Source organism: Sminthopsis crassicaudata, chromosome 2 (assembly GCF_048593235.1).
Source record: "Sminthopsis crassicaudata isolate SCR6 chromosome 2, ASM4859323v1, whole genome shotgun sequence".
In the NCBI taxonomy this organism is placed as follows: domain Eukaryota; kingdom Metazoa; phylum Chordata; class Mammalia; order Dasyuromorphia; family Dasyuridae; genus Sminthopsis; species Sminthopsis crassicaudata.
This window is the reverse complement of record NC_133618.1, coordinates 127,539,796-127,683,974: the sequence shown is the minus strand read 5'-3', so window position 1 is coordinate 127,683,974 and position 144,179 is coordinate 127,539,796.

Here is a 144,179-nt window from a genome sequence, read left to right as displayed (position 1 = left end):
GCCTATCCAAGAGCACTGAATGTCTTTCCAATTATTTAAATCTGACTTTATTTTTTTGGCAAGTGTTTTGTAATTTTTCTCAAATAATTCCTGACTATTCTTTGGTAGATTGATTCCCAAATACTTTATACTCTCAACATTTGTTTGGAATGGGAATTCCATCTATTTTTGATGAAAAAACCATACCTACATAAAAGGTTTGATCTTCAAATACAGAACTCAAGAGATTTCTAAAAAGGTAAAAAGAAATCTTGAGAACTATAATTCTCTCAAAAAAATATGTAAAGAACATATGTACAATTTGTCTTAGAAACTAGAGGTGGAAAGGAAATTATATCATAAAAAAGTGTAAAGTGGTGGTACTACATCTCATGAAGAGGCAAAGGTAACCTATTATATCTGAGAGAAAGAAAGGAGGGAGATGAACATAGCGTGTATCAATAGACATATTCGATTTATGTTGAAACTTCTTCCACTTCATTGAAAAGTGAAAGGGAAGGATTAAGCTAAGGGGAAGGGAATACAGAAATTTTGAGGAAAAGGGGTAAAATAAGGGGAGGATCTTTAAGGTGGGGGTGGGATCCTAAAAAGGGAGGGCTGTGAAAAGCAAGTGGGGTTCACCAGTTTAATACTGGGTAGGGGGGTAAAAGGGAAGGAAAGGGGAAAAGCATAAGCAGGGGTTGATAGGATGGCAAGCAATATAGAATTAGTCCTAACCATAAATGTGAATGGGGCAAACTGCCTCATAAAGAGGAAGCAGTTAGCAGACTGGATTAAAAGTCAGAATCATACTATATGTTGTTTACAGAAAAAACAACTGAAAAATGGTGAGACATTCAAACTAAAAATAAAAGGGTGGAGCAGAATCTATTATGCTTCAGGCAAAACCAAAAAAGCAGGAGTAGCCATCCTCATCTCAGATCAAGCAAAAACAAAAATTGATCTAATTAAAAGAGATAAGGAAGAGCATTATATCCTGCTAAAGGGTAGCATCAATAATGAAGCAGGATCAATATTAAACATATATGCACCAAGTGGTGCAGCATCTAAATTCTTAAAAGAGAAATTAAGAGAGCTGCAAGAGGAAATAGATAGCAAAACTATAATAGTGGGAGATCTCAACCTTGCACTCTCAGAATTAGATAAATCAAACCACAAAATAAATAAGAAAGAAGTCAAAGAGGTAAATAGAATACTAGAAAAGTTTGATATGATAGATCTTTGCCGAAAGCTAAATGGAGACAGAAAGGAGTATGCTTTCTTCTCAGCAGTTCATGGAACCTATACAAAAATTGATCATATACTAGGGCATAAAAACCTCAAAATCAAATTCAGTAAGGCATAAATAGTAAATGCATCCTTTTCAGACTATAATGCAATCAAAATTACATTTAATAAAAAAATTAAGAACTTCACCCAAGAAAATGACAATAATGAGACATCATACCAAAATGTGTGGGATACTGCCAAAGCAGTAAAAAGGGGAAGTTTTATATCTCTACAGGCCTACTTGCATAAAAGAGAGAAAGAGAGGGCCAATGAATTGGGCTTACAACTCAAATTGCTAGAAAAGGAACAAATTAAAAACCCCCAGACAAACACAAAACTTGAAATTCAAAACATAAAAGGTGAGATTAATAAAATTGAAAGTAAAAAAACTATTGAATTTATTAATAAAACTAAGAGTTGGTTTTATGAAAAAACCAACAAAATAGAAAAACCCTTAGTAAACCTGATTAAAAAAAAGAAAGAGAAAAAGCAAATTGTTAGTCTTGAAAATGAAAAGGGTGAACTCACCACTAATGAAGAGGAAATTAGAACAATAGTTAGGAGCTACTTTGCTCAACTTTATGCCGATAAATTTGATAACTTAAATGAAATGGAAGAATACCTTCAAAAATATAGTTTGCCCAGATTAACAGAGGAAGAAGTAAGTAGTCTAAATAGTCCCATCTCAGAAAAAGAAATAGACCAAGCTATTAACCAACTTCCTAAGAAAAAGTCCCCAGGATCAGATGGATTTACAGGTGAATTCTACCAAACATTTAAAGAACAACTAACTCCAATGCTATGTAAACTATTTGAAAAAATAGGGTTTGAAGGAGTCCTACCAAATTCCTTCTATGACACAGACATGGTACTGATACCTAAACCAGGTAGATCGAAAACTGAGAAAGAAGACTATAGACCAATTTCCTTAATGAATATTGATGCTAAAATCTTAAATAAGATATTAGCAAATAGACTTCAGAAAATCATCCCCAGGATAATACACGATGACCAAGTGGGATTTATACCAGGAATGCAGGGCTGGTTTAATATTAGGAAAACTATTAGTATAATTGACCATATTAATAATCAAATTAATAAAAACCATATGATCATCTCAATAGATGCAGAAAAGGCATTTGATAAAATCCAACATCCATTCCTACTAAAAACGCTTGAGAGTATAGGAATAAATGGACTATTCCTTAAAATAATAAGGAGCATATATTTAAAACCTTCAGTAAACATCATATGTAATGTTGATAAACTAGAACCTTTCCCTGTAAGATCAGGAGTGAAACAAGGTTGCCCACTATCACCATTACTTTTCAATATAGTACTAGAAACTCTAGCCTCAGCAATAAGAGATGAGAAAGAGATCCAAGGAATTAGAGTAGGAAATGAAGAAATCAAATTGTCACTTTTCGCAGATGACATGATGATATACTTAGAGACCCCAAAGACTCTGCTAAAAAGCTATTAGAAATAATTCAGAATTTTAGCAAATTTGCAGGATACAAAATAAATCCACATAAATCCTCAGCATTTTTATACATTACCAACACAATCCAACAGCAAGAGATACAAAGAGAAATTCCATTCAAAATAACAGTCGATAGTAAAAAATATTTGGGAATATATCTACCAAAGGAGAGTCAGGAATTATATGAGCAAAATTACAAAACATTTGCCACAAAAATAAAATCAGATTTAAATAATTGGAAAGACATTCAGTGTTCTTGGATAGGCCAAGCGAATATAATAAAGATGACAATACTCCCCAAACTAATCTATTTATTTAGTGCTATACCAATCAGACTCCCAAAAAATATTTTAATGACCTAGAAAAAATAACAACAGAATTCATATGGAACAACAAAATGTCGAGAATTTCAAGGGAAGTAATGAAAAAAAAATTAAGTGAAGGTGGTCCATCGGTACCTGATTTAAAGCTATATTATAAAGCAACAGTCACCAAAACCATTTGGTATTGGCTAAGAAATAGACTAGTTGATCATTGGCATAGGTTGGGTTCACAGGGCAAGATAGTGAATAAAAATAGCAATCTAATCTTTGACAAACCCAAAGATCCCAAATTTTGGGATAAGAATTCATTATTTGACAAAATCTGCTAGGAAAACTGGAAATTAGTATGGCAGAAACTAGACATGGACCCACATTTAACACCACATAGTAAGATTAGATCAAAATGGGTCCAAGATTTAGGCACAAAGAACAAAATCATAAATAAATTGGAGGAACAGGGGATGGTTTACCTGTCAGACTTGTGGAGGAGGAAGGAGTTTGTGTCCAAGGGAGAACTAGAGACCATTATTGATCACAAAATAGAACATTTTGATTACACCAAATTAAAAAGTTTCTGCACAAACAAAACTAATGCAAACAAGATTAGAAGGGAAGTAACAAATTGGGAAAACATTTTGACAGTTAAAGGTTCTGATAAAGGCCTCATCTCCAAAATATACAGAGAATTGACTTTAATTTATAAGAAATCAAGTCATTCTCCAATTGATAAATGGTCAAAGGATATGAACAGACAATTTTCAGATGATGAAATTAAAACTATTTCCACTCATATGAAAGAGTGTTCCAAATCACTATTGATCAGAGAAATGCAAATTAAGACAACTCTGAGGTATCATTACATACCTGTCAGATTGGCTAAGATGACAGGAACAAATAACGATGAATGTTGGAGGGGCTGTGGGAAAAGTGGGACACTGATGCATTGTTGGTGGAATTGTGAAAGAATCCAACCATTCTGGAGAGTAATCTGGAATTATTCCCAAAAAGTTATCAAAATGTGCATACCCTTTATCCCAGCTATACTACTACTGGGCTTATATCCCAAGGACATACTAAAGAAGGGAAAGGGACCTGAATGTGCCAAAATGTTTGTGGCAGCCCTTTTCATAGTGGCTAGAAATTAGAAGATGAATGGATGTCCATCAATTGGAGAATGGTTGGGTAAATTATGGTATATGAATGTTATGGGATATTATTGTTCTATAAGAAATGACCAACAGGAGAAATACAGAGAGGCTTGGAGAGACTTACATCAACTGATGCTAAGTGAAACGAGCAGAACCAGAAGATCATTATACACTTCATCAACAATTCTATATGAGGATGTATTCTGATGGAAGTGGATATCTTCAACATAGAGAAGAGCTAATCCAATTCCAATTGATTAATGATGGACAGAATCAGCTACATCCAGAAAAGGAACCCTGGGAAATGAGTGTAAACTGTTATTTTTACCTTCTGAATCCAATTTTTATTGTGCAAGAAAAAAATTCGGTTCTACACACATATATTGTATCTAGAATATACTGTAATATATTTAACATATATAAGACTGCCTGCCATCTGGGGGAGGGGGTTGGGGGAGGAAGGGAAAAAAATTGAATAGAAGTAAGTGCAAGGGATAATGTTGTAAAAAATTACCCATGCATATGTACTGTCAAAAAAAAGTTATAATTATAAAATAAAATTAAATTTAAATTAGAAAAAAGGATATCTTTCTTTATAAATAAGTTCAATCCATCTGAAAATAGATATCCTTGTTAAGCATATATGTCATCATAGATCTAGACCCAGAATGTATCTGAAAGTAACCTAGCTCATCTTCCAACATTAAAAATGGGGGGGAAAAAGTCTATAATGGTTAAATGATTTGCCTAAAATCACTCCACTAGTAAGGGGCAGAACTAGGATATTGAACTCTTATTTAATGATTGAGATTAGTTCTCTTCCTGCTCTACAATACTACCTCTTGTCAGTCAATTAGACTCAAAATAAAGTGGCTATTAATGTAAACTGAATTATGCATTTATAAATATGGATAATAAATGTGGATAATATGGAAATTTATTTTGTTTAACTATGAATTTTTGTTATGAGAGATTTTTCTCTTTCTTTGCAATTGTCCAATTTAGGGGAGGCAATGAAAGAGAAAAAATATTAAAAAATAATTGATAAAGACAAAGAAACATAATATGTTTGTTCCTTAAGGAATTGTTTTTGAGTCCAAGGATGGATCCAAGATGGAGGAAGCAAAAGAGGAAGCTGCTCAAGTTCTCCTACTTTCCCTCAAAAACCCTATGAAACCAAGCTTCTGAACAGTTGTATGGGCTGAAACCACTCTCCAACTCAAGAGACTGAAATAACTTCAAGTTCAGTCTTAGTAAGGTGAAAAAAGGATTCAGTCCAGGTAGATAGACTCTAGGAAAGCCAGTGAGAAGGTCTTCAGCAGCAAATCAGCAACTAAGATTCTCAGGCTTGCCTCAATAAAGAAACAAATCAGTGGGGCCGCTTTTAGTACCAGCTCAGAAGTCAAACTCTGGGAAAGTAGGCTTTTTCCTGAACAGAACAAGTAAAGCTACTCCCTGAAAACTCAAAAGTCCCCTGTGCTCAAAGTCAAAGCTCATAACTGCACAGGAAGGTTGAAACAAGCCCCCCCCCATCCTTTAACTCAGGAGCAAAGTTCAATCTTAAAAACAAAATAGAAGGAAATACCAAGGAAAAGGAATGAAAAGTAAAAAGAAACAGAAAAGAACCTTGACCATAGAAAGCTACTATGGTAACAGAGCAGATAAAAACACAAACTAAGAGAAAGACAAACTATCCACAGAAGAAATCTCAATGAATGATATGAATTGGTCTCAAGCCCAATTATCACCATTATCATTCAACATTGCACTAGAAATGTTGACTTTCTCAATAAGAAATAAAAAGAATTGGAATAAACAATGCAGAAATAAAACTATCACTCTTTGTAGATGATATAATGATTTACTGGGAAAACTGAAAAATGTCAGTAATGCAGCATAGATCTACAGCTCATACCACATAGTAAAATAAGGTCAAAACAGATACATGATTTGGACATTATGAATGATACCATACACAAATTAGGAGAGCAAGGGATAATTTATTTATTAGGTCTTTGGAGAAGGGAGGAATTCATGACCAAAGAAGAACTAGAGAACAATATGAAAGGCAAAATGGACAGCTTTGATTAGATTGAATTTAAAAAGTTTGTGCAACCTTAGCTATAAATAATTTTATTATCCTGCATGAGTCACTTCCCTTTTCTCAGTTTTTTCATTGGAAAAATGGCAGGATTGACCTGAATAGTCTCTCTGATATTATGAAATAATAATGTGAAAAGTGAGCAAGTCACAGGGAGTACTAGATCATGATATAAGTTTTGATCTGACAGATAAAGTTAAAGCAGCAGTTATCAAAAGCATTTGATACTAGCTAAGAAATAGAATGGTGGAACAGTAGAATAGTAGATGATAGAAGAATGATAAAAGTTGGAGGAGATGTGGGAAAACTGGGACACTAATGAGTAGAGTTGTGAAATGATTCAACTATTCTGGAAAGCAATTTGGAACTATGCCTATAGGACTATAAAATTGGGCATATGCTATGACCAAACAGTGCCATTACTATGTCTATATCCTAAGGAAATCCATAAAAGCAGGAAAATGACCCATATGTGCAAAAATGTTTATAGAATTGGAAAATGAATAGATACCCATCAGTTGGAGAATGGATGAAAAAGTTGTTGTATATGATGGCAATGGAATATTTTTGTTCTATAGCAACAATATATATTAACAAGTTGATTTTAGAAAGGCCTAGAAAGATTTACACAAACTGATGCTAAGCAAAACAAGCAGAAACAAAAATACATTGAACACAGTAACAGTAAGAATGTGTGATGATAGACTATGAAAAGCTTGGTTTTTCTCAATCCCAATAGACTTTGGATAGAAAAATAAATACCTTCTGCATCCAGAACAAAGAACTAAGGAGACTGAATGTCAATACATGCATGCTATGTGCACTTCTTTTTTTTTTTCCAACAGTTTTTCCCTTTTATTCTGATTTTTCTCTGCCAATATGATTTATAAAGCAATGTATAAATATAAATTAATTAAAAGGGAAAGAAACCTGTGTTAAAGTTCCTTACTCTATTTAATACTTGAACATGAAAAAAATGGATTTATTTGGTTTTCACAGTATAAAAATTAAACTGGAGAAATAAAACTTAAATTAGAAAATGTGAAACTCATAGGGTGCTTCAGACTGAAGGTCATATCACCAAAAAGAATATAAGGATATAAGCTCTTTAGGAGCAGGGACTGGGTTTTGTAACCCAGTAATATAGTGATCTGAGATTTTAAAACAATTTTTGTTCTTTGCCCCTAGATTTCTACTGCTATCTTTCCCTTCTAGAATGGAAGTTCCTTTGGAGCAGGAACTGGATTGAGTGGGAAACACCCTATGTTAAGCATTTGATAGCCTCAGCCTTTCTTATCTGATTTTTCAGAAACTCTGCTTTGCAAACCCCAGCCTATGAGGAAAGGAGCCTTTCCCTAAAACCATACTTTGTGTATCAGAGATTGTGCACCCTTTCTCATGAGAGAGAAATAAAATTTTTCCTACAGTCATACTTAGACTTCTGATTATTTTAGTGCTCTCTACTGTCCTACATATATATGCCTGATGCCAATGATCACTTTAGATAAGTTGTAAGGGCCCTTTAAATGGACAAGCACAGTGCAACAGCAGATTGATTGGCCCAGAAATAATCTCTGTGGATATAGGACTGCCCTGTGGGTGGGATCTTGGCCACATTGAGATAGTTTTGTAATGGGTGACAGCTCTCTCGCTGGTTGGCTGTGTGTGTAATCTCACAGGCCCTTTATAAGCCCACTGAAGAAACCAGTTGCTCTCTTTAACCTGGCTCCCTTGCCTGGGGTAGTCAAGTCAAGCCAAGCTGATAGATAGCCAAGAGGTAATAAGTTTGGTAGTGAACACAGTGGGTCTTCAGACCAGGTGTTCACTAGGGAACAACAAGTCAAGGCATCAAGTCATGGCATTATGTGAGTAGGTATAATAAAGGCTTTTAAGATTACATGTGGCTGTTCTTGAGTGCACTACCGGTTATTAAACTACTATTCAAGAAATTGTGGACAGAGACCTTTGGAGGCCTCAGAGAAGGCGAGCCAGGTAGAGTTGACACTGCAAAGGTCAGTGGTCAAAGTTACTCTGTTGGGCCTAGGACAGACTAGTAATTGTAACTGCCAGGAGAGCATGTTACAATAAGTTATGCTGATAAAGAACTATCATTCTTTCTGAAATAGTAGGGAGGTCAAGAATTGAAGCACAGAGTTAATTTGACTCCAGCTTCATACCCCAGTCCAAATCTGGATTTGCTTTAGCCAACATTCTGCTTCTTATTGGCTTGGGAAGAAAAGGCAGGAAAATTCACTTTAGATCCCTTCATTTGGTAGGGTTATTTTTCCTTTTTTGTTTGTTTTCTTTGCTTTTTCTCTGTAATAATCATGGAAAGAAACTGGAAAAGACTGAAACATCTACCATGCCCAGAGATTTTAATCAGTAGAATGCTTCTGATTCCTTTCCTGATTTTCAGTTATTCAAGAGAGAAAAAATGATCATGGTTTTATTTTTAAGTAGAAGTGAGAGAATTCCTAAATCCCACTAAGATGATCTTTTTTTAAATAAGTAACCTTTCATCCAAGTGTAAATTCAAGATGATTGGAAAGACTTTCCATTCCTTAAAGACAGGTTTTATGATCTTTAAAATTCAGATTTTAAGCACTTAAGTGCTCCAGCGTGAAGCTTTATAAAGTACTCAGTTATTTGTCCAGTATTCAGGTCAGGGACTGGGTACACTTCAAAAGTTGTGGGAAATTGCAGATAATGAAAATGCCCAGAACCAGATATATTTGTCTCCAAAATTTGTTCTTTTAGGGTTAATCATAATCTCCAGAGGCAAATGATCTGGCCACCTAATTTTTTAGATTCAGCACCAAACATCATTCATGAAGTTCCAACAAATGTATTCTTGGTCCTGGGTAAGCCAGTTACGTTCACTTGAGGACCATGTTGATGTGACTTCTGCTTACTCCCAATTTGACTTTCCCCAAAAAACAATGAATATTATTGAATTTTTCAGGCAACATTTGAGTGTTTGTTATTATATGTTGAAAGTTTTCACATATCAGCCAAAACCACAGAGAGAGCAGAAGGATGTATCAAAAAATGCTTACAAAGTGTTTGGAAGTAGGGGGAAGTGACAAATTGCATATATGTAAATTTCCTTTGTAATATCACTGAAAAACAGATTTGCCAAGCAAATTGAAGTGTAAACAAAATGGTAGGGGAGAATGTTTAATTGGATCAGGAGAGTTAAAGGTCTCAAACTATTTAAAATAGTGTTTTATAAACCAACATTTGCTATGGTAATTAACATTTCTTCCTCTGTTTGTTCATTGAGGCATTGAAATGACTTTCTTTGGGAGCACTTGGTAAGTAACAGTGTCTATTTTTTCAATACTTGATAGTGAAACTATGATTTCCTTACTTAGTCTATCAATAACTTAATAGATATATCTCAGCAAGTTGTCTGAGGTTCAGAATTATCAAGTCACTTGTCCAAGATCATAGTGCTAATATCATTTTGTACCCCAAGGTCTTCCTAATTCTAGATTCAGCCTTTGATCCACTAAATCAGAGATCTCTTAACTATGCATATTTAAACATATTAAAATTATATCTTCATCCCACCCACAATACCATTCTATTTTTCCAATAATCAAACACAATTCTACATCTAAAATTACATGATTGTGTGATCCCTCTCCTAATATGTTTAAATTAGGAGAATTTTGTTTCTTTTGAAATAATAAGAATCATTTTAGGAGTTGCACTTTATGTGGCTTTATCACTTCCAGTTCCTGGAAGCTGAGGCTACAAAAGTGAAAATAGTTTCATCTTAATGAATGAAGGTATATTTATGCAATGTTCCCAAAATCTGTCTTCAATAATAACAGAGCTCTTACAACTGGGGTTAGCATAAGCCTTCTTCAGAAGAAAGTATCTAAGGCATTTATCACAATTCAACCTTGGAGAGGAGGAGAGGGAATTAGTTATGTGGCAAACTTGGGTAGTTGTAAGAAGCATTTCTCTCTACTGTACAGAAGCTGGCAACTCTTTACAATGATCTAAACAAAATTAGAACTCCCTTCTCTTTCAACTCCCAATCAATAGAAATATCATCACTTCCATTATCATCATTATTATCATTAATATTTTTATTAGGAACAATATGTCTCCCGTGAATCACCTCAAGCCTACTAAGTGTCTTTATTACCATACCTGAAGACTTTTTTTTGTTCCTGATCATAAACCATTTTCTTATTTCACAGACCAGTTCTTTTGACTTCCACTTGCAGAGAGAGTAGACAGTGGGAAAGTCTAGGAATTCACTGACATTTGAAGTAAAGAGGTGTGCAGATCTTACTAAAAAAAAAAAAAAAAAAAAAAAGAAAAAAGAAAGAAAGAAAAGTGAAAAGTTCATAAGTGAAAACAATTCTTCTGGCTAGAAGGTTCAGCAAAGACTACATAGGGGTTGACACATAGTTTTTGAGTCAGGTCCTGAAGGAAGGGAAGGCTTCAAATTACATTATTCCTATGTAGTTCAAGAAGTTGGGAAATATACTTATAATCTTAGAAATTTCTGTACCTTTAATTGAATTAACATAAGGAGTTGTGTGTTTGTTAGTTGTTACACAAGTGCACAATATAGAAGTACACCAACATAAGAAACTTGAACCAGACTACGAACTTCTTCCTGGGGGGGTTCTTTTTTACACCACTAATCACTGCATGTTACCAGGATGGCAGAGACTTTCTGAGTGGCATGGCGGATATTAGCATTCTGTGACGGGGACACTTTTTGAAATTTAAAGGAAAAATTAAATCCTTACCTTGAAATGGAGCTAATATATGTGTGCTGCAAGCATATTCAGTTAATACATTATGGATTACATAAATATAATATGAAAGGTGCACTTGGAGTGTGAATTCATATCATGGTATGCATCTATCATACTGTATTAGCAAAGATTGGTAATTCACCAGCTTCCTATACAAGTCCTTTGTGTTCTTTCCTTGGCAATGATGTAGCCACCACATTAACCCTTAAGGGACCAGACTTCATGATGCCAAGAATCTTTTCGGGAAATGATGTGGAGTATGAACTGTCTATAATTCATATTTTATTGTAAATGTATTTATAGAGTCCCTTGAATGCCCAAAGAAGGGAGATAGAAATTTATATAATGTTTTTTTCCCAATTGCTCCTATAGTCCAGTGTCTAGGAGATAACAAGACCCTGTCCCCTCAACTCTCACCTGTGTAGCTTGCTATAGTTTCACTACTTCATAAAACTATGGTAATGCCCTGCTGTTTAAAAAAGATCTATCATTCTGTCACATGGTGTTTACAATCTCTTTGTGAGCTCTTTGGATGGAAGCAATGGCATGCTGCCAAAAAGGGGGAAAATGACAAGAGCTTGCTTTCTTCTATTAAGTTATTCTCTCACATAAAAAGAAAAAAATAAAACCAGACCCCAAACCAGTCTCTTTATTAGTCATGTAAACAACGATGTGATTTAATTTGCTGATTTCTAAGTGTGTTCTGGAAACAAGTGACTACCTGTGAGCTGTCAGCCAGAAGACAAAATCTCATTGTTAGTATGCAAGAGTGCTAGCATGCTTTTTAATATTAGATCAACCACTTACATGTGTACATAAAGTTTGCATATTTTATGAGTTCCAGCAAGCTTGTAGCTTTGACAAGATGTGATTCAACATTTGGGCAATGCCAGGTGCAGTAGCCAAAGGTTGAAACGATTTTCTAAAGCATGCCAGATTTTCTTCAGGTCTATATAATGGGGATCACACTTTCCAGACACCAAAATTCATGGTTAGATTGTAAGAAAACTTCTAACCCCACATTTGTGTCTGAAAGTCTCTCCTCCCTCACCTCTGAGGTTAAGAATATTTATTTTCCTTTAGTACTTAACTCAAATATCAATTTTTATATGAAGATTCTGCTAATCCCCTTCCCCCATATTACTTCTTTTAAATGAATTTGACTTGAATCTCCATACCTCATATGTGTGTTTATATATATATATATATATACATATATATATATATATATCATAAAGTTACACATATATTCATTTGCAATACATGTATGTGTTATCTCTCCTAATAAAATATATGGGAGTTTACATTTATATATGTATATGTGTATATGCATATATTTATATGAGTAAGATAATAATAGAATCCTTGAGTATAGGCTGGAAAATAATCTGACAGAAACAAAGCATAGACCTACATCTCACAACCCATAAAGTCAAAATGTGTACATGATTTAGGCATGAAAAGTGATGAGAATGATAAATGTTGGAGGGGATGTGGGAAAATTGGGACACTAAGACCTTGTTGGTGGAATTGCAAACTGATCCAATCTTCTGGAGAACAATTTGGAACTATGCCCAAAGGGCTATCAAACTGTAAATATCCTTTGACCCAGCAGTGCCACTACTGGGTCTGTATTTTAAGGAAAACATGAAGGAGGAAAAATGACCCACATGTGCAAAAGTGTTTGCAGCAGCTATTTTTGTGGTAGGAAAGAATTGTAAAATGAGTAGATACCCATCAGTAGGGGAATGGCTGAAAAAGTTGTGCTATATGAAGGCAATGGAATGGTATGGTTCTATTAAAAATAATGAATGTTGATTTTAGAAAGGCCTGGAAAAATTTACATGAACTGATGCTAAGTGAAACAAGCAGAACCAGAAATACATTGTACACTATTAAAGCAGAAATATGTGATGATCAAGTATGAAACTTTGTTTTTCTCACTTATTTAATGATCCAAGACAGTTCTAATAAATTTTGGATAGAATATGTCATCTGCATCCAGAAAGAGAACTATGGAGATTGAATGTAAATCAGCACATGTTATATCCATGTCTTTTATCTGTTTTTTTTCCTCTCCCATGTTTTTCCCTTTTGTTCTGATCTTTCTCTCTCAACATGATTCATAAAGAAATCTGCACTTAAAAAGTTAATATACATACATAACTGGAAAAATAAAGAAAATATGTTGAAATGTATTCAAAAACCATTTTATTAAACATTTCCAGTGTGCAAACCTACAAGGTATGTTTAATTAACAGATTTTTATGAGAATTTTTCTTTAAAAAGCATAGAAAATTGAGGATGAATTTACTAATTTTAAGTTTTTTGTAGTTTAACTTAAAACTTTAGTCATACATCAAGAAGCATGTGTTTTAAATGATTATCTTTTATAATTAAAGCGGTATGGGATTCAGAGCCAGTGCAGTGCATTAAAAAGATTGCTGGATTTGAAGTTATAGGTCCTAAGTTTAAATTCCATTTCTGACATTTATTGGCCAGTAAGTCACATCATCTCTCTGGGCCTTAGTGAATACACTGAATAGATAACCTCTTAGGATATAACTACTTCTAAATTTGTGATCTTATGACTGGAAAGTTCTCTAATCTACAGGATGTCCCTGCCTTCATGGATCCCCAATATGCTCACTTAATCTGAAGAGATAGATGCCTAGATGCAATTTAGTTTACTCAAGTTTAAACATGTTTGTTGTTATTTCTCCAACTAAAGGCATTTTCTACCTCCTGAGACTTCAGCTTTGAAAACTGGAATAAAAGATAGACTGAGAATTAGTTCACATTGCACCTTGTAGTCAAAGCAATTCCAAACCAAGAACTACTCTTCAGATTTTGAGGTCCAGTGGGCAGATGTTGTGACTGCTTAAGCTAAGTTGGAATTTGCATAGTACACAAGTGCACTTAAAATATCATCTAAAATGAGGACAAACCTGACAAATGATTTTTTTCATGCAATACTTTTCAAAAGAAAAGGTTTCTATCCTTTCCTCTCCTCTCCAAAAAAAAAAAAAAAAAAAAAAAACAAAAAAAAACAACAAAAAAAAAAACCTTCATGAAACGGTGATGATTTAATTTGAATAAATTTTCTAAGCATTAGTAAGAACTCTGAAAATTAAAAACACTGTGATAGACACTGAGAAAATAATGGCAAAAGTGAAAAGTCTTTATGTCCTCAAAGAGTTTAGATTTTATTAGGGGAAAAACAACAAGAAGTAGCCAGATAAGCAAATATATTCAAAGTAAGTTACAGGAATGAGCCAGATATGTGTAATTAAGAAGCTAATAGAAAGTGGAGGAGGGAGAATTCTGGAAAGAGCTTATGGAGAATGTAGCACTTATACTAAAACTTAAAGGGTGATGGTGATTTTAAGAAAAAGAGGTGAGAGAGAAAAGTAATTTAAATATGGGATAGAACATATGCAAAAACATGAATATTGAACTAGGAAATTCAAGGAGAGTAGCTTGGCTGGAAATATAGTGAGTCAGAAGGAATCATATGAAATCAAGTTTGAAATACAGGTTGGAGTCAAATTGTAAAGATATTATATTAGTAAAGAGAAGAATTTCCATTTTATCCTAAAAAAAGAAAAAAACACATTAATATTTCTTGAGGATGTAAGTGACATGGTGAGATGAGCTTTTGAGATATTGCTTTGGCAGTAAGGGTATATTAAGAGGCTTAGAGACTATAGACAGAAAGACAGGTTAGGAAGTTATTTCAGTAGTCTAGAGAGGAATCTATGACGACCTGCATGAGAATGGTGGCTATAAAATGGAGAGAAGGGGACATACACAAGACATATTATGGGAATGAAATCAAGAAGACTTAGCAATTAAACATTCAGACATGAAGTGAAATTGTGTGTGTCTGTATGCATGTAGAGAGAAAGAGGTAATTTTCAAACCTATATAATTAGCTTGATGATTTTTATGCCATACTTCTATTATCAGACAGACATTGGAAATCTTAAATATCATTCTTAAATTTCTAATGTTTGCTTCATCATTCTACCCCCTAAAATTTGAAGTACATCAATATAAACACGCTTATCATTATCACATTGTAAGATTTACTTATATATGTATCTAAACAGATATAGATATGTAAATATATTTTAAAAGTATCTTCTCTTTCATTTTCAAGGGAATCCAATAGGAAAGAGCAGCAGCTTTCAAAAAAAGACATCACTGCAGGAAGCTCAATTAAAGCCAAATAGCTGAACCAGAATTCAGAATATCTCTCCCACAGAGTATTATAACCCAATTGCTATATTAAATGGTCTTTCCCTATCTTTATTCTGTCCCATCTTTATATCAATATATTAGATGCTTTGATGTTTAAACCTGTAAATGAAAAAAAAATCATGAATTAAGGTTTGTGGTTTTTGACTCTCTTTACTTAGTTTGCTTATAGTTACCTGGGCAGAAACATCTGCTTTTTTCCCCCTTTCTGGAGAGTGAAGATTACTGGTTTTTATTTAAACTTGGCGTTTCAGTTATTTACTGGGGTTTTATTTAAAAAAAAAAAAAAAAAGAGTTGGAACCTAATTACACAGCAGATGCTGGGAGTGGTATTTATTCACCAAAACCGCACAGGTCATTCATTAAAATCTCAGTTTTAATTAGCAAACACCTGTTTTCTGTTTGATTTTACACTGATAGGTACTGTCTGCAATTTGCTTTGTCTGGTACAAGCAATTAGATAGCCCTGACAGTAACAGTTAATCTAATTAGACCAGGGAAGCCCTGGGAGGGAACCATTGACTTGAAGAAATTACTGATACACAAGATCACATCTTCATCCCCTGATTGGCTAAGATTTTGGTGTATTGACCTCATGTTGTTGCCCTTCCTCTCTCCTAGGTACTAGGACTAGTTATGTGTTTAAGAAAAACACTAATTTGGCCTTAAGAAAGGACACTTGGAAATATCCCCTTGAATTAAGGAGTTAGGACAAGTCAAATTATGGGATAAGAAAAAAATCAAATATAAATGGGCAATTGGGCTTAGAGTCTAGTTTTCACACCTAGAAAATCAATTAAATTCTGTGGTGAGACAAAATCAGTAAATGCTATGCTGAATTTGTTGACTATATGCCAGTCTGAAAAAAATACAAAATTTTATTTTTCACCCAAATGTTCAATGTGTTTTTTTCTTCCAAAACCACTAATTTACTAATGTAGAAAAAACACTTGGATTAGATTTAAAATCTGATGCTAATAACTGCTGTCAAGATAACAATTGGTAAACTACTTCACCTCTCTCCTCTCTTATTTCTCTCCAATCTTACTTTTTTCATATGATGATAATGATCATGAAGTGACATGCTGTTATTACTCCCATTTTAAAGTTAAAAACAAACAGGACAAATAGAGATTGTGAATTTCCAGGGTTCATCAACATGAAAGTGTCTGAGCACTAGAATGGAATTCAGATCTTCCTGACTATAGGATCAGCATTGTACCCACTGTGATACTTAACTTCTCATTTGTAAAATTAGTAAAATAACACTTGCACTACCTCTTTGACAGAGTTTATCAGAGAATCATACTAACATAGCTGTACAAAGAATGCTGAGAAGGTTTTCTTAAGAGTAGAGACTTCTAAACCAGACTCCTCACTTTAAATAAGGAAAAGAGAGGCCAAGAGAGGTCAAATAACTTAAGCTAACACAATTACAAAGTAGCAATCGGGTTACAAATTTAGGTTCTCTGAGTGTTCTTCCTACTGTAAGGAAAGAACTTTGAAAATAATAAATCATTATATATACGAATTATTATTATCATAATTATTACTTCTATTGGCTAATCATTTGCATCTCAGTGCCATGAAAATCTGTTTTGATCTCTATGATTTTGAAAAAAAAAAAACATTTAGGAAGCCCTCAGGGCTGCTTCTATATATCTAAAATGAAGTCCACACACTAGATAACCTTTAAACTTCCCTCCTTGTTTAAATGTGTGTGATATAAATCTTGTAATCTCCATGCTGAAGAAGCATGGAATAGTGAACAGATATCTATCCTCTAAAAAATGAAAGCTCAGGTGCTACAGTAGATAGCACCCTACTCTCAATTCAGGGTGATCTGAGTCAAATTAAGCCACAAACAAAAGTAGCTTGATAACACAATACATAAATCATTGGGTCTGGAATCAGGAAAATTTATCTTCATGATTTCAAATATGACCCCAAGCCACTTACTAGCCCTGTGACCGAGGTAAGTCAATTAGCCCTCTTTGCTTCAGTTTCCCCATCTGTAAAATGAATTGAAGCAGGAAATGGCAAAACATTTTATTGTCTTTGCCAAAAAAACCTGCAAGGGGTCATGAAGAATTAGATACAACTGAATAACTGAACATCAGTTAAAAAAAAAAAAAAAGCACTTGATAGAGATAGACATCAATGAAATCATTTAACTTCTGGCTGCCTTAGTTTCCCAACTTTAAAATTAGAAATGTACTTATCTCTGATTTTATAAATATCAGATAAATATCAGATTTATAAATAGCAGATAAGAAAAGAATTATAAATTGCATGAAACAGTGCCTGAAACATAATAAATGCTTAATAAATGATTGTTCTCTTCTCTTCTATACCTTTGTTCAAGTCAAGTCCCAGATATAATTGACTCAAAAAGTGGACAAATTATCTAACTTCTCAGAGGCTCAGAGAACTCTCTAATAATCTAAATTGCACAATAATGTTATGAATTGGTAGAGGGGATTTCCTCCACCAATGAATTCACAGATCTAGATTTTTTTTAAAACATGATCTGTCATTTGAACATTCAGTGTATGATTTCAAGGAGCTTTGTTTTCTAGGTTCCACTATTGCAGACAAGCTCAACACTCAATAATGAATACAGTGTTGCAAATATGATCTGACAAGGGCATAGAACAACAAGGCTATTATCACCTCCTTAGTCTTGGACACTCTTTCTTACAGGAATCTAGATAGTTTGATTTTTGGAATGTTGCTTAAAAACTATTGATTCATATAAAGTGTGCAGCCCACTAAGAAGTCTAGACCTTTTTTTTTTTTTTGTTCTCAAATAAAGTACTTGTCTATTCATGCCTCTTCCCTCCTTTAATTGTGAAACTCAGGCTCTGAATTTAATCCTATTCCATTTGATCTTATTCAACTCAATTCAATATTAAACTCATTGAGACTTTTTTGAATCTTGTCTGTCCTAGAATGTTTTGCCTATTTCTCCGAACTTGAAGTCACATGAAAATCTGAGAAGCATGAAGTTTATGTTTTTTTCATGTCACTGATAGAAATGTTTAACAGCATAAAACTGTGTACAGATCACTCCACCAAAGGCTTCCCTCTAAATTTTCATCATAACATTTATGACTTTTCTCTGGGTCCAGTGATTCATACAATTCTGAAACCCCAAAAATGTACTTTTATTTAGCTGCCAACTGTGCTTTTTATATCAGATCTTATTTTTAAATCCTACCAATTACAGTCTCTATAATGGTACACACATCATAGAATTGTTCTATACCTCTAATTCCTCAATGATACTAAAAAAATGTTAGAAAAGATTATCAGAATTTCATTTTGTATTTTTTCTCATAACAAACTACAAGTGCATCAATTAGATACTTTGAACAAGGTCTGTTCAATGTAACGTAGATTTAAAAAAAAAAATCATTTCCTCTCCCTACTATATTGTGAAAATATGCTTTGCAAAGAGGAAAGTCTCATGAGATATTTTACCTCCCTTCACATCTTAGACCTGAAAGGAAAATACACTGCAATTCTCAAAGACACATATTATATTTTAATGGCAGCTGAAAGAGGCATCATCATCTATGCTCAAACTTAATAGCTATGTTCTCTGATTCCATAGCCATTCCCTTATGATAAATGTTGTAAAGAGTAAAGAAAAGAAAGAATTTATAAATACAGTACTTCAAAAATGAAGTTATGTCCCACTTGAAACTTCTCTATAGCTTTTGTATTAACTAATACATATCCCTGGCAAAGAGCTGAGAATGTGTATTTAACAGAGTGAATTGTTCAATTATTCAATGATTTATTTATTCATTCATCCTTCTATTCATTTGTTTATCTGTTTATGTATTTATTTTACAATAACAATCTTTATAGAACAGATTTTAGTATAAGATAGACTTGCTTTGAATCAATGAATTATACAGTAGATTCACATATTTGTAAATCAAAGCCCCATCAAGAGCTTGAATCTTGCCTATGGCATTTCTAACAAGTCATCCAGTTTGTCCTTGAAAACATTTAGGGACAGGAACTAACTGCCTCTAATTGTTGCCCTGCCCCATTGTACCTATTTTGACACCTCTAATGTCATGTGAAATGAACCTAATCCTTCTTCCATATGGCATCTATTCAAGTAGTGTTAGGTCAAGTGACCTGTCAAAGTCAACATTTTACAAAGGATGAAGATGTGAGGACATTAGGAAACAGCATTAAAAATCATATCTGGAATATTACCCATTAACAATAAGTAGCACTTATATAGCTTTTTAAGATTTCATAAATGTTATTTAATTTTAGCCTTGCATCAATTCTGGCAAAGCCTATGTTTAGAAATGAGTAAACTGAGACAAACAGAAATTAAGTGCTTCCCCCAAGATCACATGGCTAAAAAATGACAGAAACCACATATGAACTGAGGCCTTCCTAATTCCTTGCTCAGCACTCTATACTCCGTGTCTTTTATCTGCCTTCTCAATGGCATAAAAAGACTGAGGGCAGTTAGATATCACAATGAATAAAAATCACTGGGTTTGATATCATGAAGATTCATGTTCATAAATTCAAAACTAACCTCAGACACAAGCTGTACAATCCTATAACTCAACCCTGTTCCCCTCAGTTTTCTTATACATAAAATGGGCTAGAGAAAGAAATTACAAACTACTGCTACATTTTTTCAAGGTAACCACAAATAGAATCTGACATAACCGAAGAAGCTATTTGGCTTTTCATATTATGGAATCATATGAAAGTTATCCTCAGAAATAGATATATTGAGAATCATAAATATAGATATTGTACTAAAAATGACAAAAAACACATTGGAACTGATGATGATGAAGATGATGATGGTGATAGTGGTGATTTCCTTGAGAGTGAACAAATTTAAAATGATCATCACCAACATCTAGGAATTGGCAGAGGTATTATCAAAGTAAAATACCTATAATTTGTTGGAAGGAGGCTAATTCCTGTGAGAACTAGAAAGGATAATATTCAAGATGGTTTAAAATTTAGTGAAAATTGTATATGATCAAGGGAAAAATAATGCCTGTTTCCAGCCAAGAGGAAATGTATAAAAGATTTAGAATTTTGATAATTATAGATGTAGAGGATACAGATATCTTTTTTTTTATCTTTTTTTTCCCTTATTATCTTAGAGAGTAACAACATCTTCCCTATCCCTTGGGCTAGCAACCTGTGAGCCGTCCTGGATTCCTTTACTATCTTTCATCCAATACAGAATACAGAGAATTCAGCAGTGTTATAGAAAAAAAAACTTAAAAATTAATGCTATATTTGATTGTAATAATATCAATCATCCTCCTCCTCATCAACAACTACAACTATAACAAGACCCTAATTTTCCTCTGCCCTTTGTAAACTCCTTAAAAAGATCATCAATGATAGGGGATACTACTTTCCCTTCTCTCTTTTTTATTCCCTTATAATTTAGGTTTTTACCTCATCATTTTATCAAAACTGATATCTCCAAAATCACTAATGATGTCTTAGGTAGGAAATCCAATGGCCTTTTCTCAATACTCATTCTCATTGACCTCTCTGTGCAGCCTTTGACACTGCCAATTACACTCTCCTTGACACTTTTTTCCTTCTAGATTTTTAGGATATCAACTCTACCCTAATATTCACCTAGTAAAGTCATATTTCTTTGTCTCTATCCTCCTCCAGATCATATATAATCTCTTACCTTAGGTATACCTTGGGAACTGTAGCAGATCCTCTTTATTTTTCCTTCTACACAATTTCATTTGGTCATCTGATCAACTCCAATGGATTTAAGCACAATATCTATATTTATGATTCTCAAATATGTCTTTTCTTCCCAAGACTCTATGTTGACCTCCAATCTCACACTTCCAATTGCCTTTGAAATATCTCAAATTGAATGTTTGGTAGACACTTTAAATTCAATTTATCTAAAATGGAACTCACTATCTGTCCCCTTATATCTTTCCCCTCCTACTTTCCTTATTATCTTTTTTTTCCTTATTATCTTAGAGAGTAACAACATCTTCCCTATCCCTTGGGCTAGCAACCTGTGAGCCATCCTGAATTCCTTTACTTTTTTTCATCCAATTAATTATAATAAGAATTATAAATTTCACTTTTACAATAATTCTTAAATGCATTCCCTTCTCTCCTGTCACACAGCTATCTTATCATCTCATACCTTAATCTACTGTGGAGTCTACATGCTTCTAGTTTCTCCCTACTCCAATTCTTCCTCTATTTAGCTGCTAAAGATATTTTCCTAAAGTACCAATACAACCATATTATTCCCCTACTCTTAAAATGAACTCCAATTCCTATTGCTTACAGTTGCAAATGCAAAATGGTTTTTGGTATTTTATTGTTTATTTTTGGAAGGGGAATTCAAACCTAGATTTCAACTACCTTTTCAGTTTTTTTCCTTTTTTAAAAATTAATTTTATAATTATATATATATTTTTTTTCCTTTTCCTTTTTCCTCTTCCCTCTTATGATGAGGTAAGAGAGAATTCTTACCTTTTCAGTCTTCACATACTTTACCCTTTCGTTCCCCTTGCATACTCCACAATCCAGTGACATCGGGCTCCTGTCTATTTCATGAATAAGACAATTCATCTCTAAGCATTTTCTCTGACTGTCTCCTATGCTTGAATTCTCTCCTTCCTCCAGTCCAACAACTAATCTCCCTGGGTTACTTTGTTTCAATTAAATCTTACCTACTTCAGAAAGCCTCTGCAACTTTTCTTAATTCCATTGCCTTCTGTCTTTTAATTATTTCCCATTTATCCTTTATATAACTTGCTTTGTCTATATTTGTTGACATGCTTTTATAAACAACTTGAGGGCAGAGACTGTCCTTTACCCCTTTTTATAATCTTAGCACATACCTTGATGTCTTGAACATAATAGGTACTTAATAAATGTTGATTTATTGATTAATCAATCCCTCAGACCTTGATTTTTTGCTTTTAAATTAATTAATCAATTAATTTTTAATATTCATTGCTTTATGGACCATGTTGGGAGAGGAAAATCAGAACAAAGGGAACAAATGAGAGGAAAAAAAAACAGAAAAAAGAAGTGAACATGGCATATGCTGCTTTACAATGTCTCCATAGTTCTTTTTCTGGATGCATTTTCCATCCAAAGTCAATTGGAATTCCCTTGAATCACTGAGAAGAACTAAGCTTTTCATAGTTGATCATCATGAATTTTTGCTTTTGTGTACAATGTATTCCTGATTCTATTTGTTTCATTTAATATCAGTTTATGTATTTTTTTCAGGACTTTCTAAAATCAGTTTGTTCATTGTTTTGTTATAGAACATAATATTCCATTGCTTTCATAAACCACAACTTGTTCAGCCATTCTCCCATTGATAGGCATCTACTCATGTTTCAATTTTTTGGTACCACAAAAAGAAATGCTATAAAAATTTTTGCACATGTGGATCCTTTCCCCTCTTTTATGATTTCCTTGGGATATAGACCCAGTGGCACATACAAAAAGGTATGCACAGTCTGGTAGACTTTTGGATATAGCTCCAAATTATTCTTCAGAATGATTGCATAGTTTCACAACTCCACAAGTGATGCTTTAGTGCCCCAGTTTTCCCATATCCCTTCCACCATTTTTTGTCTTTTGCTGTCTCTTTTGCTTTCATCTCAGCCAATCTGAGAGGTGTGAAGTGGTACCTCAGAGTTATTTTGATTTGCATTTCTCTAATCAGTAGTGATTTAGAGCAGATTTCAAATGACTATAGAGAGCTTTAATTTTGTCTTCTGAAAATTTTGTGTTCATGTCCCTTTACCATTTATTAATTATGAATGATTTGTATTCTTATGAATTTGATACAATTCTTTATATATTTCAGAAATCATACCTTTGACAGAAAATTATGCCATTGGCTTTGAAAATTATTTTCCTGCTTTGTACTTCCCTCTTAATCTTGTTTCTGTTGGTCTTGTTTGTGCAAACCCTTTTTAATATAATGTAATCAAAGTTGTCCATTTTGCTTTTCATAATGTTCTATAGTTCTTCTTTAGTCATAAATTCCTCTCTTCACCAAAGATCTGATAGGAAAATTAAACTTTGCTCTCCTAATTTGCTTGTTGTATTACTCTTTATGCCAAAATCATGTACCCATTTTAACCTTATTTTGGTATCGAGTGCGACATGTAGGTTTGACATTTTCTTTGACTATCCTCTGTGCTTGGAATTATTTATCTCTTGTGTTTTGATTCCTCATTTCCCTAGATTCCTTTCTCACCTTTTACTGGAAACCTGCCCCAAATCTTTTCCCTTTTAGTGTTTTATCTCAGTTAATTATTTCCTGTTTGTCCTGTATATAGTTTGCATTATTTATCTGTTTGCATATTGTCTCCTCAATTAGATTGTATGGTCTTTGACAGTATTTTGCCTCTTTTTATATCTTTATCATGTAGCATTTCTATGTTGGCACATAATATGTACTTAATAAATGTTTATTGATTTATTATATTAAAGAAATATTGTACCCAACAAATGGAGGATCAACTCCCATTGTATTTTTGCAGAACAATATTATCAACATTATTTGTTTTTCATGTATTTTATGTGTATTCATTATTAATATATTATCTCTCCTGATAGAATGTTAGGACCTTGATAACACCTTGATGTATGGACTGTTTCATTTGTATATACTCCTAAAGTCTATCATAGTACCTGGCATATAATTAACAATTAATGAATGATGACTGAATAATCATCTTTACCATCAAATGTAATGTTCTATTGTCTCCAGAAAATGCTGAGAGCGCTCTGGTAAGAGATCTACTGTCTCAACTCAATCTCCCGGCCAGACTCTTCTTCCTATTGAGAGCCACCCCAACTCTGACCTAAAGTAGACTCACTCCTTGCTCAGTGGAGTCTTCTTTTATCCTCCCAGAGAATGGGCGTGTGAGAACGCAAGGGCTTGTGGGAAAATTACTTCTACCAATGAACTTGCTCCATTTAAACATGTAAGCTCCTCCCCAGAAGTTCAAAGAGGTAAAACTCTTAAAGGCCGGAACCAAAAGGTGTAGACTAGAGAATTGTTAAGTACTGATTTAGCACTTAGTAAGAACCTAACAATCAAGGGTTATCACTCATTAACTGGTACCATAGTTTTCCATCACTTTTTCCCATTGTTTCTGACTCTTCATCATCCCATTTGAGGCTATCTTAGCTAAGATACTGGAGTGGTTTGCTAATCCCCTTTTCCAGTTCATTTTACAGATGATGAAACTGAGACAAATCAAAATGAATGATTTGCCCAGAGTCACACAGCTAGTGAGTATCTGAGGCCAGGAAAATGAAGACTAGCACTCTACATAGTAGGCACTCCTTAGCTGCCCATTTAATCTATGCTTTTATGCAATTTGTGGCTGTTAATGATGATGATCTTGTTGATGACGATAACATCAAAAACCTTATACACATAGGACTTACTATATGCCAGACACTGTGCTATGAATATTATGAATATAATCTCATTTTATCCTTACAATAATTCTTAGTGATAGATGCCATTATTATCTTTAGCTTGAGTCTCTATGCCACCCAATTTCCCTTATTATAGCTATCTCTCAGTATACAAATAATCTACATATCATATAGTATATAACTATCTCTTCTAAATTATATGAACTCAAGTCACCAGACTTGATTGCCCAACAAGAACAAGAATAATTGATAATATTTTAAGATATCAAAAATCTATGATTTCTTTTTGTTAGGGTTCATCCTCCCTCTATTAAGCCAATGTGCAATCACCCTGTTTTAGTCTTAATATAAAATCTAGATATATATCATGAAATATGAACTTGAAACTTTTATAGCTTTATGAATCGTTAGAGAGTTTGTATTTGACTTTAGCAGTCCTTTAGAACCTGGAACACTCTTGAGAGTTAACTGATATATAGAAAATTTTAAAACCAATGTTTGATATTTTCCATTGACTTAAATGGTTAAGGGTATAACAAATTAAAACTGAAAGAAAAAAACCACAATTTACCATCTGTCAAAACTATTATCTATCATACCAGCCCAGATCTATCACATTGACTAATATGACAAAAATTCACAAATGTTGAAAAGGATGTGAGAAAATTGAGATACTATTCATTGTTGGTGAAACTAAAAGAACCAGTAGTTCTAGTTGGTGGAGCTGATCTGAACATTCTGGAGAAGAATTTGGAACTTCTTCCAAGGAGTTATTAGAAATTGAGGGGATGTTCATTAATTAAGGGATGGCAAAACAAGTTATAGCATATGATTTTGATGAAATATTATTTTACTATAAGAAATGACAAACAAGATTTTTTAAGAAAAATCTGGAAAACCTTACATGAAATAATGTAAAGTGAAATGAACAGAACCAGGAGAACATAGTGCAATAGTGACAGTAATGTTGTACAATGATCAATGGGGAATGGCTTAGCTATGCTCAGCAAAACAGTGATACAAGACAATTCACAAGGATTTTTGATGAAGAATGCTATCCACCTTCAGAGAAATCATAGATGGAGTTTAAATGCAGATTAAGGCATAATTTTTGTTTTAAATACATTTTTCTTGGTTTGTTTTTTTAAATATATTTTGGTCTGTATTTCCTTTCACAACATGATTAATGTAAAAATAATATGCATAACCTATATCAAATTACCTGACATCCCAATGGAGTTAGGAGAGAGAGGGGACACAGGGAGAGAATTTGGAACTCAAAAGAATTTAATGAATCTGTAAACTTATTTTGTATGCAATGGGGAAAATAAAATATTTTAAAATTATTATGTATCAAAATGTAGATATTTTGAGAAGGGAATAAATTAAAGGAAATAGAGAGCTATTGGTAAACTATAATATAATGTGATAGAAACTAAATCTAAATAACAAAAATATGATTTTATATTTGAGCCTTAATATAGAGGTCTAATGGTACTGAAAGATCAAGACGTTGTGAGGCTCAGATTGCAGAGCACTTTGCAAATCTTAAAAATCCTATACACATACATGCACACACACGCACATATATTGTTTTGAATATTATTGTTGTTGTTAATAATATTTTAACCTCCAAACATCAAGACTTAAGTCTGTGATCAAAGAAATGCAAATTAAGACAACTCTGAGATGCCACTACACACCTGTCAGATTGACTAAGATGACAGGAACAAATAATGATGAATGTTGGAGGGGATGTGGGAAAACTGGGACACTGATACATTGTTGGTGGAGTTGTGAAAGAATCCAGCCATTCTGGAGAGCAATTTAGAGCTATGCCCAAAAAGTTATCAAGCTGTGCATACCCTTTGATCCAGCAGTGCTACTATTGGGCTTATATCCCAAAGAAATACTAAAGAGGGGAGAGGGACCTGTATGTGCCAAAATGTTTGTAGCAGCTCTTTTTGTAGTGGCTAGAAACTGGAAAATGAATGGATGTCCATCAATTGGAGAATGGTTGGGTAAATTATGATATATGAATGTTATGGAATATTATTGTTCTGTAAGAAATGACCAACAGGAGGAATACAGAGAGGTTTGGAGAGACTTGCATGAACTGAAGCTGAGTGAAATGAGCAGAACCAGGAGATCACTATACACTTCAACAACAATACTGTATGAAGATATATTCTGATTGAAGTGGATATCTTCAACATAAAGAAGATCCAATTCACTTCCAGTTGATCAATGATGGACAGAAACAGCTATACCCAGAGAAGGAACACTGGGAACTGAATGTAAACTGTCTGCATTACTATCTTTCTACCCAGGTTACTTATACCTTCAGAATCCAATTCTTAACGTGCAACAAGAAAATTGGATTTACACACATATATTGTATTTAGGTTATACTGTAATACATGTAAAATGTATGGGATTGCCTGTCATCTAGGGGAGGGAGTGGAAAATTTGGAAAAATGAATACAAGGGATAATGTTGTAAAAAAATTACTCATGCATATATACTGTCGAAAATTTTTATAATTATAAAATTAAAAAAAAGACTTCAGTTTGGTGATTTCTTTCCCTGAACCTTCCTTGAGCAATATCGTTCAGATAAGCCATTATTTATACAGCAGTACAGGGATGTGCTAGTACATGTATAACAGCCAGATTCTCTGGGGGGAGAAATTGTGTGCACAAAATTTTAAGTTTAATCTGCATTATTGACACTTTCTTAAAGTGCAGATAATTAACAACAACCATGTCTTAATTTATAGCAATTAGCAATTTCAAAGGTATGAGTGCATCCACTGAATATATATTAATTAGGTAAGCCACTGAGTATTCTGGAGCCATCATAATGAAAATGATACAAGTACCTTGGTCAGAACCAACAAAAATGCAAGTTGGTTAAAAAGTCAGATAGAAACCAAATGCACTGTGCACGTGATAAATGATGGTACATTAGGGAAGGAAATGAAATTCAGACTTCTCTGAAAAAGTAAAAATTGGTGGATCCAATTAAGATTTAAAATCATTGTCTCGAACATTTCACAACTCCAAATAAATTACTAGCTAATCACTTTACCTTCTGCATGTATGATGTAAGCCTGAGCCCACCTTTAAAATAGATTAAAAATCAGTGACATTAAATATTTGTTGCCAAAGTATAAGAACAGGAGTGACATTTCTAAATATAGGGCAATTATGTGTTTTTATAATTAATTCAAAATATTCATGGATTATATTGCTTAAAATTTCTATAAACTCTGATAAGAAAACAATATATTGGACAAGGAAGTTTTGTCAAAAAGTCCCAAGAGTGCAAAGAGCAACTCATCATTGATTTGATAATTATTAGAGAATACATCTGAAAGCATTGTAACATTTAAACAGTTGTTATTGATCATTACGAAGCCTCTAATTTAGTTCTATACTTGTGACAGACATATATAGCAACTATATAAAACTAATGAAGTCAAACATATAAGAATTTTAAGATATTTGAGGTTCATGTGAAACATTATTGTTTATTTAAAACATATCACCAATATATCATTTAAAATTTAGATTTATCCTGTCTTCTTTAGAAGATAAAAACCATCATGTTTCTATTTAGACTTAATTCAATTACCATTTGTAATAGAACTGAGTAGAAGACATGAAGAAAAGGGGAAATAAACCTTAATTTAAGACCTACTATGTGTCAGATATTGTGCTAGGTGCTTTTTACAAATATTATTTAAATTGGTCCCCACAACAATTCTGTGAGATATTATTATCTTAATTTTACAGTTGAGGAAACTGGGACAACTACAGGTTAAGTGACCTGTCCTGGTTCATATAGCTGATAAGCACCTGAGGCTTGTGTTCACATAACAAGTCTTCCTCATTCCAATCATATCACTATTTTAAATGGTCCACCTGCTGCCTGTATGGATGAAGATATGCATATATGTACAGTTGTCAGGTCAAACATAAAGTTATGCCAATATTTTATATTAATCATTTGGTGTGTATCAAATATATTGAGTTAAATTATTCCAATAAAAAGTACAATAAATACCAATTTCATATCTTTCCAACAACAAAATTCCACTTGGCTCAAGTATGAAATCTTTAATGTGTGTCTAGGAAAATAGAATCTGGAGGTTTTGAACTTGAATTAGCAGGTCTAAATAAATCCATGGAAAAAGGTGATAGATAGAAATACATTGGTATTCTCTAAATAATATATCTCAAATATAAGAGAAAACAGAGCCTGAGTATGTTAAGAGGCTGATTGGCATTCTGATGCCATTCTGAAGTTGAAGCTTTAATGGAAAAAAATAAATTTTGAGCAATTAATACCTACACTGTATCTGTATGTTATATACTTTGGATTCAAATGGATAACATATCTAGAAGGTGTTCAAACAAAAACTCATAAAATGTTCATGAAACACAAGACTACTCATTCCAAGGCAGCTAGAGATTTACAATTATGAGAGTCTAAGTAAAACACAGAGAATAAGTAAACAAAAGAGGGACAGAGGCAGAAACAGAGCAGAAAAAAAGAAATGAAGCCATTAATAAACAATCATATAACATATAAATAGATTGAAAACATTTATATTAAGGTGAAAATAAATGTTTAGAGAACATTGTTAGTAAAAATAGATTTAATTTCATAATGTAATAATGATTGATATTAATTATACAGCATTTATTGTCCAATATTACACAAAGCAATTTATCTCTGGAAAAAGCTTTAAAATGGCTAAGATATAAAAGAAGGATTAAAACATCTTCCATGGTTGACAACCACATAAACTCATCAAAGAAGCATCTCACAATAATCTGAATTATGTAGGCTTGTTTCTTGAAATGGCAGAAGGAATATGTAAAACTTGAGTCCAAATCTAACCTCAGACATTTATTACTTATGTACTTTGAGAAGCAGCATGACATAATAATACAATTTACCTCACAGCCATGTAGATGAAGGATTTTTATTTGGTATATTTGGCCCAGAAATTACATCTAAGAACATGTTGTGGATACTATAAAGAAAGAATGAATTGGAAAACATCCTAATTAGGACTACCCAAAGGTGGGCTACACTGTGTTAGGAAGATATACAAATCCTCACTAGAGTTCTCTAAATATCACATAGAAGACCATTTCTTGGAAAAATTGTATAGGGCAATCTTATTCAAAGCAAGATGGCCTTCTAGGTTCCTTGAAATTCAAAGATCCTGGGTATCCGTTATTTGGTTTTATAAATTCTTTGCAACTGATCTTTACATTCATGAAAAATATTTTTTATCTGTCATAGATTCTTTTTTTGTTAAAACTTTTTTATTTTAATTTCTCAAAACATATACATGAACACTTTTTTAAGATTAGCCCTTGAAACACCTTGTGTTCCAATTTTCCCTCCCTTCCCTATACCCTTCCCTAGATGACAAGTAGTCAGATAAATGTTAAAAATGGTAGAAATAAATGTTAAAATCTAAAGTATGCATACAAATTTATATAATTTGTGTGCTGCACAAGAAAAATCAAATCAAAAGAGGAAAAAAAGCAAAATAAAATGCAAGTAATCAACAACAAAAAGAGTGAGAATGCTATGTTGTGAACCACATTCAGGTCCCACAGTTCTCTCTGGAGTGTAGATGGCTCTTCTCATCACTGAACAATTGGAACTAATTTGAATCATCTCACTGTTGAAGAGAGCTTTGTCCATCAGACTTGATCATCATATAATCTTGTTGTTGCCATATATAATGATGTCCTGGTTCTGCTCATTTCACTTTGCATCAGTTCATGTGGGTCTCCCCAGGCCTCTCTGATATCATCCTGCTGGTCATTTCTTCATGAAAAATAATATTTCATAACATACATATACCGTATTTTATTCAGTCATTCTTCAGTTGATGGGTATCCATTTGATTTCCAGCTTCTTGACACTACAAAAAGTGCTGCCACAAACATTTTTGCAGATGTGAGTGCCTTTCCCTGCTTTAAGATATTTTTGGGATATAAGCCCAGAAGAAACACTGCTGGGTCAAAAGTACGCACAGTTTGATAACTTTGTGAGCATAGTTCCAAACTGTTCTCCAGAATGGTTGGATCCATTCATAGTTCCACCAACAATGTATTAGTGCCCTACTTTTCCCACACTCTCTCCAACATTCATCATTATCTTTTCCTGTCATCTTAGCCAATCTGACAGATGTGTAGTGGGATCTCAGAGCTGTCTTAATTTGCATTTCTCTGGTCAATAGTGATTTGGAGCACCTTTTCATATTACTATAAATAGTTTTAGTTTCTTCATCTGAAAATTATTCATATCCTTTGACCATTTATCCATTGGAGAATGGCTTGAACTATATACATTTGAGCCAATTCTGTAAATATTTTTTTAAAAAATGAGACCTTTATCAGAATCTTTGAATGTAAAAATGGTTTCCCAGGTAATTGCTTCCCTTCTAATCTTTTCTGCATTAGTTTTGTTTGTACGAAAATTTTTTAACTTAATATAATTAAAATATTATATTTTGTGATCAATAATGATATCTAGTTCTTCTTTGGACATAAATTTCTTCATCCTTCACAGCTCTGAAAGGTAAACTCTCCTATGTTGTTCTAATTTGTTTATATCTTTCTCTATGTCTAGATCATGATCCCATTTTGACCTAATCTGGGTATACAGTGTTATGTGTGGGTCAATGGCTAGTTTCTGCCATACTGGTTTCCAATTTTCACAGCAGTTTTTGTTCAATAGTGAATTCTTATCCCAAAAGCTGGGGTCTTTGGTTTTGTCAAACACTAGATTACTACAGTCATTGATGATTTTGTCCTGTGAACTTAACCTAACCCACTGATCAATTCTATTTCTTAGCCAGTGCCAAATGGTTTTGATGACCAAGCTTTATAATATAGTTTTAGATATGGTACAGCTAGACCATCTTCATTTGATTTTTTTTTCATTAATTCCCTTGAAATTTTTGTTCTTCAAGATTAATTTTATTATTTTTGCTAGTTCAGTAAAATAGTTTCTTGGGAGTTTCATTTGTAGAGCACTAAATAAATAGATTAGTTTAGGTAGTAATGTCATCTTTATTATATTCACTCAACCTATTCAAGAGCACTTGATATTTTTTGAATTCTTCAGATCTGAATTTATTTATGTGGAAAGTGTTTTGTAGTTTTGCTCATATAGTTCCTGAATTTCTCTTTCCATATAATTTTATACTATCAACATTTATTTTAAATAAATTTCTTTTTGTATCCCTTGCTGTTGGATTTTGTTAGTAATATATAAAAATACTGATGATATAATTTGGATTTATTTTGTATCCTGCAACTTAGCTAAAGTTTTGGTTTATTTCTAATAATGTTTAGTTGACTCTCTAGGGTTATTTAAGTATACCATTATATCATATGATGTTTGCTGATGATTTTGAATTGATATTACTGAGAATTTTAAGGAAAAGTCAATTTATTCCTATAGACACTAGTGTTTTTAATAGGAATGGATTTTGGATTTTGTCAAATGATTTTTAAGCATCTATTGAGATAATCATAGTTTTTTGTTAATTTGGTTATTGATATTGTCTATTATATTATATTATATTATATTATATTATATTATATTATATTATATTATATTATATTATTATATTGACTAATATTGTATATTAGTCAATAAACATTTGTGATATACCTACTATATGCCATGGTTTGTGCTAATTATTTATTGGAATGCATGGCACATATATTCCCTCAACAAAATCTTATTAACTGATAAGTCATATTACATGAAGGTCAACTTTTCTCTCTAGACTTCTCCCTTTATTAATTATCACACATTTTCCAAGAATGTATCCTTCTGCTCATTTCCTGATTGTTTCAATTCCAACAATGTTTTTTCAGTTCAGATCAACTTGTCCCCTTCTAAACACAAGAAGCTCTCCCAGCATGCAAGAGAACAGGTTCTCCCAACTGAAGAGAGCAGTGTGAAATCCTGCTGAAACTCACCAGGGAGTGCTACTGAGAAAAAACAGAACAACTTTTTGAAAGTAAATAGATTTTGTGGCAGTTAAGTTGTCACTGGTGTTTCTTATTTGGAGGCTTGAGGTATTCTTAATGCCAACAATAAAAATAATTTTAGCTATATTGTTTGTTATATTCAATAACTTATAGTGAGAATTGTTTTAATATTTAATCAGGCAATGATCACCTTTTCATTAAGTATGTATTTTTAAAAGGTTAGTTTGTTTTGAAGTGCTGTTTTGCTATGTCTCCACAGTAACATTTTATCTGAAAGAACATGTTTCCAATTAGATGGTGAAGGTCAATGAGGAAATTGGCTTCACTTCTCAGAAATTTGCTTAATACATTATTTTCCCCAGGAAATCATCTATTCTGTTAAGTAAAATGTATACATACATTCATATATGTATATATATATATACATGTATATATATATTACATATACATGTGTGTATGTGTGTGTTTATATGTATATATATGCATATATACATATATACATATATATATACATAATTGCTATTTTTCAGTAGCATTCATTAGTATAATTCATTAGTATAAGTAGCTTTGAGTAACCAAACTTGCTTTACCATTGCAGAGCAGATTTCCCCCCTGCATTTTACAGTTTTAGAGAACTATTCAAACCCTTGAGAGGTTAATTGATTGATCCATAGTCTCAAAGCTAGTAAGCATTAATGACAAGACTAGTAAGTCTTTGGGACTCCATGGCCTAGCTTATTGTACATATAATGACAATATCTATCACATAGACACACACAAATACACACCCACATACACACACAAAGTATAAGTGTGTGTGTGTATATATATATATACACACACTTATATTTTGTGTATATATGTATATATATACATATTTATGTGCTGTTTATATATAAGTATATATACAAACTAAGTATAAGTATATATATATGTACATATACACATGCACAAACATTTATGTGTTGTGTATGTATATATTCAAATATATGTACATGCATAAGTGTGATGTGTATATGCATGTATATATATATATATATATATATATATGTATATGCATGCCTATATACATACAAATTCAGAATTTGTCTAAATCTGTCCTTTAAGTTTTATTATATATACCCTGTACTCTGTCATTCATCTGACCTTTCTGAGTCTTCCTTTCACTTCTAAGATGGTAGATGGTAGGAGCTTGAAATATTTGTGAAATAAATATTTGAGATCTTTTCCAGTGTCAACATCCTGTAGTTCTAAAATTCTATAATAAGAGTTCTTCTAAAAACAAAGAAGCAAACTAGGATCATGGAAAAATTTGGAACTGGCTGATCTAGTTTTTTTTTTTTTTTTTTTTCCCCCTTAGGCAATTAGGGTTCAAGTAACTTGCCCAAAGTTACACAGCTGAGATCATATCTGAACTCAGGTCCTTCTGACTTCAGGACTGGTGTTGTATCCACTGTGCTACCTAGCTATCTGATCTAGTTCTTTAGGGAAGGGACAAATAAATACAAAATAAGATGAAATACCTATGGCCAAAAGAAATAAAGTGGGAAGGTTTGAGTTATCACAGTAAGATTATCAGTGAGGATTTACCCAGTATTTATTTATCAATGGTGAAGAATTTGGTGAAGAATTTGGATGAGGTTTTGGTATACTTGGGTTTCCCTTTCTGATGATATTCCTCCCTCTCCCCCACATATTTGGATATAGTACGGTTGTCTTTTGCTAAGTGGAATAAATTCATGTCGACAAGAAGTGATATAGAGGCTTCATTCTTTATGGAAATAAAGTATATATTCCTATTAAAATTCAGATAGGGTTAGCAAATTCTTCCACCAGTCAAAGCACTGCATTGAAACTCCTATTTCTGACACTTCCTGTGTGATTGTAAGTCACTTGATTTCTCTGAGCCTCATTTCTCTCATGTGTTCAGTATAAGTTTTGGACTGCATAGCCCTTTCCAGTTTTAGACTGATTACTTTATGGTTGAGATCAGGTTGAGGGAGGGATGAATGGGAAAGAAAAGCTTGAGAATACTATGGACCTCAAAAAAATGAGGAATTCTGGGTATATGACACTAAATGGTGACATGAAGTTAAACCATTTAGGCAACAGTGTTGCCTAGGACCAATTTCTCTATGGTGGTTTTCATCCCAAGATACCCTATGCAAATGAACAAATCTGTATTGAGTTTATTTAAATCTTTCAAAAGGCAAAGAATGCGTTAAAGTGATGAATTGCTAGGCTGGAATATATATGAAACACATATAGACAGAACACACTATACTCGCTACAAATATGAGTCTACTCTCCAAAAAGGCCAATGCAAAATATCCAGCTAATGGATAATTATGGCTTAAGAGAAAAAAGCTATATTCTCCTAATGAAGACTATGGTACTTTAAAATTATTATGAGAAGTTTAAAGTTTCTATTAAGAATGTGTGAATCAAACTGAAAGAGTCTGCTGAACTTAAGGTCATGATTTCTCCATTACCTTGCTTAAAGCTTTGTTATATTAGAATGGCATAACCAATTGAGTTCACAACCAGGTTGCACCAAACTTTTACCTCTTGTTTAAAGGTTTTTGGGGAGGGGGGGAGCCAAGATGGTGGAGAAGATACACGCAACTGTGTAAGCTCCTTTCTTCCCTCACAACCAACTAGATATAATCAGCCTCAGAAATAGCGCTGGACTGATAGAATCCACAAGGACTGGAAGCATGACTTACCAGCTGAGGAGAATCTGGAGTTTCAACAGAAAAGGTCAGCTCCCAGGGGAGGAAGAAGAGAGGCCAGCGCAGATGGTGGGGTAGTGGCATACTGCGCCGGTCACGCTGGGGAGGGCTCTGGGATCAGAGAAGCCACTGAGATAGAAGAATCTGGCACAGGCTGTTAGCTCTTCTCTGCTTATAATACAGCAGTTCAGAAGAGAAATCAAAGCCACTTTAAAATTTTAAACCAGATTGGATCTTCCCGGATCCCGGGTGTAACTCAGCAGATCTCAGCACTGTAGGTGTGGCCGACCAAGGCAATCCAGGCTTTCACCCGGGGGTAGTTAAGAGATTGAAAAGTGGGCGGGTCGGTAACTCATAGTGCCTGGCTTGGCTGGAGGCTGTAGAACGGAAGTCCCAGAGAAGCAGAACCTTTGAACTAGGGACTGTGGTTTCTGGCAGACACTTCCAGTTTGAGCGCAGGGGCTTTTCATGTCACCTGCTGCAGACATCCACATCCCACTGGGACACATAGGCTAGGCTTTGAGTCACCTTTATTGTTCAGTCTCAAACCTCAGGGAAGCCGCTAAAACACAGCTCCTTCAAAGCACAGCAGTGCTGATCACCTCTGAGGCTCTTCCAGGGAGGGGGTGGGGAACTCTCTCCCAGAGCTCTCTTTTAGCTCAGGCACAGGGGCCGCTGCATCCATCCAGTCTGGGAGGAAGCTGATAAAGAAATAAATAAATAATTTCCTACCCCAGGGACAGACCCCAAAAGATTTTTCAAGTATGAGCAAAAAGCTAAGAAAAACCATAGAGTCCTTCTACACAGAGAAAGAGCAGGTATCCAACTCCGAGGAAGTTAACAGCAGAGTCAGCAGATAACAAACTAAAGGGGAATGATTCCTGCCCCCCATCACATAACTCTCTCCTAGAAGAGACTATTAAAAAGTTAAGAGAGTTTGAAGAAAAATGGGGAAAGGAAAGGGAAGCTATGATAGAGAATAACAACGTTCTGAAATTGGAGTTGGAAAAAATAAAGAATTCACAGGAGATGCAGGGAAAAAAAAATAGTGAATTAGCAAAGGTAAAAAAATCACAGGAAAGTAGGATTTCTGAATTGGAGAAGATAAAAAAGTCTCAAGAAAATAGGATTTCTGAATTGGAAAAAGAAAATAATTCTCAAAAAAAATTAGGGAAATGGAAAAAAATTCAATAGAGCAAAATAACTCATTTAAAAATGAAATTGGGCATTTTCAAAAAGAACTAAAAACTGTGAATGAAGAAAATAACTCCTTAAAATTCAGGATGGAACAAATAGAAATGAATGATTCATTGAGAACCCAAGAATCAATCAAACAAAAAAAAAAAAAATGAAAAGCTGTAGAATAACGTCAAATACTTACTGGGAAAATCTATAGACCTGGAAAATAGATCTAGGAGAGATAATCTGTGGATCATTGGACTTCCCGAAAACTATGACCAAAAAAAAGAGCCTGGATTCTATTTTACAGGAAATTATCAAAGAGAACTGTCCAGAGATAATAGAAACAGAGGGGAAAGTAGATGTTGAAAGAATTCATTGAACGCCTTCTGAAATAGACCCTAAAAAAAGAACAAAGAACACCACGGAATATTGTGGCTAAGCTGAAGAATTACCACACAAAGGAGAAAATCTTGCAAGCAGCTAGAAAAAAACAATTTAAATACCAAGGTGCCACAATAAGGGTCACATAAGATCTGGCTGCCTCCACATTAAAAGATAGAAGAGCCTGGAACCTGATATTCCGAAAGGCAAAAGATCAAGGATTGCAACCAAGAATAAACTACCCAGCTAAGTTTAGCATCATTTTCCATGGAAAACATGGTATTCAATGAAATAGAGGAATTCCATATGTTTCTAAGAAAAAAACCAGACTTAAAAAAAAAATTTGATCTACATCCACAAGACTGAAGAGAAACAGAAAAAGGTACACAGAACCCTTGAGAACTATATCTCTGTTGTGGGTATATAGAAAGTATGCATGGATAATTTGGTATTACTGATATAAAAGAAAAAATAGGAGGGTGTATAGTACAGGGAAGGGGGTAGAATCAGAAAAAGGGGAGGGAGTGATAAAAAGAGGGAAACTACATCCCAGGAAGAGGCATACAAAATACACCATATCTGAGGGAATTTAGAGAGGGGGAGAATCATTGTGTAAATCTTATTCTCATCAGAAGAGGCTCAAAGAGTAAATAATTGTCATATTTGTTTTTCAGAGAATTCTCTATCACCTCATTAAAAGGGGGGAGAGGAAAAGGGAAAAGGAAAAGGACAATAAGGGAAGGGACGTGGAGGGAGGGGAGAGGGATACTAAAAAAAAAAAAAAAAAAAAGGGAGGGCTGTGCATCCCAAGGGGGGTCTATAAATTAAATATTGGGGAAAGGGTTTAGGGGGGGTCAAGGGAAAAAGCATAATCTGGGGATAATATGATGGCAGGAAATTCAGATTTAGTAATTTTAACTGTAAATATGAATGGGATAAACAGAGCCCTTTATGCTTCAGGTAAAGCCAAAAAAGCAGGGGTAGCTATCCTTATCTCAGATCAAACAAAAGTAGAAGTTGATCTAGTTAAAAGAGATAAGAAAGGAAACTATATCCTGCTGAAAGGTAGCATAAATAATGAAGCCATATCGATACTAAAAATATATGCACCAAGTGGTATAGCATCTAACTTTTTAAAAAAAAAGTTAAGAGAGTTGCAAGAAGAAATAGACTATAATAGTGGGAGATCTCAACCTTGCACTCTCAGATTTAGACAAATCAAACCACAAAACAAGTAAGAAAGAAATTTAAAAAGTAAATAGAACATTAGAAAAATTAGGTATGATAGATCTTTGGAGAAAACTGAATGGCAATAGAAAGGAATATACTTTCTTCTCAGGCGTTCATGGATCCTATAAAAAAATTGACCATATATTAGGACATAAAGATCTCAAAATTAAATGTAGGAAGGCAGAAATAATAAATGCCTTCTTCTCAGACCACAATGCAATAAAAGCTACATTCAGTAAAAAGTTAGGGGTAAATAGACCAAAAAGTAATTGGAAACTGAATAATCTCATCTTAAAGAATGACTGGGTGAAAGAGCAAATTATAGAAACAATTAATAATTTCACCCAAGATAATGACAATGATGAGACATCATACCAAAATCTGTGGGATGCAGCTAAAGCAGTAATAAGGGGAAATTTTATATCTTTAGAGGCTTATTTGAAGAAAATAGAGAAAGAGAAGATTAACAAATTGGGCTTGCAACTTAAAAGGCTAGAAAAAGGCCAAATTAAAAACCCCCAACCAAAAATTAAACTTGATATACAAAAATAAAAAGGAGAAATCAATAATATTGAAAGTAAAAAAAAAAAAAAAAACTATTGAATTAATAAATAAAACCAAGAGTTGGTTTTATGAAAAAACCAATAAAATAGATAAACCTTTGGTAAATCTGATCAGAAAAATGAAAGAGGAAAATCAAATTGTTAGTCTTACAAATGAAAAGGGGGATCTTTCCACCAATGAAGAGGAAATTAGAGAAATAATAAGGAGTTACTTTACCCAACTTTATGCCAATAAATTTGATAACTTAAGTGAAATGGATGACTTCCTCCAAAAATATAGGCTCCCTAGATTAACAGAGAAGGAGATAAATTGCTTAAATAGTCCCATTTCAGAAAAAGAAATAGAACAAGCTATTAATCAACTCCCCAGGAAAAAATCCCCAGGGCCAGATGGATTCACATGTGAATTCTACCAAACATTTAAAGAACAATTAGCCCCAATGCTATGTAAACTGTTTGAAAAAATAGGTATTGAAGGAGCCCTACCAAATTCCTTCTATGACACAGACATGGTACTGATACCTAAACCAGGTCGATCGAAAACTGAGAAAGAAAATTATAGACCAATTTCCTTAATGAATATTGATGCTAAAATCTTAAATAAGATATTAGCAAAAAGACTTCAGAAAATCATCCCCGGGATAATACACTATGATCAAGTAGGATTCATACCAGGAATGCAGGGCTGGTTTAATATTAGGAAAACTATTAGTATAATTGACCATATTAATAATCAAATTAATAAAAACCATATGATCATCTCAATAGATGCAGAGAAAGCATTTGACAAAATCCAACATCCATTCCTACTAAAAACTCTTGAGAGTATAGGAATAAATGGATTATTCCTTAGAATAATCAGGAGCATATATTTAAGACCGTCAGTAAGCATAATATGCAATAGAAATATACTGCAACCTTTCCCAGTAAGATCAGGAGTGAAACAAGGTTGCCCACTATCACCATTACTATTCAATATAGTACTAGAAACGCTAGCCTCAGCAATAAGAGCCAAGAAAGAGATTCAAGGAATTAGAGTAGGAAATGGGGAAATCAAACTATCACTTTTTGCAGATGACATGATGGTATACTTAGAGAACCCCAAAGACTCTGCTAAAAAGCTATTAGAAATAATTCAGAATTTTAGCAAAGTGGCAGGATACAAAATAAATCCACATAAATCCTCAGCATTCTTATATATCACCAACAAAACGCAACAGCAAGAGATACAAAGAGAAATTCCATTCCAAATAAATGTTGAGAGTATAAAGTATTTGGGAATCCATCTACCAAAGAATAGTCAGGAATTATATGAGAAAAATTACAAAACACTTGTCAAAAAAATAAAGTCAGATTTAAATAATTGGAAAGACATTCAGTGCTCTTGGATAGGCTGAGCGAATATAATAAAGATGACAATACTCCCCAAACTAATCTATTTATTTAGTGCTATGCCAATCAGACGCCCAAGAAACTATTTTAATGACCTAGAAAAAATAACAACAAAATTCATTTGGAAGAATAAAAGGTCGAGAAATGCAAGGGAACTAATGAAAAAAAAGTCAGAGGAAGGTGGTCTAAGTGTACCTGATCTAAAGCTATATTATATAGCAGCAGTCACCAAAACCATTTGGTACTGGCTAAGAAATAAAATGGTAGATCAGTGGAAGAGATTAGATACAAAGGACAAAAAAAGGGTACATCTATAGCAATCTAATCTTTGACAAACCCAAAGATACCAACATTAGGGACAAAAATTCATTATTCGGAAAAAACTGTTGGGAAAACTGGAAATTAGTATGGCAGAAATTAGATATGGATCCACACTTAACACCATATACCAAGATAAGATCAAAATGGGTCCATGATTTAGGCATAAAGAATGAGATGATAAATAGATTAGAGGAACAGAGAATAGTCTACCTCTCAGACCTGTGGAGGAGGAAGGAATTTATGACCAGAGGAGAACTAGAGATCATTATTGATCACAAAATAGAAGATTTTGATTACATCAAACTAAAAAGTTTCTGTACAAACAATACTAATGCAAACAAGATTAGAAGGAATGTAACAAATTGGGAAAATATTTTTAAAAGTAAAGGTTCTGACAAAGGTCTCATTTCCAAAATATATAGAGAACTGACCCTGATTTATAGGAAACCAAACCATTCTCCAATTGATAAATGGTCAAGGGATATGAACAGACAATTCTCAGATGAAATTGAAACTATTTCCACTCATATGAAAGAGTGTTCCAAATCACTGCGGATCAGAGAAATGCAAATTAAGACAACTCTGAGATACCACTACACACCTGTCAGATTGGCTAAGATGACAGGAACAAATAATGATGAATGTTGGAGGGGATGTGGGAAAACTGGGACACTGATACATTGTTGGTGGAGTTGTGAAAGAATCCAGCCATTCTGTACAGCAATTTAGAACTATGCCCAAAAAGTTATCAAACTGTGCATACCCTTTGACCCAGCAGTGCTACTACTGGGCCTATATCCCAAAGAAATACTAAAGAGCGGAAAGGGACCTGTATGTGCCAAAATATTTGTGGCAGCTCTTTTTGTTGTAGCTAGAAACTGGAAGTTGAATGGATGTCCATCAATTGGAGAATTGTTGGGTAAATTGTGGTATATGAAGGTTATGGAATATTATTGCTCTGTAAGAAATGACCAGCAGGAGGAATACAGAGAGGCTTGGAGAGACTTACATCAACTGTTGCTGAGTGAAATGAGCAGAACCAGAAGATCACTATACACTTCAACAACAATACTGTATGAGGATGTATTCTGATGGAAGTGGAAATCTTCAACATAGAGAAGATCCAACTCACTTCCAGTTGATCAACGATGGACAGAAATAACTGCACCCAGAGAAGGAACACTGGGAAGTGAATGTAAATTGTTAGCACTACTGTATATCTACCCAGGTTACTTATACCTTCCGAAGCTAATAATTAATGTGCAACAAGAAAATGGTATTTACACACATATATTGTATCTAGGTTATATTGTAACACATGTAAAATGTATGGGATTACCTGTCATCGGGGGGAGGGAGTGGAGGGAGGGAAGCAATAATTAGGAAGAATGAATTAAAAAAAAAGAATTATGCAAATAAAACTTCATTTATATGAAAAAAAAAGGTTTTTGGGGAGCAGTTTACACAGCTCTCCAGAACTGCATCCAGAAGGACCCATGAAGCTGGAGGCCTCCATGTATTCTTGAAAATAGTTATATGTATTTGCTAAGATTCCCAGGATTTATGGATGTGCACCTAATTTTATTTAGCATTCTATCACTGATTTTTACTTTTTCTCTTGTCTATGGAACTGCAAGTCAAAGAGGGAAGTGATGAAGGATTCACCCTTACTCATGTTTTCTATTTCAATTTTTGAATTGCTAAAGTGTTCCCTTTTTTGTGATGACTATTTCTCTGACTCTTGTTTTAATATTTTGCTCCTCAAAATCTATTTACTATGTAACTACATGCTAAAGTTCCCCAGTCTAACTGATATGATTACAAGAAATGGACCTTCTGGAGACACCAGAATTTCTCCTTACATTATGCATATCTCCATAAACCTTCTAGGGGAACCTAGGCACAGGCTAATAATTGGCAGAGTGAGATTATAAAAGACAAGTTCTTATAATTGCTACTATTCCCTTCCATGGTTCATGTGATTGAGTCAATAGACATGTTCTATCTGTCTTGATGTCTTAAGGATCCTTGTTCATTCTTGCTCTTGTATCTTTCATCTTTCTGCTGCTTTTCTGAGTACAAATCAGAAGTCGATTAATAGGCTTCCCTAGCCCTAGAGATGATAGCAGCCCAAACATTGCTGGAGATCATGCAAGAACACATGATTAAGTTGTGTGTGTTCTCTCTGCATTCTAGAGGTAAAAGGATTTCATCAATAACAGGCTTCTTGGAAAAGGAAAAGTGTAAAGTTCTGATCGTCTCTCAGTTGTGATCCTTCTTTGGGAGGAGGTTTCTTTTCTGTATAATCTTTTCCTCTATGAGCAGGTCTCTTGGGAGACTTCTGGAGCCTTCAGCCAGCCTCTTCTTCTTCCTAAATCCTGGCTCTGGATCTCCTCCAGCTCTTGTCCTTCCCCAGTCCAGACTGCTTTCCAGGATCAGTGTTGCCTCTTTTTATCCTCCCAGAGAATGGGCGTGGGATAATGCAAGGGCTTCTGGGAAGAAGTACTCCAACCAATGAGCTTGCTCCTCTTAAGAATCTGAGCCAGAGAACTATCAAGTCAACCTGAGTTCTCACCTTTTAATTGTCCAGACAACCTGAATTCTCACCTTGTCATTGTCCAGACAACCTGAGTTCTCACCTAGTAATCCTAACAGAAAAGGAATTACAAATATCGCCTTCTTGGAAACAGTAAAGAATATCTATTTGAATAGAGGATTAGATTTGAAGTAAAAAAAATTGGATTTTAATTAGACTGTAGATACTTAGTGTCAATGTGAATTTTATCAGATAGTGTGTTTTTCAGAAATTAGCTATTATGCTAAGCATTAAAAATATAATTTAAAAAAGGAAAAAAAATAAGTAAATGGGCCTGGTTAGGAGAACTTTGTGGTGTTTTATACTTAGAGCAGCTACTTGGTTCAGTGGAGTAAATGGATTTTAGAGTCAGGAGGAATTGAGTTCAAATTTGTACTCAGATACTTATTAGATACTCACATACTACTTGTCCCTAAGCAAGTCATTTAACCCTGTTGCTTCAGTTTCTCCTTTTCATCATGAGTTGATGGCAAATGATTCCAGTATCTCTGCCAAGAAGATCCCAAATAGGGCCATGGAGGGTTAGAACTGAAAAATAAAAAGAAATAAACAATAAGAATTACTTAAAACTGTTTGAAAAGTTGCAATCTGATAAAAAATGATGATATGGCTGTTCTGAATGTCTTCCTAAAAATACAAGTTCTTGAGCAAATTACTTAAATTATGTCGGCTTCAGCTTTATTTTCTGTAAAAAGATTGGTCTTGCTTTCAATTATCTCTAAACCTATGATCATATATGTGAAATTTCAGGGATTGAACCTGCTAGAATGAGAAGGGAAATGTTTGACCTAGATTACTCCTTGGGAAAGGAAGTAGCTTGATTGCATGGTCTCTAAGCAGCAAAACCAGTGAGTTATTTAGATCATTTTTCTTCTAAAAGAAGGGGATTGATTACTTGTTCAGCAACACACAGAAGTTTTACCAAAAATTAATACTATAAACATTTTGGAGGGTAACATGGATTCTATAGAAAAAAAAATATATCCAATGCCATGTCAATGTACTTTCCAAGCTCAATTATTTTAGAGATGGAGTGATCTGATGGGATATATGAGTATCCTATTTGTTTTCTGTTCTTGTTTATAAGACTCCAATGAGTGTTTTTGGTTTTTCATATATTCTGAGGGAGTAAAATCAAGGTTGGTCTGCACCTGATTTTTTTTACATTCCTGAAGACATTGCATGTAATCAGAAAGCACTTTATCTAAATTTGAAGATACTAGGGCCAAAACCAACTATATGGTTTATTTGTCAGTGTTTTGTTGTTATTGTTTTCAGTGGTGGTAGTGATATTGTCATTATTGGTTGGTTGAACAGGATTTCCCGGGATTAATTTCAAATAGCAGCAATGAACCTACAGGGAATTATCATAACTCTTCTGAATATCACCCTGGGAAATGGAAGGGGCAGAGCCAAGATGACGGAGACAATCCATGTTTCTCTCTGATCTTCTCTCACACTAATTATGAAATCCAGCCCCTAAATTAGCTCTGGACCAGCAGAACCCATAAATATTGGGAATGCAACAAATTATCAGCAGAAAATAATTTCAAATATTGCCAGAAAAGGTCTATTTCAATTGGAAATGGGAGGGAGACAGTCGCTACAATTAGCTGAGGACAAAGACCAGAGCAGACAACTCAGTCCGAGGCAGTGCAGTCTCCTTGTAACAGAATCTACAGGGGGGAAACATACCAGAAAAGGAGGGAAGCAGCCTAACACAAACAGCTGGCCAAAAACACCAGCACAAACAGTTCAGAGACCTGGGTGTTGCTGACTCTGTCCACATTGCTGACCTCTGTGGGGTGGTGCAGAGTCCATGTGGCAGAGAATCTACTGGAAGGAATCTACAGGAATCTTCAGCAGTGTTGGCCACTCTGCCCTGGTTGCAAGCCAGTAGATCAGCAGAGAAGTTATAAAGCATCCAACACAAACACAAAAGATCAATAGTGAATCCCAAAATGCCAAAATCTCACAGGACCTGGCCATGCCCACCCAGCACCTGAAGTAAATCTGCACTGACCCAGCACAGCTGTGGCTGTTTGAAAAACATCCCCTGCCCTAAAGGTAGATCTTAACTTAAAAAAAAAAAAAAGAAAAAGAAAAAAGAAACTTGAGGACTCTAATGATTTACAGCTTTTATGGAGAAAGAGAAGAAAGGATTTAAAACCCTGAGGAGATTAAAGATAAAGATAAAGATAAAGATAGATAAAGACCTGGAAAGTAGATCTAGGAGAGACAATCTAAGAATTATTTGACTCCCTGAAATATATGATGAAAAAAAGAGCCTAGACATTATGTTTCAGGAAAGCATAAAAAAGAATTATCTGGACATCATAGAAACAGAAGGTAAAGTGACCATTGAAAGAATTAGCCAAACACCTCCTGAAAGAAACCCCAAGAAATACCATGGCTTAATTTGAGAACTATCAGACCAAGGAAAAAATTTACGAATAGCCAGAAAGAAATAATTCAAATACTGAGGAGCTGCAATAATAATTACTCAGGACTTAGGAACTTCCACTCTAAAGGACTGAAGGGACTGGAGTTGGATGTTCTTTTTTTTTTTTTTTAATTTTTATTTTATTTTATAATTATAACTTTCTTTTTTTGACAGTACATATGCATGGGTGATTTTTTTTTATACCATTATCCCTTGCACTTACTTCTGTTCAGATTTTTTCCCTTCCTCCCCCAACCCCCTCCCCCAGATGGCAGACATTCTTATACATGTTAAATATATTACAATATATTTTAGATACAATATATGTGTGTAGAGCCAAATTTCTTGTTGCACAGGAAGAATTGGATTCACAAGGTAAAAATAACAGTTTACACTCATTTCACAGTATTCCTTTTCTGGATGTAGCTGATTCTATCCATCATTAATCAATTGGAATTGGATTAGCTCTTCTCTATGTTGAAGATATTCACTTCCATCAGAATACATCCTCGTACATTATCATTGTTGAAGTGTATAATGATCTTCTGGTTCTGCTCGTTCACTTAGCATCAGTTGATGTAAGTCTCTCCAAGCCTCTCTGTATTTCTCCTGTTGGTCATTTCTTACAGAACAATAATATCCCATAACATTCATATACCATAATTTACCAAACCATTCTCCAATTGATGGACATCCATTCATCTTCCAGCTTCTAGCCACTATGAAAAGGGCTGCCACAAAGATTTTGGCACATACAGGTCCCTTTCCCTTCTTTAGTATTTCCTTGGGATATAATCCCAGTAGTAGTATGGCTGGGTAAAGGGTATGCACATTTTGATAACTTTTTGGGCATAATTCCAGATTGCTCTCCAGAATGGTTGGATTCTTTCACAACTCCACCAACAATGCATTAGTGTCCCAGTTTTCCCACATCCCCTCCAACATTCATCGTTATTTGTTCCTGTCATCTTAGCCAATCTGACAGGTGTGTAATGATATCTCAGAGTTGTCTTAATTTGCATTTCTCTAATCAATAGTGATTTGGAACACTCTTTCATATGAGTGGAAATAGTTTTAATTTCATCATCTGAACACTGTCTGTTCATATCCTTTGACCATTTATCAATTGGAGAATGGCTTGATTTCTTATAAATTAAAGTCAGTTCTCTGTATATTTTGGAGATGAGGCCTTTATCAGAAACTTTAACTGTAAAAATGTTTTCCCAATTTGTTACTTCCCTTCTAATCTTGTTTGCATTAGTTTTGTTTGTGCAGAAACTTTTTAGTTTGATGTAATCAAAATTTTCTATTTTGTGATATATAATGGTCTCTAGTTCTCCCTTGGACACAAACTCCTTCCTCCTCCACAAGTCTGAGAGGTAAAACATCCCCTGTTCCTCCAATTTATTTATGATTTTGTTCTTTGTGCCTAAATCTTGGACCCATTTTGATCTAATCTTAGTATGTGGTGTTAAATGTGGGTCCATGCCTAGTTTCTGCCATACTAATTTCCATTTTTCCCAGCAGTTTTTGTCAAATAATGAATTCTTATCCTAAAATTTGGGATCTTTGGGTTTGTCAAACACTACATTGCTATTTTTATTCACTATCTTGCCCTGTGAACCTAACCTATGCCACTGATCAACTAGTCTATTTCTTAGCCAATACCAAATGGTTTTGGTGACTGTTGCTTTATAATACAGTCCTAGATCAGGTACCGATAGACCACCTTCACTTAATTTTTTTTCATTATTTCCCTTGAAATTCTCGAACTTTTGTTGTTCCATATGAATTCTGTTGTTATTTTTTCTAGGTCGGTAAAATATTTCTTGGGAGTCTGATTGGTATAGCACTAAATAAACAGATTAGTTTGGGGAGTATAGTCATCTTTATTATATTCGCTCGACCTATCCAAGAACACTGAATGTCTTTCCAATTATTTAAATCTGACTTTATTTTTGTGGCAAGTGTTTTGTAATTTTGCTCATATAATTCCTGACTCTCCTTTGATAGATATATTCCCAAATATTTTATACTATCGACTGTTATTTTGAATGGAATTTCTCTTTGTATCTCTTGCTGTTGCATTGTGTTGTTAATGTATAAAAATGCTGAGGATTTATGTGGATTTATTTTGTATCCTGCAAATTGCTAAAATTCTGAATTATTTTTAACAGCTTTTTAGCAGAGTCTTTGGGGTTCTCTAAGTATACCATCATGTCATCTGCGAAAAGTGATAATTTGATTTCTTCATTTCCTACTCTAATTCCTTGAATCTCTTTCTCATATCTTATTGCTGAGGCTAGAGTTTCTAGTACTATATTGAAAAGTAATGGTGATAGTGGGCAACCTTGTTTCACTCCTGATCTTAGAGGGAAAGGTTCTAGTTTATCGCCATTACATATGATGCTTACTGAAGGTTTTAAATATATGCTCATTATTATTTTAAGGAATAGTCCATTTATTCCTATACTCTCAAGCATTTTTTGTTGGAATGGATGTTGGATTTTATCAAATGCTTTTTCTGCATCTATTGAGATGATCATATGGTTTTTATTAATTTGATTATTAATATGGTCAATTATACTAATAGTTTTCCTAATATTAAACCAGCCCTGCATTCCTGGTATAAATCCCACTTGGTTATAGTGTATTATCCTGGGGATGATTTTCTGAAGTCTATTTGCTAATATCTTATTTAAGATTTTAGCATCAATATTGATTAAGGAAATTGGTCTATAATTTTCTTTCTCAGTTTTCAATCTACCTGGTTTAGGTATCAGTACCATGTCTGTGTCATAGAAGGAATTTGGTAGGACTCCTTCAATCCCTATTTTTTCAGTTTACATAGCATTGGAGTTAGTTGTTCTTTAAATGTTTGGTAGAATTCACATGTAAATCCATCTGGTCCTGGGGACTTTTTCTTAGGAAGTTGGTTAATAGCTTGATCTATTTCTTTTTCTGAGATGGGACTATTTAGACTACTTACTTCTTCTTCTGTTAATCTGGGCAAGGTATATTTTTGAAGGTATTCTTCCATTTCATTTAAGTTATCGAATTTATCGGCATAAAGTTGAGCAAAGTAGCTCCTAACTATTGTTCTAATTTCCTCTTCATTAGTGGTGAGTTCACCCTTTTCATTTTCAAGACTAACAATTTGCTTTTTCTCTTTCCTTTTTTTAATCAGGTTTACTAAGGGTTTGTCTATTTTGTTGTTTTTTTCATAGAACCATCTCTTAGTTTTATTAATTAATTCAATAGTTTTTTTTTTACTTTCAATTTTATTAATCTCAGCTTTTATTTTTTGAATTTCAAGTTTCGTGTTTGTCTGGGGGTTTTTAATTTGTTCCTTTTCTAGCAATTTGAGTTGTAAGCCCAATTCGTTGGCCCTCTCTTTCTTTATTTTATGCAAGTAGGCCTGTAGAGATATAAAAATTCCCCTTATTACTGCTTTGGCTGTATCCCACACATTTTGGTATGATGTCTCATTATTGTCATTCTCTTGGGTGAAGTTATTAATTATGTCTATGATTTGCTGTTTTACCCAATCATTCTTTAGTATAAGATCATTTAGTTTCCAATTATTTTTGGTCTATTTTTCTCTGGCTTTTTATTAAATGTAATTTTGATTGCATTATGGTCTGAAAAGGATGCATTAACTATTTCTGCCTTACTGCATTTGATTTTGAGGTTTTTATGCCCTAGTATATCATCAATTTTTGTATAGGTTCCATGAATTGCTGAGAAGAAAGTATACTCCTTTCTGTCTCCATTTAGCTTTCGGCAAAGATCTATCATATCAAACTTTTATGGTATTCTATTTACCTCTTTGACTTCTTTCTTATTTATTTTGTGGTTTGATTTATCTAATTCTGATAGTGCAAGGTTGAGATCTCCCACTATTATAGTTTTGCTATCTATTTCCTCTGGCAGCTCTCTTAATTTCTCTTTTAAGAATTTAGATGCTGCACCACTTGGTGCATATATGTTTAATATTGATACTGCTTCATTATTGATGCTGCCCTTTAGCAGGATATAATGCCCTTCCTTATCTCTTTTAATTAGATCAATTTTTGTTTTTGCTTGATCTGAGATGAGGATGGCTACTCCTGCTTTTTTGGTTTTTCTTGAAGCATAATAGATTCTGCTCCACCCTTTTACTTTTAGTTTGAATGTCTCACCCTGTTTCAGGTGTGTTTCTTGTAAACAACATATAGTAGGGTTCTGACTTTTAATCCAGTCTGCTAACCTCTTCCTCTTTATGAGGCAGTTTGCCCCATTCACATTTATGGTTAGAAGGACTAATTCTATATTGCTTGCCATCCTATTAACCCCTGCTTATGCTTTTCCCATTTCCTTCCCTCTTACCCCCCTACCCAGTATTAAACTTGTGAACACCCCTCCCTTTTTAGGATCCCTCCCCCACCTTAAAGTTCCTCCCCTTATTTTACTCCTTTTCCTCCAAATTTCTGTATTCCCTTCCCCTTAGTTTACTCCTTCCCTTTCACTTTTCAATGAAGTGGAAGAAGTTTCACCATAAATCGAATATGTGTATTGATACACACTATGTTCATCTCCCTCCTTTCTTTCTCTCAGATACAATAGGTTACCTTTAACTCTTCATGAGATGTAGTACCACCACTTTACACATTTTTATGATATAATTTCCTTTCCACCTCTAGTTTCTAATACAAATTGTACATATGTTCTTTACATATTTTTTTTTGGCAGAAGTATAGTTCTCAAGATTTCTTTTTACCTTTTTAGAAATCTCTTGAGTTCTGTATTTGAAGATCAAACCTTTTATGTAGGTCTGTTTTTTTCATCAAAAATAGATGGAATTCATTTATTTCGTTAAATGTCCATCTTCTTCCCTGGAAAACGATGCTCATTCTTGCTGGGTAAGTTATTCTTGGCTGCATAACAAGTTCCTTAGCCTTTTGGAATATCATGTTCCAGGCCCTTCCTTCTTTTAATGTGGACGCTGCTAGATCCTGGGTTATCCTTATTGTGGATCCTACATATCTGAATTGTTTTTTTCTAGCAGCTTCCAATATCTTTTCCTTTGTCTGATGGTTCTTGAACTTGGCCACTATATTTCTTGGCGTTTTGATTTTAGGGTCCCTTTCAGTAGGTGATCGATGAATTTTTTCAGTGTCTATTTTACCCTCTGTTTCCAGAACGTCTGGGCAGTTCTCTTTGATAATTTCCTCGAAAATAGTGTCCAAGCTCTTTTTTTCCTCACATTTTTCAGGGAGTTTGATTATTCTCAAATTGTCTCTCCTGGATCTGTTTTCCAGGTCTGTTGTCTTTCTGATAAGGTACTTGGCATTCTTTTCATTTCTCTGGTTTTGCATGACTACCTCTTGGTTTCTCCTTGAATCATTCGTTTCTACTTGTTCCAGTCTAATTTTCAATGATGTATTTTCTTCACTCACTTTTTTTTTATCTCTTTGTAATATTTTATTAGTGGACCTCTGAACTGATGTATATATTCTCAAAAACAAATTTTAATTGTACTCATTAACTAAATTTTTTGTGACCATTGATCCAGGTAAATTACTATTGAGCATATATTCACTTAAATTCAGCAACAAAGGAAAAAAAAAACCATAAAAACAAATATTTGTAAGAAAAGTCTTCTCTGTGCCAGCAAAATATGAAAAAACATTGCCCATGAAATGAAGACTGGTTGACTGAATTTTGTCATGTGGATATAGTGGAATCTTAGCAAATACATATAACTATTCACAAGAATACATGGAGGCCTCCAGCTTCATAAGTAACCTGGGTAGATATACAGTAGTGCTAACAATTTACATTCACTTCCCAGTGTTCCTTCTCTGGGTGCAGTTATTTCTGTCCATCATTGATCAACTGGAAGTGAGTTCGATCTTCTTTATGTTGAAGATTTCCACTTCTATCAGAATACATCCTCATACAGTATTGTTGTTGAAGTGTATAGTGATCTTCTGGTTCTGCTCATTTCACTCAGCAACAGTTGATATAAGTCTCTCCAAGCCTCTCTGTATTCCTCCTGCTGGTCATTTCTTACAGAATAATAATATTCTATAACATTCATATAACATAATTTGCACAACTATATATAAATAGTTTTTACTGAGAAACATCTCTCATCTTATAGAAAAGTGGGAAGAAAAGAGGGAAAAGGGAAAGGGTGGGCTAAATATAAGGGAAAAAAGAAATAATAGGGGAAAGCTACAAGAAAGGGGGAGGTTCTCTAAAGGGGAATGGCTGCTTGAGGCAAGTCGTGGTCATAAGTAAAATAGTGGTGGAAAAGGAAAGCAGAAAAAAAAAAAAAAAGAAAAGTATAATTTGGTGTTAATAATTCTGCAAGAAATACAAAATTAGTAGCTTTAACTGTAAATGTGATTGATATGAACTCTGCCATAAAATGTATGTAGATAGGTGGAGCCAAGATGGCGGAGAAGAAACACACGACTCTGTGAACGTCCTCACTCCCTCACAACCAATTAGATAAATCAGCCTCAGAAATAGCCCTGGACTGATAGATACCACAAGGACTGGAAGCACGACTTACCAGCTGAAGAGAATCTGGAGTTTCAACAGAAAAGGTCAGTTCCCAGAGGAGGAAGAAGAGAGGCCAGCACAGACGGCTGGGTGCTAACATACTGCGCTGATCGAGCTGGGAAGGGCTCTGGGATCAGAGAAGCCACTGAGATAAAGGAATCTGGCACAGGCTGTTAGCTCTTCTCTGCTTATAATATAGCAGTTCAGAAGAGAAAGCTAAAATACTTTAAAAACTCAGATAGATCAGATTTTCCAGGACCCTGGGGGTGACTCAGCAGATCTTGGCACCAGGGGGTGTGGCCTCAGCTACCACCTGAGAATAGTTAAGAGATTGACAAGTGGGTGGATACAGCGCAAGGCAACACACATTGCCTAGCTCAGCTGGAGGGAGTGGAACACAGACACGGAAGTCCCAGAGAAGCAGAACCTTTGAACTAGGGACCACGGTTTCTGGTAGACACTTCCAGGTTGAGCGCAGGGGCTTCTCACATCACCTGCTGCAGACATCAGAGGAAGGTGGTCTAAGTGTACCTGATCTAAAGCTATACTATATAGCAGCAGTCACCAAAACCATTTGGTATTGGCTAAGAAATAGACCGGTAGATCAGTGGAACAGATTAGATGCAAAGGAGAAAAAAGGGTACATTTGACAAACCCAAAGATACCAACATTAGTGTTAAAAATTCATTATTCGGAAAAAACTGTTGGGAAAACTGGAAATTAGTATGGCAGAAATTAGATATGGATCCACACTTAACACCATATTCCAAGATAAGATCAAAATGGGTCCATGATTTAGGCATAAAGAGGGAGATAATAAATAGATTTGAGGAACAGAGGATAATCTACTTCTCAGACTTGTAGAGGAGGAAGGAATTTATGACCAGAGGAGAACTAGAGATTATTATTGATCACAAAATAGAAGATTTTGATTACATCAAACTAAAAAGTTTCTGTACAAATAATACTATTGCAAACAAGATTAGAACAAATTGGGAAAATATTTTAAAAATATTTTAAAAACAAAGGTTCTGACAAAGGTCTCATTTCCAAAATATATAGAGAACTGACACTAATTTATAAGAAACCAAACCATTCTCCAATTGATAAATGGTCAAAGGATATGAACAGACAATTCTCAGAGGAAGAAATTGAAACTATATCCACTCACATGAAAGAGTGTTCCAAATCACTATTGATCAGAGAAATGCAAATTAAGACAACTCTGAGATACCACTACACACCTGTCAGATTGGCTAAGATGACAGGAACAAATAATGATGAATGTTGGAGTGGATGTGGGAAACTGGGACACTAATACATTGCTGGTGGAGTTTGCGAAAGAATCCAGCCATTCTGGAGAGCAATCTGGAATTATGCCCAAAAAGTTATCAAACTGTGCATACCCTTTGACCCAGCAGCGCTACTACTGGGCTTATATCCCAAAGAAATACTAAAGAGCGGAAAGAGACATATATGTGCCAAAATGTTTGTGGCAGCTCTTTTTGTAGTGGCTAGAAACTGGAAGATGAATGGATGTCCATCAGTTGGAGAATGGTTGGGTAAATTGTGGTATATGAAGGTTATGGAATATTATTGCTCGGTAAGAAATGACCAGCAGGAGGAATACAGAGAGGCCTGGAGAGACTTAAATCAACTGATACTGAGTGAAATGAGCAGAACCAAAAGATGACTGTACACTTCAACAATAATACTGTATGAGGATGTATTCTGATGGAAGTGGAAATCTTCAACATAAAGAAAAACCAACTCACTTCCAGTTGATCAATGATGGACAGAGGTAGCTACACCCAGAGAAGAAACACTGGGAAGTGAATGTAAATTGTTAGCACTAATATCTGTCTGCCCAGGTTACATGTACCTTCGGAATCTAAAGTTTATTGTACAACAAGAAAATGATATTCACACACATGTATTGTATCTAGACTATATTGTAACACATGTAAAATGTATGGGATTGCCTGTCATCAGGGGGAGGGAATAGAGGGAGGGGGGGATAATTTGGAAAAATGAATACAAGGGATAATATTGTAAAAAATATATATATAATAAAAAATTATTAATTAAAAAACATTTCCTCATCTGTAAATAAGTATAATAAATAGCACCTACCTCCCAGGGGTATTGTGAAGATTAAATGAAAATACATATAAAATATTTTGTAGACTGTAACTGCTAAATAAATTTTAGCTCTGATTATTGTGATTGTAATTATTTTGTCTGGATTGGGGATTTCATAAGTATTGGGAGAACTTTAGGACATTGGAGTATTCTTTTTTTTAAGCAATAAATGCTTTCACTGAACTTTAAAAAATAAATAAATAAATAAATAAATAAATAAATAAATAAGTAAATAAATAAATAAATAAATAAAAAAAGAAATAGTAACCAAATACATTACCATTGATTGGTGGGATGGGTAAAAAAATGTGTAACATAAAAGTAATAAAATTCTGCTATTCTGACACATGAAAAATTTAGAGAAATTTGTAAAGATATGTAAACCGATACAGATTCAAGTAATTAGAATAAAAAATATGATATAAATAATAAATGCAACATTTTATGTATAAAAGGAAAGTCAACAATAGCAATAACATGAAATTGAATTCAACATAATTATAATTACCATGCTTGGTTCCAGAGAAATATAAAATAGATATTTTCCTTCCTTTATTATAGAGTTTGAGGATTACAGATAAAGAAGATTGTCTATATTAACAAAATAATTTGCCATGTTGATTATTAGTGCTCAACTATATTTTTCTCATTCTTTTTTCTCATTCTTTCCTTAGGTCCTAAGTCAAGAGCGATAATATAGAAGTGTTTTGTGAATCTTAAAATGTTATGTTAGCTATGGTGATGATGAGGATGATGATCCCTTTAACAGAGGCGCTTACTAGTAAGTGAATGGTGGTGATTTAGCTTTGGATGCTAGGGCCAAATGACTAGGTTTCTCATTTGTATTAATTGCTAAGAAAAAAATTAAGATTATATTATTCTAATTAAATATACACATTCTGTTAAGAATACTTTCTATGAAAATAAGCACAAATAATTACCAACTTTGTGCCAAGAATTAATTTTGATAGCTTTAGTTTTCCTAGAGCATAAAACTGGCATTAACTTTTCTAGGCTAGACAATGGTTTGGAGGACAAGAAAAATAACTTAATACTCTGTTAAAATGGCTGTAGTATTTTATCTGCTATTATGAATTGGGGTGCAAATGGTAAAGAACACTCAAAAGTGTCATTTTGTGACCAAATTAAAGTTGTATAATGACTTATTTGTGTACTATGACTTCCTTCTGGGTCATTTCTATAGGTTTTGTTTTTTCCCACTGACATTTCAATAGGGCAAATATGGATGTTCTCTACCTCCACTTTGTGTGGGCAAAATAAATAAGACCCTCTAAATTTATATGCACAATTACTTTTAGATTAACAAGCACTAAAGTGCTGTGGAAATGCTCCCCTAGAGTTTGATTGTGGGTTAATGGTGAATCATCTAGACTTTCTTCTACACTATTAGAATAACAAACACCAGGTGACTCAATAAATTAGACATTTCATCAATATGATTGTTCAAATGGATCAAATGGGACCCATCCTAACAAATGAATGTCATCAGTGATATCTTTCTTTATCCAGGGCTAGGTTCCTGACTTTCCATAAAGACCCAGGAAGAAGTTACTAGGAGAATATTATTTCAGAAACATCATTAATCCTTATCCTTGGGAAAGCTATGAACTTATCTGTTAGGATTACTAAGTGAGAACTCAGGTTGTCTGGACAGTGACAAGGTGAGAATTCAGGTTTTCTGGACAATTACAAGGTGAGAACTCAGGTTGACTTGATAGAGGGGGCAAGCTCATTGGCTGGGGTGGTTCTTCCCAGAAGCCCTTGCATTATCCCACGCCCATTCTCTGGGAGGATAAAAGAGATAGCACTGGGCCCAGAGAGGAGATCGGCCTGGAGAAGGATAAGAGCTGGAGGAGATTCAGAGCCAGGATTCAAGAAGAAAGACTCTGCATTGCATCAGGCTTGACGGGGCTCTCTGCAGGAAGGGAAGTCACTTCTAAGGACAAGAGTTAACAGCAACTGCCTGGAGACAACGGTTCACTACAGGAAGAAGAATCTGTCTGAAAGATTTGAGTAGACACAGCAGATCTCTTCCCAGAGAGCGATCCGGCAGCTTCTGGAGACGACAGCAAGCTACACTTATCTCTGCAAAGATGGATCAGCCACTAGGGTGGGGAAAACATATCACTATGGGAATTAGAAGTCCTGTATCCTTATTGTACCTCCTTAGGCAGTTCATTGTTCTGTAACCCTAAAAGTTCAAGTATATTATCTTCTCTTACTTGATCTCATTCTGGACATAACCTTCTTGAGTCTTATAACACTCTTGGGAGGTAGTTACTATTTACCCAATTTTAAAACTGGAAAAACTGAGACAGACAGAGATTAAGGGACTTTCCCAAGGTGACACAGATAGTTAGTGGCTGAAGACAAATTTGAACTCAGATCTTCCTGTCTCCAGACCCCAGCCTTCTGATCCTGGACCATGTTTATTCTTAAGGAACCTGTACAGGGATGTGAATCACAAAAGTGTAGAAATATACATATAAACAATAACATTCATAGTGAGAATGTGAATGCATGTGGTTGCTTCAGGAGATTCATTACCAATAATCTGAATTCAAGTGTGTGACTATATATGTATGTAGACATTTATTTTATATATGCATATGTATATGTATGCATGCATATAGGTATCTATGTGTATTTGTGTGAATGCATATGCACATATATATGTAAAGAGGTAGATGTATATATGTATATTGTGTATTTAAATACATGCATGCTTACATATACATACACCCATGGATGTATGTTCATCCATGTGTGTATTTTGCATATATGCACAAATAGGAACCATTTATTTGTTTATGTATATGCACATGTATATGTTAATTTAAAGCTCGGAAACTATTGTAAGCAAGTAATAGCATTATACTAATATACTCCAGACAAACAGACAACATCTCTATCACTGCTCAGTTCTCTTTTTCTGAAGTGTTTTTGAAAGAAGAAATATAATAAGCCCTCATTCATTTAGTCCAACACAGGCAAAAAAAATTAATCTGAATTAGTGGAACAAATTGAATTATGGAATATTTTTTAAAGAAATTCAATATGATTGTCTTCATAGCCATGGAGATTAGAATCAGATTACTCAAGAGTTATCCAGTAGGATCCCTAGGAAATTACTTTTCATGAAAATATAACAATGATTAGTAATTAGCTTTTATCATTTGCTTGCATAAAAATCTTTGACTTGTTGAGAGTCAACAAAAAGTTGATTGAAGCCACTAGAAAATAGTTGAAACTCTTAAGTGGTCTGAAAATTTATTTACACTGGAAATTCACAGACTAAACCACCCTTCTTCAGAGGTACTATAGAAATAAACTCGAGCCTGCACCAATTTTGAATTAAATGGAGTCTAGAGCAATGTGGTTTTATTCTAAGGTTGACTTTTCTAAGGGAAATAAAGATAGAAACAAAAAAAAGCTTTTTCTATCAAGAATCAAAAAGGGAAAGATCAGGAAGTTATTAGAGGAACATCTAATTAGGTAAGGATCAACTTTTTTCTAGCTTGAAAATCCATTTTTTATACAAAAAAAATAGTTTAGAGCTCCTCCCTCCTCACCACCCCCATCCCATTCTCCAATTTGACAAACTTTGCACTATGTGGACTAGAAGTTATTTTAATAATATTGTAACTTTGATCAAGGAAAGTGACTCTCCATATGCAGACAAAGCATCACTAGGTGTGCAGCTTAGATTCTTAGTTTGTGTGTGTGTCAGTGAGATATCATGTCACTTGCTTAGAGATCATCCAACCAACAAGTGTCAGAGTCAAAAAGAAAGGGGGAGATGTTGGGATTACTAGGTGAGAACTCGGGTTGTCTGGATAGTAACAAGGTGAGAATTCAGGTTGACTTGATGGAAGGAGCAGGCTCATTGGCTGAGGTGGTTCTTCCCAGAAGCCCTTGCATTATCCCACGCCCATTCATTCTCTGGGAGAATAAAAGAGAGGACTCCCAGAGAATGGGATCCTCCCTGATGTTCTGTTAGATCAATATTTTTAAATATTCCTTTTTTCTGTCTTTTTTTCTATTTTATTTTTTCTTATTTTGCATTTAGATTTTAAATAAATACATTTAAACATATATATACATATATATACACATACATTATGTATACATATACATTCATATACTTTATGTGTGTGTATGTACACATAAAAATAATTTTGAATGGAAGAAAAAAATTTGGCAAAAAAATAAGGGTTTTAAAGGAAACAATGAAATGGATATAGAAAAGTGGGAAATTAATAATGGAAAGATGGAACTAGAATGGGTATGAAGAATCAAAAGAAGAAACTAGGAAAAGTCTCAGTTCAGGTAGTCTATGCCTCACAGTAATTAGGATTTACAATCAGGGCTTAAAATTATGACGACCTTCACAATGACAAATTGATTTGATTACAACCTATGAAAGATATGAAATTGTGCTCAGTGACAAGAAAAATGCCTTGGTCCTGGCCCTACTTTAAAAATAGGCACAGATGGGTGGATTGCTAGGGCAAGATTAATCTTAGAAGGACAAAGTACTTTTAAGGTGCATATCCTCAAGCAGATTATGTCTGTCATTGACAAAAGCTTAGAGCCAAGTCCTTAGATGCCATCTAATTCAACCTTCTCATCTTATAGTTGAGTTAATTGAGGGGCAAGAAAGTTAAATGACTTGCCATGGGTCACACAATTAGTGAGAAAACCTCTTTATATTAACAAAACACTATATAAGTTTGATGTTAGTCAAGAACAGTAACCTATATAAGCATAGTTATTGCACAACACCATTTTAAGTTTTAATTAAAATTCCTAATTGCTCTCAGCTTGATTTGTATTAGGTCTGAAATTATTTGTTCTAAGCCTTAGTAGGCCTCAAGGACTATACTAATTATTTTCATGTTACAAAATATTCATTTGATTTAATCTATCTTTTTTCCCAAACCTAAGGCTTTACATAATATTTTTCACATTTTAATGGTACAACTAGCTTCCCATTCACCTCAACAAAAACTTTAGAATAATCTGTCATCATTGACCTCTTTCTTATACATCTCATATCTTATCAATGTCTATGTCTGAGCTCTTATACCTCTACAATGTCTCAAGCAATCTTGCCCTTCCTTATAATCTGTTTTACATTTCCTAGTCCAACCTTTGTTATCTCTCCACTGGGCTTTAATTACATATGTTTTTCAGTTCTATACTTTATAGAAGTGTCCAAGGAAACTTTTTAACACACTATTCTAATCATGTTATTCCTCTTCAAAACATTCAGTGGTTCCCTATTGCCTTCTTATTAGAGTGTAGCCTATGATTTTAAGACTTAAGATCTTTTACAATTTGAATTAAAGCTAATTTTTCATTTCTCATTTCTCATACTGTACACTTTTATGTTCTCTTGAGTCCAAGTATATTGGCTTATCCTCATTCTCCTGATTTCATCTTGAATTTTTGTCTTTGAGACAATGGTAAGGTGTTCACTAAAGCTAAAATGTAGTCACTCCCAATTCTATTGGTATAGCAAAGTCCTTTCCTATGTCCAAAGCCCAAAACAATTGTCAACTTCTCTATCAGCAATGTTCTTTTTTAAAAGTAAATTTATTTCTTTTAAATACACATTTCTTTCTGAATCATATTGGGAGAGAAAAAAACATAGTAAAAGGGGAAAACCATGAGAGAAATTAAAAATAAATGAACATACCATGTGTTGCTTTACATTCTGTCAACTTAGTTCTTTTTCTGGATGCGGATGGCATTTTCTATCCAAACTCTATTCGGATTGCTTTGGATAACTGAACCATTGAGAAGAACCAAATCTATCATAGTTGGCTGTCACACATTCTTGCTGTTATTCTATACAATATATTTCTAGTTCTGCTTTTTTTTTTTCCTCAGCATCAGTTCCGGGCCTTTCTAAAATCAACTTGACCATTGGTTTTATAGAACAACAATATCCCATTATCTTCATATACCACAACTTGTTCAACCATTCCCCAAGTGTTGGGCATTTTCCAATTCTTTGCTACCACAAAAAGAGCTGCTAAAATCATTTTTGCACATATGAGTCCCTTTCTCTCTTTTATGATTTCCTTGGAATACAGAACCTATTAATGGCATTTCTGGGTCAAAAGATATTCACAGTTTGACAGCCCTTTGGGCATAATTCCAGATCGCTCTCTAGAATGGTTGGATCTTTTCACAACTCCACTAACAATACATAAGTGTTACAGTTTTACCACAAACCCTCCATCATTGATCATTATCTTTTGTTGTCATCTTAGCCAATCTGAGAGATATGAAGTGGTATTTCTGAATTTTAATTCGCATTTCTCTAATCAACAGTGATTTAGAGCATGTTTTTCATATAACTATACATGATTTTAATTTAGTCATGAAAATTGTCTGTTCATATCCTTTGACCATTTATCAATTGGGCAATGAGTCATATTCTTGTAAATTTGCTGCAGTTCTTTACATATTTTAGAAATAAAACCTTTACCAGAACCACTGGCTGTAAAGGTTGTTTCCCCAGCTTTGTACTTCCCTTTTAATCTTTTTCTATTGATTTTGTTTGAGCAAAATTTTTAATCAAAATTGTCCATTTTGCCTTTTACAGTGTTATCCAGTTCTTCTCTGATCATAAAATCCTTCCTTCTCCAAAGATTTGATAGGAAAATTATCCCTTGCTTTCCTAATTTGTTTATAGTATCTTCCTTTATACCTAAATCATGTATCCATTTTGACCTTATTTTGATATATCTATTATCTATTTATATATACACATATATGGCTTTCTTTGCATAATCTGAATCCCAAACAATATTGTTAGAGCACCATCTTCTCATTGGTGGAGATCAATACCCTAAGCCATTATGATGGAAAGGAACAGAGTTGGTATGAATGGAAGAAAACATAGATTTCTTCATTTCAGACTTCCTTCCAAAGGTTCTTCATGTTCTGATTTTTATCATTCAGGAAGAACATGGGAGATCCTAATCTCACTTCAGGATACTGTGATCAAAAACAACCAACCAAACAAACAAACAAAAAAAAGATACAGTTTCTGGATAATCAATAATCAATGTATTAATCAATCTATCAAATATTCAATAAATTGATGGTGAGTAGGTTCTCTGGGTAACTAAAGACAAAAGCATGGAGAACCTAAAAGTTTTAAATAATCCTTACAAGTGATTTTTTTTTTTTGGCCAGTGAAATCAACCCTGATTGATAACAATTTAACAAGGAGGTAGGTTAGAAGTCTTCAGGTCCTCCTACTGAGAATGTGGTTTGATTATAAGAATCAGACTCCTCCAGCAATTTGGACAAAGATATCCAAATCCATCTAGACTGCTCTATTTGCTTTTCTCTTTCATTAGAAAGGTCACTTTAATTTTCTTTTTTTTAATTATTTTTATATTATTATCCCTTGTATTCATTTTTCCAAATTATCCTCCCCTTCCCTCTACTCCCTCCCCCCGATGACAGGCAATCCCATACATTTTACATGTGTTACAATATAACTTAGATACAATACATGTGTGTAAATACCATTTTTTGTTGCACAATAAGCATTAGATTCCTAAGGTACATGTAACCTGGGCAGACAGACATTAGTGCTAACAATTTACATTCACTTCCCAGTGTTTCTTCTCTGGGTGTAGCTAACTCTGCCCATCACTGATCAACTGGAAGTGAGTTGGACCTTCTTTATGTTGAAGATTTCCACTTCCATCAGAATATATCCTCATACAGTATTGTTGTTGAAGTGTATAGTAATCTTCTGGTTCTGCTCATTTCACTCAGCATCAGTTGATGTAAGTCTCTCCAGGCCTCTCTGTATTCCTCCTGCTGGTCATTTCTTACAGAGCAATAATATTCCATAACCTTCATATACCATAATTTACCCAACCATTCTCCAACTGATGGACATCCATTCATCTTCCAGTTTCTAGCTACAATAAAAAGAGCTGCCACAAACATTTTGGCACATACAGGTCTCTTTCTACTCTTTAGTATTTCTTTGGGATATAAGCCAAGTAGTAGCACTGCTGGGTCAAAGGGTATGCACAGTTTGATAACTTTTTGGGCATAGTTCCAAATTGCTGTCCAGAATGGCTTGATTCTTTCACAACTCCACCAGCAATGTATTAGTGTCCCAGTTTTCCCACATCCTCTCCAACAATCATCATTATTTGTTCCTGTAATCTTAGCCAATCTGACAGGTGTGTAGTGGTATCTCAGAGTTGTCTTAATTTGCATTTCTCTGATCAGTAGTGATTTGGAACACTCTTTCATATGAGTGGATATAGTTTTAATTTCATCATCTGAGAATTGTCTGTTCATATCCTTTGACCATTTATCAATTGGAGAATGGTTTGGTTTCTTATAAATTAGGGTCAGTTCTTTATAAATTTTGAAAATGAGACCTTTTTCAGAACCTTTACTTTTAAAAATATTTTCCCAATTTGTTACTTCCCTTCTAATCTTGTTTGCATTAGTATTGTTTGTACAGAAACTTTTTAGTTTGATGTAATCAAAATCTTCTATTTTGTGATCAATAATGATCTCTAGTTCTCCTCTGGTCATAAATTCCTTCCTCCTCCACAAGTCTGAGAGGTAGACTATCCTCTGTTCCTCTAATCTATTTATTATTTCACTCTTTATGCCTAAATCATGGACCCATTTTGATCTTATCTTGGTATATGATGTTAAGTGTGGATCCATATCTAATTTCTGCCATACTAATTTCCAATTTTCCCAAGAGTTTTTTTCTGAATAATGAATTTTTGTCCCTAATGTTGGTATCTTTGGGTTTGTCAAAGATTAGATTGCTATAGATGTACCCTTTTTTTGTCCTTTGTATCTAATCTCTTCCACTGATCTACTGTTCTATTTCTTAGCCAGTACCAAATGGTTTTGGTGACTGCTGCTATATAATATAGCTTTAGATCAGGTACACTTAGACCACCTTCCTCTGACTTTTTTTTTTCATTAGTTCCCTTGCAATTCTCGACCTTTTATTCTTCCAAATGAATTTTGTTGTTATTTTTTTCTAGGTCATTAAAATAGTTTCTTGGGAGTCTGATTGGTATAGCACTAAATACATAGATTAGTTTGGGGAGTATTGTCATCTTTATTATATTCGCTCGGCCTATCCAAGAGCACTGAATGTCTTTCCAATTATTTAAATCTGACTTTATTTTTGTGGCAAGTGTTTTGTAATTTTTCTCATATAATTCCTGACTTTTCTTTGGTAGATGGATTCCCAAATACTTTATACTCTCAACATTTTTTTGGAAAGGAATTTCTCTTTGTATCTCTTGCTGTTGCATTTTGTTAGTGATATATAAAAATGCTGAGAATTCATGTGGATTTATTTTGTATCCTGCCACTTTGCTGAAATTTTGAATTATTTCTAATAGCTTTTTAGCAGAGTCTTTGGCGTTCTCTAAGTATACCATCATGTCATCTGCAAAAAGTGATAGTTTGATTTCCTCATTTCCTACTCTAATTCCTTGAATCTCTTTCTCGGCTCTTATAGCTGAGGCTAGCTTTTCTAGTACTATATTGAATAGTAATGGTGATAGTGGGCAACCTTGTTTCACTCCTGATCTTACTGGGAAAGGTTGTAGTTTATTTCTATTGCATATTATGCTTACTGACGGTCTTAAATATATGCTCCTGATTATTCTAAGGAATAGTCCATTTATTCCTATACTCTCAAGAGTTTTTAGTAGGAATGGATGTTGGCTTTTGTCAAATGTTTTTCTGCATCTATTGAGATGATCATATTGTTTTTATTAATTTGATTATTAATATGGTCAATTATATTAATAGTTTTCCTAATATTAAACCAGCCCTGCATTCCTGGTATGAATCCTACTTGATCATAGTGTATGATCCTGGGGATGATTTTCTGAAGTCTTTTTGCTAATATCTTATTTAATATTTTAGCATCAATATTCATTAAGGAAATTGGTCTATAATTTTCTTTCTCTGTTTTCGATCAACCTGGTTTAGGTATCATGTCTGTGTCATAAAAGGAGTTTGGGTTTTATGAAAAAGCCAATAAAATAGATAAACCTTTAGTAAATTTGATCAAAAAAAAGAAAGAGGAAAATCAAATTGATAGTCTTACAAATGAAAAGGGGGATCTTTCCACCAATGAAGAGGAAATTAGAGAAATAATGAGTTACTTTGCCCAACTTTATGCCAATAAATTTGATAACTTAAGTGAAATGGATGACTTTCTCCAAAAATATAGGCTCCCTAGATTAACAGAGGAGGAGATAAATTGCTTAAATAGTCCCATTTCAGAAAAAGAAATAGAACAAGCTATTAATCAACTCCCCAGGAAAAAATCCCCAGGGCCAGATGGATTCACATGTGAATTCTACCAAACATTTAAAGAACAATTAGCCCCAATGTTATATAAATTATTTGAAAAAATAGGGGATGAAGGAGTCCTACCAAACTCCTTTTATGACACAGACATGGTACTGATACCTAAACCTGGTAGATCGAAAACTGAGAAAGAAAATTATAGACCAATCTCCTTAATGAATATTGATGCTAAAATCTTAAATAAGATATTAGCAAAAAGACTTCAGAAAATCATCTCCAAGATAATACACTATGATCAAGTAGGATTTATTCCAGGAATGCAGGGCTGGTTTAATATTAGGAAAACTATTAATATAATTGACCATATTAATAATCAAATTAATAAGAACCATATGATCATCTCAATAGATGCAGAAAAAGCATTTGACAAAATCCAACATCCATTCCTACTAAAAACTCTTGAGAGTATAGGAATAAATGGATTATTCCTTAGAATAATCAGGAGTATATATTTAAGACCGTCAGTAAGCATAATATGCAATAGAAATAAACTGCAACCTTTCCCAGTAAGATCAGGAGTGAAACAAGGTTGCCCACTATCACCATTACTATTCAATATAGTACTAGAAACGCTAGCCTCGGCAATAAGAGCCGAGAAAGAGATTCAAGGAATTAGAGTAGGAAATGAGGAAATTAAACTATCACTTTTTGCAGATGACATGATGGTATACTTAGAGAACCCCAAAGACTCTGCTAAAAAGCTACTAGAAATAATTCAAAATTTCAGCAAAGTGGCAGGATACAAAATAAATCCACATAAATCCTCGGCATTTTTATATATCACTAACAAAATGCAACAGCAAGAGATACAAAGAGAAATTCCATTCCAAACAAATGTTGAGAGTATAAAATATTTGGGAATCCATCTACCAAAGAAAAGTCAGGAATTATATGAGAAAAATTACAAAACACTTGCCACAAAAATAAAGTCAGATTTAAATAATTGTTAAGACATTCAGTGCTCTTGGATAGGCCGAGCGAATATAATAAAGATGACAATACTCCCCAAACTAATCTATTTATTTAGTGCTATACCAATCAGACTCCCAAGAAACTATTTTAATGACCTAGAAAAAATAACAACAAAATTCATATGGAAGAATAAAAGGTCAAGAATTGCAAGGGAACTAATGAAAAAATACTCAGAGGAAGGTGGTCTAAGTGTACCTGATCTAAAGCTATACTATATAGCAGCAGTCACCAAAACCATTTGGTATTGGCTACGAAATAGACCGGTAGATCAGTGGAACAGATTAGATACAAAGGACAAAAAAGGGTACATCTATAGCAATCTAATCTTTGACAAACCCAAAGATTCCAACATTAGGGATAAAAATTCATTATTCGGAAAAAAACTCTTGGGAAAACTGGAAATTAGTATGGCAGAAATTAGATATGGATCCACACTTAACACCATATACCAAGATAAGATCAAAATGGGTCCATGATTTAGGCATAAAGAGGGAGATAATAAATAGATTAGAGGAACAGAGGATAATCTACCTCTCAGACTTGTGGAGGAGGAAGGAATTTATGACCAGAGGAGAACTAGAGATCATTATTGATCACAAAATAGAAGATTTTGATTACATCAAACTAAAAAGTTTCTGTACAAATAATACTAATGCAAACAAGATTAGAAGGGAAGTAACAAATTGGGAAAATATTTTTAAAAACAAAGGTTCTGACAAAGGTCTCATTTCCAAAATATATAGAGAACTGACCATAATTTATAAGAAACCGAACCATTCTCCAATTGATAAATGGTCAAAGGATATGAACAGACAATTCTCAGAGGAAGAAATTGAAACTATATCCACTCACATGAAAGAGTGTTCCAAATCACTACTGATCAGAGAAATGCAAATTAAGACCACTCTGAGATACCACTACACACCTGTCAGATTGGCTAAGATGACAGGAACAAATAATGACAAATGTTGGAGGGGATGTGGGGAAATTGGGACACTAATACATTGCTGGTGGAGTTGTGAAAGAATCCAGCCATTCTGGAGAGCAATCTGGAATTATGCCCAAAAAGTTATCAAACTGTGCATACCCTTTGACCCAGCAGCGCTACTACTGGGATTATATCCCAAAGAAATACTAAAGAGCGGAAAGAGACATATATGTGCCAAAATGTTTGTGGCAGCTCTTTTTGTTGTAGCTAGAAACTGGAAGATGAATGGATGTCCATCAGTTGGAGAATGGTTGGGTAAATTGTGGTATATGAAGGTTATGGAATATTATTGCTCGGTAAGAAATGACCAGCAGGAGGAATATAGAGAGGCCTGGAGAGACTTAAATCAACTGATGCTGAGTGAAATGAGCAGAACCAGAAGATCACTGTACACTTCAACAACAATACTGTATGAGGATGTATTCTGATGGAAGTCGAAATCTTCAACATAAAGAAGATCCAACTCACTTCCAGTTGATCAATGATGGACAGAGGTAGCTACACCCAGAGAAGAAACACTGGGAGGGGAATGAAAATTGTTAGCACTAATATCTGTCTGCCCAGGTTGCATGTACCTTCGGATTCTAATGTTTATTGTGCAACAAGAAAATGATATTCGCACACATGTATTGTACCTAGACTATATTGTAACACATGTAAAATGTATGGTATTGCCTGTCGTCGGGGGGAGGGAATAGAGGGAGGGGGGGCAATTTGGAAAAATGAATACAAGGGATAATATTATAAAATATATATATATATATAATAAAAAAAAAATAAAAAAAAATAAAAGGAGTTTGGTAGGACTCCTTCATCCCCTATTTTTTCAAATAATTTATATAACATTGGGGCTAATTGTTCTTTAAATGTTTGGTAGAATTCACATGTGAATCCATCTGGTCCTGGGGATTTTTTCCTGGGGAGTTGATTAATAGCTTGTTCTACTTTTTTTTTTCTGAAATGGGACTATTTAAGCAATTTATCTCCTCCTCTGTTAATCTAGGGAGCCTATATTTTTGGAGGAAGTCATCCATTTCACTTAAGTTATCAAATTTAATGGCATAAAGATGGGCAAAGTAACTCCTTATTATTTCTCTAATTTCTTCTTCATTGGTGGAAAGATCCCCCTTTTCATTTGTAAGACTAACAATTTGATTTTCCTCTTTCTTTTTTCTGATCAAATTTACCAAAGGTTTATCTATTTTATTGGCTTTTACATAAAACCAACTCTTGGTCTTATTTATTAATTCAATAGTTTTTTTTTTTTTTTACTTTCAATATTATTGATTTCTCCTTTTAATTTTTGTATTTCAAGTTTAATTTTTGGTTGGGGGTTTTTAATTTGGTCTTTTTCTAGCTTTTTAAGTTGCAAGCCTAATTCGTTAATCTTCTCTTTCTCTATTTTCTTCAAATAAGCCTCTAAAGATATAAATTTTCCCCTTATTACTGCTTTAGCTGAATCCCACAGATTTTGGTATGATGTCTCATTATTGTCATTAACTTGGGTGAAATTATTAATTGTTTCTATAATTCGCTGTTTCACCCAGTCATTCTTTAAGATGAGATTGTTCATTTTCCAATTACTTTTTGGTCTATTTACCCCTAACTTTTTACTGAATGTAGCTTTTGTTGCATTGTGATCTGAGAAGGCAGTATTTATTATTTCTGCCTTCCTACATTTAATTTTGAGATCTTTATGTCCTAATATATGGTCTATTTTTGTATAGGATCCATGAACTGCTGAGAAGAAAGTATATTCCTTTCTATTGCCATTCAGTTTTCTCCAAAGGTCTATCCTACCTAGTTTTTCTAATGTTCTATTTACTTTTTAAATTTCTTTCTTGTTTGTTTTGTGGTTTGATTTGTTTAAATCTGAGAGTGCAAGGTTGAGATCTTCCACTATTATAGTTTTACTGTCTATTTCTTCTTGCAATTCTCTTAACTTTTCCTTTAGAAAGTTAGATGCTATACCACTTGGTGCATATATGTTTAGTATTGATATTGCTTCATTATTTATGCTACCTTTCAGCAGGATATAGTTTCCTTCCTAATCTTTTTTAACTAGATCAACTTCTGCTTTTGCTTGATCTGAGATAAGGATGGCTACCCCTGCTTTTTTGGCTTTACCTGAAGCATATTAGGCTCTGCTCCAACCTTTTACCTTTACTCTTTATGTATCTCCCTGCTTTAAGTGTGTTTCCTGTAGACAACATATTGTAGGGTTCTGATTTTTGATCCAATCTGCTATCCTTCTCCATTTGATGGGATCGTTCATCCCATTTACATTTACAGTTAAAATTACTAATTCTGTATTTCTTGCCATCGTATTATCCCCAGATTATGCTTTTTCCCTTGACCCCCCTGATCCCCTTCCCCGATATTTAATTTATAGACTCCCCTTGTGATGCGCAGCCCTCCCTTTTTTTTAGTATCCCTCCCCCCTCCAAGTCCCTTCACTTATTCTCCTTTTCCTTTTCCCTTTTCTCTCCCCCCTTTTAATGAGGTGATAGAGAATGCTCTGAAAAACAAATATGACAATTATTTACTCTTTGAGCCTCTTCTGATGAGATTAAGATTTTTACACAATGATTCTCCCCCTCTCTAAATTCCCTCAGATATGGTGTATTTTCTATGCCCCTTCCTGGGATGTAATTTCCCTCTTTTTATCATTTCTTCCCCTTTTTCTGAAACAACCTCCTTCCCTTTACTACTCCCCCCTTTTTTTCTTTTATATCAGTAAAATCAAATTATCCTTGAGTATTTTTTATATACCCACAACAGAGTTACAGTTCTCAAGGGTTCTGTGTACCTTTTTCTGTTTCTCTTCAGTCTTGTGGATGTAGATCAAATTTTTTGTATAAGTCTGGTTTTTTTCTTAGAAACATATGGAATTCCTCTATTTCATTGAATGATCATCTTCTTCCATGGAAAAAGATGCTAAACTTAGCTGGGTAGTTCATTCTTGGTTGCAGTCCTTGATCTTTTGCCTTATGGAATATCAGGTTCCAGGCCCTTCTATCTTTTAATGTGGAGGCAGCCAGATCTCGAGTGACTCTTATTGTGGCACCTTGGTATTTAAATTGTTTTTTTCTAGTTACTTGCAAGATTTTCTTATTTGTGTGGTAATTCTGCAGCTTAGCCATAATATTCCGTGGTGTTCTTTTTTTAGGGTCTATTTCAGAAGGAGTTTGATGAATTCTTTTGACATCTACTTTCCCTTCTATTTCTATTATCTCTGGATAGTTCTCTTTGATAATTTCCTGTAAAATAGAATCTAGGCTCTTTTTTTGGTCGTAGTATTCGATAAGTCCAATGATCCTCAGATTATCTCTCCTAGATCTATTTTCCAGGTCTATAGATTTTCCCAGTAAGTATTTGACGTTATTCTCCAGCTTTTCATTTTTTTTTTTTTTTTGTTTTGTTTTGTTTGACTGATTCTTTGGTTCTCTGTGAATCATTCATTTCTATTTGTTCCATCCTGAATTTTAAGAAGTTATTGTCTTCTTTCACAGTTTTTAGTTATTTTTGTAAATGCCCAATTTCGTTTTTAAATGAATTATTTTGCTCTATTGAATTTTTTCCATTTCCCTAATTTTTTTGAGAATTATTTTTTTCCAATTCAGAAATTCTATTTTCTTGAGACTTATTTATCTTTTCCAATTAAGAAATCCTACTTTCCTGTGATTTTTTAACCTTTTCTAATTCACAAGTTTTGTTTCCCTGCATCTCCTGTGAATTATTTATTTTTTCCAACTCCAATTTCAGAACGTTGTAATTCTCTGTCATAGCTTCCCTTAACTTTCTCCATTTTTCTTCAAATTCTCTTAGCTTTTTAATAGTCTCTTCAAGGAGAGAGTTATGTGATGGGGGGCAGGTATCATTTTCCCTTTAGGTTGTTATCTGCTGACTCTCTTCTGTTAACTTCCTCGGGGTTGGATACCCGCTCTTTCTTTGTGTAGAATGAGTCAATAGTTCTTTTTGGCTTCTTACTCATGATTAATAAATCTTTTGGGGTCTGTCCCTGGGGTAGGAAATTATTTATTTATTTTTTTACCAGCTTCCTCCCAGACTGGATGGATGCAGCGGCTCCTGCACCTGAGCTAAGAGAGAGAGCTCTGGGAGAGAGTTCCCCACCCCCTTCCTGGAGGTGCCTCACAGGTGATCCGCAGGATTGTGCTGTGAGGGCGCTGTGTCCTAGCGGCTTCCCTGAGGTTTGAGACTGAACAGTAAAGGAGATACAAAGCCCAGCCTATGCGTCCTGGTGGGGCGTGGATGTCAGCAGCAGGTGACGTGAAAAGCCCCTGTGCTCCAACTGGAAGTGTCTGCCAGAAATCGTGGTCCCTATTTCAAAGGTTCTGTTTCTCTGGGACTTCCCGGGGCTGAGTTCCACAGCCTCCAGCTGGGCCAGGCAGTGTGTGTTACCTTGGGCTGTATCCTCCCACTTCTCAATCTCTTAACTACTCACAGGTGAAAGCTAGGACAGCCTATGTCGCCCGCACCCACAGTGCTGAGATCTGCTGAGTCACCTCTGGGATCAGGGAAGATCTAATCTGGCTTTGAATTTTTAAAGTGGCTTAGATTTCTCTTCTGAACTACTGTTTTATAAGCAGAGAAGAGTTAACAGCCTGTGCCAGATTCTTCTATCTCAGTGGCTTCTCTGATCCCAGAGCCCTCCCCAGCACGATCGGCGTAGTGTGCTAGCACCCAACTGTCTGTGCTGGCCTCTCTTCTTCCTCCCCTGGGAACTGACCTTTTCTGTTGAAATTCCAGATTCTCTTCAGCTGGCAAGTCATGCTTCCAGTCCTTGTGGTATCTATCAGTCCAGCGATATTTTTGAGGCTGATTAATCTAATTGGTTGTGAGGGAGTAAGGATGTTCACAGAGTTGTGTGTACCTTCTCCGCCATCTTGGCTCTGCCCCTCACTTTAATTTTCAATGGATTGTTTTTCCCTCAGGGTAGAACTTCCACAAGCAATATTCAGCTCTGCTTTAAGAAAAAGTGTTATATTTATTGTACTATCTTCTGGTGCCGTAAGACCTATGGGTTGGAGGAGGGTTGGAACATACCACAAAAGCTGAATGTTCCTATGGCCTTTGATCCTGAGCCTTAGAGTTGAGGTGTGTCCAAATTTTGCAAAACTTTGCTGCTAGCAAGATTTCATAAGAACCTCAGGCACAGGCTGAACTGAAGCCCAAGATTACGAACCCACTATTTACACATTTTTTTGTAATATTTGGCCAGGTATATAGCCCAGTGTCTAAAGTGAGGAAGACATGGATTCAAATCCATTTCACTAACTTGTGGGATGTTGGGCATATTGTTTACCCTATTTATAAAATGAGATGGAGAAGGGAATCGCAAACCACTCCATTTTCCTTGTCAAGAAAACCTCAAATGAGGTCCCAAATAGATGGACATGACTGAAATGACTAAATAACATTCATTCCGTTCTTAAAAATAATAATTTTCTTTAGTAGTTCTATTTCAAAATGCTATAAATGTCTAAGCTCAGATTTCTTCAGCAATTTGTTCAGTTAAAATTTCTCCCTTTTCTTTATCTTTCTACTAGATTTATTCAAATCTTATAGGGAAACATTGAAAGATTTCTGTAAGTTGTGTTACTGTGTCTTTTTGTAATTCAGATAAATTTGCTTTAGGAATTTAAGTGCTATAAATTTGAGGCATATGGTTGATATTGGGTTGTTGTATATGGTTCTTTTCAGTATAATAAAATTTCCTTATCATATCTCCATTTATGTTATTAAAATTTGCTTTTCCTTTGTCTATTAACCTATGTGTAATTCTTGCTTTTATATGTTGATTTTGATAGATAGTCCTTTGGGACCCTTTATGTGTTCCACTTTAACTCCCCAATTATTTCCTTTTTCATTTGCTATGAACAAATTGCCCTCATTCACTTAATAAAATTTTGAATGTTAGTTTTCCTCCCACAGCTCAGGAACTATTTCCCTTTCCTTTTTGGACAGAATTTTGTACAAGAGGCACAACATTGTCAAAGAAATAGCAATTCTTCTAAGTATCAAATGCCTATACATTGTGACTTCAGTGTCAAGTTCCCATGTCTATTTCTAGTAGATAATTCTCTTCTATTAGTAGAGTTTTTTCAATGTGACTCTATCCCCTCATGGAATTGAAATTTCTTTCTTTCTTAGTTTCTCTTCTGAATCACTGCCCTTTTATGGAAGAGAGATAGTCCAGTGAAACTGGTTTATGAGGTATGCCATGCAAGGCAACCCAAGTGAATAATTCTGAAAAAAAATGTAATGCATTGGAGAAAGAAACAACAAATCAATCAAGTGTCTTTGCTAAGAAAAACTCATGGACAGGATTAATAGGATTAGCTGAAAGAAAACTAAAAAGGAAAATTCCTCAGTTTGGAAAGTGACCAAGATGCTACTGGAAAAAAGCAAGAGGCAACAGCTAGATAGATTATCACACCAGCTAGTACTAATAAAGTGGTTGGGATAAAGATGAAAAGAACATCAGCTGCAAATACATCCATTGATAAAATGAGATACTCTGATGTGGTAAAGATTAATACTCCATGGGAATCTGAAATATAAGATTACAAATTAATGTAAGCTAGATGTGGCCAGTCAGGAGATAGAAATATTAAAACATCAACATCTTGATTCAGATGATCATGAAATCTATTACTATGGGCAAGAATCCCTTAGAAGAAAAGGAGTTGGTCTTCTAGTTAATAAAAGGGTGAGAAAAACAGTATAGGAGTATAATCCTAGTTAAAACAAGACATGGAACCGATAGTGACTCATATTATGAGCTTCTTATTCCAAATTTTAGATTTTAGTAGAAGAAAATAGGAAAAAATTGATTCTAGACGTATAATCTAGCTGTCATTCCTTATACATTAAAAGTAGAAGTAATTAATAATTTTAAAGAATTAGATGAGATAGGGAGTCTGATGGACTATGGACAGAGGTACATATGGACTGAGGCAGCTGTCTCATACAGTACTACAAACCTTTATTGATAATCCTTCAGGCATGTCTTGTATATATATATATATATGTGTGTGTGTGTGTGTGTGTGTGTGTGTGTGTGTGTGTGTGTGTGTAAATACATACATGCATTGGGGAGCTATAAATTCTAAGACAAAGGAAAGGAAAATGAAAAAAAAGTCTTCTGATGAGATTTTACAAATAGCTGAGAAAAGAAGAAAAGGAAAAGGATAAAGTAGGAGATATACTGAATTGAGTGCAGAATTCAAGACAATTTTTGAGAAGAGATGAGGTTTTCTTAAATGAACAATGCAAAGAAATAGAAGAAAATAAAATGAGAAATACAAGAGATCTCTTCAAGAAAAACACACTATAAGAAGAGTATACTCATGCTTTCCTATACCACTTCCATGCTTGACAAATGAGTAAGTAGAATAGTGATCTGCTACTTTTTGCCACAGAATAGTAAAAGTAGTAAAGGAGAAAGTTTTGCTGGAAGAGACTAGTAAGAGAAAAGGAATTGCAAAATAGTTTCAGAACAGAATTGGCACGCTCTGACAGGCTATAGAATAGGTGTGGCTTTTTTTTTTTTGAGTTATTTATTAATACGTTTTACTCTTAATTCATGAGGACTTATCTCTCTTTTTCCTTGAGGCAATTTGGGTTAAGTGACTTTCCCAAAGTCACAAAGCTGGAAAGTGTTAAGTCTCAGGGTAAGTACTTGTTAAAATTTTTAGTATTTTGGTCTACAAGAGACAACTGTAAATGCTTTACCTCAGTATAATTTTTATTTTAGGATATTTTAAGACTTAGTGAGGACTAAAGAAAATATCTAGTCCTCCATCTTTTTAGTCTTGTATTCCCAACTTAAATGGCTTTAAACCTATAAAGCTATGATCAGCTGAGTTTTCCCAATAAGTCCCTTAATGATAGACTTTTGAAACAGAGGATATTATCTGTTATCAAAAACATTTTATATAGATTATTTCACTTAGTCAAACTAGCAATAAACATGTATGAATTTACTACTATCTAATGGCATGCTGGTAGTTGTTTGGTCAATTATATAATGTAGGATTTGTAAGAGGCAGAAATGGAAATATTGCTTTAATTAAATGCTAAAGATTTGAGTTCAAATACAATCTCTGACATTTAATAGCACTATGACTGTGGTGAAAATAATCTCACAGAGCTTATTTATTTTTATTTGTAAGGTGAGAATTATTTACTGGCATTATCCATTTCACAAGAAATTATGCCAAAAGTGCTTTGGAAGCCTTGAAGTGTTAAAGAAATATGAGTTGTTATTAATATATTATGCCAAAACACGTGTCCTCTCTGATAAGTAACTTCCAATTCAAGCAAATAGGACCGAAGGAAGAAAAATAAAACCTAATTTCTATTTAAAAGGTACTAGAGATGTTCAGCTTAGTATATGACATGATAGTTGTATTTGTGTACTTGAAAGATTACAGTGTAGAAGAGGATACATCTCATTCTTCTTGTATACATAAGACAGAATTAGGAACTATGGGTAGAATTAATGAAGATGAATATTTATATTTAAAGTGAAGAAATATTTCCCAGTAATAAGGCATATCAGAAAGTAAAATGAGTTGCTTTGGGAAGAAGTAAATTCCCTACCATTAGAGATTGTCATGCAAAAGTTGGATTATCACTTTTCTCTTTAGAGGAAATTCTTTGGGGGTAGAGATTAAACAAGATGACCATTTTCAAACCAGAAAATTTGTCATTCTATAATTATTCCTTTTTCTCCAAAATAAAGATCAATAAATCTGATCACATTGAAACATTTAATTTCTTTAGGACCCCATTCAATCCTGTATCTATCCATGTCCATAAAACTTGAACTACAAACTTTCTCTTTACCTTTCCAACCCTATGCCTATAATCTCACTAGTATTTAATATTCCTAGAATCTTGTATATTATTGACTAGTCTCATTTATCTGGTTCTGATTATTCTTCACAAAAAACTCCTTTCAGGTCCTCCAATTCTAGTCCCGACATATTTATATTCCCCCTTTATCCAAAACTATTTCAGAAAAAGAACAGACTACACTCCTAAGATATGTCAGCAGGGATAGTTTCTATTATTTTTAGAGAATATAATTGGATACTTTCAACATTAGAATCAATCACAAAAGGGTTAGTGATAATATCTTGAAAAACTGTTGAGGGGGTTTGCTAAATTTGGAGTTGATTTTTTTGAAGACTGAACTTAAATAATAACATTGACATTTTAAATTGAAGATAGAATTTTTCACATTATTGTTGAAGTATTTGAATTTAAAGGTATGTGAAAATGTATCTAGAAAGACGGTATCTGAGCATTTGGTGGGAACTTAATGATTGCCCTCTAGCCCAATTAGTACACAGAAAGAATTCTCACTATAACATATTCCACAAAATATTTATCCATTTGTGCCAAAAAGACCACTAAGCAGAAGGAACTTCTACTTTCTTAAGCCAGCTGAAACATTTTTACCATTACTTGGCTTACTTTTTACCATATTCCAAGTCTTGACATTAATTTTGTAGCAAATACTCTCACTATGTCTCTAGTAGAACCATAATCCCTAATACAGAATTAACTCTATGAGCCTGAATAAATATCTAAAGATGAATGAGATGCATTAAGAAGTCCTGAAATCCCTTTCAGTAGAGAACTTTAAATAAAGCCAAATAGCTATTTGTTAGCTATTTTGCAGAGAAGTTGTTTTGTTTTGTTTTATTTGTTTGTTTATTTTATTTTTTTTCAGATTAAATGAATAGAAAGTTTTTTCCAACCTTTGGATTTTGGGGGATTTTGATTCAGTCAAATCTAGTCAATCACTCAATCAAGAACATTTATTAAGTTGTTATTATGTGTCAGAAGCTGTACTAAGAGCTATGGTACAAAGGGAAGCAGAAACTCCAAAACAACCCATGCATATACAATATAAATATAAGGCTCTGTAGGAAGAGGTGGGAGGAAACAACTGGGATAATGTTCAGGGAATGTTTCATACAGAAATTATAACTCGACTGAGATTTGACATAAATTAGAGGTTGTAAAAGATAGGAATAAAAAAAGTACATTCCCCAGAAGGATGAATAGCAGCCCATCAAAAAGCTTAGTGTTTTCTATGAGGAATACATGTTTATCTGAACTATAGAATAAGTGAAGAGGAATTATATATCTATATGTATATGTATATTGTATATGTATATCTATATCTATATCTATATCTACCTATCTATATCTATAAATATGTCTTAAAATATGTACCTGGTCCTTTAATAAAAGGAAGAACTAAAAAAGCAAAACAAAAAACAAACAAAAAAACAAAAAAACAAAACAAAACCCAACAACCCCCAAAATTTTTTTCTTTGGAAAAAGTACCTATATTCCTATTTAGGGAGCTTTTTTTTTCATTTGCCTTTTCTTCTCTTTTCTGAAGTAAATGACAATTTTCCTAGTCTTCTAGTAATGGGACACCAAGAGTGACACAGTTGTACAGTCCACACTTGATTACAGCCTGTTCTTTTTATGTTAAGCAGCTGACAATACCACTAAGCACAATGCATTGTATTATGTACACAGCTGGATTTGGAGCTCAAATGCTGGGTCCCCATGCAGTCAGCAATTTTGTACTAAACCCAGGCAGCTCAACAATAACTAATAATGTGCCCATGGTTTGATCAGCCATGAATGAAAGACTGCTGCTGTTTATCTTACAATGTATCACACAGCCAGATTCAAACCTTCTTTCTTAACAAAATCCTTTCCTTCTAGCTTTTGCCATTCCAAAAAGAAAAACAACCAAGAAACAAGCCCTTCCTTAAGAGAGGAGTCTGGAAACCACTAAAACTATTTGTGATAAGAAAGAAGAAACAAGGAATATTAGGGTATCTATATACCATCTGTCAACATCTATCTATTTAAATTCCCTTTTCCATGTATAGGAATGGATTTTGCATATACATATGTATATGTAATATATGATAAATATTTGGGAATATATCTACTAAAGGAGAGTCATGAATTATATGACCAAAATTACAAAACACTTGCCACAAAAATAAAGTCAGATTTAAATAATTGGAAAGGCATTAAGTGCTCTTGTATAGGCCCAGCGAATATAATCAAGATGACAATACTCCCTAAACTAATCTATTTATTTAGTGCTATACCAATCAGACTCCCAAGAAACTATTTTAATGACCTAGAAAAAATAACAACAAAATTCATATGGAAGAACAAAAGATCGAGAATTTCAAGGGAAGTAATGAAAAAAAAAAATCAAATGAATGTGGCCTAGCTGTATCTGATCTAGAACTATATTATAAAGCAGCAGTCACCAAAACCATTTGGTATTGCCTAAGAAATAGACTAGTTGATCAGTGCAATAGGTTAGGTTCACAGGACAAGATAGTAAATAAAAATAGCAATCTAGTGTTTGACAAACCCAAAGATCCCAACTTTTGGGATAAGAATTCATTATTTGACAAAAACTGCTGGGAAAACTGGAAAGTAGTATGGCAGAAACTAGGCATGGACCCACACTTAACACCACATACTAAGATAAGATCAAAATGGGGTCTATGATTTAGGCATAAAGAACGAGATCATAAATAAATTAGAGAAACATAGGATAGTTTACTTCTCAGACTTCTGCAGGAGGAAGGAATTTGTGACCAAAGGAGAACTAGAGATCATTATTGATCACAAAATAGAAAATTTTGATTACATCAAATTAAAAAGCTTTTGTACAAACAAAACTAATGCAAACAAGATTAGAATGGAAGTAACAAACTGGGAAAACATTTTTACAGTTAAAGGTTCTGATAACGGCCTCATATTTAAAATATATAGAGAACTGACTAATTTATAAGAAATCAAGCCATTCTCCAATTGATAAATGGTCAAAGGATATGAACAGACAATTTTCAGATTAAAATTGAAACTATATCCACTCATATGAAAGAGTGTTCCAAATCACTATTGATCAGAGAAATGCAAATTAATACAACTATGAGATACAGCTACACACCTGTCAGATTGGCTAAGATGACAGGAACAAATAATAATGAATGTTGGAGGGTATGTGGAAAAACTGGGACACTGATGCATTGTTGGTGGAGTTGTGAAAGAATCCAGCCATTCTGTAGAGCAATTTGGAACTATGCCCAAAAAGTTATCAAACTGTGCATACCCTTTGATACAGCAGTGGTTTTATATCCCAAGGAAATACTAAAGAAGGGAAAGGGACCTGTATGTGCCAAAATGTTGGTGGCAGCCCTTTTTTTAGTGGCTAGAAACTGGAAAATGAATGGATGCCCATCAACTGGAGAATGGTTGGATAAATTATGGTATATGAATGTTATGGAATATTATTGTTCTCTAAGAAATGACCAACAGGATGAATACAGAGAGGCTTGGAGAGACTTATATCAACTGATGCTGAGTGAAATGAGCAGAACTAGGAGATCATTATACACTTCATCAACAATACTATATGAGGATGTATTCTGATGGAAGTGGATATCTTCAACATAGAGAAGAGCTAATCCAATTTCGATTGATCAATGATGGACAGAATCAGCTACACCTAGAAAAGGAACACTAGGAAATGAATGTAAACTGTTAGCATTTTTTGTTTTTCTCCCCAGCTTATTTTTACCTTCTGAATCCAATTCTTCCTTTACAACAACAACAACAACATCAACAACAAAATTCGGTTCTGCACATATATATTGTACCTACGATATACTATAACATATTTAATATATATGGGAATGCCTGCCATCTAGGGGAGGGGGTGGAGGGAAGGAGGGGAAAAATTCGGAACAGAAGGGAGTACAAGGGATAAGGTTGTAAAAAATTACCTATGCATATGTACTGTCAAAAAATGTTATAATTATAAAATTAATTAAAAAAAGAAAAAAACAGACATATATATATATATATATATATATATGTGTGTGTGTGTGTGTTATATCTGCATTACATAAGTATTTAGCTTTAGTTTTTTGAGATACAGGACCAGAAAAAACAATGATAGATGTTCCTAGTATTACAAAAAGTTTAGAGAACCTAAAATAAGAAATACAAAAAACTGGAAATCCAAATCATTTGCATCACTCTGTGGATAATAGTTTGCTTTTAAGATTTACTACTAAAGAAATGAGAAAATAATTTCTCTCCACATTCTGAGTGATGAGACAAAAAGAAAATGACTCTATATGTCTTGTAAATGTCTTTTTTTTTGTTTTATTTTGTACACATGAAAGGGGTAAGGAGCAAGATGCTGCAAGAATAAGGATGGTATATGATAGGTGAAGGTGCACCAAAGAGGAAATAAGAATTACTTTGACTCTATTGGTTCACATGTGAGTCTTTGATTTTTTTTCAGGTTAAATAGTCTTTCCTATCAGAATATCAGAATTCCTAGCTTGAATGTTGGAATGAAAACTTAAGAGTCCTTTACATTTTTTGGTAGAAATCTAGTCAAAGGCCAAATTCTGATATTCTTTAGGAAAATCATGAATGAGAGAAAAATTGTTTAAAAGAAATTTATAAAAGTCACTTCTGGAATTACACCTGGTATATATAAGGCAAGAATGACAGTTTGGAGCTAGTAGTTGTGATTACAAATTACTTAGAGGGAATGAAAATATAAATGGGACATGTAAGAAGGCTGACATTTTATCAATGACAACTTACATGAGAGAAAGTTTAAAAAACATTATTAAGGGGGCAGACTGAAGAAGGAAAGGGAGTAATTATATATAAAGGATATGATATAAGTTATAGACAAACTAAAGAATATAATGTTAAACCCAAGATAATTACCAAGTACACAATGACACAAAATAGATGAAAGCTAAGGCAAATCAGTTATTTATGGTGGTTAAAAAACATGTATGAGAATAATAAATAATATAAGAACACTTAGGGCTTATTATATCTTATCAAAAAAGGGCCTAGGCACACTGATTAAATTATAGTTTTCCCAAACTACAGCTTTAGGTTAACTCCTGTCCAAGAAGATCTAGTGACACAAAGTAAAGGAAGAACTGAAACATTTGACATAGAAGTCTCATTTACAACTGCCAGATCAACTGGTACTATTTTGCTTTCTCCACTATCCTTTTTGAGAGAAATCAGGGATGGAAAAAAAAGATTCCATAGCAACCTGATGTCATATTCCATGTGGCCTTCTGCCATTATCAAACTAGCAAGTGCCCTTTAAGTAAAAGTCTGCCAGAGGTTCATCCTTGACTTTTTGGAATGACCTAAAATTTGAAATTAAGCAGCTATCACCATGGGAACAATTTAGGTAAATTGGGGAAAGTCTCTCAGTGTGTTGTGAACTTTTTCTTGCCTACATGTTGATGTATGTGGACACACCCAAACACATCATCTCCACAGTGGGAGGGAGAAAAATAACAATTCTATTATAAGCTTATCTCTATTTTTTTTTCCAAAATCCATAGCATCATAGGAAATATTTTACAAAATTTAATACCCAGAATTGACAAACTTGAGCAATCATAAGATTTAAAACTGAAAACAATGTCAGAGGTCTTATGAGGAAACTATGGAACCTAGAAGCAAGGGAATGTGACTAAGTTCCCCCAGTTAGAAATGTTATGGTCAACATCATATATGTGCAAAAGATCCCAAATTTAGATCTGAGAGTAACCTGAGAGGTCATCTGATGCAAATCCCTAATTTTATAAAAGAAGAAACTTGAGTTTTAGATTGATTGGCCCAAGGTAACTCAGAAAATAAACAGCATGCCAATGATTTGACCAGAGAGCCTTAGACATCAATTCAATACTCTTCTTATCCTATACAATCTTTTTAAATTGTGTCACTCCCTGCATTCTACTTTAGCAAAGTCGGGATATTCAGATTTGATCAAGTGAAGAAAGAAAAGATGAGATCTTGTCTGGGACTACTGTATGAGTTACAAGAGGCAGTGCAAGGATTTGGGAGGAGTCAACAAATCTGTAACTGAATTCTACTTTTATAGTTTTCTAACCAAAGTGATCATGGTAAAGTCATTTTCTCTGATCTTCAGTTTTTGTTTTTGTTTTTTTTTTTTTTTCTATAAAATGAGGAGTTTGGATGAGTTAATTTCTAAGACCCCTCTTAGGTCTAAATCATATAATCCTACCTACAGATAAAATAACTACTTGTAGGATTATTCTATATTACACTGAATTTCCTTACTTTAACTCAGGCAGGGGATGTGGTGGGAATGGTTTTTCCAAAGGTGAAAGTAATTGGAGGAGAACAAAACCAGCAAAGTCTCTAGAGAGTTACCAACCACTTTTTTTTTTTTCCTGAGACAAGTGGGGTTAAGTGACTTGCCCAGGATTACACAGCTAGGAAGTGTTAAGTGTCTGAGGGCAGATTTGAATTCAGGTCTACCTAACTTAAGAGCAGGTGCTCTATCCACTGCACTGCACCTAGATGCCCCTACCAACTATTTTTTGTTAATTTTTTTGTCTTTCCCACTGTTTTGAGTTTTCTGAACATGATCTTGAAGAAGAGTGAGTTTTAACTTCATTTTTTCCGCTGGCAGGTTATATCTGAAATAAATTGAAGAATTTTACAAACCCATCCACACAGTTAGGTGTTTTAATAGCTCAGTCACTTCAATGCACCATTGGGGTCACTATGGTTTTTCTCTATTCTTCTATCCAGAAGAACATGAGGTCTTAAGAAGACTTGGAAGCAATTTTGATATTAAAAACTAAAATACAGTTCTACTTTTAATAAGCTTTAATATCAGAGTATCAGCAATACCCTTAGTGCTAAGGCCAGCAATGACAGTTTTATTATCCCTTCTTTTGAAACTGATAAATTGGTTCAGGCTAAGGGCAGTCTTTTTAACTGACACAAAAAAGGCAAGAAAAAAGAAACTGACTATCACTAAAGTTATTTAAGGCTCTATTAAAAATTCAAATAGACAGAAGATTTTATGTTGCTGTTGTTGTGTGTTGAATCGTGGATATATGTCAGATGTAAAAAGATTTTCTTGTTGTAAGTGTGAATTTCTCTGTGTGTGTGTGTGTGTGTGTGTGTGTGTGTGTGTGTGTTTCTGGGTATGAATATGAGATATTTGTCATCACTGATCCTTTTGGACTTTAGTTATAAATGCTTCATAGTTTTCTCTCTTAGGTAAAAAGTAAGTGTCCCAGATTTTATAGCCAGTCTTTAGAATTCATGCAAACATTGTCAGCAAAGCCAGTAGAATGAATATTAGTTTTGGAGTTAAGGCATATGAGTTGTATCCTTGCCTGGATCTATCTACGTTACCAATAATAAGTAATTTAAGGTCTCAGAGTTTCAGTTTCACTATCTATAAGATGGGGTAAAATTATTTCTCTCTTCCTTATGTGTAAAAATGAGAAAAATAAGCCAGAGATATTAAGATATTTGTACAAGTCAAATGCTACTGGAAGAATTAGAGATCTTTGTTGCTTTCTGGAACTTTTTATTCTTTATATTGCATTTACTCCTCTATTAAAGGGTTCACTCTCGGTCATAAAAATTAACACTTTACAAAAGAATCAGAGATGGAAACATAAGAAAATGAATTGTTTTTGAGCTGAGATTTGGTTTTTCTTCTACATACCATTAATTTCTTGATTTAGATGGACATTTTCCATACCTGGTCTGATACCCATAATTCGATGCTCAATAGAGTTGATTGGGTATTTTCTCTTGAAATTGAGAATATAATCTTTTTTGTGAAGTACAATATATATATATATATATATATATATATATATATATATATATATATATATATGTATGTATATGTATATATATCTGAATGGATAAGAGTGCTTCATTTCATACTACTTCTACATGTGAGGTTCTATAATGCCTTCATCTCCAATCTGTGAAATGGTTAATATTTCATGAAATTAGAGGAAAACAAATGAAAATTTGAGAAGGTGTATTGTAATGTTCTGTTTCTCTAAAATTGTAATTGTTCTCTTTGGAGGCAGATTTCTTTTTTCTTTTTTTTAGATTTTGATATATTTTTATTTTTTAATAATTTTTATAATTATAACATTTTTTGATAGTACATACACATAGGTAATTTTTTTTTACATTATCCCTTGTACTCCCTTCTGTTCCAAATTTTTCCCCTCCTTCCCTCCATCCCTCCCCTAGATGGCAGGCATTCCGATACATGTTAAATATCTTATAGTATATCCTAGGTATATATGTGCAGAACAGAATTTTGTTGTTGTTGTTGTTGTTGCAAAGGAAGAATTGTATTTGAAGGGTAAAAATACTCTGCGAAGAAAAAAAATGCTCACAGTTTACACTCATTTCCAAGTGTTCCTTTTCTGGATGTAGCTGATTCTGTCCATCATTGAACAATTGGAATTGGATTAGTTCTTCTCTATGTTGAAGATATCCACTTCCATCAGAATACATCCTCATACAGTATCATTGTTGAAGTATATAATGATCTTCTGGTTCTGCTCATTTCACTCAGCATCAGTTGATGTAAGTCTCTCCAAGTCTCTCTGTATTCATCCTATTGGTCATTTCTTACAGAACAATAATATTCCATAACATTCATATACCATAATTTACCCAACCATTCTCCAATTGATGGGCATCCATTCATTTTCCAGTTTCTAGCCACTACAAAAAGGGCTGCCACAAATATTTTGGCACATACAGGTCCCTTTCTCTTCTTTAGTATTTCCTTGGGATATAAGCCCAGTAGTAGCACTGCTGGATCAAAGGGTATGTACATTTTGATAACTTTTTGGGCATAGTTCCAGATTGTTCTCCAGATTGGTTGGATTCTTTCACAACTCCACCAACAATTCATCAGTGTCCCAGTTTTCCCACATGCCTTCCAACATTCATAATTATTTGTTCCTGTCATCTTAGCCAATCTGACAGATGTGTAATGATATCTCAGAGTTGTCTTATTTTGCATTTCTCTGATCAATAGTGATTTGCAATGCTCTTTCATATGAGTGGAAATAGTTTCAATTTCATCCTCTGAGAATTGTCTGTTCATATCCTTTGACCATTTATCAATTGGAGAATGGCTTGATTTCTTATAAATTAAAGTCAATTCTCTGTATATTTTGGAGATGAAGCCTTTATCAGAATCTTTAACTGTAAAAATATTTTCCCAATTGGTTACTTCCCTTCTAATCTTGTTTGCATTAGTTTTGTTTGTGCAGAAACTTTTTAATTTGGTGTAATCAAAAATTTCTATTTTGTGATCAATAATGGTCTCTAGTTCTCTTTTGGACACAAATTCCTTCCTCCTCCACAAGTCTAAGAGGTAAGCTATCCTATGTTCCTCTAATTTATTTATGATTTCGTTCTTTAAGCCTAAATCTTGGAACCATTTTGATCTTATCTTAGTATGTGATGTTAAATGTGAGTCCATGCCTAGTTTCTGCCATATTACTTTCCAGTTTTCCCAGCAATTTTTTTTCAAATAATGAATTCTTATCCCAAAAGTTGGGATCTTTGGGTTTGTCAAACACTAAATTGATATTTTTATTTACTATCTTGCCCTGTAAACCTAACCTATTCCACTGGTCAACTTGTCTATTTCTTAGCCAATACCAAATGGTTTTGGTGACTGTTGCTTTATAATATAGTTCTAGATCAGGTACAGCTAGAGGGGGCAGGTTTCTTTGGGAGCTTCTGGAGGCAGCCTTGGCTTCAGTTCAGTTCCAATAATTCCAAAATGCAATCAGGAGTTAAAGTCTGGATCCTTTATCACAATAAAGTTCAAAGTCTTGAATCTTTTCCTAGAGTCCAGCTAACTTTAATAGAAGTCTATCTCTCTCCTTGGTTCCCCGATGAGCTCTTATCAGAATGTCTCCAGCCAGATTCAGCCTCTCACTCTCCCAATGTCTCTAGCCAGAATAAAGGTACACCTGGGAATGAATCAGACTCCGCCTCTGAGAGTGTTATTGTGGGTTACAGTGGGTTTATGGGAACTCCCAGAAGTCAGTTCTAGTTGTGAATCTCCCAAAGTCCTCTCCTCTAAAGTCCCTTGAAGTTCTCCCAGGAAGTCCTCTCCTTGACTGAATCTTGGCTCTCCATCTCCCCCCAGTGAGCTTATCCTTTTATGGGCTCTCTAATGTGTGAACCAATGATTGAACTCTTTTAAAGGTGTAATCTCCTTTAAAGGTTTGAACTCCTTTAAAGGTATGAACTAAGTACATAATTACCTTTTAAGAATCCTAACAGTGTATGATGCCATTGATATAGTGCTAGGTCTGGAGGGAGATAGACTTCTCTTTCTGAATTTAAATCTGACCTCAGACACATACTATGGGATCCTGGACAAGTCACTTACCCTGTTTGTCTAAGTTTTCACATAGGGAAAATGGGCTGGAAAAGGAAATAGCACATAGTTCCAATTTCTTTGCCAAGGAAACATCAAATACAGTTATGAAGAGTTGGAAGTGATTAAAAATGACTCAACAACAACAAGCAACTTAAAAGTCATTTGGTGGGTTCAGGTAGGTCGTATAGAGGATAAAACTCTGGACCTGTAGTCATAAAGACCTGTCTTTGCCACTAACATAAAATTAAATGATATTTCTATAGAACTTTAAAAAACCTTAAGGATATATTTATACACACACAGAAATACACATAGATGATAAAATAGGTTGCCTGAATTTAAATATACATGCTAGATATTAGTCAAAAATCCTTAATTTTATTAATCTGAAGCTCCTGATACGAGTAAAAAGGGAGTGTTTTGTGGAGTTAAATCTCTTAAGCCCATTTTCTTACTCTTCTGCCAGGCTCAAGATTCACTGATTTTATTCTTGTTTCACAGTCCCCTTCCTTCTTGCTTCATGAAAATGGGTGAGTTTTGTCAGAAATATACATTATCAATGGCTATGTCCGGATTGATTTTTACCTAGAAGTGGTAATAGCCTGGATATGTAGCTGAGTGGTAGTTCTAGAGTCAGAAACAATTGGAAAACCTTACCTTTAGATATGGTATCCCTTTTACTTGCTATTCCATAAATTAAGAGAGCATATAGTCCCTGAGAATATTGAACCCAACTTCAGACTTTTTTTTAGATAATCTTTATTTTAAAACTTGAAGATTCCACCATAACAAAGTAGTTTTTGGCTGTGATATCAAGTTATCTTATTATAGGTCAGAAAAACGATTCACTTAAAGATAATTTATATTAATACAATGTTTCTTGTTTTTGTTTTGTTTAATTTTATCTTACATGTGAACCATATCTAAATATGGGCATAATGATAAATTGTGTATCTGTTAGCAGAATATAGATATAGTTAAATTTCTTTCCTTTAAGATTCATCTCAAGAGCAACCTTCTTTAGAGGTTTAAGATTCCTCCAGGTGACGATTTGCACTGGGAAAGAGAGGATTTTCTTTGTAGTAATTCTTTGTGTGAATGAAATTACAGGTTAATAAAAGGGGGGTACCAGGAAAAACTGCTTAAAGTAACCAACATTTGAGCTGAAACTTAAAGGATACTAATTGTTCCAAGAAATAGAGTAAGGAAGGAGAACATTACAGACTCAGGACCGGTGAAAACAGGAAATCTGTACAAAGAAAGGGAGTCAGGAGATGGACAATCATACATGAGGAATAGTAATCAGATCAATTTTATTAGACTGTAAAGTGAATGAAGGCTAGTATGTAATCAGATTCAAAAGATAGGGTAAAGTCAGATTTTGACAAGCTTTATATGCCAAAAAGTAAATTTTTTTTGATCCTTGAAGCAATAGGCAGCCACAGAAACTTCCCCAAAAGGGGTTATGACATGATTGGGCATGTGCTCTATACTTGTCAATTTGACAGTTATGTGGAAGATAGATTAGAAGGGGGAAAGAAATTATACATATGTAGAACAATCTAAAAGTTCTTACAGTAATTCAGATGAAAAATAATGAGATACTAAACTAATATGGTTATAGCATAGGAAAAGAGAAGGAAATGAATGTAAGGGATACTGAAGAATATTAGTGAATACAGCCCTGTATTCTGTGAGATATCTCAACTGGATGGATTGTAGAAATAATATAATCTTTCTAAGACTTTATATTCTCCAAGAATAAGATGGATATGTACATAACACAGGAATATTCAGTTTCAGTTTTTTTTATCTCTTTGTGACTTCCTTTTAAAGAAAACCTTTAAGGTTTTCTTGGCAAAAATACTAAAGTGGATTTCTTTATCTAACTAATTTTATAGATGAGGAAACTGAGGCAATTAGGGCTAAGTGATTTGTCTATGGCATACAGCTAGTAAGATATCATAATTGAACTCAGATCTTCCTGACTGCAGGTTCAGTATTCTATCAATTGAACCAATAGGTACATAGGGACTCTTAATGTGAAGTATAAAAATGAAAACAAGTTAACTATAGATTAATTGAGACCGTTTGCATGGATGGTTGTGCATATGGATAACTAAAATGGACTAAGATTCTATAAACATAAATTTAGAAAAAGGACACAAGATGGGGGAAGGGTAATGAATGAATATAAATATATTTTAAAATATCATTTATTAAGTACTTACTATATCCAAAGTACTCTGCTAAATACCAAGGATGCAAATATTAAAATCAAGACTGCTATGGTATCCAAGCAGTTTATGTTTAAGAAAAAAAGAAGTGGTGGGTGAAGATAATATATCTAGGGAAGTTGTGGCTAATGCAAAGATATAGTGATTGGGAAATGGAGTATCATGTAAGAAATAGCAGGCACAATAGTGTGGCTGAACTATTAAGTGAATGAGGATATTAAGCAGTTAAAATATTGGAAAAAGGAAAGGGATAGTGTTTTGAAAAGCTCTTTTCAGAGAAGTTGTCCAGAGACAAAGGAAGGACGGCTTATGTGCTCTCATATTCTTAAGCTAGATTATGGTGAATGCAGGAAACAAAGAAGAGTTGATAATAGCAACAACAACAAAAAAAAAAAAAAAAAAAAAAACAAAAAAAAAAAAAAAAAAAAGAGTTAATAGCAGCAATGACAACATTAGCAATCCTAGGTTTCCCCCCAAAACAGTCAACCAGCAAATGTTTATTAATTGTGTACTCTCAGGAATTAGAAATATAAAAACAACTGTGAAATAGTTTTCGTTCTTAAGTAGTTTGCCATTTGTGGCATAGGAAGTAGGAATAATAACTGTCTTCAAATAGTTTACACACTATGGGAGGAGTAAGGATAGAGGAAAAATGTACATATGTATGAAATATACAAAAGAAAAACAAACAAAAAATAAGTTTTGTTTTTTGTTTTTGTTTTGTTTTGTTGGGGTTTTTTGGTTTTTGGTTTTTTTTTTTAGAAAATGGTAGCAATTAAGGAAATAAGGAAAGCTCTCATGTAAGGGGTAGTATTTGAGCCAACTCTGATGGAAACTACTGATTTAATGAAATAGAGACTATGAGTTAGGGCATTCTTAAAAAGAACATATTTTCTCTATGTGAACACATGGAGATTAGAGATGAATTGCCATGTTTGGAATAACAAAAAGTCATGTTTTGACTACACTTTGGCTCTGTTGCTCTGCCTGTTTCAATTTTATGGAATAAATTACCCCTGCAAGGTGTACTCCCATATCTCATTTCTCTCCCCTTGTCTTTATCTTTTTTGTTGCTTCTTTTCCCACTAGATTGTAAGCTATTGGAAGGCAGAAGTTGTCTTTTTTTAATTAATTGTATCACTAGTGCTTAGAGACCAAGTGTGGAGTAGGTGGGGGGGGGAGCTATGTTTTGCTAAAAATTATTATATATAAAGTGGGGTAATGCTATAATAAATCTAAGAACTCTAGGATGGGGCCAGGTTGTAAAGGGCTTTCAGTGGCCAAAAATGAAGTCTGTGGAACTTGACGATGGATGAAAACTGAAAACAAATTAGACTAAGGGTTACTCTAAAGCAAAAGAAACTGCCATCCAGAAATTAGATATGGATTCACACTTAACACCATATACCAAGATAAGATCAAAATGGGTCCATGATTTAGGCATAAGCAATGAGATCATAAATAGATTAGAGGAACAGAGAATAGTCTACCTCTCAGACCTGTGGAGGAGGAAGGAATTTATGACCAGAGGAGAATTAGAGATCATTATTGATCACAGAATAGAAGATTTTGATTACATCAAACTAAAAAGTTTCTGTACAAACAATGCTAATGCAAACAAGATTAGAAGGGAAGTAACAAATTCGGAAAATATTTTTAAAGTTAAAGGTTCTGATAAAGGTCTCATTTCCAAAATATATAGAGAACTGACCCTAATTTATAAGAAATCAAACCATTCTCCAATTAATAAATGGTCAAAGGATATGAACAGACAATTCTCAGAAGATGAAATTGAAATTATATTCAATCATATGAAAGAGTGTTCCAAATCACTACTGATCAGAGAAATGCAAATTAAGACAACTCTGAGATACCACTACACACCTGTCAGATTGGCTAAGATGACAGGAACAAATAATGATGAATATTGGAGGGGATGTGGGAAAACTGGGACACTAATACATTATTGGTGGAGTTGTGAAAGAATCCAACCATTCTGGAGAGCAATTTGGAACTATGCCCAAAAGTGCATACCCTTTGATCCAGCATTGCTGCTATTGGGCTTATATCCCAAAGAAATACTGAGGAGGGGAAAGGGACCTGTATGTGCCAAAATGTTTGTGGCAGCTCTTTTCGTAGTGGCTAGAAACTGGAAGATGAATGGATTTCCATCAATTGGAGAATAGTTGGGTAAATTATGGTATATGAAGGTTATGGAATATTATTGCTCTGTAAGAAATGACCAGCAAGAAGAATACAGAGAGACTTGGAGAGACTTACATCAACTGATGCTGAGTGAAATGAATAGAACCAGAAGATCTCTGTACACTTCAATTTTGTATGAAGATGTATTCTGACGGAAGTGGATATCTTCAACATAAAGAAGATCCAACTCACTTCCAGTTGATCAATGATGGACAGAAATAACTACACCCAGAGAAGGAACACTGGGAAGTGAATGTAAATTGTTAGCACTACTGTCTATCTACTCAGGTTACTTATACCTTCGGAATCTAATGCTTATTGTGCAACAAGAAAATGGTATTTACACACATGTATTGTATCTAGGTTATATTGTAACACATGTAAAATGTATGGGATTGCCTGTCATCAAGGGGAGGGAGTGAAGGGAGGGAGGGGATAATTTGGAGAAATGAATACAATGGATGATATTATAAAAAAATTATTCATGCATATATACTGTCAAAAATTATAAAAAAAAAAAAAAAGAAACTGCCATCTTTGGGCAAGTCAAAAGGAAAACATAGAGAATGTCAACTTGCAGTTGGTCACTGGGCCAAAACTGTGAAATCAATAGAATATTTGTAGCAATTTTTTGTTTTATAGTTTTGGTTTAAATGAAATAAACTCACTGTGGGTAATACTTAGTGGTGGAACAAGATCTGAGGAGGAAATCTTCAGACTCAGAGAGCAAATATTTATTTCCGCTAAACATCCTCGCTTCAGAGTCTCTTTTAATACCATGGATGAACAATCAAAAACAACTGCTAGACAGAAGAAATGAGCCAGAACCCCCAGGAATAAAACTCTACAATTCTCTACAAACTGGATAGAATTGAATGAATTCAATGGACATAACCCTAATTAATTTAGTGTATTTGGCTTGCAGTCTGGCCTAATACATTGTGTAAACTGCAGCAGCTGCAATAAGTATTGCAGTAAGGATCAAGCTGTGCCAAACATTATTTGTTTCAGTTTGCAAATATTTGAGGCTTCTTTGGGGGAGGTTGACATAGCATTGCAATTAATTAAACAAACAAGCTACAAGGGTACTATTGACTGGGAGCACAATGCTTCAGCAAATCTGGTCACTGGAGTGCATGTGTTTAAAAAAAATCCATCATTCTCTTTCTAAGCCATTTATGTTTTCAAAATAATAGCCTATGGCTAACTGCTTACTGCTACTGTTCCAGATTCTGTGAACTAAAGGAATTATTACTTTAAAAGATTTCTCTTAATGATACCCAGAACCAGATCGTCTTGTGTGTCAGTTAGCTTTATGCAATTGCATGAGCATCTGGGCACTCCTAAAACTTTACTAGGTCTTCTCTTGCCTCTTATCCCTTAGGTCTTTTTATTCAGTATTGATATTTTTCTGTCGAAGAAAGTGATATTAACATCTTCCTCCTGCTTTGTTACTTTCCTGTACAGGGTCCAGTACCCTCAGAGATGTCAGCAATCCTTGGAGAATTGGGTGTATATATAGAATACTTCACGAAAAAAAAATACAAATCTCTCTACTCTTGGTTGACTTCTGTCACACATTCACTACTATATGGCCCTGCAGATTAGCAGAAACTGTAATTCTTTGCAATATACAAAAAATGTCAATACTGAACATGACAATCAGAATTTTTTGGGAAAATATTTTGCAGAATCATATCATTTATCTTGACTTTGATTCACTGACCATATTGCTTTCAAATAATGTCATCTTCTTATGTAATTGGGGTGAGAGAAATGTCATAGTGAATCTAAATGCATTAAGACTTTGTCTTGTTCTTTTCCTTTACTTCTATTACATTACTTTTCTCTTTTTTCTTTTTCCTTCCTTCCTATCTTTCTCCCCTTTTTACCTTCATATCTTCTTTCTTCCTTTCCTCCCAATCTTCCTCTCATTCTTTTTTGTTTTCCTTCTACATTCCTAAGTTCTGTCCTTTCCTTTGGGGAAATTATATGTTTCTTGGTCAGTTTTTCAACAAACATGATAGCCTAACTATTTTGCAAGATGCTAAAATTAAATTTCTGAGTAAAAGTTGAGATTTGGATCTTTGAGAAAAAAATCACACCAAGTACTCGCAGATAAATTCCTGACAATATTAATGAAAAGATTTTCCAGAAAGATAACTTTTTACTACAGAGAAATAAACCAAAAAGGGAGTGAGGAGAAGAAGTGAAATTTATTCCAATTGACTTCCAAATAGTGACCCATTTTTAGTTTTTTTTTTTTTTTTTTCCCCTGTAAAGCACCACCATTTGTTATTCCCACATTGCATGTGATTGTTTTAAGGTAATGACTATTCAGCTCATCATCTGAGCTCTCAATGTAACAATCTATTGTCAAATATGATATAAGCACATAAATCCAAAAATAAATATCTATATTAATGGATATAGATAACAAGAAAGAAATACAAAAAATATATGATAGATTTGGACACAATGGGGGTACATTATAGTATGCATTATTAAAATGTAATTTTCTTCAACCCTCATAATGATCTAGAATAGTATAAAAGGACAACAAACATAGATTTCACAATCCTAAGGATAGAAGTTTAGATATAAGTACTATCTGCCTCTTGGAGTGTCTTTCCCAGCATTTCTTTAGTACAGAATGGAGAAAGACTGAAAACTCCCATCTGCATGCAGGTGTCCTAACTATAGATCAATCTCTTTTTTTAGCCTACCATGTTCATTTCTTTACAAACTAAAAATTAGAGAGGAGAGGGAAAGGAAGGAGAAATAGTCTTTTCTTGTTCCTCATTTTTTCATAATTCAAACTTACTGTAGTTTACAGGATAGCACACAAACTAACTTGTGACTTTTTCTCTGTGTATCTATAATAAAGAACAAGAAGCTGAAGCATTTAACTACTGCTGTGTGCAAATATCTGTCAGTTGCTTTGCTTTTTGAGCAGATTAGTATCCTGGATAAATGATGATGTGATAAAAAAATTCATTCCATTTTTAAACTTCTGTTAACAATGGAAAAATATTAACTTTAACCCATATATTCTCTTCTCTTGACTCTTTGGTTCAAGATATTGCTACTTGAAGAATCTGTAATGCAAGATTCCTAGACGGTCCAAATGGAAAAAAGAAAACCAAAAACAACAATATAAAATAACAAAATAGAAGCAAATTCACTATAGAGTGGCTAAAAGAAAAAAAAAAACTTGCTTTATAATTAGTATTAAAACTCCTGGGAGATGGGGCAGAGCCAAGATGGGGGGTGGAGCCAAGATGGCGGAGAAGAAACCCACGACTCTGTGAACGTCCTCACTCCCTCACAACCAATTAGATAAATCAGCCACAGAAATAGCGCTGGACTGATAGATACCACAAGGACTGGAAGCACGACTTACCAGCTGAAGAGAATCTGTAGTTTCAACAGAAAAGGTCAGTTCCCAGAGGAGGAAGAAGAGAGGCCAGCACAGACGGCTGGGTGCTAGCATACTGCGCCGACTGAGCTGGGAAGGCCTCTGGGATCAGAGAAGCCACTGAGATAAAGGAATGTGGCACAGGCTGTTAGCTCTTCTCTGCTTATAATATAGCAGTTCAGAAGAGAAAGCTGAAATACTTTAAAAATTCAGATAGATTAGATTTTCCAGGACCCTGAAGGTGACTCAGCAGATCTTGGCAGCAGGGGGTGTGGCCTAAGCTCCCACCTGAGAATAGTTAAGAGATTGACAAGTAGGTGGATACGGCCCAAGGAAACACACACTGCCTAGCTTAGCTGGAGGGAGTGGAACTCAGCTCCGGAAGTCCCAGAGAAGCAGAACCTTTGAACTAGGGACCATGTTTTCTGGCAGACACTTCCAGTTTGAGCGCAGGGGCTTTTCACATCACCTGCTGCAGACATCCACACCACACCGGGACACATAGGCTAGGCTTTGTGCCGGTATTTACTGTTCAATCTCAACCTCAGGGAAGCCACTAAAACACAGCACCCTCTGGGCACAGCAGTGCTAGTCACCTCTGAGGCGATTCCAGGGAGGGGGTGGGGAACTGTCTCCCAGAGCTCTATCTTAGCTCAGGCGCTAGTGCCGCTGCATCCATCCAGTCTGGGAGGAAGCTGGTAAAGAAGTAAATAAATAATTTCCTACACCAGGGACAGACCCCAAAAGATTTTTTAAATATGAACAAAAAAGCCAGAAAAACTATAGATTCCTCCTACACAGAGAAAGAGCGGGTATCCAACCCCGAGGAAGTTAACAGCAGAGAGTCAGCAGATAACAACTTAAAGGGGAAGGATTCCTGCCTCCCATCACATAACTCTCTCCTAGAAGAGACTATTAAAAAGTTAAGGGAGTTTGAAGAAAAATGGGGAAAGGAAAGGGAAGCTATGATAGAGAATAACAATGTCCTGAAATTGGTGTTGGAAAAAAGAAAGAATTAACAGGTGATGCAGGGAAACAAAATTTGTGAATTAGAAAAGGTTAAAAAATCACAGGAAAGTAGGATTTCTGAATTGGAAAAGATAAAAAAGTCCCAAGAAAATACGATTTCTGAATTGGCAAAAGAAAATAATTCTCAAAAAAAAAAAATTAGGGAAATGGAAAAAATTTCAATACAGCAAAATAATTCATTTAAAAACGAAATTGGGCATTTACAAAAATAACTAAAAACTGTGAAAGAAGAAAATAACTCCTTAAAAGTCAGGATGGAACAAATAGAAATGAATGATTCACAGAGAACCCAAGAATCAGTCAAACAAAACAAAACAAAAAAAAAAAAAAATGAGAAACTGGAGAACAACGTCAAATACTTACTGGGAAAATGTATAGACCTGGAAAATAGATCTAGGAGAGATAATCTGCAGATCATTGGACTTCCAGAAAACTATGACCAAAAAAAGAGCCTAGATTCTATTTTACAGGAAATTATCAAAGAGAACTGTCCAGAGATAATAGAAACAGAAGGGAAAGTAGATGTGGAAAGAATTCATCAAACTCCTTCTGAAATAGACCGTAAAAAAAAGAACACCATGGAATATTGTGGCTAAGCTGAAGAATTACCACACAAAGGAGAAAATCCTGCAAGCAGCTAGAAAAAAACAATTTAAAGACCAAGGTGCCACAATAAGAGTCACTCAAGATCTGGCTGCCTCCACATTAAAAGATAGAAGGGCCTGGAACCTGATATTCCTTAAGGCAAAAGATCAAGGACTGCAACCAAGAATGAACTACCCAGCTAAGTTTAGCATCTTTTTCCATGGAAGAAGATGGTCTTTCAATGAAATAGAGGAATTCTATATGTTTCTAAGAAAAAAACCAGACTTAAACAAAAAATTTGATCTACATCCACAAGACTGAAGAGAAACAGAAAAAGGTACACAGAACCCTTGAGAACTGTAACTCTGTTGTGGGTATATAAAAAGTACTCAAGGATACTTTGATTTTACTGATATAAAAGAAAAAAAGGGGGGTGTAGTAAAGGGAAGGAGGTCGTTTCAGAAAAAGGGGAAGGAATGATAAAAAGAGGGAAACTACATCCCAGGAAGAGGCATAGAAAATACACCATATCTGAGGGAATTTAGTGAGGGGGAGAATCATTGTATGAATCTTACTCTCATCAGGAGAGGCTCAAAGAGTAAATAATTAACATATTTGTTTTTCAGAGAATTTTCTCTCACCTCATTAAAAGGGGGGAGAGGAAAAGGGAAAAGGAAAAGGAGAATAAGTGAAGGGACTTGGAGGGAGGGGGGAGGGATACTAAAAAAAAAGGGAGGGTTGCTCGTCACAAGGGGGGGTCTGTAAATTAAATATCGGAGAGGGGGATCAGGGGGGTCAAGGGAAAAAGCATAATCTGGGGATAATATGATAGCAGGAAATACAGAATTAGTAATTTTAACTGTAAATGTGAATGGGATGAACAATCCCATCAAACGGAGACGGATAGCAGATTGGATCAATAATCAGAACCCTACAATATGTTGTCTGCAGGAAACACACTTAAAGCAGGGAGATACATACAAAGTAAAGGTAAAAGGTTGGAACAGAGCCTATTATGCTTCAGGTAAAGCCAAAAAAGCAGGGGTAGCCATCCTTATCTCAGATCAAGCAAAAGCAGAAGTAGATCTCGTTAAAAAAGATTAGGAAGGAAACTATATCCTGCTGAAAGGTAGCATAAATAATGAAGCCATATCAATACTAAACATATATGCACCAAGTGGTATAGCATCTAACTTTCTAAAGGAAAAGTTAAGAGAATTGCAAGAAGAAATAGACAGTAAAACTATAATAGTGGGAGATCTCAACCTTGCACTCTCAGATTTAGACAAATCAAACCACAAAACAAACAAGAAAGAAATTAAAAAAGTAAATAGAACATTAGAAAAACTAGGTATGATAGACCTCTGGAGAAAACTGAATGGCAATAGAAAGGAATATACTTTCTTCTGAGCAGTTCATGGATCCTATACAAAAATTGACCATATATTAGGACATAAAGATCTCAAAATTAAATGTAGGAAGGCAGAAATAATAAATGCCTTCTTCTCAGACCACAAAGCAATAAAAGCTACATTCAGTAAAAAGTTAGGGGTAAATAGACCAAAAAGTAATTGGAAACTGAATAATCTCATCTTAAAGAATGACTGGGTGAAAGAGCAAATTATAGAAACAATTAATAATTTCACCCAAGATAATGACAATGATGAGACATCATACCAAAATCTTTGGGATGCAGCTAAAGCAGTAATAAGGGGAAATTTTATATCTTTAGAGGCTTATTTGAAGAAAATAGAGAAAGAGAAGTTTAACGAATTGAGCTTACAACTTAAAAGGCTAGAAAAAGACCAAATTATAAACTCCCAACCAAAAATTAAACTTGAAATACAAAAATTAAAAGGAGAAATCAATAATATTGAAAGTAAAAAAACTATTGAATTAATAAATAAAACCAAGTGTTGGTTTTATGAAAAAGCCAATAAAATAGATAAACCTTTGGTAAATTTGATCAGAAAAAAGAAAGAGGAAAATCAAATTGTTAGTCTTACAAATGAAAAGGGGCATCTTTCCACCAATGAAGAGGAAATTAGAGAAATAATAAGGAGTTACTTTGCCCAACTTTATGCCAATAAATTTGATAACTTAAGTGAAATGGATGACTTCCTCCAAAAATATAGGCTCCCTAGATTAACAGAGGAGGAGATAAATTGCTTAAATAGTCCCATTTCAGAAAAAGAAATAGAACAAGCTATTAATCAACTCCCCAGGAAACAATCCCCAGGGCCAGATGGATTCACATGTGAATTCTACCAAACATTTAAAGAACAATTAGCCCCAATGTGATATAAATTATTTGAAAAAATAGGGGATGAAGGAGTCCTACCAAACTCCTTTTATGACACAGACATTGTACTGATACCTAAACCAGGTAGATCGAAAACTGAGAAAGAAAATTATAGACCAATTTCCTTAATGAATATTGATGCTAAAATCTTAAATAAGATATTAGCAAAAAGACTTCAGAAAATCATCTCCAGGATAATACACTATGATCAAGTAGGATTTATTCCAGGAATGCAGGGCTGGTTTAATATTAGGAAAACTATCAATATAATTGACCATATTAATAATCAAATTAATAAAAACCATATGATCATCTGAAGAGATGCAGAAAAAGCATTTGACAAAATCCAACATCCATTCCTACTAAAAACTCTTGAGAGTATAGGAATAAATGGATTATTCCTTAGAATAATCAGGAGCATATATTTAAGACCGTCAGTAAGCATAATATGCAATAGAAATAAACTACAACCTTTCCCAGTAAGATCAGGAGTGAAACAAGATTGCCCACTATCACCATTACTATTCAATATAGTACTAGAAATGCTAGCCTCGGCAATAAGAGCCGAGAAAGAGATTCAAGGAATTAAGAGTATGAAATGAGGAAATCAAACTATCACTTTTTGCAGATGACATGATGGTATACTTAGAGAACGCCAAAGACTCTGCTAAAAAGCTATTAGAAATAATTCAAAATTTCAGCAAAGTGGCAGGATACAAAATAAATCCACATAAATTCTCAGCATTTTTATATATCACTAACAAAATGCAACAGCAAGAGATACAAAGAGAAATTCCATTCCAAACAAATGTTGAGAGTATAAAGTATTTGGGAATCCATCTAACAAAGAAAAGTCAGGAATTATATGAGAAAAATTACAAAACACTTGCCACAAAAATAAAGTCAGATTTAAATAATTGGAAAGACATTCAGTGCTCTTGGATAGGCCAAGCGAATATAATAAAAATGACAATACTCCCCAAACTAATCTATTTATTTAGTGCTATACCAATCAGACTCCCAAGAAACTATTTCAATGACCTAGAAAAAATAACAACAAAATTCATATGGAAGAATAAAAGGTCGAGAATTGCAAGGGAACTAATGAAAAAAAAAAAAAAACTCAGAGGAAGGTGGTCTAAGTGTACCTGATCTAAAGCTATATTATATAGCAGCAGTCACCAAAACCATTTGGTATTGGCTAAGAAATAGACTGACTGGTCAATCAGTGGGACAGATTAGGTACAAAGGACAAAAAAGGGTACATCTATAGCAATCTAATCTTTGATAAACCCAAAGATACCAACGTTAGGGATAAAAATTCATTATTTGGAAAAAACTGTTGGGAAAACTGGAAATTAATATGCCAGAAATTAGATATGGATCCACACTTAACACCATATACCAAGATAAGATCAAAATGGGTCCATGATTTAGGCATAAAGAGGGAGATAATAAATAGATTAGAGGAACAGAGGATAGTCTACCTCTCAGACTTGTGGAGGAGGAAGGAATTTATGACCAGAGGAGAATTAGAGATCATTATTGATCACAAAATAGACGATTTTGATTACATCAAACTAAAAAGTTTCTGTACAAATAATACCAATGCAAACAAGATTAGAAGGGAAGTAACAAATTGGGAAAATATTTTTAAAAGCAAAGGTTCTGACAAAGTTCTCATTTCCAAAATATATAGAGAACTGACCCTAATTTATAAGAAACCGAACCATTCTCCAATTGATAAATGGTCAAAGGATATGAACAGACAATTCTCAGATGAAGAAATTTAAACTATATCCACTCACATGAAAGAGTGTTCCAAATCACTACTGATCAGATAAATGCAAATTAAGACAACTCTGAGATACCACTAAACACCTGTCAGATTGGCTAAGATGACAGGAACAAATAATGATGAATGTTGGAGGGGATGTGGGGAAACTGGGACACTAATACATTGCTGGTGGAGTTGCGAAAGAATCCAGACATTCTGGAGAGCAATCTGGACTTATGCCCCAAAAGCTATCAAACTGTGCATACCCTTTGACCCAGCAGTGCTACTACTGGGCTTATATCCCAAAGAAATACTAAAGAGCGGAAAGAGACATATATGTCCCAAAATGTTTGTGGCAGCTCTTTTTGTTGTAGCTAGAAACTGGAAGATGAATGGATGTCCATCAGTTGGAGAATGGTTGGGTAAATTATGGTATATGAAGGTTATGGAATATTATTGCTCTGTAAGAAATGACCAGCAGGAGGAATACAGAGAGGCCTGGAGAGACTTACATCAACTGATGCTGAGTGAAATGAGCAGAACCAGAAGATCACTATACACTTCAACAACAATACTGTATGTGGATGTATTCTGATGGAAGTGGAAATCTTCAACATAAAGAAGAGCCAACTCACTTCCAGTTGATCAATGATGGACAGAGGTAGCTACACCCAGAGAAGAAACACAGGGAAGTGAATGTAAATTGTTAGCACTAATATCTGTCTGCCCAGGTTACATGTACCTTCGGAATCTAATGCTTATTGTGCAACAAGAAAATGGTATTTACACACATGTATTGTATCTAGGTTATATTGTAACACATGTAAAATGTATGGGATTGCCTGTCATCAAGGGGAGGGAATAGAGGGAGGGAGGGATAATTTGGAAAAATGAATACAAGGGATAATATTATAAATATATATATATATGTATAATAAAAAATATTAATAAAAAACTTCTGGGAAGTAAATACTATTATTATGCCCATTTTGTATTTGAAATAATTGAGGAAAACAAAAGTTGAATTGACTTTTGATGACACAAGTACTAAGTGTCTAAGGACAGATTTGAACTCAGATCTTCCTATAAGCATAGGCATTATATCTACTGTGTTGTCTAGTTGTCCCATATGAACTCTTCTCAAAAAATACAAATTGTGAGCAGGATGAGTAAACATGTCTAAAGAATATACACAAAGGGAAAAATACATTGGGAATATATTTGGCCACAGAGTCCATGAGTCAGATCTTCTGATATTTTGGACCATACTCATAATTTCTGAAGACAGCATTGTACTCATTATGCTAGACCTATAAACTATCTCAAATAGTATAATAGTTTCTGTCAGGCTGTGCTCCACTAATCCTGGAATTAGAGTTATTCAACTAAGTCAATGAGGATGGTTGTAGAGCCCTTGTGTTTTCTGATTTTAGCTCAAGTTCTTTGCTGCGATAATACCTGCTCCATCATCACTTTAGCTCAGATCCTGAAAGTTTAAACTTCCTCTTTTAAGAATATGGACACTTCATAAATGTTATACGAGATTAAGGGGAAAATTTTAGGTGTTTTTCTCACCCACAAAAAGATAAAAATCTATCATTTCCCAAATTCTTGGCTGTGACTTTGTTTGTTTGTTCCCTCTTCAGAACATTGACTTCCAGAGTCCACATTTGGGAATCAAAAATGCAAAAAAAAAAAAGTTAATTGACTAAACAGTTCCCTCTTGTCATTCAATATTTCTTTTAAACTGTACTTACTCTTGTTTTCTTATCAGTGGAGAGATAAGTAATATTTCTTTCCCTGTCTCTGTCAGTCTCTCTTTCTGTGTGGTAGTGTATTTATGAGTATGTGCCTCAATTTCTGATGCTTTGGAATGAGAAATTCTTTATAATTTTACCTAATTTCTGATTGCTAGCTTGTGCTTCTTCAAAATCATATCTACGATGGCTCATTCAACAGTCTACCAAGGGATATCTATGTCTAACACTCTCCCATATTTTTTCCCATAGTTTCTCACTGGGAAAGAAAAAAGGGAAAATTAATCACAACAACTACTACAGTCACAAGATTATGAGTTTGCTTGACTATTTTCAATTCTTTATGATGAAGCAATAATTACATAAATCATGCCATAAAATAGAATAATGATTATAAAAGCTAACAATTACTTAGCAATTTAACTTTGACAAACTACTTTACATGTTATCAAATATTTTTGCAATAACCATATGGACTAAGTTCCAGAATTATGTCTATTTTACAGTTGAGGAATCTAAGGCATACAGAGCTTAAATTACTTGCCCAGATTCACACAGTTAATCAATATCTGATTTAAGATTTGAACTGAGATCCTCCTGAATCCAATTCCAATAAAATGCAACCCAGTAATTTTCTAGGCACTGGAAAATTCCACAAACAATTACAGATGACTAAAATTTCTTTAATTGAAAATTAAGCCTTTTATTGCCCACTTCAAGATAAAATAACAAATATAACTTCACAACTGAGAATGAACAACCCCTGCCCTATCTATCTGTTATGATGGATTACACTTTGCCTTACTTGTTCCTGAACTGGAAGAAGTACATTGCAAAATTGTCCAGTCTTCCTGTAAGTGTTCTTTAATCTTGTCATATGATCTTAATTCAGTAGGTCTGAGGTTTTGCTTTTTATTTGTCAAAGAGTTCTGACATTTCTTGTCTCTTTCTGTCCTCACAGGAGCTTGTGAAGCAAGTAAAGCATTTTATAATTGAGGCAACTGAGGATCTGAAAATCCATCTGTCTTGTTTTAGGCCCCAAAGCTAATTAATGACAAAGTTAGGACCAGAATTCAAGTCTCCTGATTTTTAGCTCTCTATCCTTTTATACCAAGCAGTACTATCTCTTATGTATTAGAGGTTTTACATCCATGAAATATATATTTTTTTTCTCCAAGGAACTCAGCAATAGATTGTCCTTATGTTCTGTGGGTCAAGAAAAAGAATAATATAAACCTTTCTTCATTAAATGAGGGGATCACTGTGAAACAGAAAATTAAGTGTTAAACTAGGGGAGCTCTTAGGTCTCTTCCAACTCCAGAATTTTATGAAATTCATACTAAATTATAAATAAGTACAAACACCTTTTCTGCTAGTAAGTTTTTATTGGAAGGGGAGGAGAATGCATATTAACTTTGGAACTTGGCATGAAGAGAAAGACATACAAGAAAAGAAACTAGAGAAACTAGAGGGAAAATTTTTCCTTTTTATTATGCATTTAGCTATGTCTAAATATCTCATATTATTTTATTTAAAAATTGAAATATTTTAAAACAAAATTATCTTTACCAGCACAACTATTTCAGATATATTATGAAATAGAAAATATATATAATTCACACTTTAAAGATGAATTGAGAAACAAAACCAGTCAGAAGCCTATACTTCTGGACTAATTTGGTTGGGGACATATTCTATTTTATTATTCTCTGAATGTGATAGAAATAGAGGAAGGCTAGGGGAAGCACTAGGGTTAGAAGTGAAAGAATAAATTTCTGGTCTTGACTCTGGTACTCACAACTGTGACTTGAACTAGTCATTTCATCTTTTCTGAGTTTCAGTTTCCATAAAGTAATATAAGAATAATTTGTATGTATGTGTGTATGTATATGTCTGTAAGTGTGTGTGCATTTCTTTGTGTGTGCATGCCTACACATGAAGATCTAGGGATGCGCTTGTGCTTCCTATGAGAGTCAAAATGTGGCTTGTATGGAGTCGTGAATAGGTATCTTTTGAATCTTCCCTATCCTTGTCTAGATAATACTATATCCTCTTAGGAAAGGAGTAAAAATTAGGACCACAAGTCTAGCCCTCTCTGCTATCCTCATAAAGTAACTCTGAAACACAATTTACTGGCAACACTATATGTTGTAAAACAATTTTACTTCCAGTAGCTATAAAATAATTTCTTCATCATTTGATTGGTAAAATAAAGCAGTATTCTATCTTATTCACATATTGTAACTTTTCCAGTCATTATCAATTGTTAGATACTCCTTCAGTTTGTAATCTTTACCACCATAAGAAGAGTTACTATAAAATTTTTTGAACATTCTTAGTTAGGATTTATATTGCTTAATTTATACTTCAATTCCCCTTTTTCCTCTCCTATTTTCATGTTGAATGAAATCTAATTTTATCCACAAATCTGTATGTATATTCTTCCCTCCTTTGACCTGATAATGATAGTAATGATAACGACAACAATAATTCTCAGCATATGTAGTGTTTACTATATACAAGGCATTGTACTGAGCAGTTTGACAAATATTACCTAATTTGATCGTCACAATAACCCTGCAGCATTGATATTATTAAGATCTTTATTTTACAGATGAGGTAACTGATGCAAAACAAAGGTTAAATGATTTGCCAAGGATCACATAGGATGTGAATTAGAATTGAACTCTGTAGAGTGCTGAAAAAGTATACTTGAATCAAGGGCAACAGGGTGCTTATAGTTAACCATTTACTCAGTATGAGATAATGGTACCCTACTTAATGTGATGATGATGTAATGGTTGCACATGCTCAGTTTTCTGTAGGGATGTAATCATACTGGGGTATATAAGGGAGTCTCAGGCACAGAAGGCTCTCTCATGCACAGACACAGAGAAAATTCCAGATTCCAGATTCCAGACTCCGGAATCCATCTTTGACAAGCCTTGTAGTGGCTCTCCTGCCTTTATCACTACTCCACTAAGACTAAGGACTCAGGCTGATCCCAAAGTCCTCCACAAAGCTAGACCAGACATTACAGAACTCCACCTTTCCTAATTCCAGATGTTGTTCTCTATCTACTGTGCTATGTCACTTTCATTCAGATAAAATGATGTTCAAGCCAGAAATTACTTGAACTCCTTCCTTCTTGCTTATACTAATGTTTACTAGTATACCATGATTTTGTGATATAATTTTCCCTAACAAACTGGAATCATCCCCAATAAGATCAGGAGTGGAAAAAATACTGCCTATTACCACCATTACTATTCAATTTTGTATTAGAAATGTCAGCTTTGGCAATAAAAGAAGAAAAAGAGATTAAAGGAATTAGAGTAGATCATAAGAAAACCAAATTATCACTTTGCAAATAATATGATGGGATACTCAGAGAACCCTAGAGAATCAACTATAAACTACTATAAACAATTCAAAACTTTAGCAAAGTTGCAGGATACAAAATAAATCCACAAAATCATCAACATTTTTATATATTACCAACAAAGTCCAGCAGCAAGAGAGACAAAAAGAAATTCCATTCAAAAGAGCTGTTGATGGTATAAAATATTTGGAAATCTACCAAGGGAAAGTCAGGAACTATATGAAAACAAGTACAAAACACTTTCCAAACAAATAAAGTCAGATTTAATCAGTTGGAAAAAATAACAAGTACTCATGGGTAGACTGAGCAAATTTAATAAAAATGACAATCCTGCCTAAATTAATCTACTTGTTTGGTGCCATACTAATTAAGCTCCCAAGAACTTATTTTACAGATCTAGAAAAAATAGTAACAAACTTAATCTGGAAGAATAAAGGGTCAAGAATTTCAAGGGAAATAATGAAAAAATGCAAATGAAGATGTCCTAGCTGTACCAGATCTAAAACTAAATTATAAAGCAGCAGTCATCAAATCATTTTGATACTGGCTAAGAAATAGAATAGTCAATCAGTGGAATAGATTGGGATCACAGGTCAAAATAGTTAATAACTGTAGTGATGTAGTGTTTGACAAACTCAAACCCAGCTCACTAAAAATAGTGAGTTCTTAAGAATTCACTATTTGACAAAAACTGTTGGGAAAATTGGAAAGTAGTATAGAAGAAATGAAGGCTCGACCCCTACCTAATACCACATACCACGATAAAATCTAAATGGGTTCATAATTTAGACATAAAGAGTGATAGTATAAGCAAATTAAAAGATCATAGGATAATTTACATCTCAGATCTATGGAGAAGGAAGGAATTTGTGTCCAAAGAAGAACTGGAACTCATAATTGAATACCAGATAGATAAATTTTGATTATGTTAAGTTAAAAAGTTTTGTACAAACAAAACTAATGCAAACAAGATCAGAAGGGAAGTGATAACTTGGGAAATAATTTTCACATTTGAGTACTCTGATAAAGGCCTTATTTCTTTTTTTATTAATTTTATAATTATAACATTTTTGACAGTGCATAGGCATAGGTAATTTTTTACAACATTATCCCTTGTACTCCCTTCTGTTCCAAATTTTTCCTCTCCTTCCCTCCATCCCCTCCCCTAGATGGCAGGCATTCCGATACATATTAAATATCTTATAGTATATCCTAGGTACAATATATATGTGCAGAACCGAATTTTGTTGTTGTTGTTGTTGCAAAGGAAGAATTGGATTTGGAAGGTAAAAATAATCTGGGGAGGAAAACAAAAAATGCTAACAGTTTACACTCCTTTCCCAGTGTTCCTTTTCTGGATGTAGCTGATTCTGTCCATCACTGATCAACTGGAATTGGATTAGCTCTTCTCTATGTTGAAGATATCCACTTCCATCAGAATACATCCTCATATAGTATTGTTGTTGAAGTGTATAATGATTTTCTATTTCTGCTCATTTCACTCAGCATCAGTTGATGTAAGTCTCTCCAAGTCTCTCTGTATTCATCCTGTTGGTCATTTCTTAAAGAATAATAATATTCCATAATATTCATATACCATAATTTACCCAACCATTCTCCAATTGATGGGCATCCATTCATTTTCCAGTTTCTAGCCACTACAAAAAGGGCTTCCACAAACATTTTGTCACATACAGGTCCCTTTCTCTTCTTTAGTATTTCCTTGGGATATAAGCCCAGTAGTAGCACTGCTGTATCAAAGGGTATGCACATTTTGATAACTTTTTGGGCATAGTTCCAAATTACACCCCAGAATGGCTGGATTCTTTCACAACTCCACCAACAATGCATCAGTGTCCCAGTTCTTCCACATCCCCTCCAACATTCATCATTATTTGTTCCTGTCATCTTAGCCAATCTGACAGGTGTGTAGCTGTATATCATAGTTGTATTAATTTGCATTTCTCTGATCAATAGTGATTTGGAACACTCTTTCATATGAGTGGATATAGTTTCAATTTTAATCTGAAAATTGTCTGTTCATATCATTTGACCATTTATCAATTGGAGAATGGCTTAATTTCTTATAAATTAGAGTCAATTCTCTGTATATTTTGGAGGCCTTATATCTAATACATATAGAAAATTGACTCAAATTTATAAGAATCCAACCTATTCTTTAATTAATAAATGGTCAAATCACATGAACGGACAATTTTCAGATAAAGAAATTGAAACCATTTCTAATCATAAGAGAAGGTGCTCTAAATTGCAATTGATCAAAAAAATGCAAATTAAGACAACTCTGAGATACCACTACACATCACTCAGATTGATTAAGATAATAGGAAAAGTCAAGGACGAATGTTGGAGGGGATGTGGGAAAAAATGGGACGCTAATACATTGTTTGTGGAGTTGTGAACAGATCCAGCCATTCGAGAGAAATTTGGAACTATGTTCAAAAAGTTATCAAACTCTGTATACCCTTTGACCCAGAAGTGTTTCTATTGGGTCTATATCCCAAGGAGATCTTAATGGAAGGAGAGGGACCCACATGTTCAAAAATATCATTGTTTTGTAAGAACTGATCATCAGGATGATTTGAGAGAGTTCAGGACAGACTTACATGAACTGATGCTGAGTGAAATGAGCAGAACCACGAGATCACTGTACATGGCAACATCAATATTACACGATGATCACATGTGCCAAAATGTTTGTGGCAGCCCTTTTTGTAGTAGCTAAAAGCTGGAAATGAATGGATGGCCATCAATTGGAGAATGATTGGGTAAATTGTGGTACATGAATGTTATGGAATATTATTATTCTGTAAGAAATGACCAGTAGGATGAATACAAAGAGTCTTGGAGAGACTTACATGGACTGATGCTGAGTGAAATGAGTAGAACCAGGAGATCATTATACACTTCAACAACAATACTGTACGAGGATGTATTCTGATAGAAGTGGATATCTTTGAAAAAGAGAGGATCTAATTCAGTTCCAACTGATCAGTGATGGACAGACTCAACTACACTCAAAGAAGGAACACTGGGAAATGAGTGTAAACTGTTTGCATTTTTGTTTTTCTCCCCAGGTTATTTTTACCTTCTGAATCCTGTTCTTCCTGTGAAGCAAGAAATTCGGTTCTGCACACATATATTGTATCTAGGATACACTATCACATATCTAACATGTATAAGACTGCCTGCCACCTAGGGGAAGAGGTGGAGGGAAGGAAGGGAAAATCAGAACAAAAGTGAGTTCAAGGGATAATGTTGTAAAAAAATTACACATGCATATGCAATTTCAAAAAAAATTATAATTATAAAATAAAAATATATTAAAAAATATTACATGATGATCAATTCTGCTGGACGTGACTCTTTCCAACAATGAGATGATTGATGCCACTTCCAATGATCTTGTGATGAAAAGGGCCATCTATGCCCAGAGAGAGGACAGTGGGAAGTGAATGTGGATCACAAATAATATTCTCATCCTTTTTGTTGTTGTTGGTTTACATTTTGTTTTCTTACTCATTTACTTTCTATTTTTGATCTCATTTTTCTCGTGTAGCAAGACAATTGTATACATATGCTTATATATATATATATATATGTATATATATATATATTGGATTTAACATATATTTCAACATGCTTAACATATATTGGATTGCTTGCCATCTAGGGGAGGGGATGGGAAGAAGGAGGAAATAAATCTGAAACAGAAGGCTATGCAAGGTTCAATGGTGTCAAATTATCAATGCATATGTTTTGAAAATAATTAAATTATATATATATATATATATAATACATATATATGAAATTATTTTAAAAAGACATAATTTTCCCTAATCTTATATATTTTCCCTAATCTTCTTTCCCCTCTCTTCCTAGTATATTCCTTTCACTCTTTCTTTATTCTTTCTTTTTATTATATTCATCAAAATATAACACCTTGTCTAACTAGACTTCCTCCATTAATTTTGGGGGCAATTGGGTTCTCTGGAGGGCACACCAGCCATCTTTCCATATTAGAATTTTTTAAAAAAGTTAACATTGTTGATTCCTCTTTGATTGTTGTTCAAAGGTTCATTAACCTTTAATGTCTTTCTTGACTTTGGTGTTTACACTTACAATTATCTACTCAATTTTGTTTTATTTTATTTTTTTTAATATAAGGAATTCTTGAAAATCTTTTTCATTAAAAGTTCAATTCCCTTTGCAGAATTAGATACAGGTTTTTTGGGTGTTTTTAATCATAAATCTATATCTTTTATCTTTTATAATATTATGTTTCTAGATTTTCACTCTTTTATGGTGTGTTTGCTAAATCTTCTGTGATTCTCACTAACTCCTCAGTTTTTGAATTACTTCTTTCTGACAATTTGCCAGAAATTTTATTTTATCATGAATCTCAAGAATGTTACCAAGAATCCTGAGAACTTTCATTTGGTTTTGTTTTTTGTTTGCTTGTTGGTTTTCTTCTTTTGTTTTTTTTTCCTTGTTTTGTGAATTCATTCTATTTCGATCCTGGCCTCTGGTTCGAAGAGAACTGAATGATTTCTTCAAAAATGATTCCCAGATTTTTGTTTTTATTTTTTCATATAATACAATGAATCTTATATGATTTCACCTAAATATCCTTTCCAGGTAAATGCTTTTATTCTCAAGTATTATATACTGTTTTCTACATTTTAGTTGTGACATTATTTTAGTCTTCCTGAGCTCTGAAAGTTATTAATATAAGTCTGAATCTAAGGAACATATTTCTGATTAGAACTATGCAGCTTCTACTTCTTTCTAAATTATTCTTTAACTGGTATAGCGCAATGGAATCCACAACCATTTCTTGTCCTTAAATGCTATCCATAAGTATAAGTGTGTAGTATCCATATCCATAAGTGTGTAGTGAGCAACAGAGCTACTAAATGATATTTATACCTATAACCTACACAAAGTCAAGCTTCTATTGTGATGTTTCTAAGACCTCTTCTTGCTCTGATGCATGGACTTTCAGTGCACTAAAATTCTCCTCATAACCATAACCATAGCAAGAAGCACCACCATTACTAGTGTCAATAGAATTTTCTGCTCGTCTCTCTTTGGGCAGGTGGATTAGAAAATGACTTGACAGTAATCTTTTTTTCCTTGGATTTTCTTAGCAGGACTCTATTTGGCACATTTTTTTTTCTATTTATGTGTGTAGTTATAGTGTAGAGCTTGGCTGTACTTCTTCCATAATTATATCTTTTTCTTAAATGAAATTTTTTATTATAGCTTTTTATTTAAAAGATATATGCTTGGGTAATTTTACAGCACTGACAATTGCTAAGTCTTTTGTTCCAATTTTCCCCTCCTTTCCCCCTCCCTCCTTCCTCCAGATGTCAGGTTGACCAATACATATTACATATGTTAAAGTATAAATTAAATATAATATATGAATACATGCTCAAACAGTTATTTTGCTGTACAAAAAGAATCAGACTTTGAAATAGAGTACAATTAGCTTGTGAAAGAAATAAAAAATGCAGGCAGACAATAATAGGCATATTGGGAATTCTATGTAGTGGTTCATAGTAATCTCCCAGAGTTCTTTCACTGGGCATAACTGGTTCAGATCATTACTGCTCTATTGGAACTGCTTTGGTTCATTTCATTGTTGAAGATGGCGATGTCCATCAGAATTGATTATCATATAGGATTGTTGTTGAAGAATATAATGACCTCCTGTTCATTTCACTCAGCATCAGTTAATGTAAGTCTCTCCAGGCCTTTCTGAAATCATCCTGTTGGTCATTTCTTACAGAACAATAATATTCCATAATATTCATTTACCAAAATTTATTCAGCCATTCTTCAATTGTTGGGCATTCACTCAATTTCCAGTTTCTGGCCTCTACAAAGAGGGCTGCCACAAACATTCTTGCACATACAGGTCCCTTTCCCTTCTTTAAGATCTCTTTGGGAAATAAGCCCAGTAGTATCACTCCTTCACTGTTGTATGAAAGGGTATGCACAGTTTGATAACTTTTTGAGCATAGTTCCAAATCATTCTCCAGAATGGTTGGCTATATTCACAATTCCACCAACAATGTATCAGTATCCCTGTTTTCCCACATCCCCTCCAACATTCTGCATTATCTTTCAATGTCATTGTAGCCAATCTGACAGGTGTGTAGTAGTATCTGAAAGTTTTCATAATTTGCATTCATCTGATTAATGATGACTTGGAGTATCTTTTTGTATGGCTACAAATAGTTTCAATTTCGTCTGAGAATTGTCTGTTCATATCCTTTACCATTTATCAATTGGAGAACGGTTTGGCTTCTTATAAATTAGAGTCAATTCTCTATATATTTTGGAAATGAGACTTTTATAAGAACCTTTGACTATAAAAATGTTTTCCCAGTTTATTGCTTCCCTTCTAATCTTATCTGCATTAGTTTTGTTTGTACTTTTCAATTTTTTCCATTTTGTGATCAATAATGATCTCTCGTTCTTCTTTGGTCATAAATTCCTTCCTCTTCCACAAGTCTCAGAGGTAAACTATATTATGTTCCTTTAATTTATTTATGATCTCATTCTTTATGCCTAGATCATGAACCCATTTTGACCTTATCTTTGTGTATGGTGTTAAATGTGGGTCAATGCCTAGTTTCTGCCATACTAATCTCCTACTCAGTTCACTCAGCATCAGTTCCTGTAAGTCTTTTCAGGACTTTCTGAAATCATTCTGTTGGCCATTTTATTATAGAAAAATAATACTCCATAATATTCATGTGCCACAATTTATTCAGCCATTCTCCAATTGATGGGCATCCACTTAGTTTCCAGTTTCTGGCTACCACAAAGAGGGCTGCCACAAACATTCTTGCACATACAGGTCCCTTTCCCTTCTTTAAGATCTCTTTGGGATATAAGCCAAGTAGTAACACTGCTGGGTTAAAGGAGTTGATTAATAGCTTGTTCTATTTCTTTTTTCTGAAATGGGACTATTTAAGCAATTTTCTTCCTCCTCTGTTAATGTGGGAAGCCTGTATTTTTGGATGTAGTCATCCATTTCACTTAGGTTATAAAATTTATTGGCATAAAGTTGGGCAAAGTAACTCCTTATTATTTCTCTAATTTCTTCTTCATTGTTGGAAATTTATCCCTTTTCATTTTAAGACTAATAATTTGATTTTCCTCTCTCCTTTCTCTTATCAGATTTACCAGAGGTTTATCTATTTTATTGTTTTTTTCATAAAACCAACTCAGTTTCATTTATTAGTTCAATAGATTTTTACTTTCAATATTATTAAATTCTCTTTTTAGTTTTAGAATTTCAAGTTTAGAATTTGATTTGGGGTTTTTAATTTGGTCTTTTTTTAGCCTTTTTAAGTTGCAAGCCCAATTCATTGATCTTCTCTTTCTCTATTTTATTCAAGTAAGCCTCTAAACATATAAAATTTCCCCTTATTACTGCTTTGGCAGCATCCCACATATTTTGATATGATGTCTCATCATTGTCATTATCTTGAGAGAAATTATTAATTGTGTCTATAATTTGCTGTTTCTCCAAATAATTCTTTAAGATGAGAGTATGTAGTTTCCAATTATGTTTGGTCTATTTACCCCTAACTTTTTTTGTTGAATATAGTTTTTATTGCATCATGATCTGAAAAGAAAGTATTTATTATTTCTGCCTTCCTGCATTTACTTTTGAGGTCTTTATGTCCTAATATGTAGTCAAATTTTTTATAAGTTCCATGAACTGCTGAGAAGAAAGTATATTCCTTTCTATCACCATTCAGTTTTCTTTTTTTTTAATTTTAATAGTTTTTATTTACCAGATACATACATGGGTAATTTTACAACATTGACAATTGCCAAACCTTTTGTTCTAATTTTCCCCTCCTACCCCTCCACCCCACAGATAGCAGGTTGACCAATACATGTTCAATATGTTAAAGTATAGATTAAATACAATATGTATACATGTTCAAACAGTTGTTTTGGTGTACAAAAAGAATCAGACTTTGAAATAGTGCACAATTAGCCTGTGAAGGAAATCAAAAATGCAGTCAAAAATGCAGACAGAATTAGAGTGATTTGGAATTCTATGTGGTGGTTCATAATCATCTCCAGGAGTTCTTTCTCTGGGTGTAGCTGGTTCAGTTCATTACTGCTCTATTGGAACTGATTTGGTTTATCTCATTGTTGAAAATGGCCACATCCATCAGAATTGATCATCATATAGTATTGTTATTGAAGTATATAATGATTCCCTGGCCCTGTTCATTTCACTCAGCATCAGTTCATGTAAGTTTCTCCAGCCCTTTCTGAAATCATCCTATTGGTCATTTCTTACAGAACAATAATATTCCATAATATTCATATACCACAATTTGTTCAGCCAATCTCCAATTGATGGGCATCCTTGTAGTTTCCAGTTTCTGGCCACCAGAAAGAGGGCTGCCACAAATATTCTTGCACATATGGGTCCTTTTCCCTTCTTTAAGATCTCTTTGGGATACAAACTCAGTAGCAACACTGCTGGGTCAAAGAGTCACCATTCAGTTTTCTCCAAAGATCTATCATAACTAATTTTTCTAATATTCTATTTACCTCTTTAATTTATTTCTTATTTGTTTTGTGGTTTGATTTATCTAATTCTGAGAGTTCAAGGTTGAGATATTCCACTATTATAATTTTGTTGTCTGTTTTTTCTTTCAGATCTCTTAACTTTTCCTTTAGGAAGTTAGATGCTATACCACTTGATGCATATATATTTAGTATTGATATTGCTTCATTGTCTATGCTGCCCTTGCTTTTGCTTGATCTGAGATAAGGATGGCTACCCCTGCTTTTTTGACTTCACTTGAAGCATAATAGCTTCTGCTCCAGCCTTTTACCTTTACTCTGTATGTATCTCCCTCATTTAAATGTGTTTACTGTAAACAGCATATTGTAAGGTTCTGACTTTCAATCAAATCTGCTATATGCCTCCAGTTAATGGGAGAGTTCATCCCATTCATATTTACAGTTAAAATTACTACTTCTGTATTTCCTGCCCCCCAACCTTCTTTCCCAGTATTAAACTTATATGCCCCACTTGTGTTATACCACTCACCCTCTTTAGTATCCCTCCCTCCCCCTTTGAATATCTTCCCCTTTCTTGTACCCTTCCCTTATTACTCTTTTCCTTTTCCCTTTTCCTCTCCCTCTTTTTTAATGAAGTGAACAAAAATTATCTGTAAAACAAATATTTTAATTATTTTCTCTTTGAGCCAACTATGATGAGAGTAGTCACATAATGTTCCTACCCCTCTCTAAATTCCCTCAGATATGATAGGCTTCCTTTGCCTCGTTGTGGTATGTATTTTCCGTCTTTTTATCCTTCCTTTCCCCTTTTTCTGACACTATCCCCTTTCCATTTCTACTTCCCTTTTTTATGTTTTATATATATACATTAGTCTTTATGTATATCCACAACAGAAATACAGTTTTCAAGAGTTCCTTTTACCTTTTGCTGCTTCTCTTGAGTCCTATGGTTGGAGATCAAAATTTTTGTTTAGATCTGGTTTTTGCCTTAGAAACAATTGTAATTCATCTGTTTCATTAAATATCCATCTTCTTCCATGGAAGAAAATGCTCAGCTTAGCTGGGTAGTTTATTATTGGCTGCATTCCCAATTCTTTTGACTTTCAGAATATCAGATTCCCGGCCCTTTGCTCCTTTAATGTGGAGGCAGCCTTATCTTGCGTGATCCTTATTGTGGCACCTCAGTATTTGAATTTTTTTTTGACTGCTTGTAATATTTTTTCATTAGTCTAATAGTTCTGATATTTAGCCACAATATTCTGTGGAGTTTATTTTGGGGTCTTTTTCAGAAGGTGTTCAATGAATTCTTTCGATGCCTATTTTAGCTTCTGGTTCTATTACATCTGGGCAGTTCTCTTTGATGATTTCCTGTAAAATAGTATCTAGGCTCTTTTTTTAATAATAATTTTCAGGAAGTCCAATAATCCTCAGATTATTTCTTCCAGATCTGTTTTCCAGATCTGTTGTTTTTCCAAGAAGATATTTAATATTTTTCTCTAATTTTTCATTTTTTTTTTAGTTTTGCTTGACTGATTCTTGATGTCTCAATGCATCATTCATTTCAACTTGTTCAGTTCTGATTTTTTCTGCATTAGCTTTTTTTGCTTCTTTTTGTATATGTCCACTTGAATTTTTAAATGAATTGTTTTGCTCTATGGAATTTTTTTTCCATTTCACTCATTTTTTAATGAGTTATTTACTTTTTCCAATTCACGAATACTACTTTCTTGGGCATTCTTTATCTTTTCCTATTTACAAATCCTACTTTATTGGGAATTCTTTATTTTTTCCAGTTCAAAAATCACACTTTCCTATGATTTCTTTACCTTTTCCACTTCAGAAATTCTGTTTCCCTGCACTTCCTGGGAATTCTTTGCCTTTTCCAATTCATCATTTAGGAAGTTGTTACTCTTTTGCATAACTTCTCTTTCCTTTCCCCATTTTTCTTCCAACTCTCTTTTGAGATTTTTAATAGTCTTTTCTAGGAGAGTGTTATTTGGGGTATTGTTTGGAGGCTGTTTACTATTAGTCTCGGGTTGAGAACCTGCTCTCTTTCTATATAGAAGCTATTGATTGTCCTTTTGATTTTTTTGCTCATTTTTAAAAACCTGTAGGGTCTGCCTTCAGACAAGGAGGTTACCAGCTTCCTCTGCAAAGCAGGGATAGGTACCGCTGGCTACAGAGAGTGGCCAGGTATGGGACTGCTCTGGGAAAGAATTCCCCAACCCTATTGGAAGTGATTTAGACCTGATTGCATGCCGAGTTTTGGAAGTGCAATTTCTTAATGCAGAATGTATTGACCAAATTATATCAAAAGGTTTTTACTACTTTGCCACAATATGTTAATGATACAAAAACTACCCCAAATACTGAATAATGAGCGAACTCCTTTATCCAAATTGAGGTTATAGTAAATTAATTATACAGATTAGACAGAACCTCTTATCTTACTGGAGGGGAAATTGACTTAAGTAATTTTGTGGCAAGCTGAATATGAGAATGTGTGAGAGGGTTACTAAGAAGGGAAGTACTGTACATATGGATTCTTCCCAAAGTCCTCTCCTTAGGTAGTCTCTCCTTAAAATGATTTTATAAGCTCATGTTTTCTCATCTAAAATTAGAGCCAAAAGAAGAATCACTTCTTAAACAAGATCTTAGAAGATCTTCCCTTATGCAGACATAGATCATCAAATAATAATTTAGAGGAAGAGAGTTTTATGAAAACTCTTAAGTCTTGAATACCAGGTTACTTATAAAATTAGTATGATAAAGTCATACTAATAACTGGAATAATGAAATAAAAACTTGATTTGAAATAAGGAGATCTGGATTTGAATTCCTATTCTATTCTGTTAAAAAATTTGTGTAAGCCCTATTTTCTCTTACCATGTCAGTTTCTTCACTGATCAAACAAAAAATTGGAATATGTGTTCTCTGAAATACTTCAAACTTTGAATCTCTCATCCTATGACTTACTTTACTGAGTCATTGAGACAACTCAGTAACACAGTTAAAACAGTTTCAAAATTTGTAAACTGTCCTCAGTGATGATAAGGAAAAAAATTCATCCTTCTATTTGGATGGGCTCTTCATCAAGAAATCAAAATTGATGCAATCTATGGCAGTTTTGACCAGTGCCAGGTGTAAAAGCTGGCATAATATTGAGCATTTTATCAGTTCAATGGATCAACTCATTTACCTAGCTCAACTAGCATGAATACTGTATCTAGCAGTGATCTGATCTTGAATTATTTAACAGTAGTACATCTAATTCAGTTTTTCCAGTGATGGAAACTATTGATTCCTTCTACACAGAGAAAGAGCAGTTATCCAACCCCAAGGAAGTTTTAATAGCAGAAAGTCAGTTAGCAGATAACACTCTAAAGGGGAGCAATACCTGCCTCCCATCACAAGACTCTATTCTAGAAGAGACTATTAAAAAGTTAAGAGAGTTTGAAGAAAAAATGGGAAAAGGAAAGAGAAGCTATTATAGAAAATAACAAGGTCCTGAAATTTGAGTTGGTAAAAATAAAGAATTCACACAGGAGGTGCAGGGAAACAAAATTAGTGAAATAGAAAGGGTCAAAAAATCACAGTCAAGTAGATTTCTGAATTGGAAAAGATAAAAAAGTCACAAAAATGTAGGATTTCTGAATTGGAAAAAGAAAATAATTCTCTAAAAAAATTAGGGAAAAGGAAAAAAATTCAATAGAGCAAAATAAATTAATAAAAAATCAATTGGGCATATACAAAAAGAACTAAAAAATGAGAATGAAGAAAATAACTCATAAAAAATCAGGACGGAACAAATAGAAATGAATGATTCATTGAGAATCGAAAAATCAATCAAACAAAACAAAACAAAACAAAAAAAATGGAAAGCTGGAGAATAACGTTAAATACTTACTGGGAAAATCTATAGACCTGGAAAATAGATCTAGGAGAGATAATCTGAGGATCATTGAAATTCACGAAAACTATGATAAAAAAAAAAAAGCTTAGATTCTATTTTACAGGAAATCATCAAAGGGAACTGTCCAGAGATAATAAAAACAGAATGGAAAATTGGCGTTGAAAGAATTCATCAAACACATTCTGAAAAAGACCCTAAAAAAAGAACTCCACGGAAAATTGTGACTAAGCTGCAGAACTACCAAAAAAAGGAAAAATATTGCAAGCAGCTAGAAAAAAGCAATTCAAACTTCAAGGGGCCACAATAAGGGTCACTCAAGATCTGACTGCCATTAAAAGATTGAAGGGCCTGGATCCTGATATTCTGAAAGGCAAAAGATCAAGGATTGCAACCAAGAACAAACTACCCTGCTAAATTTAGCATTTTCTTGCATGGAAGAAGATGGTCATTTTATGAAACAGAGGAATTCCATTTGTTTCTAAGAAAAAAAAAAACAGACTTAAACAAAAACATTTGATCTACATCCACAAGACTAAAGAGAAACAGAAAAAGGTAACAAGAACTCTAGAGAACTGTATCTCTGTTGTGGATATATTGAAAGTCCACATGGATAATTTGATTTTACTGATATAAAAAAGGGGAAGTAGTAAAGGGAAGGGGGTATATCAGAAAAGGGGGAAGGAGTGATAAAAAGAGGGAAATTAAATCCCAGGAAGAGGCATAGAAAATATCTGAGGGAATTTAGAGAGGGGGAGAAACATTGTGTGAATCTTACTCTCATCAGAATAGGCTCAAAGAGTAAATAATAGACATATTTGTTTTTCAGAGAATTCTCTCTCACCTCATTAAAAGGGGGGGAGGAAAAGGGAAAAGGAAAAGGGGAATAAAGGAAGGGACTTGGAAGGAGGGGGGAGGGATACTAAAAAGCGAGGGCAGCGCATAACAAGTGGGGTCTATAAATTAAATATTGGGGAAGTGGTTCAGAAGGATTAAGGGGAAAAAAAACATAATCTGGGGATAATATGAGGGCAGGAAATACAGAATTAGTAATTTTAACTGTAAATGTGAATGGGATGAACACTCCCATCAAACGGAGACAGATAGCAGACTGGATCAAAAGTCAGAACCCTACAATATGTTGTTTACAGGAAACACACTTAAAACAGGGAGATATAGACAGAGTAAAGGTAAAATGTTGGAGCAGAATATATTATGCTTCAGGTGAAGTTAAAAAAGCAGGGGTAGCCATCCTTATCTCAGATCAAGCAAAAGCAGAAATTGATCTAATTAAAAGAGATAAGGAAGGAAACTATATCCTGCTAAAAGGTAGCATAAACAATGAAGCCATATCAATACTAAACATATATGCACCAAGTGGTATGGCATCTAACTTCCAAAAGGAAAAGTTAAGAGAGATGCAAGAAGAAATAGACAGTAAAACTATAATAGTGGGAGATCTCAATCTTGCACTCTCAGAATTAGATAAATCACACCACAAAACAAATAAGAAAGAAATTTAAAAAGTAAATAGAACATTAGAAAAACTAGGTATGATAGACCTTTGGAAAAAACTGAATGGTGATAGAAAGGAATATACTTTCTTCTCAGCAGTTCATGGAACCTATACAAAAATAGACCACATATTAGGACATAAAGATCTCAAAATTAAATGCAGGAAGGCAGAAATAATAAATGCCTTCTTCTCAGATCACAATGCAATAAAAACTACATTCAGTAAAAAGTTAGGGGTAAATAGACAAAGAAACTGAATAATATCATCTGAAAGAATAACTGGGTGAAACAGCAAATTATAGAAACAATTAATAATTTCATCCAAGATAATGACAATGATGAGACATCATACCAAAATCTGTGGGATGCAGCTAAAGCAGTAATAAGGGGAAATTTTATATCTTTAGAGGCTTATTTGAAGAAAATAGAGAAAGAGAAGATTAATGAATTGGGCCTGCAACTTAAAGAGTTAGAAAAAAACAAATTAAAAACCCCCAACCAAAAATGAAACTTGAAATACAAAAATTAAAAGGAGAAATAATAATATTGAAAGTTAAAAAAAACCTATTGAATTAATAAATAAAACCAAGAGTTGGTTGTATGAACAAGCCAATAAAATAGATAAACCTTTGGTAAATCTGATCAGAAAAAATTAAGAGGAAAATCAAATTGTTAGTCTTACAAATGAAAAGGGGGATCTTTCAACGAATGAAGAAGAAATTAGAGACTAATAAGGAATTACTTTACCCAACATTATGCCAATAAATTTGATAACTTAAGTGAAATGGATGACTTCCTCCAAAAATATAGGCTTCTTAGAGTAATAGAGAAGGAGATAAATTGCTTAAATAGTCCCATTTCAGAAAAAGAAATAGAACAAGCTATTAATCAACTCCCCAGGAAAAAATCCCCAGGACCAGATGGATTTACATGTGAATTCTACCAAACATTTAAAGATCAACTAACTCCAATGCTATATAAACTATTTGAAAAAATAGGGTATGAAGGAGTCCTACCAAACTCCTTTTATGACACAGACATGGTACTGATACCTAAACTAGGTCGATTGAAAACTGAGAAAGAAAATTATAGACCAATTTCCTTAATGAATATTGATGCTAAAATCTTAAATAAGATATTAGCAAAAAGACTTCAGAAAATAATCCCCAGGATAATACACTATGATCAAGTAGGATTTATACCAGGAATGCAGGGCTGGTTTAATATTAGGAAATCTATTAGTATAATTGACCATATTAATAATCAAATTAATAAAAACCATATGATAATCTAAATAGATGAAGAAAAAGCTCTTGATGAAATCCAACATGCATTCCTACTAAAAACACTTGAGAGTATAGGAATAAATGGACTATTCCTTAGAATAATCAGGAGCATATATTTACGACTGTCAGTAAGCATAATATGCAATGGAGATAAACTGGAACTTTTCCCAGTAAGATCAGAAGTGAAAAAAGGTTGCCCACTATCACCATTACTATTCAATATTGTATTAGAAATGTTAGCCTTGGCAATAAGAGTTGAGAAAGAGATTAAAGGAATAAGAGCAGGTAATGAGGAAATCAAACTGTCACTCTTTGCAGATGATATGATGGTATACTTAGAGAAACCCAGAGATTGTAATAAAAAGTTATTACAAATAATTCACAACTTTAGCAAAGTTTCTGGATACAAAATAAATCCACATAAATCCTCAGCATTTTTATACTTCACCAACAAAATGCAATAGCAAGAGATACAAATTCCAAACAAATGTTGAGAGTATAAAATATTTGGGAAACCATCTACCAAAATAAAGTCAGGAATTATATGAGCAAAATTACAAAACACTTGCCATAAAAATAAAGTCAGATTTAAATAATTTGAAAGACATCCAGTGCTCATGGATAGGCCGAGCGAATATAATAAAGATAACTAATCTACTTATTTAGTGCTATACCAATCAGACTCCCAAGAAACTATTTTAGTGACCTAGGAAAAATAACAACAAAGTTCATAGGGAAGAATAAAAGGTCGAGAATTTTAAAGGGAATTAATGAAAAAAAAGTCAGATGAAGGTGGTCTAGGTATACCTGATCTAAAACTATATTATATAACAGCAGTCACCAAAACTATTTGATATCGGCTAAGAAATTAACAGGTCGATCAGTGGAAAAGATTAGGCACAAAGGACAAAATAGGGTGCAACTATAGTAATCTAGTTTTTGATAAACCCAAAGATACTAACATTAGGGATAAAAATGCATTATTTGAAAAAAACTGTTTGGAAAACTGGAAATTAATATTCCAGAAATTACATATGGACTCACACTTAACACCATATACCAAGATAAGATCAAAATTGGTCCATGACTTAGGCATAAAGAATGAGATCACAAATAGATTAGAGGAACAGAGGATAGTCTATCTCTCAGACCTGTGGAGGAGGAAGGAATTTATGACCAAAGGAGAACTAGAGATCATTATTGGTCACAAAATAGAAGATTTTGATTACATCAAACTAAAAAGTTTCTGTACAAACAATACTAATTCAAACAAGATTAGAAGGGAAGTAACAAATTGGGGAAATATTTTATAGTTAAAGGTTCTGATAAAGGTCTCATTTCCAAAATATATAGAGAATTGATCCTAATTTATAAGAATTCAAGCCATTCTCCAATTGATAAATGGTCAAAGGATATGAACTGACAATTCTCAGATAATGAAATTGAAACTATATCCACTCATATGAAAGAGTGTTCCAAATCACTGCTGATCAGAGAAATGCAAATTAAGACAACTCTGAGATATCCTTACACACCTGTCAGATTGGCTAAGATGACAGGAACAAATGATGATGAATGTTGGATGGGATGTGGGAAAACTGGGCTACTAATACATTCTTGGTGCAGTTGTGGAAGAGAATCCAGCCATTCTGGAGTGTAATTTGGAACTATGCCCAAAAAGTTATCAAACTGTGCATACACTTTGATCCAGCAGTGCTACTACTGGGCTTATATCCCTTAGAAATACTAAAGAGGGGAAAGGCACCTGTTTGTGCCAAAGTGTTTATAGCACCTCTTTTCGTAGTGGCTAGAAGCTGGAAAATGAATGGATGTCCATCAATTGTAGAATGGTTGGGTAAATTATGGTATATGAAGGCTATGGAATATTATTGTTCTGTAATAAATGACCGGCAGGATGAATTCAGAAAGGCTTGGAGAGACTTGCATGAACTGATGCTGAGTGAAATGAGCAGAACCAGAAGATCACTATACACTCAACAACAATGCTGTATGAGGATGTATTCTGATGAAAATGGGTATCTTCAACATAAAGAAGATCCAACTCACTCCCGGCTGATCAATGATGGACAGAAACAACCACACCCAGAGAAGGAACACTGGGAATTGAATGTAAAATATTAGCCCTGCTGTCTATTTACCCAGGTTACTTATACCTTATATCCCAATACTTAACATGCAACAAGAAAATTGGATTAACACACATATATTATATCTAGGTTATATTGTAATACATGTAAAATGTATGATTTGCCTGTTGTCTAGGGGAGGGAGTAAAGGGAGGGAGGGGAAAATTTGGAAAAATGAATGCAATGGATAATATTATAAAAAAATTACTCATTCATATATACTGTCAAAAATGTATAATTATAAAATTAATTAAAAAAAATAAAAATAAAATAAAATAAACACACACTATCACAACTAGAAAGTCAAACCTCTGACTGGATTAAACATCCTAGAGAAAACTTGACAATAACAGAAATTATATAGAAATAAGGGCACAATTTGAATTAATAAGTACTCTCCAATCTCTATAGTTACTATATACATAAATAGATATTGTAGTTTCTACCAGGTCCCATACCATATAGGCAAAGTTTTTATTATTTTTTTTAATTATAAAAGTCAAAGATTCTAGCCTTGAGACTTAGTTGGCTAACAGATATAAGATACCCACTATGATAACTTTGTACTGTATCCTCTTCATGCCACAGATAAATAAACCTCATTTTGTTAACTGTTAAAGGAACTACAAGTATTCTAATCTTGAACTTGGTCTACTAGGTCTTACCTAAAAGAGGATGGATCCTGATCTCATTGTCTCTTATCATGTATCACTATGAGATTATCAAATATTTTCATGGAGATTTGGGATTCAAAACCTTGTTATTATGTAAACTCAAAGGCCCAGAAATATAAGTTGTGTAAATTGAGAGAAAATAGATTTTTTTCAAAAGGAAACACTTTGGACAAGGAAAGAGGAAGGCTCAAAAGTGTTCTCAAGGTTCCTCAAAACCTACTCTGAAACATTTAATAAACAGGTAAAGGATTTGATCAGAAGCAACTTAGGCAATTTAAATTTAAAGGATAAGGCCTTTATTTATAACATTTGTCCTCTTTTAAATAGATGAATATTAGCTTTGACTCTCTCATTTAGGGCTTTGAGATCACATTCTTTGATGAGAGTATAGCATTAGTGTAGACAATTCTTAAACTATTCTGACTTCATTCAGCACATAAGCAGAACTTAGAAATCAAGCCCATAAAAGGCAGTAGACAATTCAATAAAGAGAAGAAAACTAAAGTAAGATTACAAAGTGGATTTCCTCTAAAATAAGATTTTTTTAACCTGTATACCACTTCCTAGGGAATCACTCAATACATAAAGTAAGAAAGAAAGAAAGAAAAAGGAAGGAGGAAGAAAGGAAGGAGAAAGGAAGGAGAAAGGAAGGAAGGAAGGAGGAGAGGAAGGAAGAGAGTAAGGAAGGAAGGAAAGGAAAAAGGGAGAAAGTGAGGAAGGGGAGGAGGGAGGGAGGAAAGGGAAGGAGGGAGGAACAAAGAGATGAGGGAGGGAAGGAGAGAAATATGGTTCATATTTTATCCCTGAAACAATAGTCACATGAAGAAATGCACAATAAACTCTTCTTTTCAAGGTTTTTATAATTGAATTTTAACTTTAAGGAAGATGTAGACAAAAATAATATATCAAAATGTGATAAATTGAGGGTAATCATAAACTAGTGTTTATCTAACAAGAATAAGTGGAATGAAATTATGGACTTATTGAATGTTGGTTAGAAGAATTATGTTGGAGACATCCAGCCAAGATGGGGGAGAGGCCACACACACCTATCTAAGCTCTATCTTGCCCTCAGAATACTTTATTTCATGACAAGGCTTTGGAATTAGTGCTTGAATGAAAAAACCCACACATAATTACCAACAGAAGATATACTTGAAATTTGCCAGAAAAGGTCTGTTTTTGTTTGTGGGCAGGGATAGTTAGATTAGGTGTAGACTTCAGGCAGTCAGTGAGAGCAGGAAAGACAGTTCACACTGAGCAGATGGGGTTGTGGGGGGGGTGGAGAAGAAGGAGGGGAAGGGGTGTTGATCTCAGTCATTTCTGCAGGGAGAACTTTACCACACTATGGCTGTTTTGCCCTGGCAGCAAGCCAGTAGATAAGCAGAGAAGCTTTAAACACAAGTGGTAAAGGCTATAATCCCAAAATGCTAGGATCTCTCAGGACCTGGACATACCCACCAAGTAGTAGGAGTGACTCAGAACACTCTCATATTCTCAAAGTGCAAACACAGCACAGCCATTGCTGTCCTGATGCTGCCTCATTACTACCTACTGCAGTCTGTAAAGGAAGCCTAGTAATGCCATCTGGCCCAAAAAAGCAGATCTCAATTGCTTTTTTGTTTGTTTGTTTGTTGGTTGGTTAGTTGTTTCCTTTGATTCTTCTTTGAAAAAATGAGCAAAAGATTAAAGTGGTCTCTAACAATAGCAAGCTTCTATATGAATAGAGAGCAGACTTCAAATATTGAGGAGACTAAAAACAGCCTGTCTCCAAATAAATCCCCAAAAGGGGATATGATCTGGTCCTCAACACACAAGACTCTCATAGAAGAAATTACAAAGTCTCTTACAAGAGAGGTAGAAGAAAAATGGGCAAAGGAAAAGGAAGGTTGGCAAAAGGGTCTGGATAAGTTATTCCAGTCATTTAAAGATAGAGTGGATAAAGAAATCAAATCCTTGAAAAACAGAATTAGTGAGTTGGAAAAAGAAAATAGCTATCTAAAAAATAAAATTGGCAAAATGGAAAAAAAATCTATAGAACAAAACAACTCACTTAAAAACTCAATTGGACAATTACAAAAAGAAATTTAAAAAATTAAATGAAGAATTAATTCATTAAAATTCATAATTAATACATGGAAATGAATGACTCCAGGAGACACCAAGAACCAGTCAAGCAAAGCCAAAAAAAAAAAAAAAAAAGAAACAATAGGAAAAAAAATGTCAAAAACGTACTTGGGAAAACAACAGAACTGGAAATTAGATCTAGGAGAGACAATCTGAGAATTATTGGACTTCCTGAAAATTATGAAAAAAAGAACCTAGATACTATTTTCTAGGAAATTATCAAAGAGAACTTCCCAGATGTTATAGAAACAGAGGGTAAAATAGACATTTAAAGAATTCATCAATCACCTACTGAAAGTCCCCAAAATCAAAACTGCAAAAAATATTGTGGCTAAATTCCATAACTATCAAACCAAGGAAAAAATACTACAAGCAGTTAGAAAAAAAATTCAAATATAGAGAAACCACAATAAGGATTACTCAGGATCTAGAAACTTCCACATTAAAGGAACAAAGGGCCTGGAATCTGATATTCCATAAGGCTAAAGAACTTGGTATGCAGCCAAGAATAACTTAACCAACCAAAATGAGCATCTTTTTTTCCAGGGAAGAAGATGGACATACAATGAAATAGTTGAATTTCATCTATTTCTGATGGGAAAAAAAAAGAAAAGAAAAAAAAAAGAAATAAACAAAAAACTTGTCTATAAGACTAAGAGAAACATAAAAAGGTAAAAATAAATATTGGGAACTATATTTCTATTATGAATATATATAAAGAACACATGTATAATTTGGTTTTACAGTTATAACAACAAAAAGAAAGAAACAAGAGGTGGAAAGAACATTGTACCAGAAAAAGGGTAAAGTGGGGGTAATACATCTCACAAAAGGCAAAAAAATAATCCTATTATATACCTGAGGGAAAGAAGGGAGGGGGATGAACACAGTGTGTATATTACTCTCATCAGAATTGGCTTAAAGAGAAAAAAATTTAGACATATTCGATTTACAGAGAAACTTCTCCTACATTGAAAAGTGGGAGGGGAAAAGTGAAAAGAGAAGAAGTAATCTAAATGGAAGGGAATACAGAAATTGTGAGGAAAAAAGGTAAGAAAAGGGGAGGAATTCTAAGCTAAAGGAAGGATCCTAAAAAGGGAGAGTGGTGAGAGGAAAATTTAATACTGGGAAGGGGGATAAGGGGAAAGAAAAGGAGAAAAGTATAAGCAAGGGTTAACAAGATGGCAAGAAATACAGAATTAGTAATTTCAACCATAAATATGAAAGGGGTAAACTCCCAACAGAATGGAAAAGAATAGCAGACTGCATAAAAGGCAGAATCCTACAATATGTTGTTTACAGGAAACATACGTGAAGCAGGGCATTACATAGAAAGTAAAGGTAAAGGGCTGGAGCAGAATCTACTATGCTTCAGGTAAAGTCAAAAAAGAAGGTGTAGCCATCCTGATCTTAGATCAAGCAAAAGCAAAAATTGATCTAATTAAAAATAAAATAAAATAAGGAAGGGCACTATATCTTGCTAAAGGGTAGCATAGATAATGAAGCAATATCAATATTAAACATATACACACCAAGTGGTGTGGCATCTAAATTCTTAAGAGAGAAATGAAGAGAGCTATAAGAAGAAATAGACAACAAAACCATAATAGTGGGAGATCTCAGCCTTGTACTCTCAGAATGAGATAAATCAAACCACAAAATAAATAAGAAGTCAAAGAGGTAAGTAGAATACTAGAAAAGTTAGATATGATACATCTCTGAAGAAACCTAAATGGATACATAAAGGAGTACACTTTCATATCAGCAGTTTGTGGAACCTATTAAAAAAATTGAGTATATATTAGGACATTAAAAACCTCAAATTCAAATGCAGAAAAGGCAGAAATAATAAATGAATCCTTGTCAGATCACGATGCGATGAAAATTATATTCAATAAAAAACGGGGGAAAATAGACCAAAAAATAATTGGAAACAAAATAATCTCATTATTAGGTGAAACAACAAATCATAGACAAAATAATAACTTCAACATAGAAAATGACATTGATGAGATGTCATACTAAAATGTATTGGATGCAGCCAAAGCAGTAATAAAAGGAAATTGTATATCTCTAGAGGCCTACTTGAATAAAATAGAAAAAGAGAAGGTCAATAACTTGGGCTTGAAAATAAAAAAGCTTGAAAAGGAACAAAGTAAAACCCCACTCAAACACTAAACTTGAAATTCTAAAAATAAAAGGAGAGATTAATAAAAATTAAAGTAAAAAAAAAAAAAAAAACTAATGAATTAATAAATAAAACTGAAAGTTGATTTTATGAAAAAAAATAGATAAACCCTTAGTAAATCTGATTTAAAAAAAGGAAAGAGGAAAATCTAATTGTTAGTCTTAAAAATGAGAAAGGATCTAAATAAAATAAAATAAAATAAAATAAATAAAAATAAAAATAATGAGAAAGGAGAACTTGCCACTTATGAAGAGGAAATTAGAGCAATAATTAGGAGTTACTTTGCTCAACTTTATGCCAATAAATTTGATAGTTAAATGAAATGGAACAATACCTTCAAAAAAATGTAACTTGCCCAGAATAAAAGAGAAAGAAGCAAATTGGTTAAACAGTCCAATTTTAGAAAAATAAATAGAACATACTATTTTACTCCCTAAGAAAAAATCCTCTGGACGAAATGGATTTACATGTGAATTCTACCAAACATATAAAGAACAAATAACTGCAATGTTATATAAACTATTTGAAAAAAAAATAGGGATTAAAGGAGTCCTACCAAATTCCTTTTATGATACAGCCATGGTACTGATACCTAAACTAGGTAGTTTGAAAACAGAGAAAGAAAATTATAGACCAATCACCCTAATGAATATTGATGCTAAAATCCTAAATAAAATATTAGCAAAAAGACTACACAAAATCATCCCCAGAATCCCCACTATGATCAAATAGGAAACATACCAGGAATGCAGGGCTGGTTCAATATTAGGGAGACTATTAGCATTACTGACTATATCAATAACCAAATTAACAAAAAAAGTATTACCATCTCAATAGATGAAGAAAAAGCATTTAATAAAATCCAACATTCATTCCTAATAAAAACACTTTAAAATATAGGGGAAAAAACGGACTTTTCCTTAAAATAGTCAGGAGCATTTATTTAAATCATCAGTAAGCATGATATGTAATTGGGATAAAATGGAACCATTCCCGGTAAGATCAGGAGTGAAACAAGGTTGCCCACTGTTACCATTACTATTCAATGTTGTATTAGAAATGCTAGCTTCTGCTATAAGAGTTGAGAAAAATATCAATGAAATTAGAGTAGGTAATGAGGAAACCAAATTATCACTCTTTGCAGATGATACAATGGTATACTTGAGGACCCCAGAGATTCTGCTAAAAAGCTATTAGAAATTATTCACAACTTTAGCAAAGTTGCAGCATACAACTAAATTACATAAATCCTCAGCATTTTTATTCATCATCAACAAAACCCAGCAGCAAGAGAAACAAAGAGAAATCCCATTCCAAATAACTGCCAAAAGCATAAACTATTTGGGAATCTATCTACCAAAGGAAAGTCAGGAATTATATGAGCAAAATTACAAAACACTTTCCACAAAAATAAAGTCAGATCTAAACAATTGGAAAAATATTAAATGCTCCTGGATAGGCTGAACAAATACAATAAAGATGATAATACTCCCTAACCTAATCTATTTATTTAGTATTAAAAAATAAACCAGTCTCCCAAGAAACCACTTTAATGACCTAGAAAAATAACAACAAAATTCATATGGAAGAACAAAAGGTCAAGAATTTTGAGAGAACTAATGGAAAACAAACAAACAAACAAAAACAAAAACAAAAACAAAACAAAAAAAAAAACAAATAAAGGTGGCCTAGATGCATCTGATCTAAAACTATATTATAAAGCAGCAGTCACCAAAACCATTTGTTATTGACTAAGAAATAGACTACTTTATCAGTGGAATTGGTTAGGGTGACATGACACAATAATTAATAAGTATGGCAATCCAAAGACTCCAACTGTTGGGATAAGAATTCACTGTTTGACAAAACTGTTGGGAAAATTGGAAATTAGTATGGCAGAAACTAGGCACTTAACACCATATACCAAGATATGATAAAAATGTGTTCATGATTTAGGCATAAAGAATGTGATTATAAATAAATTACAGAACATAGGATAGTTTACCTCTCAGAGTGGTTGAGGAGGAAAGAATCTGTGACCAAAGAAGAACTAGAGATATATTGACCACAAAATAAAAAAATGTGATTATATCAAATTAAAAAGGGTTTATACAAACAAAACTAATGCAAACAAGATTAGAAGTAAAGCAATAAACTGGGAAAATATTTTTACAGTTATAAGTTCTGATAAAGGCCTCATTTCCAAAATATATAGAGAAATATCTCTAATTTACAAGAATTTAAGCCATTCTCCAATTGATAAATGGTCAAAGGATATGAACAATTTTCAGATGATGAAATTGAAATTATTTCTACCCATATGGAAGGGTGTTTCAAATCATTATTATTCAGGGAAATACAAATTAAGATAACTCTGAGATATCACTACACACCTTTTCAGATTGACTAAAATGACAGAAAAAGATAATGATGAATGTTAGAGGATATGTGGGAATACTGGGACCTTGATGCATTGTTGATGGCTTTGTAAATGGATTCAACCATTCTGGAGAGCAATTTGGAACTATGTTTACAAAATTATCAAATTGTGCATACCTTCTGATCCAGCAGTGTTACTACTAGGCTTATATGTCAAAGAGATCTTAAAGAAGGGAAAGGGACCCATATATGCAAAAAATATTTATGGCAGCCCTTTTTGTAGTGGCTAGAAAGTGGAAATTGAATGGATGCCCATCAATTGGAGAATGGTTGGGTAAATTGTGGCATATAAATATTATGGAATATTATTTTTCTGTAAGAAATGACCAAGAGGAAGTGTACAGAGAGGCTTGTAGAGACTTAAATGAACTGATGGTAAGTGAAATGAGCAGAACCAAGAGATCATTATACACTTCAACAATACTGTATGAGGATGTATCCTGATGGAAGTGGATATCTTTGAGAAAGAGAATATCTAATTCAGGTCTAATTGATCCATCATGGACAGAATCAGCTACACTCAGAGAAGGAACACTGGAAAATGAATGTGGACTACTCGCATTTTTCTTTTTCTCCCCAGATTATTTTTACCTTCAGAATTCAATTTTTCTCAGGCAAAAAAAAAAACTGTACATATCTGCACACATACATTATATCTAGGATATACTTTAACATGTTTAACATGTATAAGACTGCCTGCCATCTAGGAGAAGGGGTGGAGGGTGGTAAGGGTAAAGTTGGAACAAAAGTGAGTGCAAGGATCAATGTTGTAAAAATTACCCATGCATATGTTCTATCAATAAAAGCTATAATTAAAAAAAATATTAGTTTTTTTTCTCATAGAAAATGGGGTTTAAAGTTATCTTCAAGAATTCAAAATCTTCACATAGAAAATTTGTTTTTCTTGGACCTTGGTGCAATATTGAGATCAATAAGAAGTTGTAGACACTCATTTTAACTTTGTCCATGGAACAGAAATATTCAGTGTTAGTTACATTTACTCAAAAGTTTATAGTTTATATCATAAATAATGAATTCCTCTTTATTCCAGTTTTCATATAAATTCTTCAACCCAGCTACTAATCAAGGGCAATTTTGACCATTTTCCTTATCCAGTGTGATTTGGATTGAATGACTTTTAAGAATTCATCTCAGTCTCTGTGATTTTTGAAATTTTAAAATATTATTAAAAAAAAAAAAACTTCCTGAACAAGAATCTTGCAAGATGTTGGAATAGGTAGGAAAATTCTAAGCTCTACAGATTTCCTCTACAAACAAAATAAAATTGCATCTCATGGCAAATATAGACTATTGAAAACCAAATGAGATGAGAAAAAACAAGATCCTTCTGGGACAACCAAAGATCTGAAGAGAGACCCCAGAATACAGGTTTGACTCCTGTAAAGTATAAAAACCTCCAGGCTACCTCTGTTGAAATAGCAAGCAGGGACTCTTGGGGCCAGCTGGATTCAGAGATAGCCTCATATATCACCCAAGCAATGTAGGAAGTCATGGGTCCAAGTCCAGACAGATTAAAAGAACCTCTACTAATAAGGAGCATCAGGCCCAGTATGTGTTGCTGATGAGATGTGGTGAGAAGGAACCTGCAACCACCAGTGAATACAAAAGCAGCTAGGCAGGTAATTTGCTGGCTGAGGGCATTTGCAAGAAGTTGGAGTTCTTGGTTTTGGGTTCTAAACCAGAGGGGAAAACAGAAATAAATAAAGTCAGAGGCACCATCTCCCTTCCCTAAGTCTAGAAATGTTTACACTAACAAGCTCTTATTTAAGAAAAAAAAAACTAAGCAGGAAAAGTAGAAAGAACCCAACCATAAAAAGTTGCTCTGGGAATGGAGGAGAACACTAGAGTAAAAATAGTCTTTTCTACCCAAAAGAGTATATTAAAAGTGTGTCCTCCCAAAACATACTCATAGAAAAATTTTAAAAAGATTTTTAAAATTTCTGAGAGATATTGAGGAAAAACTTAAAAGCAAAAGTAAAATAAGAAAAATATAATAGAATGAGAAAAATAATTCAAGATACAAGAAAATTATGAAAAGAAAGTCAACCAACCAGAAAAGGAGATCCAGAGCCTTAAGGAAGGAAAACGACTCTTAGAAGACTAAAATTGTGCAAGAAGAAGTCAGTCAAATTATAAAACACCATTAAATAAGAATGAAAAAAACATAATATCAGAAGAGAACATATAGAAATAGTTGGTCTAACTAAAAGTTATAGAGAAAGAGAAGATCAATGAATTGGGATTGCAACTCAAAAAAGTTAGAAAAAGACCAAATTAAAAAATCCCTGTCAAATACTAAACTTGAAATTCTAAAATTAAAAGGAGAAATTAATAATATTGAAAGTAAAAAAAAAAACTATTGAATTAATAAATAAAACTAAGAGTTGGTTTTCTGAAAAAACCAATAAAATAGATAAACTTTTGGCCACTATCACCATTACTATTCAATATTGTATTAGAAACGCAAGCTTTGGCAATAAGAGTTGAGAAAGAGATTTAAGGAATTAGAGTAGGTAATGAGGAAACCAAATTATCACTCTTTGCTGATGATATGATGGTATACTTAGAGAACCCCAGAGATTCTACTAAAAAGCTTTTTAGAAATAATCCACACCTTTAGCAAAGTTGCAGGATACAAAATAAACCCACGTAAGTCATCAGCATTTTTATATATCACTAACAAATTCCAACAGTTAGAGTAACAAAGAGAAATATCATTTAAAATAACTACTTCTAGTATAAAATATTTAGGAACCTATCTGCCAAGGGAAAATCAGAAACTATATGAGCAAAACTACAAAACACTTTCCACACAAATGAAATCAGATCTAAATAATTGGAAAAAATATTAAATACTCTTGGATAGGGCGAGCAAATATACTAAAGATGACAACACTACCTAAAACTAATGTATTAATGTAACTATTTTAATGACCTAGAAAAAATAACAACAAAGTTTATATGGAAAAACAAAAGGTCAAGCATTTCATGGGAACTAATGAAAAAAAAAAATCAAATGAAAGTGGCCTAGCTATACCAGATCTTAAATTATATTGGAATATATAAACAAATATAAATATAATAATATTTATTAATAATAATAAAATAATATTAATAATAATAATATGTAATATATAATATAATAATAATAATAATAAATAATAATAATATAAGTACTATAAAAAAGCAGCAGTTACCAAAACCATTTGGTATTGGCTAAGAAATAGACTAGTTGATCAGTGGAATAGGTTAGATTCAAAGGAAAAAAACAACCAATAACTTTAATAATCTAGTGTTTGACAGACCCAAAGACCTGAACTTACTGTTTGACAAAAATTGCTGGGAAAATTGGAAATTAGTATGGCAGAAGCTAGGCATTGACCTATACTTAACACCATACAGCAAAATAAGATCAAAATGGGTTCATACACCTAGCCATAAAGAATGAGATTATAAATAAATTAGAAGAATATAGGATAGTTTACCTCTCAGACCTGTGGAAGAGGAAGGAAATTATGACCAAAGAAGAACTAGAGAGCATTATTGATCACAAAATAGAATTTTTTATTATATCAAATTGAAAAGTATTTGTACAAACAAAACTAATGTAGATAAGATTAGAAGGGAAGCAATAAACTGGGAAACATTTTTACAGTTAAAATTTCTGACAAAGGCCTCATCTCCAAAATATATAGAGAATTGACTCTAATTTATAAGAAATCAAGCCATTCTCCAATTGATAAATGGTCAAAGGATATGAACAGACAATTCTCAGGTGAAGAAATTAAAACTATTTCTAGCCATATGAAAAGATGCTCCAAGTCATTATTAATCAGAGAAATGCAAATTAAGACAACTCTGAGATACCACTACACACCTGTCAAATTTGCTAGAATGACAGTGAAAGATAATGCGGAATGTTGGATTGGATATGGAAAAACTGGGACACTGATACATTGTTGGTAGAATTGTGAATACATCCAGCCATTCTGGAGAGCGATTTGGAACTATGCTCAAAAAGTTATCAAACTGTGCATATCCTTTGATCCAACAGTGTTACTACTGGGCTTATATCCCAAAGAGATTTTAAAGGAAGGAAAGGGACCTGTGTGTACAAAATTGTTTGTTGCAGCCCTCTTTATAGTGGTTAGAAACTGAAAACTAAATGGATGCCCATGAATTGGAGAATGCCTGAATAAATTGTGGTATATGAATATTGTGGAATATTATTGTTTTGTAAGAAATGACCAGCAGGATGATATCATAAAGGCCTGGAGAGACTTACATGAACTGATGCTGAGTAAAATGAGCAGTGAACAGAAGATCATTATATGCTTCAACAACAATACTATATGATGCTCAATTCTGATGGACATGGCCCTCTTCAACAATGATATGAAACAAATCAGTTCCAATAGAGCAGTAATGAACTGAACCAGCTATACCCAGCAAATGAATTATGAGAGATGACTATGAACCACTACATAGAATTCCCAATCCCTCTATTGTTGTCCACCTGCATTTTTTTATTTCCTTCACAAGCTAATTGCACACTATTTCAAAATCCTATTCTTTTTGTACAGCAAATTAACTGTTTGGACATGTATACATATATTGTATTTAATTTATACTGTAACATATTTAACATGTATTGGTCAACCTGCCATCTGGGGGAAGGGGTGGAGGGAAGGAGGGGAAAAGTTGAAACAAAAGGTTTTGCAATTGTTAGTGCTGAAAAATTACCCTTGCACATATCTTTTAAATAAAAAGGTATAATAAAAAGCAAAAATAAAAATAAACAAACAAAAAAGAACTTTGATACAATAATACAAGAAATAAAGTATATTACCTTAAAAGAAATAGATGAAAATTGAAAAGTTGAAATATAAAATATTCCACTGTTTACCATATGAAATGGATTCTACAAAGAAAACATACAGGAACAAACTGCTAAATTTTGGAAAACACTGGCTTAAAGAGAAAATTTTAAATACAACAATATTGTTGTTCTTGCTGAATATTCATGCTGAAGCTACAAGCAGAATTTCACAAAAACGTTCAGCAACTAAAATAAAAGACCCCAAGTGCTATAATAGCATATATAAACAAAAGAAGTAGGGTTATAGCACACACACACACACACACACACACACACACACACACACACACACACACACATATATATATATATATATATACATATATATATATATATATATGCAAAAAATTGAGTAAAATATTGAATGAGAAAAAATGGACATCATTAAACTATTAGATTTGTAGAATTGTAAATAAAAAACCTTAACTCAATTAAAAAAACTGACATACAAGAGTCAACCACAAGGACAGATTTCTAGGGACTCAATAAAGACAAATTTTTTATATTTTATAGGTGGAAATGTAAATCATATGTGTAAAATTATCATTAATTGGATAGTCTAACAGAAAGATTGGGAAAAGACTGAATAGATGTGACTCTAAAAGGCAAAAACATATAGGAAAAGGTAAAAACAGCAATTATGCTATAATAATAAGGTGTGAGAGCAAGAATCAGTTTAGCTTAATTAGATGAGGAAAAAGGGATGGTAGTTCTGAAATCCTACTCTTGTCAAGAATGGGTTGAAGAGAAAAGAATTGCACACATATAAGAATATATCACTCTCCAAAATTTATAGAGATGTAAGTGGGGTAGGGAATAGGATAAAATAGATTACAGAAGGGTGTGTAGATTTGTGGGAATGGAATAAAAAGGAAGAGAAATGGTGGGAGGAGCTGATAAGAGAGGGATCCTTGGAACAGGAAGGAAAGTTGGGGAGAAATTAAGTAATAGCAAGGCAAGTCAAAGGATAGAAGTAAAATAGAAAATTTATCAGGCATAGAAAACAAGAGATTTACAAAAACATAATAACGATGATCAGGAGTAGAAATCATTAAGAGAAAAATTAGGGGTAGTAATCATTGATCTCAGACAAAGTGAAAATTTTAAAAACATTCAGTTAGGTTAGAAATCTACATTATATATCTGTAATATCAACATTCTTTTAGAAGTATGCATATATATGTGTATATGCATATGTATGTATGCGTATATACATATATATTTGTACATATATATATATATGTATAGTGTGTGAGTATATGTGTGTATGTGTGTATATCTATATTTGTTTAACTGTAGCCTGCTTTAGGGAGATGGGGGAAGGGAAGAAAGAGGACAAAAAAAATAAAGTAAAAAGCATAGAGCCAGGAACAAAAAAAATATATACATGAAAGCAAAGAAATGATGGACAATTCTAAATATAATCTCTCTATTATTATATGCTTTATAGAAGTGAAAATATATTGTTATATATTTTGAATCTTCCCTTATATTCTTCTGTACACATACTTTTTCTAATTTTTCTAATTTTCCTATTTTCTATTTGTTTAAAATAAATTAAATACACACACAAAAATGTCTAATGTAAGAACATCATTGATCCTGTTTCTTTTTCGAAAATCCTCCCAAGGTGTAAAGTTAGAAGAATGAAAAATTCTGCCCTTATTAAATCAACAGTTTCACCATACCACAAAATTCTAGGGTCACAAGATAAAGGAGATAAATAAATATTTTTTTCTGTATAAAATTTTAGATTTGGAAAGAACCTGGGAAATTATCTTATTCATTCCATTTCCCCATTATATAGCTGGAGAAGTTAAAAGTCAGATATGCTCAAGATCACATATCCAACTGTAAACAGAACTATGGACTAGATCCTTCCTGTTATGTAAGAGGACTTTTTTTTCCCCCTTTATCATCTAATTTGCTTTAAACTTCTTACCTGGGGAGTGTCTAGATAATCATTTTCAAAGTTTAAAGGGGCAGTAGTTTCCTTCTTTTGCAAAGCCTAGTATGGTTCTAAGACAAGTAGACATGAAAATGGGAATAATAAAAAAAAATGCCTAGATTTTAAGAATTACTTCTGATAAGAATCTCATACCAGCTGTGCCCTCTGGACATTTAATATCATCTGTAAAATGTTATTATTGTTCTTGCTTTCTTTAACTTTACTGGGAAATTTGAGTATCTCTTAAAAAAATCATTAAGGCAGTCATCCCCCAAGTTATAACACACAAATTGGCTTTAGCACAGAACAAAAACAAATGAAATTTGTTCCACAGTAAACAACATTTTCTTGCTGGCAAATTGATCCAGTATAACCCACATTAGTTTTGGAATTGCTTTGTGTAGTCTGCCTTCTAGGATAATGCTTCATAACTAATGTAGTTCTCCAGAGCTGCTAAGTCAGTATTAACACTCCCATTTCATTGAGAGAACTGATGAAGAATGTAAAAAAGATAGTTCAAAAAATTTCCCTAAGTTAATAGATTTAAAAACTCAAATATGTAACTATTGAATCTTAGTAGATTCAAGAAATTTCTAAGAAAACAAGAATACTAATTTATCTCTTCTTCAACCTGTTTCAATATATTTTATATCAAATTAAGCAATATTCTATATCATCACTCCATATTTGCTTAAGGAAGAATGAATTGCAAATTTACTCTGTTGTCAAGTTATTTGGACTCTCTTTCTCTCTGTCTCTCTCTCCTCTCTCTGTCTCTGTGTCTCTGTATCTCTCTGTGTCTCTCTGTATCTCTGTATGTCTGTCTCTCTCTCTGCATATATATATATATATATATATATATATATATATATATATGTACTTCAAAAGAAACTTTATTTCCATATTAATTTGGGATTTATAAATCCCAAATTAATATGGAAATAAAGTTTCTTTTGAAGTACAAAAGAAAGAATAGCTTTTTTTCCTTTCTAAATATAGATATTCCCAGAATTACAGATTTTAAAAGAGGTATTAGATTAGAAATCTTTTTTTTTCCTGTGAAGCATTTTTAGCCTTAGTTCTGCTTCCTAGAGCAACAAAAAATTAACTTAGTATGTCTCACAGATGACTTTTTTTTAAATACCTAAAGGCAACTATTAAGTCTCTCTATATCTTCTATTCTCTAGTTCTTTCAATTGTTCCTTATACAACAGGATTTTGAGATATCCTCAGTGTCTTAGCCATCTTCTTTAGACATATTTTAGTTTCCCAGAATCATAAACATTTAGAACTAAAAGTAATCTCAGAGGTCCCCTATTCCATTCCATTTAAGGGATGAATCTATATATTATCATTGACACATGAGCTACCTAGCTTCTGTAGGAAGATATTTAGAATGAAAACAAAAAATACAAGTTAAATATATATCTATGCATTCAATTTCTTTGCCTCCTTTTCTTTTTTATTCTTTTAGTCTCTGACTTTTTCCCCAATTTCTTATCACTGGGTATTTCTTTTTTTTCATTTATTTTTTAAGCTTTTTATTTTTAAAATATATGCACGGATAACTTTTCAACATTGACCCTTGCATAGCCTTGTGTTTCAGATTTTGCCTTTCTTCCTCACACCCCCTCACCTAGAAGGCAATCCAATATATGTTTTACATGATATAATATATGTTAAATCCAATATGTGGGAACATTTATACAATCCTCTTGTTGTACAAGAAAAATCAGATTAAAAAAAGTAAATGAGTAAGAAAACAAAATGCAAGCAAACAACAACAAAAAGAGTGAGAATGTTATGCTGTGGTGCATATTCAGTTCCCACAGTCCTCTCTCTGGGTGTAGATGGCTTTCTTCATCACAAGATCATTGGGACTGGCCTGAATCATTTCATTGTTGGAAAGAGTCACATTCATCAGAATTGATCATCGCATAATATTGATGTTGCCATGTACAATGATCTCTTGGTTCTGCTCATTTCACTTAGCATTTAGTTCATGTAGGTTTCTCCAGGCCTCTCTAAAATAATGACCCTGATTGTTTTATATAGAACAATAATATTCCATAACATTCATAGACCATAACTTATTCAGCCATTATCTAACTGATGGGCAATCATGCAGTTTCCAATTCCTTGCCCCTACAAAAAGGGTTGCCACAAACACTTTTGCACATGTGGATCCTTTTGTCTTCTTTAAGATCTCTTTGGGATATAAGCCCAGTAGTAACACTGCTGGATCAAAGGGTATATGTACAATTTGATAACTTTTTGAGCATGGTTCCAAATTGCTCTCTGTAATGGCTAGATCCATTCACAACGCCACCAACAATGCATCAATGTCCCAGTTTTCCCACACCCTTTTCAACATTCATCATTATCTTTTCTAATCATCTTAGCCAATCTGACAAGTGTGTAGTGGTATCTCAGAGTTGTCTTAATGGGCATTTCTCTGATCAATAGTGATTTAGAGAACCTTTTCATATGACTAGAAATGGTTTTAATTTCTTCATCTGAAAATTGTTCATATACTTTGACTATATATCAATTAGAGAATGCCTTGAATTCTTATTACTTTGAGTCAATTCTCCATATATTTTAGAAATGAGGCTTTTATCAGAACCTTTGAACATAAAAACATTTTCCTAATTTATTGCTTCCCTTCTGATCTTGTCTGAATTAGTTTTTTTGGGGGGTACAAAACTTTTTAACTTAATATAATCAAAATTTATCTATCTGATATTCAATTATTAGTCCCATTTCTTCTTTGGGCAAAAATTCCTTCCTTCTCCACAGATCTGAGAAGTAAACTATTTTATGTTCTTCTAATTTGCTTTTTCTTTATATGAAATTACTCTTTATATCTAAAAAATGGACCAGTTTTGACCATACCTTGATAAATGGTGTTAGATGTGGGTCAATGCCTAGTGTGTTCCATACTAGCTTTCAATTTTCCCAGCAGTTTTTGTCAGATACTGAGTTCTTATCCCTAAAACTGGGGTCTTTGGGTTTATCATACACTAGATTGCTATAGTAATTGACTATTTTGTCAGGTAATCCTAACCTATTCTATTAATTGTCTACTGTATTTCTTAGCCAATTACCAATGGTTTTGATGACCGCTGCTTTATAATATAGTTTAGGTCTAGCACAACTAGGCCACCTTTATGGGCAGTTTTTTTTTTCCCATTAATTCCCTTGACATTCTTGACCTTTTTTTTCTTTCAGATAAACTTTGTTATTATTTTTTCTAGGTCTGTGAAACAATTTCTTGGTAGTCTGATTGGTATGCTACTAAATAAGCAGATTAATTTAGACAGTATTGTTATTTTTATTATATTCGCTTGTCCTACCCATGAGCACTGGGTATTTTCCCAACTGATTAGATCTGACTTTATTTGTGTGGAAAGAGTTTTGTAGTTGTGTTTATATAGTTTCTGACTTTCACTTGGCAAATAGATTCCCAAGTATTTTATACTCTTGACAGATATTTTTAATGGAATTTCTCTTTGTATCTCTTGCTGTTGGATTTTGTTGGTGATATGTAAAAAGGCTGAGGATTTATTTTGTATCCTGCAACTTTGCTAAAGTTGTGGATTATTTCTAATAGTGTTTTAGTAGAATCTCTGGGGTTCTCTAAGTATACCATCATACCAGCTGCAAAGAGTGAAAATTTGGTTTCTTCATGATCTACTCTAAGTCCTTTAATTTCTTTTTCTTCTCTTATTGACAAAGCTAACATTTCAAATATAGTACTGAAGAGTAATGATGATAGTGGGTAACTGTTTCACTCTTGATTTTATTGGGAATGCTTCTAGTTTGTCACCATTAAATATGATGCTTACTAATGGTTTCAAATAGATGCTAGTGATCATTTTAAGGAAAAGTCCACTTATTCCTATACTCTCTAGTGTTTGTCATAGGCATGAATGTTGGATTTTATCAAATGTCTTTTCTGCATCTATTGAGATAATCATATGATTTTTATTAGTTTGGTTATTAATATCCTCAATTATGCTAATAATTTTCTTAATATTGAACCAGCCCTGCATTCTGTTATAAATCCTGCTTTATTATAATATATTATCCTGGGAATGACTTTCTGTAATATTTGCTAATATTTTATTTATACATTTATAATTTTTTCTAGTAGCCCAAATAGAAGGTACTATACCATCCAACTAGTTCTATGGAAGATCTCTGGACCAACGTTGGTCTTAGTGAAGGACTGAAAAAGACAGGAGAACCACTGGGATGATGAAGGATGGAATGTCCTTATTTCCAATCTTCTTAGCCCTTAAATACCTCAGTATGATTACATCATTACAGTACACTATGCATGTTCCAAGTAGAGAACCATTATATCATCACTTCACACTGAGCAAGTTCTAACTATATGCACCTTGCTATGTAAATTCCTTTTGCTATATATACATATATATATATATATATATATATATATATATATATATATATATATATATGCCTTGTTTCAAGTAGAACACAGGTGGTCATACCCACCAAAGGGGAGGGGGGAAGCCCTCCCCCTTTTTTACACCTTTCCTCTAATACTTCTGTTTTCCCTTCTATTAGTCTTTTTCTTTTTCCTTTTTCCATCACATTTCCCCATAAGGTGAGACAAGTTTCTCTGTGAAACCAAATACATCTGTTGTTCTCTCTTTGAGTCAAATCTTATGAGAGTAAGATTCACACAGTGCTCATCTCCCTCCTTTCTTCCCTCAATTATAATAGGTCTTCTTTCCCTCTTTGTGAGATGTAATTTCCCTTATTTTACCTCTTTTTCTCTTTTTTCCAGAATTATCCCTTTTCCACCTCTAATTTCTTTTGTCATATTAACAAAATAAATTCAAATTATACCTGAACTCTCCAAGTATATCCATAATAGAAATATAGTTCTCAAGAGTTTTTTTTCCCTTTTATCTTTCTCTTGAGTTCTTTATTTAGAGGTCAAATATTTTGTTCAGTTCTGGTCTTTTCATTAGAAATAAGTGAAATTCACCTATATCATTGAATTTCCATCTTATTCCTTGAAAGATTATGCTCATTTTATCTGGATAGCTCTTTCTTGGTTGTTATCCAAGTTCCTTTATCTTTAAGAATATCAGATTCCAGACCTTTCGATCCTTTAAAGTGGAAACTTCTAGCTGGACAATTCTAATTGTGACTCCTTGGTATTTATTTTTTTTTGGATGCTTGCAATATCTTTCCCTTGGTGTGATAGTTCTGAAATTTAGCCACAATATTCCTTATTCCTTGGGGGTTTTAATTTTGGGGTCTCTTTCAGGAGCTGATAGGAATTCTTTCAGTTGCTACTTTACCTTCTGTTTCTAAGACATCAAGGCAGTTCTCCTTTATGATTTTCTGTAAGTTAATGTATAGGTTATTTTTTTCATCATGGCTTTCAGGAAGCCCTATCCCTAGATGGTCTCTCCTAGATCTATTTTCCAAGTCAGTTGTTTTTTCTAGGAGTTATTTCATATTCCCTTCTATTTTTTTTTCATTCTTTTGTTTTTGCTTGACTGATTCTTGAAGTTTTATTGAGTCATTCATTTCCATTTGTTCAATTCTAATTTTTAGTGTATTATTATTTTTAGCTACCTTTTTTAGTTCCCTGTGTATTTGGCCGATTGAATTGTTTTGTTCATTGCATTTTTTTTTCCATTTCACAAGTTTTGTTTTTCAATGAATTGTTATCATTTTCGTATCTATTTTGTAAGGACATAAGTTTTTTCCATTACATCAAATCTATTTTGTAAGAAAGTATATCCCTTCTTGCAAAGATCTCATTTTTCTTCTAACTATCTTAAGATGCTTTCTGCAATCTTGCAAGGAAGCCTTGTGAAATGGGGAACAGTTTATATCTCTATTCATATCTCTATTTGTGGCTTCACCTGGAGTTAATTTTCCTTCAGGACATTCAGGATTTGATGTCTTCTCTCTTTCCATAAAAGCTATCTATAGTAGGAGTTCTTTTTTTGTTTTTTTGCTCATTATTCAAATGCCTTTGTTGTTCTCTTAATGAAAAGGAGCTATAGCTACTTTAGTTTGCCCTGGGCCAATTCTGCTGATTGATTTCAGGTGCTGGGTAATTGGGGAGCTCAGTGCATTACAATGTACTTTTTGCAGCAAATCTGCCAAGCCACCTGCTTGCAACCAGGACAGAGTAGCCTAATTGCCTCACAGAAGATTCTTAGGTGTGTGGAACCTGCAAAGCTCTGACTCTCTGTCCCAGCTCCTTGCAGTAGTTTCCCTGTGCTGTGATCTGGGCTCAGCAAACTGTCCCCTTACCTGTTTGAAACAGACTTGTTCTTAATTCTTCCAAGGTATCTTGTCCTGAAAATGTGTTGTACTTCAAATATTTGTGGGTTCTTTGACTCCAAAATCAGTTTAGAGACTTAATCTGCTTTTGGTTTGAGAGGTCAAAGGAGGTCACAGAAAGAGATGTCTGCTCTATACAATCTTGGCTCCTCCCCCCACTGAGGATTTCTGTGAACCATTTAAAAGGCTTTTAAAAGTTCTTAGCTGGGGGCGGAGCCAAGATGGCGGAGAAGAAACACACGTCTCTGTGAACGTCCTCACTCCCTCACAACCAATTAGATAAATTAAGTCTCAGAATTAGCTCAGGACTGATAGATACCACAAGGACTGGAAGCACGACTTACCAGCTGAAGAGAATCTGGAGTTTCAACAGAGAAGGGCGGTTCCAAGGGGAGGAAAAAGAAAGAGGCCAGCACAGACGGTGGGGTAGTGGCACACTGCGCCCATTGCACTGGGGAGGGCTCTGGGATCAGAGAAGCCACTGAGGTAAAGGAATCTGGCACAGGCTGTTAGCTCTTCTCTGCTAATTATTTAGCAGTTCAGAAGAGAAAGCCAAAATATTTTAAAACTCAGATTAGATTTTCCCTGTACCCTGGGGGTGACTCAGCAGATCTCAGCACCAGGGGGTGTGGCCTCAGCTACCTCCTGAGAATAGTTAAGAGATTGACAAGTGGGTGGATATGGCCCAAGGCAACACACACTGCCTAGCTTAGCTGGAGGGAGTGGAACTCAGCTCCAGGAAGTCCCAGAGAAGCGGAACCTTTGAACTAGGGACCGCGGTTTCTGGCAGACACTTCCAGTTTGAGCCAAGGGGCTTTTCACGTCACCTGCTGCAGACATCCACTCCCCACCCGGACACATAGGCTGGGCTTTGTGCTGTCTTTACTATTCTACGCCCTTTAAGCACAGTAGTGCTAATCACCTCTGAGGCACTTCCAGGGAGGGGGTGGGGAACTCTTTCCCAGAGCTCTATCTTAGCTCAGGCGCAGGAGCCGCTGCATCCATCTGGTCTGGGAGGAAGCTGGTAAAGAAGTAAATAAATAATTTCCTACCCCAGGGACAGACCCCAAAAGATTTTTTTTAAATATGAGCAAAAAAGGTAGAAAAACCATAGATTCCTTCTATACAGAGAAAGAGCGGGTATCCAACCCCGAGGAAGTTAACAGCAGAGAGTCAGCAGATAACAACCCAAAGGGGAACGATCCCTAGCCCCCATCACATAATTCTCTCCTAGAAGAAACTCTTAAAAAATTGAG